Genomic DNA, 144,179 nt, shown 5'->3' with positions numbered 1-144,179 from the left:
ATTTTTGCATATATGGGACAAAAAGAAATTTTTTATGGAGGAAATGATTTTAATGATAAGTAGATGACACTTATTTTGGGTAAGTAGAGAACTTATTCAATAATAAAAGGAAATATCAAATTTTGATAAATGTGGATAGAAACAAATATGTGAATAGCTGATTAGATGCATGCGCCATTTCCTAGAGCAACCCTTTGCTAATAGGAAAAAGTGTAGATGTTAAATTTTCATGGGTGGGATGTCACTAGCCTGTTTTTATTGTGTGAATTTGTTAGGGATGCATGGGTGCATGGAACAACTCTTTTGCACTTTCTTATGAATGAGAGTGTCATTGACTTGTCAAAAAAAATAAAAATAATAATAATGTCATTCATGTTGCAGGTTCTCTCATATGAGGATTGTAAATGACATCAAATAAGTGGCATATCAAATGAGATAATTGATTAACTTTTTTTATTTATCAATTATCTATTTTAATTAGATAGTTAATCAATTAACTAATTATAATAGATAATTGATTAACTATACTACCTTTTTCTTGAAACTATCCTTGAAATGCTGTAAAACGCCTTCCCCACCCGCCCCCCCCCCCCCCCCCCAAACAAAAAAAAAGGGTTAGCTTCTGTTAAAAGTTAATTAAATTGTTTCTCCATCCATATAAAACTTAAACAGGATAAATTTAAAGAAAATTTCATTATCAATATTATCTTTTAAGTTAATGCATGAGATTGTGAATCCCTTTTATAGATATTGGTCTTCTCTTTTGCCCTTGCATACTAGCCTGTTCAGATGTTATTAGTTTCAATCTTTTCACTTGCAATTTTTGCAAGTCATATGCTTTTTTTGAATAGACTTAGATCAACAGCAGCATTGAATATTACTCATGGTTGCTAATTCTAGGTGGATCCTGCCAATGTAAGGCCAATTGAAGAGGGTGTTGTCAATACTTTGGCTGAAGCTGAGAGAGTGGCTGAAGCTACCAAACAAGCTATCAAACGTAAGATTGCACTAGCTGCTTCCATGGACTTCCAGTCACGGAGTTTACCAGCGAAGCTTCGTATAGATCCTACTGACCCGGAGGATGTGGTAAGTTGGGCATGCTACTTACCATTAAAGAACAATGGATATCTATATAACTGGAGCTGACAATCTTTTTGCTCAGTCTGATATCATTAGTTTTCTGATATTTGATAGGCTTAAACAAACCTGTCACAATAGTTATAGTGGGATGCTTAAGATTTATATGGTTCTTATAACTTTGTTTTTTCACCCTCCAAGTAACATTATGATGTGTATTTTTATGCTTGCTAACTACAAACCCCTACAGAAATCTGCCAAGCGTAAGAAGATACACGCTTTTAAGTCAAAGATGCGGCTGGAGCAACTTGAAGTAACACAAAATAAGCGGCAGAATGCCTGGCAGCAGTTCCAAACAACCAAAGGCAAGACTAAGAAGGTACGTTTCTCAGAGATTTTTACATTTTGATACGCACCTGCAGCATGCACTGAACTTCACTAATCTTTATTTTCTTAGTGAAACCCTCCCGCCCCCTCACTTTTCTAGACAATTTCACACCTTGATTCATTCTCACTAGATTAGAACTCCAAATACATTTGGAGTAATGCTATTTAGGAGACTATTTTACAACTTTGTTTTATTTTATTTTATATTATTAAGTGCTGATTCAAGAGTTGATTTTCATTGTCACATCAAGTTGTATAACAGTCGTATAATAGTCTACTTAACCATATTACTCGTATATTTATATATTATTCTTTGATTCCATCCCACTATATTACTGAGTGCATGTTATTCTTTGTTCCCTAATTTGTAGTTTCCTGATTACATTGTCAGATTGGTTTCTTTTCCGGGCGTAAGCGGGAGAGCATCTTCAAGTCTCCTGAAGACCCGTTTGGTAAGGTTGGCGTGACTGGAAGTGGAAAGGGTTTGACAGAATTTCAGAAGAGGGAAAAGCACTTGCATCTCAAGGGAGCGACTGTTGAGGCTGATGAGTAGGTTAAGAGTTTACCATTTGCTCTGTATCTACTTAATCTACCTCCTTGCTGAACTATCGAGCCTTGAAACAAAATATTCCTGATTGTGCAAGGAGATAATCTTTTCTTTTATTTCCTTTTTTCTTTTTTTGTGCAATTCGATCTTTAGCATGGAGTTAAACTTTGGGAGGCGGTGTTTAAATGAAACAAATCTCCTCTTCTCAGATGGCTCTTGTTGCTGTTATACTGTGTTTAGTTCTCTTCAGTTCTCTTCAATATGACGCCAGAAGTTGTTTCAAAACCAAAGCCCAGTGTGCTGTATTCCAACTATAAGCATGTTATATACGCCCGACGCAAGATTTGGCTATCTTCAAACAAGGTAGATAGAGTAGCCACCATGTGACGAAGATCCCTTCATCTTTGCCTCTTAAACTCGAATGGCCTCCCGGGCTTGAGGACAAAGATCTGTCCAAACAGATCTTCATCTGTGTTCTTCAGCTCTATACTTGCAACTTATCTGTTCGGCTTAATTTTTCAATCGAGACAACTATTCGTCTTTGTCTCCCGACGAAGACAAAGAGATCGAGCAAAGAATAGATACAAAAGATCTGTTGTCTTCGACCGAAGAACAAAGAACAGATCTTAAAGTACGCTCATTATCATTCATACAGAAATCAACCCAAAAACCATTTGAAGCCAACCACGTGGGTCAAAACGGGGTTGGATTTCAGAAACTGCGTTGTTTGCCAACCCGACTTAAGAGGTCAAACATGATGTTTGTCATCTTTTGATTAACCAAAAAAGCACAACAAAAAATGGAACGATCAACGCATACCAATGGTTTTAAGGCGTCTGTTGTATCTCTATTTTATTTCACAATAAAATTTTAAGATCAAGGCATTACCGAGAGAAAGAGTCAAGGGGAACAAGGAAGTTCACTACAGCTACAAGGGAAGATAATCATATGTAAGCTGACACGACCAAGTTCTAATGACAAATATCTATCGGATTGCATTTCCATATCTGGTCATAAATACAAGTAATTGTGTACTCAACTTGTTCTCCGCCTCAAATGACAAAAAAATCTGCATTTCTTCAACCCAAACCAGGCAGAGGTGTCTGGAATGGGGGAAGAGTAATGGTCATGAGATCATATATAATCAAATGAAAGATGCATACTCTATACAGGGAAAACTATAAACCAGTCTTCGCATGAGAAGAACATGGTGATCTGGTTCTTTTCTTGGTCCCTCAAAGCCCCATTCTTACACATGAATCAGTGGGGTTACAACTACTTCTTTCTTCTGCCCAAAAAAAAGCATCCTCCACTCCATGCAGCAAAAGGGCGATGTTCTATTCCTCATTCCTTGCGGGAGAACTCCAATAAAACACTATTCTAGCGATGGTTTGACATGTCTATCACTCATTCCTGATGGAATAGTACTTTTCACATAGTGCAGGAGATCTCAATATTTCAGTCATAAGGTTCTTGAATTTAAGGCTGCAATCTCCTCCACTGCAGAACAACAGGATGTAGTAAAGCATTAGAAGATTCACTGATATCACACACACACACGCAGAGAGAGAGAGAGAGAGAGAGAGAGAGAGAGAGTCAGCTCAACCGAAGTTGAGTAATCACTTTGAGGTACGATGACAAGACTATATAGTTTTAAAGTGGAGCCTCAGTTCTCAACTTATTCTTGCTTCAAAGCAATAAAATAGTCACTTTAACTATTTAACCACACGTTTTATGATGAGACAAGCTACTTCACCAATGGAGAATCTAGGTCCTCAACTTACTCCTGCTTAAAGCAACTATTATGTGATTCAAAGTCTGATTCCCAAGTCGAAAAGTGAATTTACTCAACAAGTTGAAGGACATGATGAAAATTCTATACCTGTCCATGAATCAACACCAACATAGGGGAATCATGGAGTTCTAGAAGCTAAATTTTTATAAAAAGTACTTTTACCTTTAGTATCCTAAGTTTTTAAATTGCATTAGTACTCTTAAAGAATGCAGGTTAGGCCTAAAGAAGGATGTTTAATTTCATTATTTAGTATGATATACTTGCATGCTTGGCTTTGGATCCAGATAATAGATTGGGTAATATCTAGCCTTCGGTTGCTGTCAACTAACTTAGCTGGAAAAAGTTTAGTATTGTCATATAAGAAACCTGGGAGACAATCCTATACCATCCAGGGAATGAAGGGATTAAGGTAAAAATGAGGCTACCTACAATTATATAGCTCAAAGAGCCTTTGAAGGACCAAAACGAAAATCTCCCATCTTCTGATTTAAGTAAACATGGCCCTAGTAAGGTAAAAACACAAAAAAAAAATGATGTATGGATGTTCATACTCTTGAGTTCCATAACACATTGTTATGCAGAAACACATGCTCACAACAAAGTCTAAAATCAGAGTACCCCAAAAAAAAAAAAAAAAAACACACAACAAAAAGGTCTTCAGGAGGATTGTATCTCTACTAAGCATGACAAGAAGTTGGTATGTCAAGTTTCTTGGATAAAGTGGCACGAGAAAACCAATGGACAGATCAGGTAAGTCGAATCTGCATTGTCATAATTTTCTCTAAGGGAGCAAAATACATCTTTAAGGGATGGGGAAAAGAAAGGTCTTCAAGGGATTGAATACCCTACTAAGCATGAAGGACAACCCCTATATTAAACCCCTTGAATGCAGGAACAAAAGACAAAAATTAGATAAATCCGGTAAGATTGATTTAAGTTTTGCTAATTTTTTTTTATAAGTAAAAAATATTTTATAAAAAAAAGCATAAGGCGCCCCTAAGTAAAGCGCCCCTAAGTATAGCCAAAGCTAGCCCACCAAAGTCCCCGAACTAAGAATCCTTTTTGATAAGAACCCCCAAAAGAGAATCTTCAGACCCAAAGAAACCCTAAAACCCAACTAGGGCCCAAGCCTCTAGTTCCCCAAAGAAACCCTAGACCCGCATCATAGTAGCTTTATTTCTAGAAAATTTTGTCCGGCAGTTTTCCACACAGTAGAAATCTTAATCCAACCAGTGCGACAATCCTAAGCAAATATGCAATCACCGAAAAGGATCAGTTTAAGCAAAAATCTCAATTAAACGACCCTTCCCTCTATAGACTCAGAATTTTGGTCAACAAAGCAATGGGTTTTAACAATAATTAAGACCATGCGCCCTCTGCGAACCCCCACCACAAGAAAAAAGAAAAACTTTAATCAGGAAATCAAATCAGAAACACACAAAAAAACCAAATAACAATCAGGAAATCAAAACATCCAGATAAGCACTAAACCTTATGCGATTCAAGGATGCAATTGCGCGAAGAGCACTGCGGATCATGTCTTCATTACGATCCACTTCTTGCTTGACAGCATCTTGCTTTGGCTTAAAATTTATAGTCTTCTGCAGAGGATCCACCAACGAGTCCAACACTGAAGGATGCAAAACTAACATCAGATAAAAATATTTGGTGCTCATCTGAATCTTAGTAGAGCTAAATCAATGAAATCACTGACCTGCCAGTACAGCAGATGGGCACTTATCTGCAAGTTTTGAGAGGATAAGGTGGCAAGGCATTTTCACATCATAATGATCTGGAAGAGACGGACCAAAATTTGTTGTGAAAAGCAATAAAAAACACAAACCCCATTCAATCTTCACATAAGCATGAAAACAACAAAATTAATTCCTCCTATTCAGTCATGAACACAAATCCTCAATTATGGGACTGAATAACTACATATAAAATGATTCATCTTACAGTACGTACTTAGAAACCAATCAAAGACAGAAGTATTCTCAAAAGAGGTAAATTAATAATCATTTGGAGCACAACCTCCAATCACATATAAATATTAACTCATTTGAAGATATGCCCTGTGAAAAGGAGCTGAATTCTGATACAAATGGATAAAGTAAATCGCAGTTTTATCTTACTATAAATTGAAATTAAACATCACTGACCACCACAAAAATCCAAATCAATAAGAAAGGTAAATTAAATAAGAATGAAAAATGGAAGGCAGCAAAATTACTCAAATTACAACTCACCATCCAGACCAGATTTGAGGTAAGGAACGATAAAAGATGAAGGATTCACTTGATCAAGACAACTATCCAGCAATGTGTCCACACATTCAAAAGCAGCCTTTCTCAACTCAAGTCCATCATCCACAATATGCTTGAAAGGACCAAGATCAACTGTCCTTATCAATTCTTGCTGCAACAGGAATTAGAAAACAGAACATTGGACCAATTAGATCTAATACTGGTTACTCTAGAAGTAACAAAGGCATGAATGTCCAGCTACACGGGTAAGAAAGAGCAAAGGTGTACACAGAACAGCTGAATAATCATGCATAAGCTATCTCACGTACACATAATTAAGTGCTAGAAGTAAAACATAACGGCTACTGTGGGGATTGCATAAGTTATGATATAATCCTAATCCACCTGAGCAACTGGGACATTAAAAAACAGCTGACAAGAAAACAAGCAGAACATGAAGAGAAAATTATCCAACGATCTGCAATAAAACCACACTCCAAAAACATACAGTCCAATCCATTAACAGGCTGTATCAAGAATGATGCCAACAGTCTCGTTTAAGTGTATGTATATAACATGCTTAAAATGGACTCCTCCAAGAACTAGTGAATATTCAGATAAACAGTTCAGAAATAACTCACACCAAGAAGCTAAATAACAACAAAAAGGGAGTACAGCAGTTGGGCAAACAGAAACAGCAGTATCGTTAAAGCAGTGGAATGGTATGAATTGTGTGCGATATAAATGATAACTGCATCATACAAGTTTTACATGCTAATCACAAATACAAGTAACAAAACAAGTCATAGAGGCCAGAAACAACAAATTAATTCTTCTGATATGATATAAATGGTATCATATGCATAGACATTTACAAAAAATTTCAGAAGAAACAAAGCATTCATTCATCATGAATAATGTCAAAATCTTATGTTACCTTAACAATTGTCTGATCATAAAGAAGCGGCAATAATTCTGGAAGAAGCCCCTTAATAAGATTTGGCTTATTGTGAGCAAATGTACTTAAAGCCAACACAGCTGCACGCCTAACATGCTGCATATCCATGGCAAATCAGTAAACCAATAATGTCTGAAAGCCCACACCAACTCAATACTACCCATCTATCCACAAACACATACAGACAACAAATAAAGATACAAGATAGTTTAAAGAGGAATGGTGAGATCTTGAGGTATGAGACTCACCCGGTCATGATCCTTAATAAGCATCAAGAATGATGATATCTCAGGGTATATAATCTCGTCTATCTTCTCAGGCCTCTCAACAATAGAATATTTTACAGCAATGACAACCGTAGCTCTAGTGAATGCAGCTGGACTGGTTGTCCGTACCTAGAGGAAATTAAGAATAGAAAACAAAGACACACCCCGTCAACTGTAAATGTAGAATATCCATCATAAGCTTGAGTAGAAGTGGACAAGGTAAATTGGTCAAAATACCTTAAGTGCAGGAACAAGTTTTGCAGGTTCAATTAGGGCAATTTTCCCCAGACACTCAGCTACAACATTGCGAACACCCTCTTCCTCACTTTCGCAGTGGTTAAAAAGTAACTTAAGAATCTTCTCAACACTAGAATCCTGAAATTCTGCTTTATCAACAGACTGTCTTACAATGACCTACAAGATGCCATTCAGAGAAATGAAAACATTATATAGGAAAATGTCTAGCTCTAAGATAGACTAACAGTTCATGAGCACACACCTCCTTCAAGGAATGAAGCAAAAGATATTGTTTCTTCTGCTGATTATCAATTTGGTCCAAGATAAACGGCAAATACTTGGATAGATTACCAACAGCAATATTTCCAAGAGCATAGGAAGCAGCAGACTTTATCTCTTCAAAGGGAGATTGAAAGGACTCAATAACAATATTCTCTATATGTGCATGGGAGCTTAGATCTTTTCTTCTCCCAATTTCACCAAGGCATAGCAAGGAAAGGTGCTGCTTGGCCTAAAAAGTAATAATGAAAGCAATTGTAAGTGGCAGAATAAAAAAAGATAGTAATATTGGTCTCACAATGTAAAACCAGAAAATGTGTGCGCTGGTGTGTGCGCGAGATAGAGAATTAAAATTTCCTTCAAGCACCAAACATATGCCATCTTTCAGTGTTTAGAGGGGCATCCTGAAACCCTTACATTTTTAAAAAGGAAATCTTGAAAATGTGATCACATCTGATAGAATCAGGCATAAAAGAAGAAAAATCCAGTAATCAAAATGAAATATAAAAACCAGCATGCCATTTAGTTTTGACGTACGCGTGTGTGTAAATAAATAAATTTGCATATTCATCTATGTACAGACTAATCCAGCTAACCAACCAACCACATAATGTTTTACTGTCTTATTATATTTTGATCTTTTCATTAACTTCTCATCATCATTAAGTCGATGTATTTTCCATTTCTATCTAGTCATACATCGCGCAACCTACATTAATTTGAAAAACCACAACAGAAGCATAACTCACAAACTCAAAATCTTAAAAATCACAAGAGTCTAATAGAAATGATCACCAAATTTTACTTATCAAAAAAAAAAGAAATGATCACCAAATACTAAAAATCTAGTTTCGAACAATGAAGGAATTTTATGCACATGAATGTGAACCTGGTAATGGCTAGAGCAGAAAACTTACTGAATTGGTACTACTGTCATCTTTGAGGATTTCAGTAAGCATTTCAACAGTTGATGAGCATTTCTGATCACCAGCAGCAAGGCAGAGAACAGCCACACATTGAGCTATTGAAAATAAAGCCTGTTTTGCAACACCACCCGACTGTGGAGATGGTTTAGCACTTGAAAGAAGAGAGTCCAGTAAGGCATCAAAACTTGTGTTTGCTGAATAAACTAATGCAGCGAAAAAGTTTTGCAAAGCCTGCAATTGCAACAAGCAAGGGTTTAAACAAGCACATATTATAGATCAAAATGCAATTCAGGTAGAACGCAGATGTACCGAAAGGGCTTGCCCCTGCAGCAACGAGCTTTTGATTAATGTTAGTGCTTGTGGAAGAACTTTGTTTCTAACTGCCAAACCTATATTTGGGCTTGACCTCCTGTCAGCCATCAGGGTGCAACAGAGTTCGAGGGCAAGAGCCGTCATATGCAAGTCTGAATCACTGGCAAATAGGTTATGAAAGATAACTATTATCAGAAAGTAATCTACAAGCCACTAACCTTACCAACTTTAAAATGAAGGGGGAAAATATGAAGTGAAGTATTAAGAGAAAACCTTATCAAAGCTGAAAGTTCCACAATGATAACTTCATAAGCAGATGGACCAATACTATCACCATAAGCAACTATCAGGGAATTTAGGGTTCCCAATGTAGCCTGCCTTAAAGCCCGATTAGCCTATTTTCCAAAATAAGCAAACAAAGTTCAGAAATAAATTTGGCAGTATTGAGTGATTCTCAAATAATGATCACAAGAACTTGAGCATGATTTAAAAAATAACATTATGACAATCACAACCAGAAGGATCTCCATACCTTCCGTAGGAATGCGGTCAGTTCTGCAATTACATGCTCCAAAACGCATGATAAATCAATCTGAAGGGGAGAAGCAGCAATGACAGCAAATGCCTATATACAAAACACTAAAGGTCTTTAGATAACCATAATCCAGTGGCATGCACAAACACCCAACCCTCCCACAACCATGCACACACAAAAGCAGGTGTCAGAACACAGGACATTAAATCCTCGCCCTTTCTCCAACTGAGACTCTAGTTATAATGGTATTTAAAAATGGCAACCAATTCAGCATTTCTGCTTACACCCCAACTCACATTTCTAGCATTTCAATGGTGCATCTATGGATGCAACAAATATAAACTCAGTATGTGTTGTGGACAATTAGAAGTGTCGAGGAGGAAGTACATCCAACTACAGGTTCAGAGCTAAATTGGAACAAAGAAAAGACTTAATTATATATATATTTTTTAGAGCAGCCTAGAGATGCTCAGACTGAGTCTTATTTCAGAAGAAATATTACACATATTTAGAAAATAAGGCTCAAGCAAGTGGTATCCACATAGACAAGCAACATTAGCACAAAACCCAGCTAAAAAACATTTCCAGCACATGCAACAGACCAACCTTCACAGCTGTAAGTCGGGTTATCTCATTTCCCATTCTATCAACAAGTACAGGAAGGCAAGCAGGCAATTCTGTGCTGAGGTTATCACCAAATGTTGCCACAACAAGTCCAATGCAAGAGATAGCACACTCCTTAACCTCCTGGAAAAGAAGAAACATGAGACACAACAAAAGCATTCAAGGAGAACACTATGAGAAATTCTACTGACCTGATCTTGATCTTGGTTTGTCAATCGTGACATAATGGCATTGTATATTGGATGAACATAAGCTTTAAAATCAAAGCCCAAACCCTACATCACAAGACCATTTAAAAGATTAGAATAGGCCAAAGAAGATCTCAAACTCCAAAAGAGAACAGCAAAATCACCTCTATATTTGGGCGCACAACACGGACAAGTTCCCCACATACTCTTAATGCCTCAGCCGTAACTTTGTAATAACGCTCACCAACGGCAGATAAAACAGGACCAGAAAGAGCCTGCAAATAACTTGGCTTAAAATGTAACTGAACCAATAATAACACTTTCGCTGTTGTCTACTTCATCAAGATGATGTACAGATCAAAGTTGTACAAATTGCATGAAACATGTAACAGCAGATTACTCCAGAGACATGCTGTTAAGAGGACAGCATAACAATATATTTTAACAAAACACCAATAACACTATGAAGTAATAAGGAATACACACAGAAGAAAAGGCAATCAAGCGTCACAAACTGAGGACTTTGTGATGTAGCATAATTCTCTTACTTTCTTTAAGGCACTAAATTCTAGAGGCATTTAAATACCAAAAGTTCATCAAATGTGAAGCTCTCCTATGCATGAGGATACCAGAATGAAGGTGAAGATGTCTGACCTATTCCAAGAACATGGACTTAGATGGGCCACTTTTTTTTCCCCAATTTGGGGATTTTACAACTTTTTATTAGGAAAGAAGTGTTTTAACTTTGGCTTGCAAAATCTCTACTATGAAAGGAGTCCGCTTAAAAGTAAATAGCTCTACATATAGTAGACAAGATAACAAGTGGCTCAAACTAAAGGAGGACAACCAAAACAAAAGAACAAAATGGACGGATACGTAGGATATTTTTTTCACTTTCCATAAAGCACTAGATTCTAAATGCATTGATCCATCCTACATAGAGGGTAGGATACATAGAATTAAGATGAGGATGTCGGACCTATTACAAGAACATGGACTGAGATCAGCCTCTTTTTGAAAACATGAACATAATTTTGGGGAACCAAGATATATGGTTTGGACTTTGGCTTGCAAATTCGGTAATAAGACTGTCAGAAAAAGAAAATGTCCACAAAGAATGCATCAGGACAATGGGTAGTAAAGTTTGGACTTTGTTTCTGAATACTGTTTACATTTCGACAATGTGCACAGAACTTGAACAGGGGCCACTTTGAAGCAACGCGCACACACGAGGATTCCTAGCAGAGGTGAAACTAAACCTCTTCACTAAGGCAGCATTGACCTACCAAGTTTGAATGCATCTTAGCCCCCCTTTAAATAGTACAGAAAATATCAACTTCATTCAACTTCAGCATCTTAGCCCCCCTGGAAACTCATAATGCATCTTTTGATGTAAGATGGAAGCTACTACAGGAAATATACGATTTTTTCACAGAATTCAGTAACTAAAATTAATGTGGTGTATCTGGAGAGAGAAATTATTGAAGTTTTGAAAACCGCAAGAGGGCCATGGTGGAATTAAAGGATTTTTCTTTAATACCCTTTACCACTGGATGACTGTCTATGATTACTTTCATATTTCTTGCTTTCATGACTTTATGGTTATTTTTCCTTTTTCTGTTTAAGTATTTATTTTTTATACTTCCAATATACATAAGTTGCGCCCTTGCACTTTTTAATGAAATTAAATTACTTATGAAAATAATTAAATAAATAAAATTCATATTTACTGCTAATACCTTAATGTGAGGGTGGAAAACAGGAGGAGAATGAGAAGCTAAAACCAATCTAGTAAATATAAGAGCTTCAATCTTCAAATTTGAGGTAGAGGATTTGTCCTGGAGAAGAATAGAGAAGAAATTAGGGAAAAGAGGGATAATTCCGCATAAAGGAAAAAAGTAGACAAGTTTCAATACAAACTCTCAGCAGCAGACAATTTACTCACACTTAATGCTTTTTCAATTCCTGGAATGAGTGATCCAATGTGGTCTGCAAGGCAGTCTGGCAAGACAACCACAAGTTCCTTTAAAACAGAAAATGCACCAACCTGCAAACAAATGAAACATTATTAGGCATAATAGGAACATTACCTATGATCCACAACGATCAGTGATTCCTACCTTTGTCTTGATGGATTTCTCACGTAGCTGCCTATTGATAGATTTAACTATCTTTGGCACTTCCTGCTTCAATAACCATCTTGGACTGCACAAAATGCCAAAATTTTAGCATTAGCTTCTTCATCAATAACATTAATGCTAGCAAGGAAACCAAGCACCACCAGCAACAATCAGGAAGTGTTGATGAATAAAAAAACCCAGAACTTGGAAAAACAAACCCATTGAAAGGACTGGACCTTAAACATAAAAATGCAGAATATTTAATTATTTCCTCTCCATCCAAAAAAAAAACCTAGTGACTACTCATCAGAAACACTGGGACATGCTGCCAACTATAATAACATCCCCTGGATGGCGGAGAGTTACCAAGAAACAAAGGATGGGTGAGGAAGAACTAAGAGTCATGATCTTTCAACTATGGACAAAAAAGTGTTAGTGAACCACCTACTTTAATGGGTTTTCTCCACCTTACAGACCAGTATGGGAGAGAAAAAATCACCCATTTTATCCAATGATGAAGCACATTATTCAAACAGGTAATGTATGGCTCCTATACACCTTAATTCTCAACTGGCCCAAAACTACCTTAGGAGTCCAATGATTAAGATTAAACATCTCCACAAAATCATGTCTGTCTATGTTGGTCAGAAGGTAAAATTCCTTGGACAAAAATTTAGATTCAATCTTCAGATGTCCTACACCCATTTAGCTATCAAGCTCTTAACAAAACCATTGAGACGTCAACACCAAAGGCATCTGTTGGATTCTTATGTGATTCTGAATCAATGTACTAAACCATCTGTGTTTGTTGTGAAGGAGTTATTCACTTTTATTCTATTTGTCACTGTTTAATTTATCTGACTTTTTTCCCCCGGGGGGGGGGGGGGGGGGGGGAGGCGGCTTTGGTGTGGGGGTTAGAAGGGCCTTGAGTTGTGATACTCCAATTTCAAAATGCTCAATTCAAGAATAAAGAAAAACATAACACAGAGAAACATGCTATCACGTGGAATTAGTAAAATGTTTGTGATTACTTTATAAGAATTCCAACCGGCACCCATCCATACACACAGTATAACTTGTCAAAAAAAAAAAAAAAATCATGCGACTCTTTGGCACCAGAAGAACATAAAAATTGACTTGCCTCAAATCATTAATGTCATTCTGCCCTTTCGTAACATTTCCAGTTTGCCGCAGTAGCTCAATGAATGTATTGAAGACATCCATCTGCAGCACAACAATATTAGATAACCGACAACATCAGAAGTAATAAATTATCCAAATAATAATAATAATTCATTGAAGGTTTACCTTCACATTTTCTTCTCTCTCTTTGAATCTATCGATCAATTTTGGACAAGCCTGCAAAAAAAAAGAATCAAATGTCTAATGGAGCTTGCTACCAATTAGGCTCAAACCATATAGGAAAACTTTTTTATATATAAGTAAGACCATATAGGAAACCTAAGATCAATATCATGAAAGATTCCCTTTTTGTTTTTGACCAAATTCAGAATTTTGAATATACCTCCTCATATAGCTTTGAGAGCAGTTCAGGGCGAGACACAATTAATGCTGCTAAGCATTTAGCAGCTGCTCTTCGGACTTTCCAACTTACATCCTCATCATCTGTGTATTCATTTGCACTCTCGCTACAAAATAAACCAAGTGACATGACGTAATTAACAAGTCCATCCACAAATGTGAAATATTGACTCATACATAAATCTAAGTAAAACATACTCATCTTCCTCCTCCTCATGACTCTCATCATCAGTGTCCTCCTCCATGTTATCAGTGAAGTTTGGGTCATAACTTAGATATTCCAGAGAAAGATGAAGAATTTTATCACAATATGAAGAAATATCCCTAGGGCACCTGAGCAGAAAGCTTTCTAGTGCCTGCAGTCAAAATATAACACATATAAAGGGAAAAGAAGAGTAGGAAGAAATAACATAAGCACAAGTAATATGCTAGAAGTATCACAGCCATCTAAACAACAAAAGGAAGAAACTCAGAAAAAAATAGGGGTGCAAAGGCGGTTACGGTTAGCGGTTGGTGGCAATAACCGCTAACCGTAACCGCCTTAGCGGTTAGTAGATTTCACTAACCGCAACCGCTAACCGCCTAACGGTTAGCGGTTAGCGGTTAACCGCCGGTTAGCGAAATAGATAACCGCCCGCTAACCGCTTTTTTAAAATTGGGCTTTTTTTTTTTGCTTTTTGAGCTTTCTTTAAGGCTTTTTGGGCTTTTTTTTACCCTCATTTTTTTTTCTTGTATTTTTAATATCTTCTAAATCCTAAATTCCTAAAGTATCTAATAATGCTTTAATTAAATTGTAGACTTGTAGTTATAAGTAATATATTGTTTAATTCAATTGAATCAATTGTGATTATCATTGTACATGAATCATATGATTAACTTGTAGACTTATGACTTATGAGTTATGTCATATTATATATGCATTATTTATTATTATATAATCATATGATTTAATGATCAAGTCATCATGTGATATAATCATATCAATTATAGTGATAATATATAAATTACTAAAATTATAATGATAATACATTAATACTTAAATTGTGTTTATAAGTAACACATTGGTCATTGTTTAATCCAATATCAATTACTTAATTTGATATTATACGAATCATATCATCATTGTACATTAATAATATGATTCACTTGAAGTCTTGAATAAAATATTTGAATTGTCATTGAATCATATGATTAAGTATTGATATTATACATTTATATTATTCATATGCATATGTAGACTTATATAGACTTATAGCATATATAGACTTATAAGTTTATAACATACATTGGAAATAAGTCTCTAGATATCTAATTGATGTATTAGTATGAATTGATATACTTATGAGTTATGTCATATTATATATGTATAATTTGTTATTATATAATCAAATGATTTAATGATCAATCTCATGTGATATAATCATATCAATTATAGTGATAATATATAAATTACTAAAATTATAATGATAATACATTAATACTTAAATTGTGTTTATAAGTAACACATTGGTCATTGTTTAATCCAATGTCAATTACTTAATTTGATATTATACGAATCATATCATCATTGTACATTAATAATATGATTCACTTGAAGTCTTGAATAAAATATTTGAATTGTCATTGAATCATATGATTAAGTATTGATATTATACATTTATATTATTCATATACATATGTAAACTTATATAGACTTATAACATATATAGACTTATAAGTTTATAACATACATTGGAAATAAGTCTCTAGATATTTAATTGATGTATTAGTATGAATTGATATACTTATGAGTTATGTCATATTATATATGTATAATTTGTTATTATATAATCAAATGATTTAATGATCAATCTCATGTGATATAATCATATAGATTATAGTGATAATATATTAATACTTAAATTGTGATTTAATTATTTTTAAAAAAAAATTGTAATTTAATGATCAAGTGATTATATGATAAAATCATATAAATTATAGTGATAATATATTAATACTCAAATTGTGATTTAATTATTTTTAAAAAAAATTGCGATTTAATGATCAAGTGATTATGTTATATGTATAAATATTTTTATAATTATAATTATAAAAATATATTATATAAGAAGGCGGTTAGCGGTTACGGTTAGTAGACCCAATAACCGCTAACCGCTAACCGCTAGGCGGTTAATGCGGTTAGGCGGTTAAGCGGTTGGCGGTTATAGCGGTTAGCAAAACCGCCCGCCTTTGCACCCCTAGAAAAAAATGACAAAAACAACAAAAACATTACCTGTAAGCTATACTCACGAAGCTCCTCATCATTCTCTGATGCGCTTGTGCAGTAATTTATCAGCACTGGAACCGTGTCACCAAGATGAGGTCCAAAACGATATCCAACAGCACGACTAGAACACCATAGAAATATAATATGTTAGCAAACGACATTTAATCCTTTAGACCAAAAACAGATAAAACACTTAGTGAACACTTCCATAATCCAAGACAAAAACATCGATCAACAGACAAAGCAATAAACAGCAATTACTACTTAACAAAAAAGTCATATAAATATGGCCAAACCGTTCAGATTCGGTAACTTTAATGGAAGGCAGTGCTAATCCTTATTCATAATTTTAAGCAATCCCAACGTTAAAATAGAGATGACAACACAGGACATGAAAATAAGTAAACTACAACTCTCTTTCTTTCTCACACACACACAAACACATTTATTTTTTTAATCAAGATATTAATAAAAGCGTAAGGCACTCCCCGATACACATGGAGTATACAAGAGAAGCCACCTAACTAATAGGAGCAAAAAGAACAAGAAACTCATGAAAACTAATCACCAAAGGGAAAACAAAAATAGTTGTTCAAAGATGCACAGTATTGAAAAATAAAGACTTAATCTCCTCCAAAGTCCTCTCGCGGTCCTCAAAACTTCTATCATTTCTTTTCCTTCAAAGACACCACAAAAAGCACGAAAGTACCATCTTCCACACAGCAACATTCTGAGTGTTGCCAGCCATCCACACACAAACACAATTTTGAAATGATTCACCATAATTTTTACCTTTTAATTACTTTCTTAAGAAAATAAGTAAACTACAAGTCTCTCTCTCTCTCTCATGCACACGCGCGCGCACACACACACACACAAACACAATTTTGAAGATGATTCACCATAATTTTTATCTTCCAATTACTTTCTTAAATAAACACAGGACATGAAAATAAGTAAACTACAAGCCTCTCTCTCTCTCTCTCTCTCTCTCTCTCTCACACACACACAAACACAATTTTGAAGATGATTCACCATAATTTTTATCTTCCAGCTACTCTCTTAAGAAAACCTTCAACTTTAAAAGGAAAAAAACATGTAAGAAAAACCCACGTCCAAGTTTGTTCCCAATGTATGTCTTGCCATAGAATCATTATTCTATTATTGTAACACATGAAGGCACATGTCCAGCACATGTCAGAGGTTTGTCTGCCACGTGTCTATGTCCAAAGCAGACAACACTTTGACACCCCAGGCCTAGGCTGTGTGCATTTCAATCTTATTTCAAAAAGAAATATATTAAAACACATATAAATGCAGAAATAAATGACAATTGTAAAACATATATTCATTATCTGCCTTGACATAAAAGGTTTCTGCCTATCATGCCTAGGTAGAAAAACAAAATCTATGTGAATATATATTAAAAAGGAAAAGAACTGCGTCTACAACATCATCTAAGCCTTTCTAAGTCAAGAATATCAAGTAATGTCGCCACAAAAGTAAATGTGGTAAGAGGAAACCAAAATTTAAGGTACAAAATATATTATATAGCTCACCTCAAAGCACCAATCATTTGAATGTTTGTGCGGGTCAATTCCGATTTTCTGCCCCTATTTCTCAAGTTCCTAACAACTTCAATTGTTGCCTTAGCCAGCAAATCATCTGACAAGCTTGAAGCAAGAGATGCTGAAGACAAAGAATGTGCCAAGTTAAATATACTGTACCCTTTGGGACAAAATTTTATATTACAAACTCAAAGAAAGTGCAGCGATACAAGTGGCACCACATTAATCATATGCCCATTTCAGGCTACTCTAACATAGTCAAACAAAACACTTATTAAGTGCCCTGAATCTTTTCTTCATAAAGGTACATTATGAATCTTTTTCTTCATATATAGGTACATCATGTATCATATTACGTAGTTTCACTTAACAGTGTACCTAATATTTTGGTTTTTGAGGAACTGACGATAGAAATAAAATGTTGTTCACAATTCAACTTAAAAGTATACAAAATAAAAAAGCAGCAACAACCGATTTAACAGAAGAGGAATCCCAGTCCTGCTTTCCATATTAAAGGGGAGAGAGGACTTCTCGTGTTGAAGGTCAGAAATCAAAACAGCCACAGTATCTCCAACTGAATGTTGATTTCCCTTAAATATGGAAAGCAGATGAATTCTGACCAAAATGATCAAAACCAGATGAATTCTGATCGGTGAGATAGGCTAAAGATGTTTATGTTGTACTCTTATCATATTCCACAAAATGAAAGATTCAAGGCAAAGCAACCAAAAACTAAAAAACATTGAGGAAGTAGCTAAAAACATTAAGAGAGTACCTTATCAAAGTAAAACTTAAATAAACATAATCAACTACACAAATTTAATAAACCTTACCAATACAAGACACGGTCTTCTTTCGAACACTAGCTTGATTGGAATTCAACTGGGGCAACAAAGCACATAAAAGTAGTTCGTGGTCGGCTGCCATTAGATTACCAAATTTATGGAGGACATCACATAAGATATCGAGACATTCACACTTAATCTCTGTACTCGGGCCCTGAGTTAAAACACGGAAGTAAAAAATTAGCAGGAAGCCTACCGTTAATTTATGGATAACACACCACAATGCAAGAACTAAATAAAATAATACAATGATAGCATAGAACATTGGGTAGCTGGTACAAAGCGGACAATTGCTGAAAGCATCTTATTAGTAAGTCCACCCCAAACTTCCCCAAAGCTTCCGGTAGCACTGACATACCATAATATAAATTTATTTAGGTAGCCAATTGTTAAATATGAAGCCATATTAAAATCCGGTAAACAAAACGAATACAATAAAGCCATATTTATAGCTAAGCAAACAAGAAAACAGAAAATGGGAAGCCATAATGGTCTCCAATTAATCTTTTTTCCTCATTTATGTGCATATGAGTTTCCCTAAAGTCCTCGAAGCTCCAATCATTACTTTCTCTCTAAAGACGCCACATAAGGCAGAATAAAATCATCTTCCAAACTGCATCGCTTCCCAACAAGCAAAGAAATCTCCCACCCGAGTAAGCATAACCCAGGCCCTTCATTGCTTTTTTTTTTTTATAAGTAATAAAGATGTATCAAACAAAGCGCAGAGGGGCGCAACCCTAGTACACAGGGAGTATACAAAGGAGCGACTAAGAGGGAGAAAAGAAGAAGAAAACATAAAAAGGAAGTCAGGGAAGCTGAATGCTAAGGGCGCTAGCCAACCAGTAGTCCAAGTGAAAAGGGTGTACAAGAAAAAGTGAATAAGGTCATCAATGTTCCTAGACGAGTCCTCGAAATATCTAGCATTCATCTCAAATCCAAATGCACCACATAAGGCAAAGAGGAACCATCTTCCACACCACGGTGCTATGAGAATTGCCTCCTGCCCACCAAGAAGCATACAACCCCCTGACGCTACCAGGCATCACCCAACACAAACCAAAACGAGTGAAGACAGCATTCCACAACATCCGCGCAACCCCACAATGAAGAAAGAGATGGTCAACTGACTCCCCATCCGACTCACACATGCAAAGAAAAAAGAGCATTGCTAAAGATACCATTCCAAAGAGCATTGGCAATCTCAAAATGGAGTAAATTATGATCCACTTCCTCCACATTTTTCTTGCACATGCAAAGCCACTAAACCACAATGACATGTTATTTCCTTAGATTGTCCATGATGAAGATCTTCCCTAATGCTGCAGTCCAAGCAAAGAACACCTCTCAAGGAAACCTTATTCCGCCAAATATCCCTCTAAGGGAAATGAGTACTATATTTTTTCTATGACAGGAAACCCCCCAAGATAGGGCCACTTCGTGTACCCACCCCCGAAGGATAAACTTCAAACCCGTGTAACACACCCCCACCTCACGGATCGGTTAAATCTAGCTTTCGCCAGGGGTGTGGCCTAGGGAATTATTTGCAATCAAGGGATTTGAACCTAAGGGAAATGACGGGATTCGAACCTAAGGGAAATAAGTACTATCATGAGGAATAAGAACATTATAGTATGCTCAGACATCAAACAAGTCTCTCTTAGAGGGTAACCAGCAAAGCTTGTTTTCACCAAACCCTCTCACTCTAACAAAAAATAACGACGTGAAAGAGGTAAAGGGATCTACCTCCCAATCGTGAGCTACTCTGAGAAAGTTAATATTCCACTTGTGAGAGGTACTAGAGAGCTCCAAATGGTCTGCCACTACAACTTCCTTAAAATGGACTATTCCATGCAAGTCCAAAAAAGTTGTCCTGAGGGTTTGGTCCCCCCCAAGCCCACCATACATCATGCCAAAACTTAACTTTAGAGCCATCACCCTCCACAAGTCTCGAATGACTAGAAAACTCGCCCCAGTCCCTCTTGATATTTTTCTAAAGTCTTACCCCATACAACCCACGGACCCCATTGGAACACCACACCACCCTCCTATGCACTGCCATATTTAGGGTCCACAACCAACCTCCAAAAGGCCTCTCTTATGACGAGAATAGCACCAAAATCACTTCCCTAAAAGAGATCGATTGAACACAAGCAAATTTCGAACCCCCAACCCTCCTTTTGAGATCAGAAAATACATACCTTAGTCTAGCTAACCAAGCGATATATGAACACTTCATCTATGCCAACCCACAAAAAATTCTGATGCAACTTTTCTAAGCGATTGCCAACACCAACAAGGAGGGGGGAAAGACATGAAGTAGGTAGGATAATTAAATAAAGTGCTTTTAATCAGAGTAACTCTCACATCCTTTGACAAGTACATCCTTTTCTGACCAGCCAAACGACACTCATCTTCTCAACGATGTCATCCCAAATAAATTTGACCTTAATCGAAGCTCCCAAGGGAACATTGAGATATTTTGTGGAAAAGAGATACCTTACAACCCAAAATACTAGCCAGGCCTAACCCCAAGGGGTTGACTCAAGTGGTAGGGGCCTTGGTCTTGATGGCATTTCGATCAAGTTTAAGATTTGAATCCCTTGGGTGCAAGCAATTCCTTGAAGCCAGCTGCCGGCAAAGCCAAAGTATTATCCAATTTGTGTGGAGAGGATGCATTGCACAGGTTTAAGGTTTACCCAACATGAGTGAGTACCTGAAGTAGCCTTACCTTGAAGGGGTTCCTCGTCATAATAATAATAATAATAATAATATTAGCCAAGCCTTCATCGACATTGCAAACTGGAACCAAAATCAACAAAGGAAGGAATTGATATCATATTGCCTTCAAAATCTCTCTAAAAAGGGCTGGTAGGAACTAGAAAAGGATATTCTATATTAATCTCATGAACATGTTATATTTATCAAAAAAAAAAAAAAAAAAAAACCATGATCATGTTTAAAGAATTCCCTTTTTGACCTAATATAAAACAAAATTTACAAGGGGCACACAAGTCTCCAACATGGGAAACGATGAAGAGAGAGAGAGAGTGGAGGAGGGGGTGAACAAACCTTTGTCTACATTTCACATAATTAACAAAACAAAAGGAAACCAAGTGCAATTAAAGAGAGCTTCTTTATTTTGGTGTTTTCAGTTGCATTCCTTTCTCTGAGTTTTTAGATTTGTCATGCATTTTCCTATTATTTCTGAATAAGTGAAAAGTTCTAATCTGCTTCTAATTGCATACAAGATTTGCTTAGATACCTTCCGTACATTATTTTGTTTGCAAATTCAAATTACTCGATTCACATGGTGAAGGGGTATCCAAAAACACTTTCCCATTTGAATGCCAAAAGCTTCCATATGATAAAGAAGTGACATTTAAATTTAGGAACTCACGGGGCCATTAATTCCTTTTATCAATTGTGGCGTGACTGCAACAAGAATTGATTGGGCGAGAGATGGTGTTGCAACTTCAGCAACTATTGTCTTCAAAGCTATGCTAGCAATGTCCCGATGTTGATCCTTCCCGTTTAGCAGTTTATCACAGAGTTTATTAGCCATCTCCACAACACGTGCTTCACTCACCTTCTTGACCAATGGAGCAAGACTGCAATACCACATAAAAAAAAAAAAAAAAAGGATATACATCAACTGAAAAAATGCACAACAAAGTACCAATATTATATAGCATTTCTTTATGCAATAGTTTCCCTTCATCTTTTTGCGTCATTTGCATAAACTAACATATAAGCAGACAGACCAGTCATAATTTCAGAAGATCACTGGGAAAAGAAATAACAAAGTGCCATCCTGCATTTGCACCAACTTACCAGTGTACCACTAGAACTTTATAGAGGATGAATTTTGGCAATCAAAAATTATAGCGCTATCAAAACTTATGCATACTAAATATCCAGAAGTGACTACTACCATCTAAACTGAACACATGATCAACAAGCGGCAACTAACAGCAAGACTTATAACATCTAAGGGAAATCAAATTCAAAAACTGAAAAATATTTATCATGCAAAGCAATATTGATGAACAGGATACACAATTCTCTTTGGCAGACTCAGTTCAAGAACATTATCCAGTCAAGACTTGTCCCTTCTTTACATACCCCCAAGAAAGAGATTATAGCGTGTTAAAAGACCTATCACCACCCTTCCCGTTAAATACAAATGTGAACGGCATTTATAACCACCTATAAAACACTGAATATGACAGTTCAAGAATAGATACAATCATGTAAGCATGCTTTTACTGAGACAAACATCACTCGGAAAACCAAAAGAAGCAACCGCATCCCTGATCATATAAAATGGGGATACAGAGGCAAGTCAATACCATTTCACTGCCAATCCCGAAACATCTCCTGCTGCATCATCAAGCTGTTGTATGATTATATTTGACAATTTTATCTCCAGATCAGAATCAGCTTTAAAACTATCTTTGTTTAACTCGTTTAGCAAATCAGATGTTGCCATATATCTGTAATCTTTATCCTTGCCTGTCATCTGCAAAAAAACTCACAGGTGAAAAAACATGAAAAGCTAAAATATGTGGGACACACATATTTGCCCTTACACAAGAGTCAAATATGGTCAAATATGAGTCATTGTAAAAAGACATACATGCGTTCGTGCATACATACATACACACAAATCAAATAGAAGCCCCAAAAATATCATACCTTTTCTAGTATACCGGTCATTGCTAAATTGGCCGCCATCTCTGTGCGAGAAAATCAAGGTGCTGTGAGCACCTAACTCACAAATATCAATACTCTGAGAGAGGAACAGAATATAGGCAATCAGTAATCATAAAATTACATTAGCATAAGTGAAATAAAATTCAAAAGGAGAAATGAAATATGTTCAACTACACATACCAAAAACAAAAAAAAAAGAAAGAAAGAAAGAAAGAAAGCCTCAAAATCCATGAAGGAACCTATTACCAAAAAAGAGGAAACAATTTGAAATTCAAAAATGGCAAATGAATCCTCGAGCAAGGCAAGCAAGCACACGCTGCTTAAGAACACAACACAAAAAAAATAAATAAATAAATAAAATATATATATATAACGTATACTCATTGTTGTTGAATCATAGCACATGTTTCCCCGTTCCGTTTGAGTTTGGGCCAGTGAGTCAGCCTTAATATACCAATGCCAAAAAAGAGGAACGAACAAAACACACATCCTCAAACTAACCCTACACCCAGAACCACACACACCATCCGATACACAAATACACATCATCAAGTGCAATGGGAGTAAAAAAGAAATAAAAGAATCCTTAGCCAAGCCATGTGCCAGTAATCTACACTAGATTAAATACCCAAATCAAAAAAAAAAAAAAAAAAATCACCAAATAAGCTTCACTCCAGAACCCTAGAGAACCTTCTCGTCTGATATTATTTCTATATAATACACAAAATTAAGAAAATTAAGCCGGATTGTAGTATCGGAAACCCTAGAAAATAGGAACGAAATGCAGAGAAAAGGAATCGAAACGGAGGATCTTAAACGCATTGAAGAAAGAAAGCTTAGAGAGAAATGGAGACATACCTGCGGGGAAGTAATTTGATTTGTGATTGTAGCGATCGATTCGCAGCTCTCTCTCAGTCTCTCAGTGTGTGTCTTAAAGACTCAAAAGGCTTTTTCATTTTTGGTTCTTTAGGCTTTCACTCACTCGTACCAGTGAGAGAGTTCGTTGAATGGAGATTTGGAGAATGTTGGGGAAAGCTAAAACCCTATACTCTAGAGCCTTGGGCCCAAAAGCACGCAACTGAGAAACGCTAACACGAATTCGGGGCCTCGTCGGTTTTTTTTATGGGCTCTCTTTAAATCAGAGGCCACGTATTGCTTTGATTAAAGTCTAAAGATGATGCTGTGCTATAATGTTTAGTAGGAAAAATAAATTTTTACGCGTGTCAGAATCTAATTGGAGTGTTAAAGAGTGTTCAATATTTAAAACTTTTGGTTTCAATTTTTTTTTTGAAATGAATCAGTTCCGTCTCATTCATTGATAAACGAGCATAAAGCTTAAATAACGCAGAACAAAAGCTCTGAAGTAACCATAGCCGAAATTACGAGATTACAAGTGTCAAAGATGACGTATTACATTACAGATTCAAACAAAATCTATTAACCTATGACTAACCTTGGCACTGGGGGTAGAGAACTCCAAAGCAAAACTCATTCTCCTCATTCCAAAAGCCAAGATAACGTTCACATCTACAACCCAAAGGTCTGGACCAAAGCAACAAACCCAAAGAGCATTAGGTGGGCAGATCGAGAGAGAAGACCGAGCATTATTACAATAAAAAATAAAAATGATTACAGGGAAACAAAACAAAACAAATAGAACAAAAAAGGAAAACCAGATAAAATTACAGGGAAATAAACAATATAAAAAGCACACCAAGAGGATGACAGAGTTGGAAAGAAGAGCCGATCGCTCGCGCTCGTTGGAAACCGAAAATGTAAGAGGCGTCGGAAACTCATCACGGTCGGGGCGCGAGGAAAGGCCCAGCAGAGGACGGTGGGCGGCGGAGCACGCAAAGGAGATCGGTGGCGCACTCAGATGGAGGGAGAAGTTTGAGTGAAACCCCAAGAGCATCACCCACAATAAACAAGCAGAAAAAACAACTAAGGATCAAAGGAGGGGGAAGAGGCGGAGAGGAAGGGAAAGGAAAAAAAAATCACTCAAAGAGCTAGAGATATCAGGTAAATAGGCTAACTTGCTAAGCCTCAATAATTCTTCGTCTTTCTTCTGATTTTTCCTAAACAAACGCCGTTTTAATTTTTTTGTTCCATCATGTGTGCCACGACGTTGTCTCTCTAATATTAATAAATCTTGTCCGATAAAATTATATATGGCTTTTATATTCTTTAAAAATGCTTATATATGAATGAATCTCTCAAAAATTTTGACTTTAACATATTGCCATCCTCATATATATACCACAGGGGTATAGTTTTAATTATTTTTTTCCTCTCTTATATTTTATCCATTTTTTTTTCTTCTCGTCATTCCTATTAGATATGGTTTCAGTCTTTTATATGTTTATTGACATGAATCCGTGATAAGTTGGGCCTTAACTACCATAATGCCAAATCGGGGTTCTCACAAATACTCTTATTCGTAAGAGAATTGGGGTAAATGAAAATAATTAATACAAATACATTAGCTACTGTATTTGTATTAATCATTTTTGCTTAACACGCCAGGCTCAATATATAATTAACACGCTAGGCCCTATATGGGGAGATAAATATATATCAAATCATATTTTTTGCTTAACACGTATGCAACGATCAATTGCAGGCCATGTCAACTTTGCTTAACACGCCAGGCTCTTGGATTTACCACTTAAGTAGAAGTTAGAACAAGAGCTAACCAAAGGTGAAGATGATAATCCATATATATACAAGTGCTTCGAGGGTACGTCAATCCATGCTTAGTCGTCTTGGTAAGTTTGATCCCATCCCGCATGGGATGTGTCTCATAGTCTCATGCATCTGTAACTAATGTCAAAATTGAAATACTCGAATGAATTAAGAGAATTGCAATAGACAACGTTACTTACTATGGCCACCAATATGATGCTACCAGTTACCGCACTGCAACCCATTAAGGCCGGTGAGCCGAATGTGTTAATCATGTCCGACGAGCAGATCCTGGATCTAATTTCTGTAGCCCATGTTCCTACTAACGAAAACATTGATGCCCACTCTCTTTTCGTTGTTGTCGAAAGCATTCTTAAGCGCGCAACCCTTACTTTTCACTTTGTCTTACAGAAGGCATATATGTTTTTCTACCCCATCATATATATATATTCTTCATAAGATTTTTTTTTTTCTTTTTTTCACTTTTTTCTTCTAGTCTGAGAGTTGGGTATATATACAGCAGAGAACTAATAGATGGATAATGTTATTTTTAGTCATTGAGGTTTCTTTCACTCATGATTACTTGTTGTTGGGTGGTCTTATGTACCTCTCTCAACCCCAAAAGCTAACTTAAGAGGTGAGGCTTTTCCTCACACTTATAAACTGACCACCAGCCCCTTCCATAACCGATGTGGGATAACCTAAACAATCTCCCCTTCACACATTGGGCCCTGGGTCGGAGCAGCGACAACCCGTTTTTCCCGTGGATTGTTGGGCTAAGACTTGTTGGTAAACCTGGGCTCTGATACCAGTCTTGGGTGGTCTTAGGTACCTCTCTCAACCCCAAAAGCTAGCTCAAGAGGTGAGGCATTCCCTCACACTTATAAACCGACCACCAGCCCTTCCACAACCGATATGGGATACCCCCAACAATCTCCCTCTCACACATCGGGCCCTGGGTCGGAGCAGCGACAACTCGTTTCTCCCGTGGACTGTTGGGCCGAGACTTGTTGGTAAACCTGGGCTCTGATACCAGTGTTGGGTGGTCTTGGGCCTATCTCAACCCCAAAAGCTAACTCAAGAGGTGAGGCTTTCCCTCATACTTATAAAGTGATCACCAGCCCCTTCCATAACCGATGTGGGATAACCCCAACAATCTCCCCCTCACACATCGGGCCTGGGTCGGAGCAACGACAACCCGTTTCTCCCGTAGACTATTGGGCTGAGACTTGTTGGTAAACCTGGGCTCTGATACCAGTGTTGGGTGGTATTGGGCCTATCTCAACCCCAAAAGCTAGCTTAAGAGGTGAGGCTTTTCCTCACACTTATAAACTGACCACCAGCCCATTTCACAACCGATGTGGGATAACCTCAACAATCTCCCCCTCACACATCGGGTCCTCGATTGGAGCAGCGACAACCCGTTTCTCTCATAAATTGTTGGGCCGAGACTTGTTGGTAAACCTGGGCTTTGATACCAGTGTTGGGTGGTCTTGGGTACCTCTCTCAACCCTAAAAGCTAGCTCAAGAGGTGAGGTTTTCCCTCACACTTACAAACTGACTACCAGCCCCTTTCATAACCGATGTGGGATAACCCCAACACTTGTGACTTACAATAAATATAGGGCCAGGTAAACCTGGAAGATAAGGTGTCCACAACCAGCTTGGATCCACTATTATGCATACTCAAGCGGCTTTCCTCTGAGGTATTATCCAAAGAATAACATTTTTTTCCCCAATTAATGTTTGTGTCATGAATTATGATTGAGATGAATGCCATCGTTTTTACTGTATAGTTACCAAATTAGATCGATTTTTTTTTAGATGGCAGACAAGGCTCCAGGTGTGGAATTTGCACACAAAACAACAATGTCAATACTTAACAAACTCTCAAACTATTCATGGGCAACAATGTCAATACTTAACAAACTCTCAAACTATTCATGGGAAGGTAAGGCAGTGTTGACACTTGCGGCTTTTACTTTGGATTACGAGAATTTCATGCCTGTTATCCAGCTTAAAAAACATATACGTGGGACGATAATATAACTTAACGAAATTATCAATAACACGATGGACGTCATGAAGTCCATCTTTAAGTTGAACAACCTATTTAACAATGATATGGAGGATGAACCAACATATGTCTATTGGATTATCATTGCTATTGTAGCTTGCGCAACTCATATGTGTTATCTCACTAGCAATATTGAGTAAGTTCTTTCCCTTAACATGTACTATATATATTCTCAAAAATTTCGAGTAGAAATCACATTGTCATGTCACAATTATAAAAATTGTAATGCAATTGCTTATTTGCCAATTCATAGCTAGGTGCATGTCGACTCGGGGTGTGTCAGAACAAAATATCGATAGATAATATAGTTCTTTTAATCTATTGCAAATGACCATGGCTAATTGTCTGATTTCAGGGACAAGACGCAAGATCAATTTCCCTTGTTCGAGAATATCACTGCCATCCTCTTCGATCTAAAAAGCAGGATAGGGAAAACAATTGGTTAGCCAAAGGCCGATTTCAATCATAAGGAAGCATATATATGCTCCATTGAATCTATTGCACATGCATTATAATCGCTTCAAAATAGGCAACAATGCTGACCAAATATCATTGTTCATTGCAGAGAAAAAGAAGGGAAGGAAACTAAAGGAACTTTTACAAACTCCTGATGAAGTAGTGGAGGTTTTCAAGGGGTTAATTTTCGCTAGCTGGGATGGCATGCAGCCTCTCATTGACGGTTCCACCAATCAAATGGTTAGCTTTACAAACCAAAACCCACATATATGCTTATTTTAGAATTTTTTTTTTCTTACTTCTGCAGCTCATATATTCAAGAATAATTTATAGATCGAGCAATTGACTTGATTTTTCACAATTGTCTTGCACAAACAGGTTAGCATCGACGTGTTGAAGGAGATGAATGTTATATTGTTCATTTCAAGCCTTGACATCTCTAGGTATGATATCTCGATTTTTATACGAATTTATGATGAAATAAATAGGAAGAAAGGGCACGAGTACAAAATTGTATGGATCCCAATTGTGGAACAGTGGATTGATGACCTGCGAAAGAAGTTTGAAATGTTGCAGTCTAAGATACCATGGTACATAGTGCAGTACTTTTCACCAGTAGCAGGCATTAAGTTCATTAAGGAGGAGTGGCACTTCAACAATAAGCCTATTTTCTTGGTGATGAACCCACAAGGGGATGTGGAAAAGAAAGATGTACACCACTTGATTCAGCTACATGAAATAGTACTACTGGAAAGATGTTATTTCTCATCTATCATGAGACCACCTGGACCTTACGCAGTAAAGTCTTTTTCAAAACTCTAATGAACTTACATGTCTTTTGCACATACATGCATATACACACATGCACATATTCATGCATGCAATTTTAGGCAAAATTCATAATGCGCCATCAAATGAAATTTGAGTTCAGGCATATATATCTTGTGCAATCAGATCGAAGAGTACGCTTTCATTTGTGGAGGCAAGGACAACATATGGATTGAAGAATTTTCTAAGAAAGCAAATGTTGTGTCGGAGGATTCAGTCATAAAAAACGCATTGACTTTCATAGAATTGTCTTGTGTTGGAAAAGGCCACAAAAAGAAACGTTTTTGGAAACACTTCGAGATTCGGAAGAAGACTAAATCTGACATTGGGAACCAGGAAATTCAAAAGTTATTGCTTTCCTTCAAGAATGAGAGTAGATGGGCCATGTTGAAAGCCAAATGGTCTACAAGGGTGGTCAGTGATCATGGGACGACAATGCTAAAGGTCTTAGAGGCATTTGAAGAGTGGAAGGTAAATGTGCCTGAGAGAGGCTTTGAGATTTGCTTTATGGAGTACCATGACAAGTTTCTTCAAATTGGTCCCCTTCCATCGACATCATAAAATGACCGAGTGTCTTAATTTCTATTGTGGAGGTCACCATCAGCTTTAAATAAAGGGATCAGTCCCTCCGAATAATGATGTATGCATGCATGTGTCTAAGTTTGTAATTAGTGTCATCAGTATTAGGAAGTTTGATTGTGTAATCTGATGCCAATGTTATTGTTATAAGTTGTTGAAATTGGATGGTGTCTTTTTTATGCATGAAAAAATTTATAGCATTTTTTGTTAGAATGATTATACTTAAAATCCCATTTAAATAAGTCAAAAATCACGATGTTAAATTAGAGTCTAAGGTGGTTAAATAACTAAATTCATTATTTTTTATAAAGAATAACTTTTGTAAGAACTTGGTATAAACTAGGTCTTTACATGCTCCAGTTACATGCAGAATGCTATAAAAGAGAAGCTCAAGCTAGGTATAGAGGACTTTGGCCCCTTAAGCCCAAAACTCAGATTTATTACATTCATATTTCATTCTCAAACACTATATTGACTTCAGTATCAAAGCTAGGGGTGTACATAGACATGGATACGGTTATTTGCAATATTTGTGGCTATGTCCGCAAAATGAGGATATTACGTACTTTTAGATATGCATCCACATTTGCATCATGTTTTTACTAATCACATTCGCCCAGTTATATATTGTGATAATTATTCGCTATTTACATATTAGGTAATGAGCCTTTTGAGCCTATTTTAGTTTGTTGGACCTTTTTTGGGTCTCTATTAAGGCCTATTTAAATGATTTTGAAAATAATTTAAGCTGATTTTTAATATTTTAGGCTTGTTTTAATTTTTTTCAAGCCCTAATATTTTGAAAATATATTGATTTAACATTACTTTGATAGGCTCTCATGCTTGCATTTTTTTTTTTTTTTGAAGGTGTGAATTGATGATCGAGCATTTGGCATTAGAAAACCCTCATTTTATACTAACTATCAAGTTTTTAGTACATTTTTATTATTATTATATTTTTTTAAAGTTTTAACATAAGAGAAACTACTTAAAATACGTCACATTATCCGATGTGAAATGTGTGTAAATAGTAACATTACTCTTTATTCATCAAAATTTGAAACGGAAGGTCAAGTAAGCAAACAATTATGCCCAAGGAACGACCTTTTATGAGAAATCTGCAAACAAATTTGATGAAAGAAAGTACACTTGACTTTTTTTTTTTTCTAATAAAAAAGGTTGGAGGGGGAGACCAATTGTGACTATTCTACCTGAGCGTGACCATAACAGCACCAACCCGCGGGGAACTACTTAGGAGGGACTTAGATGGCGGAAACCGCAAGCATACTCTCAAGACCAGCCAAGCCATAACTTAACTGTCCGCCTACCAGGACATCAATTAAAACCAAGGTAGTTTATACTAATCAGGCATGAGGATTCTCCATTGCAAAGATTCGAACCCATACCCTAGTATTTATCTAACCACTTGAGAATTTCCTTGGGCTATTGAACTACCACCTTTGATGGTAAGTACACTTGGCTTGATCCTCAAAAAACTTCGAAATCACGACTGAAACAACATCGCAAATATAAGTTAAAAAGCGCTACATTATATGATCATCAAATATTATTAATTATATTCTTAAAAAAAAATGAAGCATTCTTAAAAGATTCTTCATTTGAAGATCTCTACCAAACAGACCTTTTTATTTTTCTCATAATTCTTTTGACTTGCTCTCTTCATGCATCATAATTTGTTTTTGATTCAGAATTATGTAATAATTTCATATAGTTATTATCACATTATTTCAGATAGCTACGAATTCTACTTATTCCGGATGGGGTGAAATTTAGTGTAATATATATGTTTAACAAATAAATCATGATTAAATTGTTCTAAAGGAGTAGCTCAATCGGCTGTGTACCATGCCTCATAAAGCGGAGGTCATTAGTTTGAATCTTTCTCTTATGTAGACATGTCAAAAAAAAAAAAAAAAATCATGATTAAATTTGAAATTCTCCTTGTGTACGTCGTCCTTAATAGTCACACTAAATGTACCCAATGGCATTCAATATAACACAAGGACTTTAATTCATCTCATGAATGATAAATATCAAAACAAAACAAATTTTATTTAAAATAAGATCGAATTCGAATTGGCTTTAATCCTAACACAATTAGCCTCTAACTCGGCCAGAACAATAAAAACAAAAGAAAAATGAAATGAAATTACAATGCAATCCATTACAATTTGGAATACACAAACTTTAGTGATGCGGTATTACAGAGATAAGAGAACACACAGTTTGTATTAAAGTAAGAATTGTAACAGTCAAAGCGGCCATCCGAAGAAGTGTGCTAAAACAAGTCCGTCTTATGTATTCCGGCCAACTAGGATTCTCGTAGAATTTTTTCAATTTGATACAAATATCATAATATTTGGGGCTCATGGTTGAATAAATCATACTTGTGCCCAGATTGTTGATGAAATTAGTTGTCTGTTTGTTATCGAACCCACTAACCATGATCCTTTGCTGACGAAGTAAATCCACATCTTTTTCACTCTTGATGAGGAAATCTAACAGGATAAAATAGTCAGTAATATGTGTCTTATTTGGATAGTGGCATTGTTCCAAGGCCAAGAGATTTCGCACACAATGCTCGGTCTCATTGTCCAAGGTAAAGCGTGGAATTTTTAACACTCTCTTCTTCCAGTCTAAGTGAAGGTCAAGGTCAAGTAAACAATTGCTTGAAAGATCCACCTCAAACTTCAATCCTACCCCATCCAGCTGGGTTGCACTGTACATATGCTCAACTGTTTTAAGCTTTCTATTTGGTAGCGGACGGCGAGGAGGTAGGTAAAAGTTTCTAAGCAAATCAGAAAAATGCAATATTTCCAACTCAGGATCGAGAGACATCTTTTGACTATTGTAATTTTGAAAGTACTCAAAGGAAAGCTCAACCAAGGAAGTAGGTACTGGCCTAGATGCAAATGCACGTTCAAATAATTTGTCAATAATGGAAAAAGGAAGTTGATTTTCAAGTAAAATAAGGTCTAGCTGCATCTTAGTAGCCAACCATGGCTTTAATACTATCTTGTCCTCAGAAGTCCACTGGGTGAACTTATTTCTTAAAAAAAGCTCAATAATGAAGCATGCATCTGTCACGATCATTGTCACAAAATGATCATCACTACTAAGATCAGTAAAAGTCTCTGCATAACGTTGACAAATACTTTCTTTAGAATCCTTAACAATCTGTTTTAAATCCTCCATGTTTATCTTGACCCGTTCGAGGAATGCCTCGAGATATTTCACTTTATATTTTTCCATAGTTTGCAATTTTTTGTGCGAATGATCATGATGAAAAGGCCCTATTGAAATAACCTGAGGATTGTAGGCTTCTTCGTTCAACTTGCGAAGGGGATCCGGAACCTTGTAGATACAACATTCAGGTACTTTCTCTACCAATTTTGTCATGTCAATATTTACCGAACTTTCACATTCATGTTCATTTCTAATTAAAGCATTTGCTTCTTGTTGCGTTGATTCTCGCGCTCCCATCTATCAAGTTGCCTTTCTTAAATTTCCTGATGACAAAGATCACAAGAATTACTAGAATTAAAAAAAATGTTCAATGCTGTGAATGACCAATATCGAATGCTAGCTAGTAAGAATTTCAGCAAAAGAACATTTTAATTTCTGTGTGTTTTAGAGATTCCGATCGAGCTCAACGTATTCTTGTATAGTATTCAAGAAATATTTACTGCTAAATTTACGAGTTGATATGATATATAGCTTAAATGCAAGTAAAAATGGTGGAAATTTGCACAAATCATTAAAATGTAAGCGAGAATGGTATAAATTAAGTAGAGAGTAATTAAGAGGGAGAGATTTCTAACCTGGTTCAAGGCTACCTAAGTATGCCACACGTGACACGGACACCAATCAAAAACGAGTTGATCTGCTTTGAGGCCTCAAACAAAAGAAAGGATGGGGGTTATAAAGAAAAAGAAGTTGCTCTCTCTCTCTCTCTCTCTCTCTCTAAAGCAGGTGAGTAAAAGACTTGAATAAAGAAGGACCAAGAAAATGTTTATATTAGAGTCACCGCTAAAGCCGTGGGCGGTGAATAAAAAAAGACTCTCGAATAAAGAAAGACCAATAAACTCCAGCATAATCGAAGTCTGATTTTCTAAGGATGATATATATTTTAAATAATAATAAAATCAGGCACTAGTTGATCACTACTTGTTTATGGGTAAAACACTTTAACTAAAAGAGGAATCCTACACATCCCAAATGATGCATTTGATAATATCCCCTTAGATGCATTAATGTAAAATTGTTACCCAGACAATTTTTAAACATTGCCGGGATCCCAATCCAGCTGGGTCGGACTTGGGGAGGGGAATCATTAAATCTCTTCTAGACCCGTAAAACGAAAAACCATTATATTTATTTGCCGGTCTTTTAATAATCTGTAAAATGAATTGGTCTTGTTGGTTTTTATGCTATGTTCATTGTTGATCCACCAAACACAAGAGCTATTGCGCGCTCTCTTTTGGGTGAGATTTGAAAATGCTTCGAGCCACCGGTAAACCACCTGCATAATTAATTAGGGTAACTTCACTTTAAATTTTTGAATTACCACACGATTTGATAAACTCTCAAATTTTAAAACTTTTCAATTTGAATCATAAACTTTCAATTGCAGTTAATTTGAACCCCTCAGTCAGATTTAGCGGTTAACTGCTAACAACAATACCTAAAAAAAACCAAAATATCCCTAATTTTTATTTTTATTTTTTTTAAAAAAAGCAAACAAGAAAAATAAATGGGTCAGCAGACCCACAGTTAGGTTTGGCTGGGACCCAGTCGTGGGTTTGCTGACTCACGGGTCATAAGGCCAAAAAACTTTTTTTTTTTTTTAATTTTTTTTATTATTATTATTATTTTAATTTGAAATTAAGACTAAATTTAGAATTTTATAAAAAAATCAGAGATATAAACGTTATTGTCTCACCTGGCCAAAATCAAAATCAAAATTAAAAAACTAAAAAAAAAAAAAATCAAAATCAAAGGGGTAGCTCCAGCCACCCCTTGGCCAAAATGGGGTGGCCAAAACCATCCCAAGCCCTTCTTGGGGTGGTTTCGGCCACCCCTATTTGGCCTAGGGGTGGTTTTGGCCACCCCCTATACGGCCGGTACGGGGGTGGATGAAACCACCTCCAGGCCCTTGGGGGTGGCCCAATCTCTCTTTTTTTTTTTTTTTTTTTGGGTTGGCCTTTTGTGGCTGGTAGGAGGGGGTGGCTGTTTGATTTTGATTTTTTTTTTTTTTGTTTAGTTTTTTAATATTTTTATTTTTTTTAATATTTAATAAATTTTATATTATTTTTTTATTACCCAAAACCATCACGTTTTTAACTACCGCATGCAAGCCTCGCCCTTAGATTTATTTATTTTTTAATTAAGGATGAATATTTAATGATGTCAGGTTAACATAATAGAATGGTGAAGTTGAATAAATATAGAGCCGGCTATGGCATCGGCATCAACTTGAACAATTCTTTTTAAAATAAATCTCTTTGCCATAACAGGTTCTAGTGCCTGTATTTCATTATTATATAAAATCTCATCCTTCGAAAATTTGACTCGGATTATATGGTGTTTCTTGGTCTCTCTTTATTCAAATCTCTTATTCACGTGCTTTGGCGGTGGCTCCTAACATTTTCAGATCTCACCAACTATATTCTATACAGGTTCAAAAATCTCAATGACCAACAGAGTGCGTAATAGCTCTTTTGTGTTTGCAGATTATTAAAAGACTTTTATGGCAGACTATTGAAAATTTCAATGACGAACAAAATCTTTTTTCTTTAATTTTTTTATTGAGTGAGAATATAAAACTCGCAATGAAATATATGTTAAAGTGCTGATTAAATGATTAAATTTACTTTTGTTGCCAGTTTAAACTTTTAGGACAAATGGTGATTTAAACTTGGTATCAAAGCTAGGACGAATGAGGCCAATACTACCTACTCATGAAAAAGAATCAAGAAAAATACTGGTCTGCAGGTGAAAGAGAGTGTTGATGAATGATTCTACAATACATGTGCACAAGACTTTTGGCATATTTATAAGGAATCAATAACCCTCTCCTATAAAACTAGTTTTATGAAATAAGTTAAGTCTACCAATTTCTTTTATACATATCTCAAAGAAATATACATGTTCATGAGTAGGGCATCAGGAGACAACAAAGACAATTTACATAGTTTTATTATTTTTTTTATTATTATTATTAAACAAATAAGCTTTGTCTTTTCTAAATACTTGTCTTCTGGTCACATATTTCTCTAAAATCTAATTTTCTTTTCAGTCTACTTCAACAATAAAATATCTTTTTTTTTAGTTTCGCGTGTGAAGAATAAATAATGATATAAAAGTCAATTGCGGCAAACATTGACAGCTTCATTTTGCAGATTATTCAAAGACTTTGTTAACAATATGAATTCTATGATATCCAACATCAGCAGCTAAGGATAATGCCACATGTTCTTCTGTGATTCAAAACACTCAGATTGATAGAGAAGTCAATCTTTTGGCAATGCTTGACTTTTCAGTGTGGAAACAGATGACTTTTGTGAGCCAGATTTCAATGGATTAGTGGGAATCGCATTTACTTAATGATTATTGTTTGGAAGATCATGATCATCCAGAAGTTTCCCGTGAATCCTGCTTGCTGATGAGAGGACTCTTGGCTTTTATAATAATCAATCAAGTCTTTGATTAATCTGCAAAATGAAGCAGTCAATGGTTGGTAATTGGCTTTTATATCATTATCGAAGAAGACATTATATTTATTTGCTGGTCTTTTAATAATCTGTAAAATGAATTGGTCTTGTTGGTTTTTATGCTATGTTCATTGTTGATCCACCAAACACAAAGGATAGAGCTGTTACGCACTCTGTTTATGGTGAGATCTGAAAATGCTTCGAGCCACCGGTAAACCACGTACCTCAATAAACTTGAATAAAGAAAGACCAAGGAGTACTCATCGTTGATGATATCATTAATTACATCTCTTGGTAGATAGATTATTCAACCTCGCTCCCTCCGAGTCAAAGGAAACGCGCGCGTATGGGGGTGAGAGAGAGACCCTTTAAATTTGTCTTTATAACCAAACCTGTAGGCCTCTATAATTGTCTGAGAGCCCATACAGTAAATCTACATTTCATTTGCAGGAGCTAAAGGTCTGTACTTTCGCAGCCAAGGTGAAACCCAGCTCTTTTTTTTAGCAGCTAGAATAATCTCTCCCTCTTGGTCTTGGACTCAGCTGGTTTATAACAATATTCTCTATTGTTCTTAGTTTGCAGTCGTTCAACATTCACCCGGAGATGTTGCTGTCTAAGATGCCATGGTATACAATGCAATACTCTTCACCAGTACCGCGCATCAAGTTCATTAAGGAGGAGTGGCACTTCGAAAATAAGCCTATTGTAGCAATGATGACCCACAAGGGACTGTGGAAAACAAAAATGCACTCCACTCGATTCAGCGACGTGGAATGACGGCCCTCCCTTTCACTCCGCGGGTCCAAACCCCATATGCGTTTTCCAAGAATCCACCTGGACCTCATGCAGTAAAGTCTATTAATTTTACAACTCTAAATAATTAATTAATGAAATATACGTACATACATATCTTTTAATTTGCACATATGTATGTGGATATTCATGCAATTAAGCAGTTTTTGGCAAAATTCATAATATATGCACTTTTCAATATAACAATATTAATTTGAGGCTATATATATATTTTGTGTAATCAGATCAAAGAGTACACTTTCCTATGTGGAGGCGAGGATAAAACATGGATTAAACAATTTTCCAAGAAAGTAAATGTTGTGGCTGAGGATCCAGACATACAGAAAGCATCAATTTCCATAGAATTGTCTTACGTTGAAAAAAGTCGCAAACGGAAACGCACCGACCCTTGGAACCAGGAAATTACAAATTTATTACCTTTCTTCGAGAATAAGGGTCAATGGGTCATGTTGACCAAAGCATCTACATGGGTAGTCTTTGGTCAAGGGACGACAGTTCTAAATGTCTTGGAGGAGTTTGAAGAGTGGAAGGTGGATTTGCATAAGAAAAGCTTCGAGATTTGCTTTAAAGAGCACCATGACAAGCTTATTCAAACTCGTCGCTTGCCACGGATATCATGGAATGGCTTACTGTTCTTGTACCATTGAAGTGCACCATCAACTTAATGTGCTGCCACATTGACTATTTTATCAAATAATGATGTACGTGTCTAAGTTTACAACTTATTCCCACCAAATAATGATGTACGTGTCCAAGTTTGTAACCAGTGTCGCTAGCTAGCTAGTATTAGGAAGTAAAGGGTATCTTGATCACAATGGTAATCTTATGCCAATGTTATCGTTTTATGTTGTTGCAATTGGATGGCGTCTTTTTGTTCTTGAAAAATCTTTTAGCTTTTTTTTTTTTTGTTGGAATGATTATATTAAGTTATAGTCTAAACTCACAAGTGAGAGGTATTGGAATAATGGTTAATATATATAGGGTAATGCTAAAGAAAACGCACGCCAACCAATTTTTTTTTTTTTTTTTTTTTTTAATTAAAAATATTAAAAGAAAAATTTTTTTGGCTGACATGCCATGCACGCCAGCGTTCTCTGTATCATGACTCATATATATATAAGAGTTTTTAGGAGGAGGGCATAAAATTCCAACAAGTGGTGTTTTATTCAGCTAACAAGTGTTTATTTTAAATGATACTTTAGCCGATCGAAGATAGACTCGGGAAAGCATCCAGTTGTTTTGGATGACTTGATTCAAATCATTTTTGAGGAGTTAAATTATGTGTGGCTCAAGTACATGTAGGATGCTGATGAAGCCACTTGCTAGGACATGATTGAGATCATCTTCATGCTTTATATATCTTGTTAAGAGTAGGCTTTGATTATGTTTTGTAATGGTTAAATTTGGATTGTAACATCTTTGTATTTTGATGGCTGGTCTCTAATCGCAACATTTAAAGATTTATCTATGTTATGATGTTTTAGATTCACTCTAGGTATTTGTTGAATATGAGTTTAAATTAGAGTTATCTCTACTTATAAGTGAACAGTCTTCCGCTCCAGATTCTCTTCAGAAAAAATAGGATCCTTGAATTTTGTTCCTTATGGAACAAAATAAATTATGAAAATTTGAAGTAAAAAGTAAGGCTGTTGATGGCTAAGAATAACTAAAAGAAAAAGAAAAAGAAAAGTTGAATCCAGATTATATTAATTTACCATTCACTTAAGCAACAAGAAGTACTACAATCCATATCAACTCTATTAAGCGTTGTCAAAAGCGGAAGGGTCTACGTTGAATCACTACAAACATATAAGCAATAGAGAATGGTATAAACTAGAGAGTGAGAAGGAGAGATTATTGGGCCTTGTACAGAAAAACAGTATTCAGAGGGAGCTCTCTTTTATGGATGAATTCCATGAGGTCTAAGGCAGGGGACCAATTTGAAGAAACTTTTCATGGTACTCTTTGAAGCAAATCTCGAAGCCTTTCTTAGGGATATTCACCTTCCACTCTTCAAATGCCTCCAAAATCTTTAGAATTGCTGTCCCATGATCACTGACTACTCTTGTAGACCATTTGGTCAACACTGCCCATCTACTCTCGTTCTTGAAGGAATGCAATAACTTTTGAATTTCTTGGTTCCCAAGGTCAGATTCAGTCTTCTTCGGAGTCTTGGTGCGTTTCCAAAAAGGTTGTTGTTTGTGGCTTTTTCCAATGCAAGACAATTCTATGGAAATGTATGCTTCCTTTATGACTGGATCCTCAGCCACAACATTTACTTTCTTGGAAAATTGTTCGATCCATATGTTGTCCTTGCCTCCACAGAGGAAAGTGTACTCTTCAATCTGATTGCACAAGACATATATGTCTAACTTTAAAATGTATTTGAAGGCGCAGTATGAATTTTGCCTAAAACTACATGCACGAATGTGTGCATATGTATGTATATACGTATGTGCAAAGGATATGTATGTATTTAGAGTTGTGAAAAAGACTTTACCGTGTAAGGTCCAGGTGGTGTCATGCAAACCGAATATACACTAGACGTGCGAAATGCAGGAATCCACCGAGAGAAAGGGAAGGCCACCATTCCACTTCGCCGAATCATGTTGAATGCATTTTCGTTTACAACATCCCCTTGGGGGTTCATCACTACGACAATAGGTTCATTCTCTCGGATTGAGATTTCTGGCAATTTACACTCCGAATTGCTAGTAATTTGGGCATGCCATACGGGACCTACTAGCCTAATCCAACTAAGAATTTTGGTAATACATTGTGAGAAAGTCCATGTGAAATCCACTTGCCTAATCATATTCTCAAAGTGCCACTCCTCCTTAATGAACTTGATGCCTGCTACTGGTGAAAAGTATTGCACTATGTACCATGGCATCTTAGACCGCAACATCTCGAACTTCTTTCCTAGGTCATCAGTCCATTGTTCTACAATTGGGATCCATACAATTTTGTATTGGTCCCTCTTCTCCCTTATTCCATCATAAATTGGCATCAAAATCGAGATATCATCATTAGAGATGTTTAGGCTTGAAATGAACAATAGAACATTCTTCTTTTTCAGCACATCGATGCTAACCTGTTTGTGCAAGACAACTGTAAAAAATCAAGTCAATTGTTCAATAAATTATTTTTGATATGTCTATTGAACATTATTCAGATGAGGTACCATAATATTCTGTTTTGTAGCAGGTGTGAAGGAGCTGTGACTGTAGTCTAGTACATTGATAAAGGAAACATTACGTACCGACAAACTTAATTGTAAAGGAAAAGTATTTTTAGAGGGCCATCCTCACGACCAGCTAGCCGGTTGGGAATCCTTTCAACCTATATATATATATGTTGGAAAGTTTGTCCCCAAACTTATTTTTCGACTATTTTTTGCTGTCCCAATAATTTTTGGATTTGGGCAGAGTCTTGATTGCTGAAGCCCAAAATAATTTTGCTCGACATTTCATTTTAATATTATTTATTTGCATAATTCTTGAAAGATATAGGCTTAACCATATATGAGGTGCAATTTTATATTATGCAAAAGTGAGAAAAAAAAAATTCTAAAAAAAAAGGTTTGTGTGTTTTAATTTGTAAAGCTAACCATTTCATTGGTCAAACCATCAATAAGAGGCTGCACATTATTCCTAGCGAAAATCAGCTCCTTGAAAACCTCCAAGATTTCGTCAGGTGTTTGTAAAAATTCCTTCAGTTTCCTTCCTGCCTTCTTTTCCTCTGCAATAAACAAGAATCTTTGGTCAGTCCTGTTATTGCCCATTTTTAAGCCATTATATTGGATGTGCAACAGATTCAATGGAGCATGCTTCCTTAATTATGATTGAAATTGGCCTTGTGGCTAACCTATTTGTAATCGACAAATTCTCATCCTGCTCATTAAGTGGATGAGGGTTTGACTGATTGTCGGATCCTTTGTCTTGTCCCTGAAATCAGGCAAACACAAAAAGTGCATTAATATTATCTATCAAATATTTTATTTTGACAACCCGATCGTGTAGACGCCTATGAATTGGCGCCAATAAGCAATTGCATTACAACAAGTCTTATAATTGTGACATGACAATTAATGATTTCTAAACAAAGGACATGTCAAGGTCAAGAACAACTTACTCATCGCTAGTGAGGCAACACATACAAGGTATACAAGCTACAATGGTAATGATAATCCAGTACACATATGCTGGTTCATCATGATTTATATCCTTGTTAATAGTAGATAGCTTCTTCAACTCAAAGATGGACTCCATGATGTTCAATGTGTAACCGATAATTTCGTTAAGGTCAACAACCTCATATTTGAGCAAACCAACTGGTATATGTTCCACTGATTGGACGAGTTGGTGTGATGAGTGAAGCTGGGCAAGAGCCAATATTATATCCTCATAATCCAAAGCAAATGCCGCAAGTGTCAGCACTGCCTTAGCATTCCATGAGTAGCTTGAGAGTTTATCAAGTATTGACATTGTTGTTTTGTGTGCAATTTCCACACCTGGAGCCTTGCATGCCATCTAAAAATTTTTCTAATTTGGTAACTAATTCATGCCACAAACATTAATTGGGGGAATAAAAAAAGTGGGGGGGGAAAGAAAGAAAGATCGATGCTCCATTGTTCAAGATTTTCATGGGGGTGAAAAATGGTATTCTTTGTAATTACCTCATAGGAAACTTGCTTGAGTAGTGTGCATAGAAGGGGATCGAAGCTGGCTCTTGACACCTTTTCCTCCTGTTTCTCTAGGTGCTCCCGTCCCTATATGTATAATTAACTTGAACCCATCAATATAACTAAAAATAATATTATCTCATCGATCTATTTGTTCTCTATTGGAATAAACTTGTTAAATCTTATTGCAGCTTGACTATTAAATTTATATCCCACCTTAATTTGGACTAGCTAGAAAGCAAAAGTGAAAAAAGAAAATCTTATAAAGAATATGATGGTAGAAACATACATACCCAATAAACATGGGAAGCAATACCGGTTACGCGATTAAGAATGTTTTTGACGACCACGAAAAGAGAGCCGGCATCAAATTTTTCTTCAGCAGGAAGATGGGTTGGAGAAATTAGATTCACGATCTGATCGTTGGACATTGTTAACACGTTCAGCTCGCCTTCAATCATATCGCTGGCCATAGTGTTGTCTATTTCAAAGCGTAAGAGATTGTTGGACTACTACCACAAATTAAAGGAGATTGCTGGCCTATATATATAGTTATAGTTATAGACCGGGAATTTTCTTGGAATTTGGCAGGGGATGAGAATGAGTACAGGGCTTGGACAGCTCGGAAAGCTACCTGGAAACCCAGCCCCAGACCATCCTTTCTCGTTCTTTGTCAAAATTTCTTGGAAGTAGGATTGGAAACTTTCAAGAAATTTCAAGGGATGATCAAAATCCAGTAACAAGAGCCGAGATTCAACGTCAAAGTGGGCTCCATCTGAATGAGTAACAGGATTCGATAATTAGTACCAAAAAAAAAAAAGAGAGAAAGGGTTCATAGTGATTGAAAATGGTTGGAGCGAGAGATAAAGCACTTGAAAAGACTTGAATAAAGAAAGACGAAGAAACTCCAGCGACCAGCGTCATCGTTGATGGTGGCGTAACGTTACAACCTTCCTCCTTCCTAGCTAGTTCGTAGAATGACAGGTCATTGTTATATCCAAAGTGCAAACCCAATCTGGCCCAAAAAAAAAAAAGGAAAAATGCAAAAAACCAAGAAGAAAAAAACAAAAACTAATATTCGAAATGCTAATTTTGTACTCATTTATTTTGATGACATGTTTACGTAGATTTTCATGCAAATACTTATTTTAAGGTATTTATTATTTAAAATACATTATATTAATCAATAGAAATAAATATAGTAAATAAGTAAATAATATAGCATTACTCTTACGTCACACGTGCTCAAACAAGAAAAGGGTGTCAAAATCAAATATTTGATAGATATTGTCATTTTAATCTATTCCAAGTTCCAAATGACCATGAACGTGGTTGCCTGATTTCAGGGACAAGACAAAGGACCCTCTGTAACCTAAAGGGGTGGACTGTGGATAGGAATTTGCCATAGAAGAATAGGTTAGCCATAGGGGCCCCTTTCAAGCAATATAATGGCTTAAAAATGGGCCACAACACAGACCATAGATTCTTGTTCACTGCAGAGGAAAAGAAGGCAAGAAAGAAACTGGAGGAACTTAATTTTACGAACACCTACCTCACAGAATCATGAAGATTTTCAAGGCGCTGATTTTTGCCAAGGATGATAAGCAACCTCTTTTTGATGGTTCAACCAACGAAATGGCTAGCTCTACAAACCACACACACACACACACACATATATATATATATATATATATATATATATATATATATATATTTCCTTTCTTTTTTTGAATTTTGTTTCTCACTTTTACACCACATACGACATAAAATTGCAGTTCAGTTCATATATCATTTTGATATCATTTTAATTAGGATATCTTTCAAGAATTATGCAAATAAATAGTATTAATTAAAATGAAACGTTGAACAATATCATTTTGAGGGCATAACAATCAAGACAGTGCCCCAATTGGGTCAACGAAAAATAGTTAAGTTGAATGAGAGGTAATCGGGGCCAAACTTTTCAACAAATGTTCAAATTAAGGATTCTGGACTCATGGCTAGCCTGATAGGCCGTCAGGCTGGCCCTCCCAAATATGACTTTTCTTTTTCAAGCTTGCATATATGTGCGTATTGTTTTCCTTCCTCAATGTACTAGAGTACTACAGTCACAGCTATATCCTTCACGCTTGCCACGAATCTGAATATTATGGTGCCTCATCTGAATTATGTGCAAAAGACACTTTAAGAATAATTTAATTAATTAACATTTGACTTGATTTTTTATAATTGTGTTGCACAAGCAGGTTGAAAATATCTCCTAGTGGCCCCATTCTTTTTTACACTTATTTACAATATTACTCTCACCACTCAGCACATGTACACACCATTTTTGCACTTGAGGATAAAAGGAAATAGGAGAGAAGGAAATGGGGTTCTTATCCTTCCTCCATGAAAGACATCTCTCTCTCTCTCTCTCTCTCTTGCTTTGACAATCTTCTCTCATTCTCATTTATTGTATACTTTACTCGACACAATAATTCATACATATTTGAGCCAAATTTTCATTATATTGTTTATCCACAAATAAAAATGCTAAATTAGGCATCGAAGAGTCTTCGGCTTCAACCGAAAATCCTCTGACCTTATTTTTGTTTTGTAGGAACTTCATTGCCGTACAAGAAGTTCTTTTCAGCTTAACCATCAAGAAAATCACTGAGCAGCAAATTCTTGGACTTGGAAAAGCGCTCTAACACAAGTCAACATCAACGCGCTAGAAAAAAAGAATGTTCTATTGTTCATTTCAAGCTTGGACATCCCCATGAATGTTATCTCAATTTTGATGCCAATTTATAATAGAATAAGAAAGAAGGGGGGACAATACAAAATTGTATGATTCCCAATTATAAAGACCAATGACTTGTAAAAGAAGTTTGAGATTTTGCGGTCTAAGATGCTATGGTACATAGTGAAATACTCTTCACCAATAGCATGCTTCATGTTCATTAAGAAGTAGAACTTCGAGAATAAGCTTATTATCATAGTGATGAGCCCACAAGGGGATATGAAAAAAGAAAATGCACTTGAAATGAATATACATACATATCTTTTGCACGTACATACACACACACATATATGCGCGCATGTGTATATGTACAATCAAATTGAAGAGTATACTTTCCTATCCAGTCCTTGTAAATTGGTGTTTTTAGCTAAATTTAACTATTATACCCCATTTTCTTATTTCAAGACTGACGCATTTATAAAAATGCCTATTTGAAGCGAGCTATAAAATGTGTGCTCAAACTCAACTTATTGGAAGCTCAGGAGAGCTCGAGTGGTAATTCGCTGACTAAGCTTGAGTGGAAAGAACAACATAATAATAACCATAGTAACAAAATCTTTTTAACCATGATTTATTTGTTAAACATAAAAAGAAAAAGTAACCAACCAGAAAAAGAGAAAGCATAGTAACAAACTCTTCGTAAACTTTGATTTTCGAATTTAACCATGATTTATTCGTTAAACAGATCACTAGCTTCACCAAATTTCACCGGCCGGCCATCTAGAATATATATATATACAGAATTCGTATAATTAATAGTAACAACATGCAATTAGTTCATACTTCTGAATCAAAAACATATTTTGATACAATTATGAAGAGAGCAATTCATAGAATAATAATAAAATAAAAATTGACTATGATTTAACACGTGATTTTTGCGACTTAATTTAAATGGGAGTTTAAGTATTATCACTCTAACGTATATATAATGCTAGGAATTTGTTCATCATAAAAAGATGCCCACCAATTGCAACAACAAAAAACGATAACGTTGGCATCAGATTAGCATCGCGATCAAGATTACAAAATCAAACTTGTTAATTATACTGGTTACAAACTTAATTAGACCGAGTTTGACGTCGATGGTAGGAAACCAGTTTAAAGCAAGCGATTGAAGCACGTCTCTATGCGTCTCCTCTTACGCAAATTCCCCTTCCACTGTTCAAATCTCTCCAAGGTCAGAATTGTCGTCCCATGATTACTGATTACCTCATTAAAACCATTCATGAACACAGCCCATCTAGGCTCATTCTTGAAGGGACGCAATAACTCTTGAATATCCTTGTCAAAATGCCGCAGCTTGAAGGGACGCAATAACTCTAGAATATCCTCGTCAAAATGTTGCCGCTTGAAGGAACAAAATAACTCTAGAATATCCTCGTCAAAATGATGCAGCTCCAAGGGACGCAATAACTCTTGAATTTCCTTAAAAAATGTTGCAGTTTGTTGAGAAAATTGATAATTAATTGGCAACCAATTTCCCACCAACCCTTTAGGTGAAAGACAAGTTTAGAAAGAAAACACATGAGAGCACATACCAATCACACATGTACACAAAGAGTTTACGTGATTCGGCAATATGTCTACGTCCACGAGATGTGACCCGGTCTCTTTCTTTATTATTGAAAAATATTGAGTACAATGGTACAAGCCTGAACCGCTCAAGTTTAATGTCTCAAACCAAGCCCTTAACCCATTATACACCCCACTCACTTATCCCTCTTAAATACCCAGTAAAGAAAAACTCTCTACACTTTGTAAATGCCACAAAGTGCTCTCACCAATTTGAATTTTTCAGATAATCTCAACCAAGAACTACATATCATTTTATAAAGCTTAATCACGAAAAATAGGAGAATAATTTTAATCCAATTGCTGCTGGGAAAACAAAACCATCATGAATACAAAGTCTTTTCCATGATGAAGATAAGCATTGCAGCCCACATGTTTATCCACACACGTTTTCTTGAAAAAATCCAATTCCAAGTTGTTCTTGGACTCATTTTAAAACTAACATTATTTTCTTATAGATAAATAGGACTTAAGCCCACCAACTTGAATATTAATATTTTTCAGCAATTATATTTACACTTGTTGACAATCTGAGCTATTATCAACACAGTTTGCAATCTTTTCCAACGAAATAAAATCTTATGACAATGTTTCCAGCTTCAGCTATCAATGGATCCTTGGCCACAGCATTAAATTTTTCGAAAAATTGTTTGATCCATAATTTGTCCTTACCTCCACAGTAGAAAGTGCAAACTTCGTTCTGATTGCACAAGATATATATGTAACATCAAATTTTATTTGTAGGCGTACTATGAAGTTTGCCTAAAACTACATATGCATGAATATGTGCATATATATATATATATATATATATATATATATATATATATGTGCGCGCGCGCAAAGGATATGTAGGTACTAAAATAGCCCTCCAAACTACCAAAATGTAACAAAAATGCCACTTATTGTTTTATATTCCTATAATATTCCTATTCTTTTAAAAAATAAAATAATTGTAAAAAAAAAAACCAAAAAAAAAAAAAAAACAATGGGCGAATAAATACAGAAAAAAAAGTTTTTTGGAATAAATAAATAATTAGTCATTGCAGTTGGTTTAAATTACAAAATTGCTTCATGTCGTATTAAAGTAAAATCAATGGGCGAATAAAAACAATTTTTGAACAGAATTTCACTCCAGGGACTAAATTGTTTTTTTTTTTTTTGGAATATCTCAAGAACTGTACCTTTGATTTTACTTTAATATAACTTGAATAGTCACTGTAGATAGCCTAAATTATTTATTTATTCAATTTTTTTTTTTAATTTATTCACTCATTGGTTTTTTGTATTGTTAAAAAATTGTTTGATTTTTTTTTTACAATTATTTTATTATTTTATTTGTTAAAGAATAGGGGTATTATAGGAATATAAAAAATAAGTGGCCTTTTTGATACATTTTGGTAGTTTGGGGCTACTTTAGTACCTTTTAAATATTGGGGGGCTATATTGCAAACGGTTAATAGTTTAGAGAACGATTTTATATTTTTTCCAAAAATTAATTAAAAATGTTATGTCACCATTGTGTGATAGCCTTGGAATAAAAGTAAAAAAAGATTATTGCATTACTCGAGGAGACATTTATGAGAGAAGTTTAAAATTAATAGGTTTATTGGAATTATAAGTCTATGGGATTTCAGAATTTTCGAGAAATTGTGATACGCTTGGAAGGAGAGTAAAACCAACACATAGAAGTCCCCCCCCCATCCATTGTGCCATATCCCTCCATGCATACTATGCGCTCTGTTTATCATTGAAATTTTTGACTCTCTACTTCACACTTATGGTGAGATGCATGTGAAAATTAGTGCTTCTAGCGAGGTTGAATAATCTATCTACCTAAGAGTTGTAATAACGTCATCGTTGATGACGTTGGAGTTCAAGTCTTTTATTCACATGGTTGACTATTAACCGGAGAGGATCCCTCTCGCACTGGGTAAATCACGTGAATAAAAGATATGAACTCCAACCTGAGCCGGAGAGGATCCCTCTTGCACCGAGTAAACACATGAATAAAAGGCATGAACTCCAACTTGAACCGGAGAGGATCCCTCTCGAACCAGGTAAATTAACCAGGTGAATAAAAGACATGAACTCCAACCTAAACCGGAGAGGATCCCTCTCGCACTGGGTAAATCATGCGAATAAAAGACATGAGCTCCAACCTGAGCCAGAGAAGATCCCTCTCGCACTGGGTAAACCATGTGAGTAAAAGGCATGAGCTCCAACCTGAACCGGAGAGGATCCCTCTCGCACCGGGTAAACCACGTGAATAAAAGGCATGAACTCCAGCCTGAACCGAAGAGGATCCTTCTCGCACCGAGTAAACCACATGAATAAAAGGCGTGAACTCCAACCTGAGCCAGAGAGGATCCCTCTTGCACAGGGTAAACCACGTGAATAAAAGGCATGAACTCCAACCTAAATCGGATAGGATCCCTCTCGCACCGGGTAAACCACGTGAATAAAAGACTTGAATTCCAAATTTCCAACGTCATCCTTGATGCAATCATTAGACAATACTTTGGTTGATAGATTATTCAACCTCGCTAGCTACGAGTCAAAGGAAACGTGTGCATGTGGAGAGAGAGAGACCTTCTGTTTCTTTATATATATATAACCCAACCCTCTAATTGTTTGAGAACCACACAGCATATCTACATTTCGTTGGCAGGAGCTAAAGGTATGTGTGTGTGGTCTACTTACACAGCTTAGTTTCGAAAAGGTGAAACCCCACTCATCTTCTTATTTCTTCTTTATTTATTTATTTTTTTGGTCTTATCAGGTTGAATAATCTCCTCTTTTTTTTCTTTTTTTCTTTTTTTTTTTTTTTTAAATGAATGAGTAACTTTACAACTAAACACTTTACAAATAAAAAGCTAAAGCAAGAATCAGTCCTATTTATACCCCAAGCACTAATTAAAAAGAATATCATTTTCTTTATTCTCTTTAAATCTACCTTTTGAATAAGCTTCTTTTTAGTACAAGGATTATTATCATGTCTTAAAGATTCTTCCAAATGTTATAAATTGTAAAAGCAAAAACTAACCGACATAAATAAGTCTTCATAGTTTTACCCATCCACCCCTTCAACCTTAAAGATAACACATCTTCCCAGCAAATAGGTGGGTTCAGCACACAACAAGGACTCATAACCTACTGCCAAATTCTACTACTATAATTACAAGTAAAGAATACACAAGCTCTTTGCTCAATCACGTATTTCACATCCCTTTAAAACCCCCAACTCAACAACTTCCTACTAGTAGACAAAACATCTCTCATTGTTAACCAAGTGATAAAAGCTAGTTTAGGAATCTAAAAAGGAAACTAAACAAAAATCCACCAATCCACAGCATTCTTCTTAACCCAAATGGAATCCCAAGTTTCTGAGCAAGAGAACTTACCAGCACTTCCGCTTGTCCTCATCACCAATAGGAACGACACACAACTTACTCTGAATATTAACAAGCTAATCCAAACGAGCAACGGGTCAATACAAATGATCATCCTTGATGATTGAGTCTAACTGGGTCTCAAGTTTACTATGAGCAGTATAGATGACTCTATGCCCATACTTCTCATAGAGCAATCCATCCAGGTGCCAAGCATCAAACCAATATGAATACTCTTCTTATTACCAACATCAAAAGAAAGAAAACGTTTTGCTTCATATCTAAACTTCAATAGCTTTTTCCAATTCCAAGTGCAAATCTCTCCCTCTCATGACTCTTTTGTTTATACCATGAAAAACTATTTTTTACTTTATGGCGTTCATCTTGTGTACATTTTCGTTAAGTTGGCATACTTCATCGACCATTAATTAGAAAAATATATATTAACGGTGGATGGAGCATACAAATTCAACAAAGATATACGCAAGATAGATGTCAAAATGCAAAAAAAAAAAAAAAAAAAAAAAAAAAAAAAAGAGAAAAAGAAAAATTCTTATACCATTCTCTAATGCTCTTGTAAAAGTTTGCAGTGGTTTAACATAGATTTGGATTTGACTTTCTTTTTTGTTTAGTTATCCGAGCCCTTAACAGCCTTAATTTTTATTTCAAAAGTAAAAAAGTTCGAGATGTAACTGTCTAAGATGCCATGGGACACAGTGCAATACTCTTCACCCGTACCATGTATCAAGTTCCTTAAGGAGTGGCACTTTGCAAATAAGCCTATTGTCGTACTGATAAACCAACAAGGGAATATGAAAAACAAAAATGCACTCCAAGTGATTCAGGGACGTGGAATGATGGCCTTCTCTTTCACTCGGCAGGCCCAAACCCCATATGCGCCCCCCAGGAGTCCACCTGGACCTCATCAAGTAAGGTCTTGTTCGCAACTTTAAATGAATATAGTACATACATTTATTATATATACACACACGTGTATGTATATATTCATGCAAGCAATTTTAGGCAAAATTCATAATGCACCTTTCAATATATATATCTTGTGCAATCAGATCCAAAAATACACTTTATTTTATGGAGGCGAGGATAAAAATGGATCGGACAATTTTCCAAGAGTGCAAATGTTGTGGTTAAACATCCAATCATACAGAAAGCACAGATTTCCATAGAATTGTCTCATGTTGAAAAAAGCAACGATCGGAAACTCACAAACTCTTGGACAAAGAAAATTAAAAAAATTCTTTCTTTCCTCCAAGAATGAGACTAAATGGGTCGTGTTGACCGAAGGGTCTACGGGGAGAGTCATTGACTCATTGATCATGGGGTGACAATTCTAAACGTCTTGGAGAATTTTGAAGAGTGGACAGAGAATATACATCAGAGAAGCTTCGAGGATTGCTTCAAAAACTTCCATGTCAAGCTTCTTCGAACTCGTCTCCCGCCATTGACATCATGGAATGCTTGATTGTTCGTGTATCGTAGGGGTGCACCATCAGCTTAAAGTTCTGCCACATTGACTATTTTATAAATAAGGGACTTATTCCCGGCAAATAAGGATGTCCGTGTCTAAGTTTTGCAACTATCATCTGTTCGAGGAGTTTATGTGCATGTGCACGCAAGATCAAATCTTTCTCATTAACAAGCGATCGACTCTACCAGCACAATAGAGAAACGATGCCACTGCCGAACAACAACCTCCATCATCGATGGAAAGTTTCCACATTAAATTGAATCCCTTCAATCGACTACACCAGCAGCCCCATTCGAGAGATACAATGACGTCGAAAGCTAACATTATCCAGTCAAGACTTGTCCCTTCTTTACATACCTCCAAGAAAGAGATTATAGCGTGTTAAAAGACCTAGCTATCACCACCCTTCCCGTTAAATACAAATGTGAAAGGCATTTATAACCACCTATAAAACACTGAATATGGCAGTTCAAGAATAGATGCAATCATGTAAGCATGCTTTTACGGAGACAAACATCACCCGGACAACCAAAAGGAGCAACCACATCCCTGATCATATAAAATGGGGATACAGAGGCAAGTATATACCATTTCACTGCCAATCCCGACATCTCCTGCTGCAACGTCAAGCTGTTGTACGATTATATTTGACAATTTTATCTCCAGATCAGAATCAGCTATAAAACTATCTTAATTTGTTTAACTCGTTTAGCAAAATCAGATGTTGCCATATATCTGTAATCTTTATCGTTGCCTGTCATCTGCAAACAAACTCACAGGTGACAAAACATGAAAAGCTAAAATATGTGGGATACACAAATTTGCCCTTACACAAGACTCAAACTTAATTGAGTCACTGTAAAAAGACATGCATGCGTGCGTGCATACATACATACACACAAATCAAATAGAAGCCCCAAAAATATCATACCTTTTCTAGTATACCGGTCATTGCTAAATTGGCCGCCATCTCTGTGCGAGAAAATGAAGGTGCTGTGAGCACCTAACTCACAAACATCAATACTCTGAGAGAGGAACAGAATATAGGTAATCAGTAACCATAAAATTACATTTGCATAAGTGAAATATAAAATTCAAAAGGAGAAATGAAATATGTTCAACTACACATACAAAAAAAAAAGCCTCAAAATCCATGAAGGAACCTATTACAAAAAAAGAGGAAACAATTTGAAATTCAAAAATGGCAAATGTCTCCTCGAGCAAGGCAAGCAAGCACACGCTGCTTAAGAACACAACACAAATATATATATACGCATAACGTATACTCATTGTTGTTGAATCATAGCACATAAACAAAATTGCATGCCCACGATTGTTTGGTGTTAGCTACAAAAATCCTTTGTTTCCCCGTTCCGCTTGAGTTTTGCAAGTGAGTCAAAGCCTTAATATACCAACGCAAAAAAGAGGAACGAACAAAACACACTTCCTCAAACTAAACCTACACCCAGAACCACACACACCATCCGACACACAAACACACATCATCAAGTACAATGGGAGGAAAAAAGAAATAAAAGAATCCTTAGCCAAACCATGTGCCAGTAATCTACATTAGATTAAACACCCGAATCAAAAAAAATTCACCAAATAGCTTCACTCCAGAACCCTAGAGAACCTTCTCGTCTGATATTATTTCTTTATAATACACAAAATTAAGAAAATTAAGCCGGATTGCAGTATCGGAAACCCTAGAAAATAGGAACGAAATGCAGAGAAAAGGAACAGAAACGGAGGATCTTAAACGCATTGAAGAAAGAAAGCTTAGAGAGAAACGGAGACGTACCTGCGGGGAAGTAATTTGATTTGTGATTGTAGCGATCGATTCGCAGCTCTCTCTGTCAGTCTCTCAGTGTGTGTCTCAAAGACTCAAAAGGCTTTTTGATTTTTGGTTCTTTAGGCTTTCACTCGTACGCTGGTTGAATAGAGAATGATGGGGAAAGCTAAAAACCCCATGCTCTGTACTAAAGCCTTGGACCCAAACGCATGCCACCGAGAAAACGCTAACATGAATTCGGGGGGCCTCATTGGGTTTTTTAACGGGCTCTCTTAAATCAGAGGCCACGTATTTTGCTTTGATTAAAAGTTATATGATGCTGTGCAATAATTAGGGGTGTCAACCCGGTCCGGTTTCCCGGTTTTTGGCCAAAACCGGAACCGGAACCGGGGTACCCCGGTTCTTGGTTTTGGGAAACCGGAACCGGAACCGGGACCCCGGTTAACCGGGGTCCCGGTTCCCGGCCGGTTCCGGTTTTACCTGGTCCGGTACCCGGTTTTTTAAAATAATTAGTGTTTGGAGCTTATTTTAGGTATTGGGCCTAAAATAAGCCCATTATTTTTTTCATAAGTTAGCTCATTTAAAAAAGAAACTATTAATCTTTTTGTCTAAATTAAAGAGGCTTTATTGTGATTGTTTCAAATAATTAAAAAATAAACCTAAAAAAGCATAAAAATCCTAAATAATCAATGTTTTTGCCTATATGAGCCTTAAAAATAAAAATTCAAATTTTTTAAAATACCCTAAACATAATTTTAAATTAGATACATAAATAAAACATTAAAACAATAAAAAGTATTGTTTTATATATATACTGAGTATTGCGTAATACTAAGAGTAAAAGAATTAAAATATATATATATATATATATATATATATATATATATATATATATATAATACCCGGTTCCGGTTTTCCCGGTTTTGACCGGGTGCCAAAAACCGGGACCGGAACCGGGGTCCCGGTTTTTTTTTTTTTTGAAACCGGAACCGGAACCGGGTCCCGGTTTTCCGGTTTCCCGGTTTCCCGGTTTTCCGGTCCCGGTTCCGGTTTCCCGGTTATTTTTGACACCCCTAGCAATAATGTTTATTAGGAAAAATAAATTAGATGAAAGAAACACGCTTTGTTCTGTAACTACTCTATTATAATTTTTTTTAGGCGTGTCAGAATCTAATTGGAGTGTTAAAGAGTGTTAAATACTTAAAACTTTTGGTTTCAATCATATGCGATACTTGTCAAAAATTATAAAAAACCTTATAGCATACATTTTTTTTTATCATGCAATTATCCTAAATGCCTATGTGGTTATTTCTTGAATTAATATTGTTAAAAAAGAAAATTCAAGGTTGATTGTAAGAGAATTCATTCACTATCTATTTTAATTCATATGCAAAATGAGATTGGGTTTGTTATAATGCTAAGTTTTCTTGAAGTCGAAAAAAGTTTAAATTTTTGAAGCGTTGTCTTAATTTGCAAAATGAGTGTTTGATTGATTCTTATATATCTCAATATGTAGAATATTATTTTAGAATAAGATTTTTCTTTGGTTTTCTTGGTTAACAAATAGATGGGTGATATTTTGAGATTTTGATTTTTGTTTAATTGTGTGAAGGAAAAGTGATTTACACACAAGAAGAATTGAGCATACTGAGTTTGTTGATAAGACTTCAGAGGCAGCAAAACTAATTAGTTCGGTAAGTTCCAAAGTGTTGCAGGGTGGGCGTAGTGGGTTCGCAATAGGCAAACAACAATAGAATCACAACTCTTCTTAAACAAGATTTTATCAAGAAATCAAGGCAAAAGAGATAGAAAATCACTTATAGAGTGCTTCATATTGATAGATTATTCAAAATACATAAACTTTGCCTCTTACATATTAGGTCTACCGTATTTATAACAACAAGCAAACTTGGAGCAAAAGTAAACCTAAGATTATTATGAAAATTTCTAGAATAATAAAGGGAAAATTACAATTAAATAAAATCCTAATTTAAATAACATAAATAATAAAATTAAATATATTTGATTGTTGGATTATCTGATTTGCTAGAATAAAATCTTCATTAATGTCCCTAATAGAGCAATCAAGTATTTCCATATTTGATTATTACCTTTATTTTTCGTCCAGCTTTTCACTATTTCTTTATAGCCCGTTTTAACCTAGTAAACATTAGAATTAGCCAAAACTCGCGAAACAAGACTTTGTAAATCTTTAAATTAGCTTTCTAATGCCACCAAGCTTGCTCAAATCTGATATTCAAAACTCGAGATATAACCTTTTTAGTAAAATTCGTCAGATGCGAATTTAACCAAAATTGGGTAAAACTGACTTGCATCACAAAGGCTGGTGGAGAATCAATCAGAACATGCCCTATGCAAGTAATAAGTTCAAGACAATTTTTCTTGATGGAATTTGTAAATAACTCACCCTCTAAGAGACTTGAGCCAGTCGCATCAATAACCAACCCGATCTCGTACCAATGCAGCAGAGCCAGAGTCATGACAGTGGACCCAAAATGGCAGAATCAATTACCCTTAACCCAGTTTGGTTCAAACCTTTTGGAAGAAAATGGCACCAGCTGAAAAGAAGCTAAAAAACGAGCTAAATGGGTCCTGCCAAATCACAAATTTCACCCAAGCATTTCATTAAACACTTGATGGGTTCAAAATACAAAATACAAAAGGATTTTTATTTAATTATTAGTGTAATTGAACTTGTTTAACATTAAACAAAATTGGCTACTGTAAATCACCCACTTGAAATTAGTTCTCAGATACTAGAGAAAGTGCAACTTGTAAGAGACAATCGTGGGCCAACTTAATGAAAAGGAAAGCACAATAACAAAATCTTCCTAATCTTTGAATTTCGAATTTAACCATGATTTATTTGTTAAATAGATTACATCAAATTTCACTCCATCTAGATTCTAGAATATACAGAAGTCTTAGCTCTTTCTCAAATACTACAATAATTACCATATGCAATAAGTACATACTTCTGAACCAGAAACAAAATTTGATGCATGAAGAGAGAAAGTCAAAGAATAATAATAATAATAACAATAAAATCAGCTCTGATTTAACTAGTGACACTAGAGACGTACACCATCCAATTGCAACAACATAAAACGATAACATTGGCATGAGATTAACATCGTGATCAAGGTGCCCCTTATTGTAGAATTACACAATCAAACTTCCTAATACTAGTGATACTAGCTAGTAACAAACCTAGAAACGTAAATCATTATTTCGTGGGAATCAATCCGCTATTTAATAAAACAGTCAATGTGGCAACACTTAAAGCTGATGGTGCACCTCCATGATACAAGGACAGTCAAACATTCCTTGATGTCGATGGCAAGGGACCAGTTGTAAGAAGCTTGTCATGGTACTCTTTGAAGCAAATCTGGAAGCCTCCCTCACTTACATCCACCTTCCACTCTTCAAACGCCTCTAAGACCTGCAGAATTGACGTCCCATCTTTACTGATTACCTCTAAAAAATTGGTCATGAACACAGCCCATCTTTTCTCATTCTTGAAAGAACGTAATAACTCTTGAACTTCCTCGTCAAAATCCTGCGGTTTGCAGCTTTTTCCAACGCGAGACAATTCGATGATAATGTTTGTTTCCCTTATGAGCTGATCCTCAACCACGACATTTACTTTTTGGGAAAATTGTTCAATCCATTTGTTGTCCTTGCCTCCACAGAGGAAAGTGTACTCTTCGATCTGATTGCACAAGATATATATGTTTAAACTCAAATTTTATTTGAAGGTGCATTAATTATAATTTCTGCCTAAAACTGGATGCATGAATATGCACACACATGTGTGTATGTATGTATTTGCAAGAGATATGTATGTGTATTCATTTAAGGACAAAAAATTTCTCTAAACTAGTTTGGGAGAAATTTTCTCTAACCTACTTTAATAGGTACCAAATGTCATTTTTTACATGTTTTATTTCATATTCTTAATAGACATTTATTATCATTATACTAATCTAGGAATTATGATCATCTCTAGTTTAATATTTGAACAGAGGAATTGAATATCCAGTTAGTTATATTTGAGGAGTATTTTTATCCCGTCAAAAAGTGAAAGGACAAAAATACCCGTCAAATATAACTAATTAGATATTATCCTGTTTAAATGAGCTAGAAAGGATCCAATTCCCTAACTTAGGAAGTCAAACATTGATTTTTTAGAAACTCAAACATGTTAATTAATTATTAAATGACACTTTGCACTTGTTAGAGTAGGTTGAAAGAAATTTCCTCCAAACTAATTTTGAGGAAATTTGTGTCATTCATTCAAAGTTGTGAAAAAGACTTTACTTTGTATGGTCCAGGTACACTCCTGTAAGATGACTTATACTCCCAATTCACTGGAGTGAAAGGGAAGGCACGCATTCGATGTTGTCGAATCCTTTCGAGTGCATCTTCGTTTTCCACGTCCCCTTGTGGGTTCATCACCACGATAATAGGTTGATTGTCAAATTGCTCCTTAATGAACTTGATGCTTGCTACTAGTGAAAAGTATTGCACTATGTACCATGACATCCTAGACTGCAACATCTCAAACTTCTTTTTTAGGTCGGTCCACTGCTCCACAATTGGGATCCATACAATTTTGTATTGGTCCCCCATCTCCCTTATTCCATCATTAATTGACTTCAAACCCGAGAGATCATTCTTGTGGATGTCCAAGCTTGAAATGAATAGTAGAAGATTCTTCTTTTTTAGCACGTTGATTCCAACCTGTTAAATTTGTGCAAGACAATTGTGAAAATTCAAGTCAACACTTCAATAAATTATTCTTAATATGTCCATTGCACATAATTCAAACGAGGTGCCATAATATTTAGTTTTGTATGTAAATGTAGTTATGACTGTAATATAGTAATTAAATTGATGAAGGAAACATTACGTACGAACAAAGTTGAAAAAGAAAAGCATTTTGAGGGAGGGTCAGCTGACGGCCTATCAGGTTGGCCAGTTAGAAACCCATTGAATCTATGTTGGAAAGTTCAGCCCCAAACCTTTGGTTCGATTATTTTTTTATTGGCCCAATAATATTTTGGATTTGGGCACAATCTTGAATGTTATCGGGAGTAGAGGGAAGGGGTCGATCAATAGGGATCAAATGCCCCTCTTAACACCAAAAATTTTCTTTACACCTCTATAATTTTTTTTTGGATGTCGTGGTTGTTCAGTGTTCAGAGATTTAGGTTAATGCTGAAGGAAGAGGACGAGTTTGAATTATAATCCTTTCTATTTCAAATGAACTGAATAATATCTAGTTAATTATAGTGGATAACTAATTTAACTAAATGATACGTTTAATATTTCTGTGGCGCCGAAATCCATATAACTGCTGAATGGCACTTTGTGTCAACTTCTCTTCCAACAAATTAAGCAATATTTTCTGTATGCTAAATATCTTAATTTGTTATTGTCTAGCATTTTGGTAAATTTCCCCCATGATTCCCTGAACAAAATCGCTACGTACAATTCCTTTGCAATTTGTAGTGTTCCTATTTTTTATGAATAGTTTTAGGAATTTTTTAATGAATATTTATTTAATGGTGAAGATGTGGAAGCACTATAAAATAATGAAATTTGAATAAATCGTGACTTGAATCAATACAATAAATAAATGATCTAAAGAGACCTGAAGTTACAGGTAAATGGAACTTCATTATGATGCAATGATTAGTCTTATTTACATTGAAAATGATATATTTAAGACTATTAGCAATAAAGAGATCATGCAATGATTTCAATATAAAGATTCGTCGAGGACAATTGAATAAATTAACGCTAGAAATGACAAAATAAATTTTAAGTTATATTTTATATGTTTTAAACAATAATTAAATTTTGTTAGTTATATTCTTTAATTCGTTTTGTTCAACTTTATTTTTTAATCTTAACCCCATCTAAACCAAAATTCTGACTCTACCATGGCCAAAAATGATCTTAATCAACATTTCATTTTTAATATTATTTATATAGTCGTAACTGTTATATGAGCCGCAATTTTATGTGGTGAAAAAGTGAGAATTTTTTTTTTAAAAAAAAAAAAGAAAAAAAAGAAAAAAAAAAGGGTATGTTTGCATGTTTTTAGTTGTAGAGCTAACCATTTCGTTGGTGGAACCGTCAATGAGAGGTTGCATAGCATCCCTGGCCAAAAGTTTCTCCAAATTTCTTCATGTATCCAGTTTCTCTGCAATGAACAATTAGAATTTTTGGTCAGCATTGTTTCTCACTTAATTAAGCCATGCATGTGCAATAGATTCAATGGAAATTGAGAGTATCCATTCAGTACATTTAGAATGACAAATTTGTCTAAAAAATTTGCCCCCAAAAGAAAAAGACAATATCACCCTCTTTTTTTCTAGATAAAAAAGTGGGAGGGGGTGACCAGTGTAATTTTTTTCCTTGGGTGTGACCATCAGGGTTTTCACCCGCTGTGGATTAATGTTCGGTTTGAGCCATAACTACTACCTAGGAAGGTGAGTCGGCACTACAGCCACACCAAAGTGCAAGTTGGTAAAGCCCATTCTTAGTAGCATTTAGTTCACGGACTACTACTGTAAGCAGGTTTGAACCCGTGACCACTAGAAAGAAAGGAGGGGAGAATTGAACCTTATCCCTTACCAACTCAACTACCACCTTGGTGGTGACAATATCACCAAGGTTCTAAATTGATACTTTCAATTTCATTTAAAGTGAAAATAATCCGTTTCCAAATTCAATGGGGCATGCTTAATTCTTTATGATTGAAATCAGCCCAGTGGCTAACCTATTTTAAAGTGGCACGTGCGTATCATTTTCTTGGCCAAGGGCAATAAATCCTGTGTCTTGTCCCTGAAAGCAAGCAACATGGTCATTAATTTGCAATAGATTAAAACCATAATATTATCTATCAAATATTTGATTTTGACACCCTAAGTGGACACGTATAAATTGGCCTGTAGGCAATTACATTACAACAAATCTGATTATTGTGACATGACAATTATTTGAGCATACATAGTACATGTCAAGGACAATAACTTACTTATCTATCTAAAAATTTTAAGCTGATAGGAATAGGTAAATTTAATTACTTAATCATTACTTTAACACTCTCACTCACATGTGGGCTCAAACTCATTTTTAATGGGTGAGGCCCAACACATAGAATATTTAATTTAAATGGGGTGATTTGATTGAGTCAAGGTTCAATCCCAGGACCTTTGACTCTCATACCATGTTAAATCACCAGTTATTCTAAAAGTTTAAGTTGATAGGAATAAGTAAATTTAATCACTTAATCATTAATTTAACATATTCGACAAGCATCTTTATTTTATATAAGAAAGTTATTCATGATATTGAACAAAAGTTTAATATTAGATTTTAATGGAATGCTAGAGCTGAAGTGGCTTGGAGAGATTTGTGTGTTCCGAAGGAGGAGGGGGGTTTGTGTATAAAAAAGTTGGAGGTTTGGAACCATCATGCTTCTATGTTGAGGCATATTTGGAGTATTTTTGCTAGATCATGATCTATTTGTGTGGCTTGGGTCATGGTGTACTTGTTGAGGGGTAGGGAGTTTTTGGAATGTAAATATCCCTCAAAACAGTACATGCATGGACTTGGAGGAAACTCTTAAAGTTACGAGATGTAGCTAAGAAGTTTCTGCATTTTGATGTTGGAGATGGGCAGGATATTCGTCCTTGGTTTGACTGTTGGCATCCGAGTGCAGGCTTTATGATATTATGGGCATCATGTTGTTTTGGAAGTTAGAAGTAAATTGGACGTTAAACTTTCTTCTGCCATTGAGGGGAATTGATGTTGGTTTCTAGTACTGACGGAAAATTGGTATAATATAGTCTTAATCCAATTGTTCTTTTAAGGTACCCAAGGACTCTACCAATTGCTTTCAAATGTTCCGTACTAGGATTGTTCGTATATCTAAAAGGTTTACAAACTACAAAGGAAATATCTGGCCTAGTGCAATCCATTGCGTACATTAAGCTACCAATTGCACTAGCATATTCTAACTGAGCAATTGCCCTACCAGAATTCTCAATTAATTTAAATGCAGAATCATATGGGGTACTTGCTTCTTGAATTCCTAAGTGTAGAAATTTAAGAAGCATTTTCTCAATGTAGTGAGACTGACATAGAGCATAGCGCCCACTATATTTCTTTATTTTGATACCTAAGAGAGTATCAACTTCCTTAAGATCTTTCATTTTGAACTTTGAAGTTAGATACTTCTTAGTTTCAGATATTCCTTCCATATTTATTCCAAATATCAACAAGTCATCCACATAAAGACAAATAATAACACCATAACAATCAGTGAATTTAGAATAAATACATTTATCAGCATTGTTATGTTTAAATCCATGAGATAAAATAACAGAGTCAAATTTCTCATGCCATTGTTTTGGTGCTTGCTTTAATCCACATAATGTCTTAACTAATTTGCAAACTTTCTTTTCATTTCTAGACATAACAAATCCTTATGGTTGTTCCATGTACACCTCTTCATCTAAATCATCATTTAGAAAAACAGTCTTAACATCCATTTGATGTACATATAAATCAAAAATAGAAGCTAGTGCCATAAGCACTCTAATGGATGCTATTCTAGCTACCGGTGCATAGGTATCAAAATAATCTATGCCTACTTTTTGTTTAAATCCTTTAGCTACCAATCTGACTTTAAATGTTTGAAGAGGCCCATCTGTATTGTATTTCCTTCTAAATATCCATTTACATCCTATAGGTTTAGATCCACGAGGCAAATCAACTAAAACCCAAGTATTATTTGACTATATTGAGTCCATTTCATCATTAATTGCTTCTCTCCAAAATGCAACATCTCTTGAAGCCATAGCTTCTTTATATGTTTTAGGATCTTCTTCTATATTTAATAAAATAGGTATTTTGTTTAGAACAATTTCTCTGTTTCCTTCCAAAAGGAAAATAATAGCCTGCGATGACACAAAATCAGGATCCAAGTTCTTTTCTTTTATATCTCTTTGACTTCTCCTAGGTTCAGTTAAAGCCTCAGGATTTTTTCTTTTATTTTCCTGAGATAAATTAGGATTTAAGTCAATTTCTGGTGTTTGAGTAGGATTTGAAACAGTTTTGGAATCATTATAGAATTTATTTTCAATAAATTCTACATCCTTTGATTCTACTATGATATTAGAATCCAAATTCAAAAGTCTGTAGGCTTTTGAATTTTCAGCATATCCTACAAAAATACTCTTCAAAGCCCTCGGTCCTAATTTTGTTCTTTTTGGGTCTGGAACTCTATACAAGGCTAAACATCCCCATACCCGAAGGTATTCCAGATTTGGTTTTCTACCTTTCCACAATTCATATGGTGAAACTTTAAAAATCTTAGAAGGTATTCTGTTATACACATGGCATGCTGTAAGCAAAGCTTCTCCCCACAAATTAAAATTTAACTTTGCATTCAAAAATCATAGCATTTACCATGTCAACTAGTGTCCTATTTTTCCTTTCTGCTAAACCATTTTGCTGTGGGGTATATGGTGCACTAGTTTGATGTATAATGCCATTTTCTTCACAATATAGAGAAAATTCGGTAGGAAAGTATTCACCACCTCTATCACTAAGTATCTTAATTTTCTTTTCCCTTTGATTTTCAACAAGAGACTTATAACATTTAAACATACTGAAGGCCTCATCTTTACTTTTCATTAAATATACATATGTATATCTTGAAAAATCATCAATGAAAGTAATGAAATATCTATTGCCTCCTTTAGTTAAAACGCCATTATGTTCACAAACATCAGAATGCACAAGTTCTAATAATTGTGAATTTCTATTTGTTTTTGGGAAAGGTTTCTTTGTCATTTTCTGTTGAATGCAAATTTCATGAAATTTCATTAAAAACTCTGAATTAAGGGTATCCAACTTTTAATAACCCATTTTCGTTATGATTTTCTGTTAATTTTTGTCAAAATGCCCAAAATACCCATCTATTTTTTTTTTTTTTTAATCTTTTTTATAAAAAACAAAAAAATTGCAAAGAAATTGCAAAGATGTTGCATATATATATATTTTGAAAAAAAATTTAAATGCCTAAATCTTTACAATTTTTTATTTTATTTGTTTATAATAAAAAAAACATTGGTATTTTAGAAATTTTAACAAGATTTAACGAAAAATTCTAATAGAATGGGTAATTGAAAGAAATTAAAAGTTTGATAGCCTTAGTTGAGAGTTTTTCAACTTTGAAGGTACTTCCAAAATGCGTAGAAGTTCATGAGGATTTTGTGAAGTTTCCCCTAACTTTATTATATATATATATATATATATATATATATATATTTTTACAAATTAATGTTGCAATTTAAAATTGATGAATTAATTAAGCAACAATTATGATTTGCCAATTTAATTAATTAATGACCGATTTGCATGTCAACCATATATGCTCATGTGCTTATCAATCTTCTGCTACCCTTGAAAGGCATACTTCCAAGTTCCAAGCACAAGCACAAGCACACCCAAGAAATTAAGGCTCCCAATATCCTCCAAAATTAAGAAAGAATCAATACTTCTGCTTGACCTAATCAAGTGTCATGTCCTACATTATTGAAGCATATATGTTTTTGCCCATGATATTTCATGGTTTCAAACAATTCATATTAAAAACTTTTAAAAGTAAGTCAACTTTGAGATTCAATCTTAACCGTTACTTATTAAAATAACAGCATGTAAGCTAGATCCCAAAAACACACCCACATCAAAAGCCCTATATTTAACCTACACCAAGGGATATCCATAGTGATTCCGATTCCAATGCATTGGAAACACTGTAGTAATTACCTAATGCTCTATTAAATTATAAATAAATCATTCTCTCTCCTATCTCCTTCACATGTCCCAACAATTCTCCCTCCTCTCTCATTCTATCTGCTGAGCGTTGGAAATTGCAATGATAAAAAGAAATAATGCTATTTAATTCATATAGGGAAAAAGAAAAAAGAGAAAAAAAAAATAATAAAGATAAGAGTAAAAAAATATTATTTAATTAATATAGGAAAAAAAATAAGGAATTCTATTGTGAAGTGTTTTTTTATAGGGAATCAAAAAGTAGTTTTATTCCTTAAATTTAGGGAAAATGGTTGAGAAGCTGCCGCTAGTGCTCTAAATGGAGATTCACTAAAGCTGGTGTGCTCTCTGCTGGAATTCAACCCTAGTAACTAAAGAGATTTTTGTAGTTTTGTGTTTGTTGATATAAAATTCAATAATTCATAAAAATAAAAAATAAAAAATAAAAAATAAAAAAAACTTACTCATCGTTAGTGAGACAACACAACTGAGTTCTGCAAGCTGCAACAGTAATGATAATCCAGTAGATACCCTTGATGAGAAGACCCACATAAAATGACCAACTGATAATTTTTTTAAGTTCACCAATTGTTTTCCTGCATTTTTGGAGGTCTAGGTGCTTTAAGGTGACAGGTACATGTTTTGGAATCTTTACTGATTCGACAAGTTGGTGCGACGAGTGAAGCTCGGGAAGAGCCAAAAAATCCTCATAATCCAAAGCAAAAGCTGCAAGTGTCAATACTGCCTTAGCATTCCATCATGAATAGCTTGAGAGTTTGCTAAGTATTGACATCGTTGTTTTGTGTGCAATTTCCACACCTGGAGCCTTACTTGCCATCTGACATTACATATTTGCGATTGTGAAAAAAAAAAAAAAAAAACGTAACTATATAGTAACAATGATCATATTCCTCTTCTTGGCTGTGGAAAGATATCTTAAAGTCTAAGCCAATCATCTCTCAAGGTGCTTGCCATACGATTCATAGTTTTTCCTCCCTTTCTGTTTGGAACTCCTCCTGGATTCCTACTGTGCCTTTTTTCACCCCCACTCCTCTCCTTCTGAGTAGGTCCTCTTATCCAGACTTGATAATATCAGATCTCATTACCCCAAATGGCTCTTGGAATCTCCCTCTTCTGGTCTCTTTGTTCACTTCCCCATGTGTCAAAGAAATTCTAAAGATTCCAATCAGCCCTAACCTTTCCACTTCTTTTCTTTGGACCCCCTCTTCAAATGGCAATTTTTCTACCTGCTCAGCTTATAGGTTGATTAGCAGCCCTAGAACCTCTACTGTCATTTCTCCTCTTGAGTCTAGCTCTTGGAAGGCTTTATGGAAGTTTAAGCTTAATGCTAGGCTAATTTTGTTTCTCTGGAAAATTGCTTGGGACATTCTCCCCTCTAAAGTCAGGCTGAAAGCTATCTTCAATATCCCTCATTCAGAATCCCTTTGCCCTCTTTGCAGCTCTGAAGATGATTCTCTTTCCCATCTCTTCTTTCGTTGCATTTTTGTCTATTGCAAATTAAAACTTAAGAGGTTAGAAAGTCTTAGGTTTGGAAAACAACAGAGAAGGTGGCTTGTGTCTGTTGTCATATGGTGTACGTGGCCTATATATAATATTCATAGACCGGGAATCTGAAAGATAATTAATTCGCACTAGGTTATGCGCTTGTGTTATAAGATTTCAACAACTACTACCATTGAAAAATGAAAATTATGAGTCGCAGGATTCGAGAATTAGTAAACTAAAAAAATAAAGGTTCACAATGATTGAAAATGCTTCGAGCGTTAACCACGTGAATATATAAAAAGACTTGAATAAAAAAAACCAAGAAACTCCAGCTTCATCGTTGATGCTTAAGTTCTATTAAAAAAACACATAGGTATTGAAAGTGCTGCATGGGAGTGTTGTTGCAGCTTGGTTTTTGCTTTCCTGGCCTCTATTCATGGGGACAGATTGGTGGTAGTTGATTTTGGCTATTTGTCTATGTTTCTTGGTGATGCAGAGATATAGGTTGTGGGTGTACAGATTCTGTGGATTTTTTCTTGTTTAGATTGCTGTCTACCTGTCTTATTACTGCATAGTTTTAGCGTTTAGGAAACTTAATTGGTTGTTTTTTTGGAGTTTCTAGTTTAAAAATAATTAGAGAGCATTGTACTCATTTGTTGATATATATATGAAAGATTTACTCATTTACCAAAAAAAAATAAATAAATAAAATGTTTCTCACATGTTTATTAAAAAATTATATATTTTTCATACACTAAAGAATACGTACGTGATAAATTTATAAATTAGATTGGTGATCAAAATTTCTCCAACCCAATTTTTTTTAAAAAATTATTTCCATTTTAATTTAGCTGCCCTATTTCTAATTTTCACGGCTTTCTTGAAATTGGAAATAGGTTAATATATATATATTACACATAATACATATATACTATGAAAAGTACAGCATGAGTAGCGGAAAAAGACCCTAGAAAATATAAAGTCATGTTGATGGGTCGGAAATGGTAGAATTAATACAGAAAACGCACATGGACATGCATGGTAGATTAATTAACTATTTTATAGCATAACTCTTAATGAACTGTTTGACAATAACCCATCTAATCATTTTGAATCCCACGTAGAAAGATCTCCAAATCTCAGTACTTAATAAAAAATCACCTTGAATCTCCAAAAATGATCTGTTTAATAATAAACAAACCTATGGAACAATTTTTTTTTTAAAAAAATTTTGCCAACGTGGTTCATATATAAATAAACCTGTCCTGAAAAACCTCGTCCTCATAGCAGTCGTTTTGTTTGAACACATCTAGTCAACGACATCACAGCCAACATTTGGTCTATATAAGTTTCATAATTTTAATCATTTACATCACACCACAACACAACTGGCTGGTAGCGTGGCATCAGATTAGGTTGGCGACCACCGCCTTACCATCAGATTTGGTTTGCGATCGATCGCTATAGGCAGGGGTCATCACACAACAATATATTTTTTTTTATTTAACTTTTTTATTTTTAAAAAGTGTTTTATATATATATTTTTTGAAGTATTCTAAATTTTGAGAAAAAGTGTTATATAAATATAAAAAATTATTTTTATTAAAGATATGGATAAGTGGCTTAATGTTAAAGGCTCTTCTAATTCGCTCCTAGGTGAGAGGCTTGAATCTCCTCCATTACTATAGAAACATTTTTACCTATAAAAAAGAAAAAGAAAAAAAGGTAATTAGGGTGATTAATAAACAACTCAGAATATATGATTATGGTTTTTAATGATGTTTTAGTGTGTCCATTTTATGATTTGGGTTTTCGCATATATGGAACTCTTGAGATATTGTTTAAACTATTAATTAGGTATGTTTCACGCTATAGAAGTTCAAAATATATATATATATATATATATATATATATATATATATATATATATAATTGAATAAGGAAAGGGTTACAGAGAAGGATCTTTCCCACTTCTGATCCGATCAGAAGAAGAAGTGAGAGATCCTAAAAACGAAAAAGGAGTGGGCTCCCCAACAATAAACGCAAAATAAGTGGATGAGGTAAGTAAATGCTTAGAAAATTTTTTTAATAGTCACATATATGCAATATGGTAGAGGATTGAGCATGTTTTACTTTTCAATAACATGTTATGAGCCTAGCAAATTTTAGAACATGTTACACTACTTCAAATGGACGAATGTGTATCGATGTATAATGGCCATGCATGAACATACTTTTTAAGATTTCTTTTCTCACTTTTGCACCACATAAAATTATACTTTTCTTTTTCAAATTTATCCTTACATAATGTTTCCTTCGTCAATGTACTATACTGTCATAGTTACATCCTTTAATTTAGACCACCGTAGCGTAGTATATGTTCAACAAAGGCCAAGAGAAAAGACTAGTTGAGTAACAAAAAGTTCTTAATATTCTAATTTTACATTGATTTTGTACATATGGAATAGACACTAAAAAAAAAAAAAAAACTTAATTAGTAACGTTTGGAATATGGACGTTTTTGAAAAATGTTGCTAATTTGAGGCGTTTTACTATTCAAACGTCCCTATTAAAAAATAGTGACATATGAACATTGTTACTATTCACGCATAAATATGGACATATGAATAGTATTACTGTTCACATGTCCCTATTCACGCATAAATATGGACGTTTGAATAGTAAAACATGAATAGAGACATTTGAATAGTAAAACACCTCAAATTAGTAACATCTATCAAATGTCCCTAATTTTAAAAATATTGGCGCTTGAAGTTTGCATTTATAACAACCATCTACACATAAAAACTTCAAAATTCCTCATCTTTTGATTTCACACACATAACACTATATATATATTTTGAAAAAAAGGTTGGATGGCTACCGATTTCCAAATCGATATCCACCCTTGAGGGAGGGGGTGGCCCACGAGCCTCCCCAGAGGTGGTTGGGGTGGCGCCAGCCACCTTTGGGATGGCTCGTGGGCCATTCTTGAGGCCGCGGGTGGCTTGTGAGCCACCCCTGAGCCTAGGGTGGTTGCCACCCCTCTAATTTTTTATTTATTTTATTTAAAAAAATAAAATTAATTCGAGTTTGTTTTATTTTTTATTTTTTTAAAAAAAGACAATTAATTTTAATTTTCATATTTTATATATTATTATAAATATTATTTTGGGAAATTTTTTTTTTTTTTTTTTAAATATTAGGGACATTTAAACAATACAAAACTTCACATTTCAAAAGGTGATGTGCAAACTAGCTATTGCCATGTCCCCTTTTATAAGGGGATGTGTCAGTGAAAATGTCCCCTTTTAGGAACATTTTTCACTATTTAAACGTTCATAATTTTAATTATAGTCACTTTATTTGAAACATTTGCAAAATGTTACTATTTGAGCGTCCCTAATTAAATAGAGACTTTTTTGGCCTTAAAATATCACCTTATTAAAAATGTCCATAATAAGTTTAATTGTGTTTTTTTTTTTTTTTTTGGTAGTGAGATCAAGTTGTACGAGATACATGAATAAATGTAATTATGGCTTCAGTTAAAGCTTTGGCATTATTCTTATAGCAAGTTATACTTCAATTTATTTTCTGTTGCTAGTCTAATTAAAGTAAAGTTATAATAGTAGCACCTCGTGGAATTTATAGACGTAGAAAAATAAAAGGGTAATAATGTTGGGGCGTTACACGTGATCTAGATCTTGAGTGCCGCATTAGAAAATAAAATGTAATCAAAATGCAATCCAATACAGTTAGAACTACAGCTACTTTAATTTGGGGATGCGATTGCACAGACGGCATAATGGACAATACAGTTTGTATGAAAGTGAGGATCAACGTGAGAGCAACACCTATTGAAGCAGCGGCAATCCAAGGAGTGCCAAAATAATCCCGCTTCAAGGAAGTCAGCCAACCATGCGAAGGTTTCTCGTAGAAGTCTTTCAAATCCTCACAAAGATTATAATATTTGGAACTCATGGTTGAATATACGATACCTGTGCTCAGATTGTTGATAAAACTTGCATCGTTGTTACCTAGCCCATTAACCACGATCCCCTTCTGACTAAGTAGATGCACATCTCTTTCACTCTTGATAAGAATACTTAACATGATAAAATAATCGGTAACGTATTCCGCATTTGGATAGTAACATTGCTCCAAGGCCATGAGGTTTCGAGACTCTGTGAAATCGTCCAAAGTAAAATGTGGGATTTTTAACACACCCTTTTCATAGTGTAGGTCAAGGTCAAGTAAGCATTTGCTTGAATGATTCACCTCAAACTTCAATCCTACCTCATCCAGTTGGGTTGCACCGTACACATACGGTTCTTTTTTAGTTTTTCTCTTGGGTAGACTTTGGGGGAGGTAAAATTTTCTAAGCAAATCAACAAAGTGCTTTACATTTGGATCAGGATTGTGATGCAAATTTTGAATGTTGTAAACCCTAAAGTAGTGAAAGGTAAGCTCAATGAAGGAAGGTAAGTTTGTCTGAGATGAAAATGCAAGGTCAAATAATTTCTTAATAATAAAGAAAGGAAGTTGATTTTCAAGTAACATAAAGTCCAGCTGCATCCTAGAAGCCAACCATGGCTTTTGTACTATCTTGTCATCAGGTGTCCATGCTGATTTTCCCTGGCGATATCTGTAAAAAATCTCAATAATGAAGCTCGCATCTATTAAGATCATTTTTCACAAAATCATACCTGCTAAGTGGAATAGTCTCTGCATAATATTGACGAACACTCTGTTTTGACTCTTCAATAGTGCTTATTAAAATCTCTATGTCTATCCCGGACCGGTCCACGAATCCCTTGAGATAACTCTCTTTATACTTTTCCATGCTTTGCAATTTTTTGTTGTCACGATGAAAGGGCCCTATTGAAATAACCTGAGGAGTGTAGACATTTTCGTTCAATTTGCGAAGGTGATCTGGAACCTTGTAGATACAAGGCTCGGATGATGAGAGAGGCTGTACTTTCTTTAGCATTTCTGTGATGTCAATTACCAAACTGTCACGTTGATATTCATCAATTTGTTGAATTTCCGCACTTGGTGATTGTTTGAGAAATCTGTTCGGCGAAGACCAGGTGGCAGCCATATCTAACTAAACCGCTGAGATTGATGGGGGCTTGTTAGGAAATTAATCCTATTTCCCAAGACTCGTGAGATGCGAAAAATAAGAAGAATGCGGATAACAAAGATTAGGCAATCAAATCACACACAACACAAAGATTTAAGTGGTTCGGCTTAACAAGCCTACATCCACTGGCGGAGACGACCCGGAGAAAATTCACTATCAAAAGATGAGTACAAGAGAGTAACAGGTGAGAAAACCACTCAAACCCAAAGCCCCAAATACACCCAATTCTCACTTTGCCCAAAGGAGAATAATAACAAAAAAGGGAAAAACAAACTCTCTCTTTTTCTTGCTCTCACCTTCTTCTTTCTCTCAATTGCTTTTGGCACACAAAAACACAAAGAGCCCATGCCTTTATATACTAGACAAAGTCGGTGCTTCCAAAGACCCAATACAACATGTACATAAGAGATTTCCAAGAACCAAGAGGAAAAACCAATACGTGTGGGACAAGCATTCTAACTCCTAATAGGAGAAGGAATCCAAGTACAAGACAAGCTTGTAGATAAACCAAAAAACTGGTTGGGTCCCACCATAACTTTCTTGGTGAAGTGCAAGGCACGCATAACAATCTCCCACTTGACTTGAATTCCACCAAGTCGCAACATAGTGACTCTCCTCCGGATGTCTCCTCCGCCTATCTTCAAGCTCGAAGACCAACTGAAGTTACGCACAGCTTCAGTTTCTCAATAGTCACACCTTTTGTCAACATGTCTGCTGGATTCTCAGTTCCACGAATCTTCTCAAGTAACAATTGTCCACTTTCAAGAAGAGATCGAATGAAGTGATACCTCAACTGTATATGCTTTGTTCTTGAATGACACGCTGGGTTCTTCGCAAGAAAAATGGCACTCTGACTATCACTGTGTAGAACGCCCTTCTCGTTCTTCTTTCCCAACTCATCCAAAAAACCTTGTAGCCAAACCATCTCCTTTCCAGCTTCTGTCACGGCCACATACTCCGCCTCGGTAGTGGAAAGGGCTACAATTTTTTGTAACCTTGAGGTCCAACACATAGCAGTATCTCCTAGAGTATATACAAACCCTGTAGTACTTTTCCTGCTATCAACATCACCCGCTAGATCAGCATCCACATAGCCCTGCAGCTTCAATTCTACACCTGTGAAACAAAGGGACATATCTGAAGTTCCTCTCAGATATCGCAGAATCCACTTGACTGCCTCCCAATGCTGCTTCCCTGGATTACTCATGTACCTGCTCACAACTCCCACTGCATGTGCAATATCCGATCTAGTACAGACCATTGCATACATCAGACTTCCAATAGCTGAGGCATAAGGTACCTTACTCATGTATGCTTTCTCTTGATCCGTCTTCGGTGACTGATCCTTGGTTAGTCTAAAGTGACTCCCCAAGGGTGTGCTCACTGACTTAGCTTCATTCATGCTAAATCTGCTAAGAATCTTCTTCACATATTCTGTCTGTGAAATCTTCAGTGTACTATTGGCCCTGTCCCTGATGATTCTCATCCCAAGGATTTGTTTAGCAGCACCCAAATCCTTCATTGCAAACTGCTTTGACAGCTGGTTCTTCAACTTGTTGATGTCTTCCATACTGGCCCCTGCAATGAGCATATCATCTACGTACAAAAGTAGAATAATGTAAGAGTTCTTAAGACTCTTGACATAGCAGCAATGATCTGCATTGGATCTTGTGAACCCAGTACTGCACATGAAACTGTCAAACTTCTTGTACCATTGTCTTGGAGCTTGTTTCAGACCATACAAGCTTTTTCTTAGTTTACACACTAAACTCTCCTTCCCCTGCATTGCAAATCCCTGTGGCTGCTGCATATAAATTTCTTCCTCTAACTCACCATGAAGGAACGCTGTCTTCACATCTAGCTGCTCTAGATGTAAGTTCTCCGCCGCCACAATGCTCAGCACAATTCTGATGGTTGTCATCTTCACCATCGGAGAGAATATGTCTGTATAGTCAATTCCTTCTTTCTGCTGGAATCCCTTGACTACTAATCTTGCCTTGTAGCGTTTGCTACCATCATGTTCACCCTTTATTCTGAACACCCATTTGTTGTGCAAAGCCTTTTTACCTGCTGGCAACTCAGTCAGCTCCCAGGTCTGGTTAGTCAATAATGAGTCCATCTCATCCTTCATGGCTAACTCCCACTTGATTGAATCTTCAACCTCCAAGGCTTCAACAAACGTCTCTGGCTCACCACCATCCATCAACAAAATATGAAATAGGGAGGGTGAAAAACGCTGTGGAGATCTAATGGTTCTAGTAGATCTACAGACAGCCACTGTTGGTGTACCCTGTTCAGTCTCTTGATCTACTGTTTCTTCAACTTCTAGACCATCTTCAGTTTCTGAATCCTTATCAACTTCTGAATTCCTTCTCTGAGCTGCACCTTTAGAAATTCCATCTAGGTTGATAAATTCAGGCTTCTCAGCCTCTGACTCTGTACTTACTGGTTCTGCACTTAAATTATTCTTATACACAGCCATTTCATTAAAAGTAACATTTCTACTTCTAATGATATTCCGATTTTGATCATCCCAAAACCTATACCCGAATGCCTCATCCCCATAGCCAATGAAATAACATTTTCTAGACTTAGCATCTAGCTTGCTACGAGCATCAGATTCAATATAGACATACGAAACACAACCAAAAACTTTCAAGTGAGAAAGATTTACCTCCTTTCCACTCCAAACTTCTTCAGGTAGTCTGTGGCCCAAAGGAACTGATGGTCCTCTGTTTATCAAGTAAGCAGCAGTGCTTACTGCATCCGCCCAGAAAGTTTTCGGTAGTCCAGCATGCAACCTCATACTTCTTGCACGCTCATTGAGGGTCCTGTTCATGCGCTCAGCCACGCCATTCTGTTGTGGTGTCCCTGGGATAGTCTTTTCCATTCTAATCCCATTCACTGCACAAAACTGTTTGAAACCCCCGTCTTCGTATTCTCCCCCATTGTCTGATCTTAGACATTTCAATTTCATACCAGTTTCTGTTTCTACCATGACCTTCCACTTCTTAAAAACTTCAAATACATCAGATTTAAGCTTTAAGAAGTAAACCCATACCTTCCTGCTTGAGTCATCAATAAATGTGATATAATACCGCGAGCCTCCAAGAGATGCCACTGGTGCGGGACCCCACAAATCCGTGTGTACCAACTCCAGTTTTCCTGGCTTCGGTGTTCTGCCAACTTTCGCGAAACTCACCTTCTTCTGCTTTCCTAGGATGCAGCCTTCACACAGATCAGACTTAATTGACTTCAGCTCCGGTAGTTTCCCCTTTGACAGAAGTACCTTCATCCCTTTCTCGCTCATGTGCCCAAGCCTTAGGTGCCATAATTTTGAGTTAGCACCCGTATCTGCAACAGTAATTGTATCTCTGCTGTTCGTCGTCATATAGAGAGTACCCGTCTTATGACCATGAGCCAAAATCCTGACTCCCTTGCTGACCTTCCACTTTCCACCGTGGAAATGAATTGAATGCCCTTCGTCATCAAGCTGTCCTACTGAAATCACGTTCTTTTTCAGTTCTGGGATATGCCTGACACTTTGCAGCTTCCATACCGAGTCACTGTGAACTCTAATGCGAACATCGCCTAGACCCACAACATCCAGCGCCGTTCCGTCAGCCAAGTACACCTTTCCAAAATCTCCAGCCACATAATTTTCAAGAACTTCACGGATCGGTGTAGTGTGAAAAGAAGCTCCTGAGTCCAAGACCCAAGAATCAAGAGGACTGTCAACAGATAGAAGTAGGGCATCGTGCACTTCTTCTGTTACCACGGCATTTGCGGCGTCATTTTCGGTTTTCTTCTTCAGTTCTCTGCAGTTCTTCTTGAAGTGGCCTGTCTTGCCACAGTTCCAACACTCAGGTTGTCGTCCAAACCTGGATTTACTCCTACCCTTCCTGGACTTAGATTTGCCCCTCACAGAGTTTCTGTCTTGTCTTCTGCCCCGAGTCTCGAGGTTTAAAGCAGCACCAGAACAAGAGGCTTCACCCTCATCTCTTCTGCGAACCTCCCTCATCTCTTCTGCGAACCTCTTCACTGAGAATCAAATCCTTGACGTCTTCATAGCTCAGTTTACTCTTTCCTACAGAGTTACTCACAGCCATCCTCACTGCTTCCCAGCTATTTGGCAAAGATGCCAAGATGATCAACGCACGAACTTCATCATCAAAATTAATTTCCACTGAGGACAATTGATTTGTGATGGTGTTGAACTCATTGAGATGATGTGCCACCGAAGCTCCTTCCGCCATCTTTAGGTTGAACAATTTCTTCATCAGATGCACCTTGTTGTTAGCAGACGGCTTCTCGTACATGCTTGACAAAGCCTTCATTAGACCTGCTGTGGTCTTTTCTTTTACAAAGTTGTGTGCAACTGATTTTGACAGAGATAACCTGATAATTGCTAGGGCTTTACGATCAAGCAGAGCTCACTCGCTATCATACATGTCGTCGGGTTGTTCTTCCAGAAGAGGTTGATGAAGATCCTTCCCATAAAGAATATCTTCAATCTGTACCTTCCAATACCCAAAATCTTTGCCGTCGAATTTCTCGATTCCCATCTTTCCTTCTTCACCTGCCATCGCTCCCACTCGAACCAACAGCTCTGATACCAGTTGTTAGGAAATTAATCCTATTTCCCAAGACCCGTGAGATGCGAAAAATAAGAAGAATGCGGAATAACAAAGATTAGGCAATCAAATCACACACGACACAAAGATTTAAGTGGTTCGGCTTAACAAGCCTACATCCACTGGCGGAGACGACCCGGAGAAAATTCACTATCAAAAGATGAGTACAAGAGAGTAACAGGTGAGAAAACCACTCAAACCCAAAGCCCCAAATACACCAAATTCTCACTTTGCTCAAAGGAGAATAATAACAAAAAAGGGAAAAACAAACTCTCTCTTTTTCTTGCTCTCACCTTCTTCTTTCTTTCAATTGCTTTTGGCACACAAAAACACAAAGAGCCCATGCCTTTATATACTAGACAAAGTCTGTGCTTCCAAAGACCCAATACAACATGTACATAAGAGATTTCCAAGAGCCAAGAGAAAAAACCAATACGTGTGGGACAAGCATTCTAACTCCTAATAGGAGAAGGAATCCAAGTACAAGACAAGCTTGTAGATAAACCAAAAAACTGGTTGGGTCCCACCATAACTTTCTTGGTGAAGTGCAAGGCACGCATAACAGGGCTAGCTATTGGAGCATCTGTCAACAACTCTCCAGATAAGCCAGAAGAGACGTCCAAGACTTCATCCAAGATAAAGACTTCCACCTATACACATAATTTACAACAGCTAGCTCAAGATTCAGAAGCCGTGATCGATGCTGGTGTAAATTTTCTGTAATTAATCTTTAAAACAAAATCAAATGAAATGATTAAAATTTGAAGTAAAAATTAAAGTAAGGCCGATGATGGCTTAAGAATAACTAAAACAAAAAAACAAGAAGTTGATGAAATTGGAGTAGAACACGGTGTTCAAACTCATGACTACCTTTGGTTCTGATACCATGTTAAATTACCATTTATTCTAAAAGTTTAAGTTCATAAAAAGAAATAAATTAATTTAATCATTTAATCAATATTTTAACACGCTTAAAGACAAACAAGACTGCAATCCATACATATATATATATCAACATTAAATCACTGCAAACAAAATCAATAGATAATGGGATAAAGTATATATAGAGAGTGCATGAAACTATGGAAGGGAGAGATTATAGGACCTGCTGCACAAAAAAGGTATTGAAGCCTGTTGTGCCACGCGTATAAAGGTGATGGAGAGGCAGCGCGCTTTCACAGGGCTATGAAGCAGATCACCTTCAATTCGTTTCTTTTGTAAATGAAATGTAGATCTGATTTGCAGCCTCCAACAATAGACCATGGGGGAGTTTATAAATGAAAAGAAGTTGCAGTCTCTCTAATCTATTTAATTACCTAAGGACGATGTAATTAAGTATCCAGTTCAGATCCACTACCATCACTATAAAGTCAACGATTGATTGTTCTCATCTTAACAAAGTTTTAAAATATCATTTAGACGAAGAATTTTTTATGGTTGTGTTTGCAGACTGCATAAAATTTCTTTGGGGGACTTAAATAAATACCTCGTGCTTGTCTTATGTACTTCTTTGACCCACAATTCTCAACATCCTTAGTTATACCTCCTTATTCATGTTTCATAATTCAAATGTTCACACGTTTCAAAGAACTTTTATATCAATATATATGTTTATTCTTAATACACGAGACACAAGATAAAGCGAGTGATCGATTTCATTACACCCTTCCTCCTTCCTCCTCGTACCATGGTGGTCGGTGGCGTGGCACGCATGGAGTAATTCTAGAAGTCTTTTTGTGTTTTAGTCACTCCAAAAATGATGTGGCTATTAAAATCACAATTTGATCAAAATTCAATAATAATCAATCACAAGTCCAATTGTGATTTTAATAGTCACATCATTCGTGGAGTAACTCAAGAGGAATACAAGAAGAACTTGTAGCATTATTCAGAGCACATGTGTTGCTTTCTTAACTTTCATTAATTAATCTTTGTATTAACGCATGATACAAAGAACATCTGATCCATCTCAATTTTGACTTCCCTCATAAAATACCACCAAACAGCTGGCACCCATCAGTCGCTAAAAATTGAATAATGTTTATAAATCAAGCATGCAATACATGCGAAGGAAAAAATAAATAAAAAATTGAAACAATAAGATAATTTGTGGTGTACAAATCACTATTTTTAAGAAAATATGTTCCCCATCCGAAAAAACATTATTATTAAGTTGCTAGCAAATTGTTTCTAGAATACTATAAAACTTATAAATTTTACGGATAATAATTTTGAAGAATTTTCACAATTTCACTTGTGAACTTCTAAAACTAAAAATGAAAAAGGAATATAAAAATCTGTGGATAAATGTATACAAATTCATCCAACCCATTATGTGCCTAAAACAAACCAAATGCTTAATTGCTTATACTAGTCCACTAAAAAAAAATTATGGGTAATTACCTTTTTCCCCATCAACTATAATACATTGTCACTTTGCCCACATGAACTGACAACCCTACTGTCTGACCCTATCAAACTATCATTTTGTGCGCATAACTCTCATTCCGTCACTTAATCATGTTAAATTGAACGGAATATTTGCTTTTAGATGTTAAATTTCCTTAAAAGTTAGAAATACCCCCAAATTAAAAATTTAAACAAAAAATCTAAATATATAAATTAATTAAAAAAAAAAAAATTAGCCCAAACCCTAAACCCATGGGGGAGGGAGTGGCCAACGAGCCACCCTCAGTTATGGCTGGGGGTTGGTCGCACGCCACCCCCAGCTAGATCTGCGGGTGGCCCGACGGCCACCCCACCTCAAGGGTGGCATGCGAGCCACCCCCAGCCACTTCTGGGGTGGCTTGTTGGCCACCCCCTCCTCCATGCAGCCACCCCCTATTTTTTTTTTTTTAAAAAAAAAAGTAAAGAAAAAAAAAATTATTTTATATATTTATATTTTTTCTTTTAATTTTTTATTTGGGGTATTTTTGTCGATCTTTTAAGGAAATTTAGCATCTAAAAGAGAATATTCCATCCAATTTAACATGGTTGACCGACGGAATGAGGGTTTTGAGCACAAAATGGTAGTTTGATAGGATTAGGCAGTAGGGTTGTCAGTTCATGAGGGTAAAGTGACAATACGTTGTAGTTAATGGAAGAAAAGGTAATTACCCCAAAAAAATTACAACATATTTTTTGCTTAACACGTATGCAACGAGTGCAGGCCATGTCAACTTCGCTAAACACCCCGGCCTCTTGGATTTGGCACTTAATTAGAAGTTAGAACAACTGAACAAGAGCCAAAGGTGGAGATGATAATCCATATATTCAAGTGCTTCGAGGTGTACGTCAATGTACTAGAGGAACTTTTACAAACACCTCACGTACAGAATCATGAAGATTTTCAAGGCGCTGATTTTTGCCAAGGATGATAAGCAACCTATTTTTGACGGTTCAACCAACGAAATGGCTAGCTCTACAAACCAAAAACATAGATTTTTTTTTTTCTTTCTTTTTTTTTGAATTTTGTTTCTCACCTTTACATTACATACATAAAATTGCAGTTCAGTTCATATATGTTTATTAAGAGATAATTAATTAGGATATCTTTCAAGAATTATGCAAATAAATAGTATTAAGTAAAATGAACGTTGAGCAATATCATTTTGAGGGCATAACAATCAAGACAGTGACCCATATCCTTCACGCTTGCCACGAATCTGAATATTATGGTGCCTCGTCTTCATTATGTGCAAAAGACACATTAAGAATAATTTAATTAATTAACATTTGACTTGATTTTTCATAATTGTGTTGCACAGGCAGGTTGTCTGGCTGGGAGAAAATATCTCCTAGTGGCCCTATTCTTTTTTACACTTATTTACAACATTACTCTCACCATTCAACACATGTACACATCACTTTTGTACTTGAGGATAAAAGGAGATAAGAGAGAAGGAAAGGAGGCTCTTCTCCTTCCTCCACGAAAGACCTCTCTCTCTCTCTCTCTCTCTCTTGCTTTGACAATCTTCTCTCCTTCTCATTTATTGTGTACTTTACTCAATACACTGATTTATAGATATTATAGGCAAATTTTCATTATATTTTTTATCCACAAATAAAAATGCTAACTTAAGTATCGGAGAGTCTTCGGCTTCAATCGAAGACCCTCTGACCTTATTTTTGTTTTGCAGGAATTTCATTGCCATACAATAAGTTCTTTACAGCTTAACCATCAAGAAAATCACTGAGCAGCAAATTCTTGGACTAGAAAATTAAAACGCTCTAACACAAGTCAACATCAACGCGCTAGAAAAGAAGAATGTTCTATTGTTCATTTCAAGCTTGGACATCCCCATAAATGTCATCCTAATTTTGATGCCAATTTATAATGGAATAAGAAAGAAGGGGGACAGTACAAAATTGTATAATTCCCAATTATAGAGCAGTGGACCAATGACTTGTAAAAGAAGTTTGAGATTTTGTGGTCAAAGATGTCATGGTACATAGTGAAATACTCTTAACCAATGGCATGCTTCATGTTCATTAAGGAGTGGAACTTCGAGAATAAGCCTATTATCATAGCGATGAACCCACAAGGGGATATGAAAAAAGAAAATGCACTTGAAATGAATATACATACATATCTTTTGCACGGACACATATACACATATGCACATCTTAATGCATGCAGTTTTAAGCGAACTTCAAAATGCAACTTCAAGAAAAATGTAATTTTATATATATATTGTGCAATCAAACTGAAGGGTACACTTTCCTACGTGAGAGCATCTCCAGCGGTCCTTACAAATTAGTGTTTTCAGCTAGATTTAACTATTATACCCCATTTTCTTATTTCAAGACTGACTCATTTATAAAGATGCCTATTCGAAGCGAGCTATAAAATGTATGCTCAAACTCGACTTGTTGGAAGCTCAGGAGAGCTTGAGCGGTAATTCGCTGACTAAGCTTGAGTGGAAAGAACAATATAATAATAACCATAGTAACAAAATCTTCTTAACCATGATTTATTTGTTAAACATAAAAAGAAAAAGTAACCAACCAGAGAAAAAGAGAAAGCATAGTAACAAAATCTTCGTAAACTTTGAATTTCGAATTTAACCATGATTTATTCGTTAAACAGATCACTAGCTACACCAAATTTCACTGGCCGGCCATCTAGAATATATATATACAGAATTCGTATAATTAATAATAACTACATGCAATTAGTTCATACTTTTGAATCAAAGACATATTTTTGCAACTTAATTTAAATGGGAGTTTTAAGTATTATCACTCTAACCTATAATGCTAGGAATTTAAATTCATGCATAAAAAGATGCCCACCAAAAGCAACAACAAAAAACGATAACGTTGGCAACAGATTACCATCGCGATCAAGATTACAAAATCAGACTTGTTAATACTGGTTACAAACTTAGACCCAGTTTGACGTCGATGGCAGGGAACCAGTTCGAAGCAAGTCTTTGAAGCACCTCTTTATGCGTCTCCCCCTACGCACACGCCCCTTCCACTGTTCAAATCTCTCCAAGAAGGTCAGAATTGTCGTCCCATGATTACTGATTACCTCATTAAAATCATCCATGAACACAGCCCATCTAAGCTCATTCTTGAATATCCTTGTCAAAATGTTGCAGCGTGAAGGGACGCAATAACTCTAGATCATTCTCGTCAAAATGCGGCAGCTTGAAGGGATGCAATAACTCTTGAACTTTCTTGACAAAATGCAGCACTTCGCAGTCTTTTCCAACGAAATAAAATGTTATGACAATGTTTCCAGCTTCAGCTATCAATGGATCCTTGGCCACGGCATTAAATTTTTGGGAAAATTGTTGGATCCATATTTTGTCCTTGCCTCCACAGTAGAAAGTGCAAACTTCGTTCTGATTGCACAAGATATATATGTAAGTATGTAACATCAAATTTTATTTGAAGGCGTACTATATATGAAGTTTGCCTAAAACTGAATGCATGAACATGTACGTGTATTCATTTAGAGTAGTAAAGAAGACATTACTTGATGAGGTCCTGGTGGATTGATGAAACCTGCACATGGAACTGGTTTAGGCGGAGTGAAAGGGAAGGCATTCATTCCGCATTCCCGAATCAAGTCAAGTGCATCTTTGTTTTTGACATCTCCTTGCGAGTTCATCACCACGATAATCGGCTCATTATCGAAGTGCCAATCCTCCTTAATGAACTTGATTCTTGCTACTAATGAAAAGTATTGCACTATGTACCATGGCATATCTGACCGCAACATCTCAAACTTCATTCGCAGCTTATCGGTCCACTGCTCCACAATTGGGATCAATACAATTTTGCACGTATCCTTCTTGCATATCTGACCGCAACATCTCAAACTTCATTCCCAGCTTATCGGTCCACTGCTCCACAATTGGGATCAATACAATTTTGCACGTGTCCTTCTTCCTTATTCCAATATAAATTGAAATCAAAGTCAAGATATCATGACTGGAAATGTTAAGACCTGAAATGAACAATAGAACATTTTTCTTCTCTAACACGTCAACGCTCACCTGCTTGTGCACATAATTCAGAGGAGGTACCAAAATATTCAGTTTGGTAGCAAGTGTAAATTAAGGATAAAGTTGTGACTGTAGTATAGTACATTGACAAATTACCTACGAAAAAACTTGGAAAAGGAATGTATTGTTACAGAGGGCCAGCCTCACTGCCAATGAGGCTAGCCAGTCCAAAATCCTTTGAACATGTGTTGGAAAGTTTGGCCCCAAGTCTATATAGTGTTCGATTATTTTTCGTTGGCCCAATAATATTTTGAATTTGGGCACGGTCTTGACTATTATGACCCGAAAGTGATCTTGCTTGACATTTCATTTTAAGTTTGGTACCCGAAGTGGCTATTCCATTAGAAAAATAAATAGCTTTTATTAGAAATAGAAGAATATTGAATGGAATAACCTTCGAATAAACATTCTCATTGCCCATGAGGGAATAACTATTCTCTGCTCAATTTAAGGAATAGTTATTCCTTCATTGGCAATGGCTATTCTAAGTGTATGAGCCTTATCATATATTCTGACATTAAAATTATTCTATTCAAACTTATTCCATTCTTAATAAAAGCTATTTCTCTTTTTTAATGGAATAGACATTCCACGTTTGGTACGTACCCATAGTCTTAACCATATATAAACTGCAATTTTATGTCATGCAAAAGTGAGAAATAAAATTCTAAAAAAAGTTTTCGTGTTTTGCGGAGCTAACCATATGTGTTTAGCTGCCTGTGCGGGGGACCATACACTCATACTATACACCGTCACAGGCACGGTCAGGAAACGTCAGGTATTCCACGATATCACAAGACACACTTGATAGAGCGCTTGACGCGGAGAGGGCGAAGCACAAGGAAGAGATGGATGCGTTGTTGGCCGAGAACAATGCGCGGGTAGCCCAGCAAGTGGCGGAGCAGATGGCTGAGAACAATGCCCGGGTAGCGCGACAGGCAGCTGAACATGAGGCTGAACGTCAGGCAAGGTTTGACGCCCGTTTTCGCCAACTTGAGGAAATGATCCGGTTTCACACCCCACCAGACAATGCTTCCCCACCCTTTGCGATGGTGCGATCGTCGGTCGACAGTGGATCAGGTACTGACTTTTTTTAATAGTCAATTTAGTTTTATAACTGTCCCTATATATATATATTTAGAATTTGGATATGTTGTAGTCATTCTAAATAATTAATGATGTTGTAAATCTTGCTTAAATTTGGTTTATATATCATGGTTGGTTTGGTGATGGATGTGGGTTAGAGTTTTGCTGGTTGAGATAATTATTTAGAGTTATTCATGCACGTATAAATGGATATAACTGCATGGCACGAAGCAATACATGCATATCAATATCATCAAGACCAGTTCTTCATAAACTTAATTTTGTAACTCTAAATATAAATAGATATAAATGCACTCAATGCTAGGGAGGGCGCTTTCCCTTTGTGTTTATCATATCTTCCATTGAACCCCCAACATTAATAACCTATATGGAAGTTCTATAATTGCAATGGAAAAAAGAAGAAGATCATATGTCTCACATAATTGCCATGGGAAAAACGAAGTTCATTGTCTCATGTCTATATATTATTGATTGCTCTGTGACCATGCATATATATATTGACTTAATTTTTTTTCTAATTTTTTTTTTATATCAAAGTTCTGCTAACTTCAACGTTTTACCTATTTTAGTTATATCATTTACTGTGTAATAATTAACAACTGAGTTAGGTGAATATTCGGGCATTTTTCTTTCACTTTACCGACGTGATTGTTTGTATTCAGGCTCAATGATTGTTTGTATTATCATCTACCGTTAGTGGATTTTATTTGTTTGGTGGTTGTTTTATTGGTGAATATTGTTTGTTTTATCATTTGCAGGTAATGGACATCGTCGAGAGGATGCTATGGATGTCAATGATCGCTAGTCTGGTCGAGAATTTGAGGCTATTCACAGTTGTGTATAAGTTGATGTAATTGTATTTGTGTATATTATGTTAGTATGTGACATTTTTGGTGTGTTGAAGTTAGTTTTGGTGGATAGTTTGTGATTGGTGTATATTATGTTATTTGCGTCATTTTGGTGTGTTGAAGTTAGTTTATATATATATTTGTGATTGGTGTATATATATTATGTTATTTGTGTTATTATGGTGTGTTGAAGTTAGTTTTGATGGGTAGTTTGTGATTGATGTTAATGGATATGATGTATGTTATTTGATGGAAAAATTGTATATTATTTGCATGGTTTTGATGGATAGATTGAATATCAGGTGAACCGTAACACAAAATTCGGGTATAGTCCTGAAATAAATCACAAAAAATATAGGGGGGAGGGAAAAAATCTGGTTCAAAACGAACCAAATTTGCCGACGTGTCAAAAATTGACACGTCATTAATTACTGACGTGTCAATTTTTGACACGTCGGCAAATTTGGTTCGTTTTGAACCAAATTGCTGACGTGTCAGTTTTTGACACGTCAAGAATTACTGACGTGTCAAAATTGACACGTGAGGAATTTCCTGACGTGTCAGTTTTGACACGTCAGGAATTTCCTGACGTGTCAAAAATTGACACGTCAGTAATTTCTTGACGTGTCAGTTTTTGACACGTGAGGAATTTCCTGACGTGTCAATTTTCACACGTCAGAAGATTTACTCACGTGTGAAAATTCAGCACGTCAGTAATTCCTGACGTGTCAATTTCGACACGTCAGGAATTCCCATTTCCTGACACCCACATTCTTCACGACCGAAACACGTCAGGAAAGCCCCGTCAGCAAGATTTACTGACGTGTCAGACGACCTGACACGTCAGTAATCATGGGTCAGCAAAAAATGTGTTTTTTGTAGTGCATTTCCTTGGTGGACCCATCAAAAAGAGATTGCTCATCATCCTCGGTAAAAATCAACCCCTTGAAAACCTCCACGATTTCGTCGGGTGTTTGTAAAATTCCTTCAGTTTCCTTTTTGCCTTCTTTTTCTCTGCAGTGAACAAACTTTTGTCAGCATTGTTGCCCATTTTTAAGAAATTATATTGCATATATGTGCAATAGATCTAATGGCGCATGCGTCCTTATGATTGAAATCAGCCTTGTGGCTAACCTATACGAAATTGTTCGTCAAGTATGCAATCCTCTAGTTCTGAGTGCCACTCACTGATTTCCTCAGCCAAGAGAGAAAGATCCTGCGTCTTGTCCCTGAAATCATGCAACCATGGTCATGTGTAATAGATTAAAAGGAGAATATTATCTATCAAATATTTTATTTTGACACCCCAGCGTATAATGCCTATGAATTGGCCAATAAGCAATTGCATTACAACAAGTCTCATAAATATGGCATGGCAAGGATTTCTACGCAAAGAATTTGAGCATACATAGTACACAAGAACTTACTCATCACTGGTGAGATAACACATCTGAGTTGTGCAAGCTACAACAGTAATAATAATCCAGTAGACACCTAACGAGATATTGTCCATGACATATGATTTTGGCTTATCCTTTATATAGTCGTTAGTAGATAGCTACTTCAACTCAAAGACGGACTCCGAGAACTCCAACACGTCATTGATCAGTTCGTTAAGTTCACTAATCTTTTCCTTACATTTTTGGAGGTCTAGATGCTTTAAGGTCGCAGGTATATGTTTTGGGATCTCCACCGATTCCATGACTTGGCGCGAAGAGTGAAGCTGGGCAGGAACTGAGAAATACTTGTAATTCAAAGCAAAAGCTGCAAGTGCCAGCACTGCCTTAGCTTCCCAAGAATAGCTCGAAAGGAGTTTGTATAGTATTGAAATAGTTCTACTGCGTGCAGTTTTCGCACACAGAGCCTTGCATGCCATCTGACATTACACATTTGTTACTATGGAAAAAATGCTAATTTGGTAACTATACAGTAAAAATGATGACATTCATCCCAATTAATTCGAGTCACAAACATTGGAAAAAAAAATGAAACTTCACTTTAGACTCTCGAACTGCCGTACATTTTGAGAAAGATTCTTAAATTTCAAAAACTCTCAACTTAATTCTATGAATTTTCAATTTTAGTCAATTTACTCTCATCCGTCAAATTTTAAAAGTTAAAAGTAATAAAATGACATTTATACTCCTAATTTTTTTTTAAAATTTCAAATTTACCTTTAATTTCAAATTAAAAATTAAAAAAAAATCAAAAATCAAAAGATAATTTGGTCTTTTTTAGGCATTTCGGTTACAGAGCCTTGCATGCCATCTGACATTACACATTTGTTACTATGGAAAAAATGCTAATTTGGTAACTATACAGTAAAAACGATGACATTCATCCCAATTAATTCGAGTCACAAACATTGGAAAAAAAAAAATGAAACTTCACTTTAGATTCTCGAACTGCCACGCATTTTGAGAAAGATTTTTAAATTTCAAAAACTCTCAACTTAACTCTATGAATTTTCAATTTCAGTCAATTTACTCTCATCCGTCAAATTTTAAAAGTTAAAAGTAATAAAATGACATTTATACTCCTAATTTTTTTAAAAAAATTTCAAATTTACCTTTAATTTCAAATTAAAAATTAAAAAAAAAAATCAAAAGATAATTTGGTCTTTTTTAGGCATTTCGGTTAGAAGTTAACGGCTAAAACTAACTGTGGGTAAATCATTGAAATTGAAAGTTGAAGAGTGTAAATTGAGACTATTTTGGGGTCTTCTCAAAATGTAGTTTCTTAAAATAAATAAATAAATAAATAAAAGAAAAGAAAAGATAGAGCTATTGTGCAAAATGTTTCTGCGACGAAAAAAAAAATGCTATTCTTTGTAACTACCTCAGAGGAAAGTTGCCGGAGTCCGAGTCTGCATAATAGTGGATTGAAGCTGTCTTTGGACACAGTTTGCTCCAGGTTCTCCGGGAGTTCCTAGCCCTATACTATATATAGTAAGTCATAAGTAATTATCAGTTAAAGAAACCTCAAAGACTACCTTGATCCCATCAATAACTAAAAAAAAACATTATCCATCTATTTGTTCTGATCTCCTGGAATAAACGTGTTAAATCTTAATGCTCGACTATTATATCCCACGTTCGGACTAGAAGAAAAAATAGAATCTTATGAAGAATATGAATTATGATGGTAGAAACATATATACCAGTAAGGCATTGTCAACAGTACGGGTTATGTGCTTAAGATCGTTTTTGATGTCAACGAAAAGAGAGTCGGCATCAATGTTTTCGTCGTCAGCAGGAACATGGCCATGGGTTTCAGAAATTAGAGTAATTAGATGCACGAGACATTCGTAACAAAAGAACCTGCCAGTGCTTTCACACTCACACATGGTTAACGGTGGTGAATGAGTGGTAGATCGGTAGGTAGGTTTTCACGGGTCTGATTTGAGAAGAGAAAAAGCAAATAAAAAATGGAAGCTTGCAGAGTTGCAGAAGGGTTTCGAAAGCAAAGTGATCCGTTGAGAAGAAATGATCTGGGAAAGTAATGCTATTGGGGCTGCGCTTCTTCTATCCGACTGTTGGAGGCTGTTTGGCAAACGACAATGTTCATGTTTGGGATGGAGCGCTGCCATTAGGTATGGGAGGCGATAAATGACCGGCTGCAGGGAAAAGTGAATGCAAGTTTGAAAAAAATGGTGTTGCTGAAATTCCTATTTTATCCTTAGGTTTTCCCATATGGGTTGCATTTTACTAATTTGGAACTGTGGGCTTTTTTGTTATTCTACCGCCTGATGGCTTGTCAAAGACTGAAATTCATGGAGCCTTGTGCCGTGTTAATTGAGAACAGGACTGCACAAGGATCCTCTCAATTTTAAAATCTCTCAATTTCTTTTATTTAGTGCATTTTGAAAGGTAGTATTGACCAAAAGTTTTAATGATGGTAGTGCATTAAATGTAATACTCTTTAAAATGTACTAAAAGAAGGAAATGGAAGGATTTTGAAGTGGAGAGGATCCTTTTCCACTGCTCTGTGCACCGACGGTAGACGGTGCCGTGAAGCTTTGGGTTTGGCAAACATAGCCTTGGATCATAAAAGTCTTGGGTTATTAACACGTGAGGTGAGGTGAGGCTCATGTGGAAGATGGATAACTAAATTGGGCTCAGCTGGTTGGAAGTGGACGGGGGTAATAGCGTGGGTCATTCGGTTAGTCAGTTGGGCTCAAAAAGTGTAATTCATTCGGAGCCATTTAGACTTTCTACAGTTTGTTGCAAAATGACGATGGCCCAACTAAATTTCTTTAATTCATTTCTATCTATACATTCATTCTCACGCCAGTATAAGGGCTTGTTTGGGATTGCGTTTGAGAAATAGAGCTTTTAAGTCAAAAGACGCTTTTAGGCAAAAGCTTTATTTTTAATTTTTTTGCCAAAAGTACGTTTTGACCATTTTTAGACTTTTTGGACCCCTAAAAACGCTTTTAATTTTTTTTACCAAACGAAGACTTTTTTCTTCAAACAGACTTTTTGAGTGTTTAAAGCATTTTTAAGCCCCTCAAACACAATCCCAAACTGGCCTTAAGTACAAATTAGAAACGCAATAAATTCACTTCTTGATTTTTTTTTTTTTTTTTACGTGTCTACACAAGAGGACGAATGAGATTCGAACTAATAACATCCGCTTCATAAGACATGGTTCCAGCCAATTGAGCTAACTCTTAGGAACAAATTCACTTCTTGATGTGTACGGTATAAAATTTTAAAAATATGACCATTATGATATATAAATATATTCTAATATCAAATATTCTCGATTTAAAGACCGATACGTAAGTTTTACACGCATTCAATGAGTCTTGAACATATGATCTCATTCCTCCAGGAGGAGGGAGTGTCATTTCAAGATAGAGTTATTAGTATGGGCATGTAAAATGTAAGTGTAAGACAATTTTTCTAAATAATGAACAACATTTAAATCATATGACATGTACACGTGTACATGTAGAAGAATGACTATGGGATACTATTATATGGGCAGAACCCCATGGTCAAAGAGATTTATATTTATGTTTGGCCTTAGATCCAATGCTTGTTTGTGACTTCGTACCATGTACGGATACAGTCATTAGGACGACTTTGATTGCAACAATGGCTACCCAAGGTTGAATTTGGTTGGGTTGCTAGTGGAAGATGGTATGCGACAGTATATATCTGGGACACCAGTATTGTACTACAAGTTCCTCGGGACAATGTCAACCATATTGAAAATGAGTTAAAGGCTCAAATAGACCATAAAGAAGAACATTTTGACCATTAACTTATATATGTATCGATAATTTCCATGCATCAACATTCAAATGACTTGTTATTGAGATTATGCCGGTCTTATTTATAAAATAAACCACACTTTCTCTAACCAGTATAATAGTGAAGACAACATTAATCTTTTATAAAATGCATATTTCAAACAATTACTTGAGGCTCTTTGTGTAGACAATTTTATAACAATTCGACTTACAAGGTCGTGGACTTACCTGGTTATTTCTTTCTACTGTGAAACACATTGATGCATGTTGTGTAGATTAGCACGCAGCCAGTTATAGATGGGAGTATTCCGCTAAGCTGAAGATGCTAAGTGAAGGAAGTACTCTTAGTTAAGTTTGTTAGCATAGTTATGTTTGTCGGTTTGACCTTATTGTGACCGTTGGTTGCTAGCTTATTTTGTAAGCAAACATTCTCTTCAATAAATCCCACCGAAGGGCAATTGAGAATGTATCTTTCCTTCTATACCTCTTCCTATTGCTAAAGAAATTTTGAAATTATCTCACTAAGAAAAAATGGTTGTCTTTATTAGCTTTCGTTCTTGGAAGTGCATCATTAATGAAGGCAGACGCTATAATCTAATCATAGAAGGTTGCGTGTCTAGGGATCCAATCACATTTAGTTAAATACTTCAGGAGCCATGAATCAACATTTAAGGACAACACTCTTGTTTGATTATATACCATTATGAAATCTTTCTATATTTTATTTTTATATCTTGTATTTTAGTTATTCTATTGTTAATTTTCAAATTAGTATTATTTTGTTTCAACAAGAGTTTTTGCATCTTACAAATAATTTCCCAACAAGTGGGGCTAATTATAAGTAGGCGTGTCAAGGCGGTTAGTAGATTTCACTAACCACAATTGCTAACCGCTTAGTGGTTAACTACCGGTTAGCGGTTAGTGAAATAGATAACCGCCCGTTAACCACTTTTTCAAAATTTGGCTTTTATTTGAGCCTTTTTGGGCTTTCTTTAGGACTTTTTGGGCTTCTTTTTTTGGGCATTTTTTGTGTATTTTTAGTGTCTTCTTGGGCCCAATTGCTATAAAAAGAGCCCATATTGAAAATTCAAAAATATTTGACCCAAAATTTACATTTACTTGTACTTTAAAAAAATTTCCTTAAATATTAAATCATAACCGGTTAACTTTTTTTTTTTTTTTTTTTTTTTTTTTTTTTCAAAAAAAAAACTACATAAAAAAAAAAAAAAATCAACACAACATATAAAAAAAAGTTCAGAATTCAGACAACTGTCACAACATATAATGATAATACATTAATACTTAAATTGTGTTTATAAGTAACACATTGGTCATTGTTTAATCCAATATCAATTACTTAATTTGATATTATACGAATCATATAATCATTGTACATTAATAATATGATTCACTTGAAGTCTTAAATAAAGTATTTGAATTGTCATTGAATCATATAATTAAGTATTGATATTATACATTTATATTATTCATATGCATATGTAGACTTATATAAGTCGTTATAATATATATAGACTTATAAGTTTATAACATACATTGAAAATAAGTCTCTAGATATTTAATTGTTGTATTAGTATAAATTGGTATACTTATGAGTTATGTCATATTATATATGTATAATTTGTTATTATATAATCAAATGATTTAATGATCAATTGATCATGTGATATAATCATATAAATTATAGTGATAATATATTAATACTTAATTATTTTTTAAAAAAATTGTGATTTAATGATCAAATGATTATATGATATAATCATATAAATTATAGTGATAAAATATTAATACTCAAATTGTGATTTAATTATTTTTTGAAAAAAATTGTGATTTAATGATCAAGTGATTATGTTATATGTATAAATATTTTTCTAATTATAAATTTATAATTATAAAAATTAAAATGCGGTTAGTGGTTAGCAGTTATGATTAGTAAACCCAATAACCGCTAATCGCTAACTATTAGGCGGTTATAGCGGTTAGGTGGTTAGCGATTAATACGGTTAAGCGGTTAATACGGTTAAGCGGTTAGCGGTTAACAGTTATAACGGTTAGCGGTTAGAAACCGCCCGCATTAACACCCCTAATTATAAGGGAATCCACACCTCACATGCTAACCTAGTGTTTCATGTGAAGAGTCCATTGAATATTTCTAATGCAAGTGATTTTATGCTTCTCATTGAAAAATTGTGGGCTTTTTATCCAAAAGAATTTTGCTTTGCAAACACTTTTCTAGAGGCTTCTATGTTCGAATTGTTACATTGCAAATAAAAAACAGCCAATCTATCAGAGTCCAAAAAGAGAGGAATCACACGGACGGCAGAGCATCCATTCACACACACACTCATACAGCAAACAAAAGCTTGAGAGGGAAGATTGGTCATGAACCATTACACAAACTTTAGTGATGAGGTAATACAGAGATAATAGAGCATACAGCTTGTATCAAAGTGAGGATCAACAAGATAACAGCAGCTGTGGTAGAAGCAGCCATCCAACGAGTGCGAAGATAATCTCGTCTCAAGGAAGCCAACCAACCATGTGAAGGATCCTCGTAGAACTTTTTCAAATTGTTACAAATTTCCCAGTAATTGGAGCTCATGGTTGAATATACGATACCTGTGCCTAGATTGTTGATGAAAGTTGCATTGTTGTTACCTAGCCCATTAACCACGATCCTCTTCCGACTAAGTAAATCCACATCTTTTTCACTCTTAAAAAGGAGATGTAATATGAGAAAATAATCGGTAACATGTCCCTTATTCTGATAGTGACATTGCTCCAAGGGCCATGAGATTTCGAGCATAAAGTTCTGTGTAATCGTCCAAGGTAAAACGCGGGATTTTCAACACTCCATTCTCATAGTCTAGGTCAAGTAAGCATTTACTTGAGCGATTCACCTCAAATTAACTTCAATCCCACCTCATCCGGTTGGGTTGCACGGTACAGATACGGTTCTTTTTGAGGTATTATTCTTGGTAGCCTTAGGGGAGGGGCTGACAAAGAAAATTTTCTAAGCAAATAAAAAAAGTGCGTTATATTAATTGGATCAGGATCGGAAAGCAATCCTTGCCTGTTGTAACACTTAAAGTAGAGAAATGTAAGATCAATGAAGGAAGGTAAGTTTCCCAGAGATGCATATGCAAGGTCATATAAATTCATTATTTCTTTTAAAGAATAACTTATATATATAAAGACTTGGTCAAACACAGTCTTTATTTACATGCTCCATTGAGAACCAGCCACATTAACTTGGAACACCAAAACGAAATATCATAAATCTCAAAACAAAACAAATTTTATTTAAAATAAAATCGAATTCAAATTGGCTTTTAGGCATCAGCCATCAGCCATCAGTCCATGACATTAATCCTAACACAGGCCTCTAACGCCCAGAACAATAAAAACAAAAGAAAATTAAAATGACATCACAATGCAATCCAATAAACTTTAGTGATGCGGTAGTACAGAGATAATAGAGCACACAGTTTGTATGAAAGTGAGGATCGTAACAATAGAAGCGGCCTGCCAAAGAGTTGTGCTAAAATAATTCCGTCTCATGTATTCCAGCCAACCAGGTTTCTCGTAGAATTCTTTCAATTTGATACAAATATCATAATATTTGCGGCTCACGGTTGGATAACTAATGCTTGTACACAGATTGTTGATGAAATTAGTTGCATGCTTGCTATCGAACCCACTAACCACGATCCTTTGCTGACGAAGTAAATCCACATCTTGTTTATCGTTGATGAGGAAATCTAACAGGATAAAATAATCAGTAATATATGTCTTATTTGGATAGTGACATTGTTCCAAAGCCAAGAGGTTTCGCACACAAAGCTCCGTGTCATTGTCAAAGGTAAAGCGTGAAATTTTCAACACTCTCTTCTTATAGTCTAATTGAAGGTCAAGTAAACAATTGCTTGAAAGATCCACCTCAAACTTCAATCCTACCCCATCCAGCTGGGTTGCAGTGTACATATGCTCAACAATTTTATCCACTCTTTCTGGTAGGGGACGGGCAGGAGGAAGGTAAGAGTTTCTAAGCAAATCAACGAAATGCAATATTTTCAACTCAGTCCGGGGAGACATATTTTGTCTGTTGTAAAACTGAAAGTACTCAAAGCAAAGCTCGATGAAGGAAGTGGGTCCTGGCTCAGATGGAACTGCAAGGTTAAATAATTCTTCAAAAATGAAGAAAGGAAGTTGATTTTCAAGTAAAATAAAGTCCAGCTGCATCCTAGCAGCCAACCATGGCTTTAATAAGCTACTGTCATCAGGAGTCCATTCCTTGAGCCAATTTCTGAAAAAAAGCTCAAGAATGAAGCTCGCATCCGTTAGGATAATTGTCACAAAATCATCGCTTCTAAGAGCAGTAGTACTCTCTGCATAACATTGACGAACTCTTTCTTCCAAACCCTTTACAACGTGTTTTAAATCCTCCATCTTTATCTTGGCCCGTTCGATGAATGCCTCGAGATATTTCGTTTTATACTTTTCCATGGTTTGTAATTTTTTTTTGCCATGGTGAAAAGGCCCTATTGAAATAACCTGAGGACCGTAAGCTTCTTCGTTCAATTTGCGAAGGGGATACGGTACCCTGTAGATACAAGGTTCAAGTGATAAGAGAGGTTGTTCTCTCTCTTCCTTTTTTGGGATGTCAATATTTACTGAAGCATTTGCTTCTTGTTGAATTTTCGCACTTGCTGGTTCTCCCATCTATATCAAGTTGCCTTTCTTAAATCTCCTGATGACAAAGAATTTCACAAGAGTTACTAGCATTAAAAACATGTTCAATGCTAGTATATAATTTCAGCAAAAGAACATTTTAATTTCTGTGCTTTTAGAAATGCCGAACTCAACGTATTCTTGTATAGTACTATTCAAGAAATATTTACAACTAAATCTACCAGTTGATATGATAATATATAGCTTAAATGTGAGTGAGAATGGTGGAAATTTGCACTAATATATATTTTTTAAAACTTTATAATTTGCACTAGTTGAATCCATATATAGTTAATTAATATATAGTACAACCCATATCAACTTTATTGGGCTTTATCAAAATGGGCAACGCCTACTATACGTTGAATCACTGCAAACATATATAAGCAATAGAGAATGGCATAAAGTGGAGAGTAAGAGAGAGAGGGAGATTACTAACCAGGTACAGAAAAAAAGTATTGAAGCTTTATGTGCCAGTGCCACTCGATCGTATAAATTAAGGATGCCACACGTACACCAATCAAAAACTTCGCGACAGACCTTACTTCATTTTCTAATCGAAATGAAATGTGGATTGCTTTGCTGTCCTCAAACTATGGAATGGGGAAGTTTATAAAGAAACAGAAGTTGCTCTTTCTCTCTCTCTCTCTCACTCTCAATCTCACTCTCATCAAAGGTTGCCAACTATTTATTTGTCGTATATGTCATCCGACACATGACTAATACCACATGTTAATAATACAACATTTATTTTTTAGTCAAGTCTTTTTTGTCACGTCGTACATAGTACAACGTGAACCTCGTTTATGGCAGAGGCCCATTTAAATCCGGGCAGCCACAATTTTTTTTTTTTAGAGATAAACATAACGAAGATTTAGATTTTTTTGAGCTTTTGGGTTATAAAGGAACAGAGAGATCTGGATTTTTAGAAGCTTTTGTGTTATGGAGAAACAGAGATCTGTGTGAGAACTGAGAAGAGACATATGCGTTTTCTGATCAGGAAGAGAGATATTTGGATTTTTTAGAAGCTTTTGAGTTATGGTGAAAGAGAGATTTGTGTGAGAACTGAGAAGAGACAGATGCGTTTTTTAAGAAGAGAGATGAGACAGAAAAAAGGAATGTGGGAGAAAGAAAATAAGTTACCTAGCCGAACCGGTTTTTTGGTTTAATTTTATTTTTAAAAGAAAACAATTGTCACCTCAACCCTAAAAAGACCCCATAAGGACAACACTAAACATTGTAGCATTTCCCTTTTTTTCTTTTTCTTTTTTACCTATGCCTTGACAGCCACGGCCTACAATTGAATCTCTAGCTGCTACAGTACCACAAACCTTTCTCTTAGGCTCATTTAAACCACGACAACCACCATCATTTAAGAGCATTTATAACATACTTTTTATTTTTATTTTTTTTCTTACATGTCCGTTTAAAATGAGGGGTAAATTTGAATTAGTGACCTCCGCTTCATTAGGCGTGATCCCAACCGATTGAATTACCTTTTAAAGACAACATACTCTTTATATATTAAATAAAATCTTCTTCATTTCATTTAAATTGGACAATATCTAATTAATTATATTGGACAATATTTTTTTCCCTCGAAGATTTTCAATTCTTATATTTTAGCTTTTCCTTAAAAATCTTAACAAAATTATTGAAAAATACTCACCTAATAAGCTTTCTTCTTAAGATCCCTAGCCTCCTAAGAAACCCCTCTCCCAACTCTTAATTTTTTTCTTTTTTTTGTAATAATGTAGTAGTGAATCGGGTGATATTCAGGCTCTACTGCCATAATTGAATCACTAGCTACCACACACCTTTCTCTTACATGAACATTGACAACTACCACCATTTAAGAGCATTTAAACCTTGACAACACCCTCATTTGAGAGCATTTATCAAATACTCTTTATATTTGAGAATAGGATTATCTCCGGTCTATTTTGAACTAGAGAATATTTAATTAATAATTAAGATGTATCTAGAGAGATCTTAGGGCCATAAATGGAACATCTGTCCCATTAATATAAATAAGAATAAAATATTATTTATACTTTAAAAATAATTAAAAATTAAAATAATATTTAAAAAAAAAAAAAAAAAAAAAAAACTCAGGGGTGGCTGGACTACTCCCCGTTGGCCTGGGGTGGCTTTGGCTACCCACACCGGCTGGTCTGGGGTGTCTGAAGCCACACCATGACCCATGGGGTTGTTCGGCCACACCCAACGGCCAAACTAAAAAAAAAAAAAAAAAAAATTGTTTGGCCCTTGGGGGTGGTCCGGCCACCCCCAAGGGCCAAACTTAAAAAAATAAAAAAATAAAAAATTGAAAAAAAAAATCATTTGGCCGTTGGGGGTGGCCGGACCACCCCCATTGGGCCTGGACAAGGATCCTCTCCATTTCAAATGAAATGGAGGGGATCCGTTTAATTACTTTTAAGATGGCAGTTTTGTCATTTTATATTTTTTGGACAAAAATAGCCCCTAAAAGTAACTAAATGGATCCCCTCCATTTAATTTGAAATGGAAAGGATCCTTCTCCGTTGGGCCTGGGGGAGGCTTCGGCCACCCTAGACCGGCTAGTTTAGGGTGGCCGGTCTAGGGTGGCCGAAGCCATCCCATGGCCCTTGGGGGTGGTCCGGCCACCCCCAAGGACCAAACGAAAAAAAAAATCATTTGGACGTTGGGGGTGGCTGGACCACCCCTAAGGGCCATGGGGTGGTCCGGCCACCCCTTATGGCCAAGATGAGTCGCTAGCCACCCCTTATTTTTTTATTATTTGATTTATTATTATTTTTTTTTTTATCTTAAACAATATTTTATTATTATTTTTTGTTAGTAGGACATGTGTCCTATTTGTGGCTCTAGGATTTCTGATAAGAAATCTCAGCCATAAACTGGATATCCTCCAGTCCATTATGTTTTAGTTTATATTTTAACTTTTCCTTCAAAATCTTAACAAAATTAATGAAAATACTCACTTAATAGAAATAGGATCCTCTCCAGTTCAAATGAACTAGAGAACATGTTCTCCAGTTAGTTATACCTGAAGGTTATTTTTGGCTTTTCACTTTTTGAGGGGACAAAAATATCACCTTCACTATAACTAACTGGATATTCTATAGTTCAAATCAACTAGAGAGGATCTTAATTTCATTTAATAAGCTTACATCTTAAGAACCCTAACCGCCAAAGAACCATTACAAGACAACCATAATTGGGTCACTAGCTACCACACAGAAAATGATCATCTTCATTTCAAATCCCTTCAATTTCCTCTATTTAGTGCATTTAGAAGGGTAAAATTGTCCAAATTTTTTTGAGATTCAAAATTTTGGACAACACTACCATTCTAAATGCACTAAATTAAAAAAATGGAGAGGATACTTTTCCGAATACACCTTTCTTCTACTTATTTAAACATTAACAACCACCACCATTCGAGAGCATTTAAACCTTGACAACCACCCCATTTAAGAGCATTTAGAACATACTCTTTATATTTTAGCTTTTCCGTCAAAATCTTATCAAAATTAATGAAAAATACTAAAAAATAGGAATAGGATCCTCTCCAGTTCAAATGAACGGGAGAACATCCCGTTAGTTATACTTGAAAGGTATTTTTGTCTTTTCACTTTTTGAGGGGACAAAAATATCACATCCATTATAAGTAACTGGATATTTTTTAGTTCAAATGAACTGTAAAGGATCCTAATTTCATTTAATAAGCTTTCTTCTTAAGAACCCTAACCGCCAAAGAACCATTATAGGACAGCCATAATTGAGTCACTAGCTACCACACACCTTTCTCTTACTCATTTAAACATTAACAACCACCACCATTTAAGAGCATTTAAACCTTGACAAGCACCCCATTTGAGAGCATTTATAACATACTCTTTATAATTTAGCTTTTCCTTCAAAATCTTAACAAAATTAATGAAAATACTCATTTAATAGAAATAGGATCATCTCCAGTTCAAATGAACTAGAGAACATGTTCTCCAGTTAGTTATACCTTAAGGACATTTTTGACTTTTCACTTTTTGAGGGGACAAAAATATCACCTCCACTATAACTAACTGGATATTCTATAGTTCAAATGAACTAGAGAAGATCCTAATTTCATTTAATAAGCTTTCATCTTAAGAACCCTAACCGCCAAAGAACCATTACAGGACAACCATAATTGGGTTACTAGCTACCACACAGAAAATGATTATCTTCATTTCAAATCCTTTCAATTTCCTCCATTTAGTGCATTTAGAAGGGTAAAATTGTCCAAATTTTTTTGAGATTCAAACTTTTGGACAACACTACCATTCTAAATGCACTAAATTAAAAAAATGGAGAGGATCCTTTTCCGAATACACCTTTCTTCTACTTATTTAAACATTAACAACCACCACCATTCGAGAGCATTTAAACCTTGACAACCACCCCATTTGAGAGCATTTAGAACATACTCTTTATATTTTAGCTTTTCCGTCAAAATCTTATCAAAATTAATGAAAATACTAAAAAATAGGAATAGGATCCTCTCCAGTTCAAATGAACGGGAGAACATCCCGTTAGTTATACCTGAAAGGTATTTTTGTCTTTTCACTTTTTGAGGGGACAAAAATATCACATCCATTATAACTAACTGCATATTTTCCAGTTCAAATGAACTGTAAAGGATCCTAATTTCATTTAATAAGCTTTCTTCTTAAGAACCCTAACCGCCAAAGAACCATTATAGGACAGCCATAATTGAGTCACTAGCTACCACACACCTTTCTCTTACTCATTTAAACATTAACAACCACCACCATTTAAGAGCATTTAAACCTTGACAAGCACCCCATTTGAGAGCATTTATAACATACTCTTTATAATTTAGCTTTTCCTTCAAAATCTTAACAAAATTAATGAAAATACTCTTTTAATAGGAATAGGATCCTCGATCTCCAACTCAAATGAACTGGAGAACATCCCGTTAGTTGTATCTGAAGGATATTTTTGTTTTTTCACTTTTAAGGGGGACAAAAATACCACATCCACTATAACTAACTAGATATTCTCTAGTTCAAATGAACTAGAGAGGATCCTAATTTTATTTAATAAGCTTTCTTCTTAAGAACCCTAACCGCCAAAGAACCATTATAGGAGTGGGGAAGAAACTTTTCTTTCCTCCTCCCCCAACTCTTTATTTTATTTTATTTTTTTATGAATAAATAGGGCTGAGTTTGCTGATGCTCCCAACAATCACTGTTTGTCTTCTATCTAGATTTGCTTTTAGCAACGATCTATGGAGTGAATTTATATATATATTTGCAATTTTTTTTTTTTTTAAAAAAAAAAAGATATTTTGAGAATTTTAATAAAATTTAACATAAAATCCTAACATAATTGGGTAATTGAAAGAGATTAAAAGTTTGATACCCTTTGAGAGTTTTTAGACTTTAAGGTAATGTTAAAACGAGTGGAAGTTCATAGAAGTTTAATGAAGTTTGTCCTAAAAATTTTGAGTAATGCTAGAAATAGGACAATTTTTTTTTTTCTTTTTTTTTTTGGTGTCCTTATAAATATGATGTGACTTTTAAAATCACTAATAAATTAAAATTTAATATAATAATTTTAAAAGCCACATCACATTAAAAAAAAAAAAAAAAAAAAAACCTTTGAGTCATCCTCCTATATCATCAAATATGGTGAGATGTGAAAATTAATGCTTCGAGCCACCGCTAAAGCAGGTGAATAAAAGACTTGAGTAAAGAAAACCAACAAACTCCAGCGTCATCGTCTAGCGTCATCATGGGTGCTGTCATTACAACTCTTGGTAGATAGATTATTCAACCTCGCTACGAGTCAAAGTAAACGGGTGCATGTGGGGAGAGAGAGAGAGAGAGACCTTCTTTTTCTTTATAACCCAACCCTCAAATTGTTTGAGAACCACACAGCATTTTCTCCATTGCATTGGCAGGAGCTTAAGGTCTGTGTGTGTGGTGTACTTACGCAGCTTGGTTTCTAAAAGGTGAAACCCCGCCCTTTTCTATTTTTATTATATTTTTATATATATGATCGATCGCACAAAAAAAAGGAAAAGAGGAAGATGAATTTAAACTAGTGAACTACCCATCAGGGACACTCTTCTTCTTATTTCTTCTTCTTCTTCTTCTTCTTCTTATTTATTTATTTATTTATTTATTTTTATCATGTGATGATGTGAAATAATATCTCCCTCTCACTCTCTTAGTTTATACCATGAAAAATGTTAGTTTATATTAATTCTAGTGTCATCTTGTGTACATCTAGTTAAGTTAGCATGTTTCATCTACTATTAATTAAAAAGAAAAAAAAATATCAATGATAAATGGAGCAACGGAGATATATGCAAAATAGATGTGAGAAGGCAAAAGGTGAAAGCCACTCCTTCTTCTTTTTATTTTTTTATAAAAATAAGAAAATAAGAAAAAAATTAGCAAGTGGAATAATCTCTCCCTCTCCCTCTCTGTCTGTCTATTGCTTTTAGTTTTGCAGAAGTTTAACATTCATATGGAGATGTTGCTGTCTAAGATGCCATGGTACACAGTACAATACTCTTCACCAGTACCGCACATCAAGTTTATTAAGGAGGAGTGGCACTTCGAGAATAAGCCTATTGTCGTAATGATGAACCCACAAGGAACTGTGGAAAACAAAAATGCACTCCACTTGATTCGGCGACGCGGAATGTCGGCCTTCCCTTCTACTCGGCGGGTCCAAACCTCATATTCGTTTTCCAGCAATCCTGCATCTGGACCTCTTGCAGTATAGTATTCTTCACAACTCTAAATTAATGAATATACACATACATACCTTTTGTACATACATTTATACACACATATCACATATGCACATATTCATGCAAAGGAAAAATTCATAATGTACCTTTCAATATCTTGTGCAATCAGTTCCAAAAATACACTTTCTTCTATGGAGGCGAGGATAAAAGATGGATCAAACAATTTTCTGATAGTGCAAATGTTGTGGTTAAACATCCAGTCCTAGAGAATGCACAAATTTCCATAGACTTGCGTCGTGTTGCAAAAAGCAACGATGGGAACCTCACCAAGTATTTGGGAAATTTCTTGCTTTACTCTGAGAATAAGAGTAAATGGGTCCTGTTGACCAAATCCAAAGGGTCTAAAAGGATAGTCATTGATCATGGGGTGACGATTCTAAACGTCTTGGAGGAGTTTGAAAAGTGGAACATGAATGTGCATAAGCAAAACTTCGAGGATTGCTTCAAAGAGTACCATGGCAATATTCTTCTTCAAACTCGTCTCCTGCCATAGACATCATGAAATGTTTGACTGTCCTTGTATCGTGGAGGTGCACCATCAGTTTAAAGTTATGATATATTGGCTATTTTATTAAATAAGGAACTTAGTTCCAACAAATTATGATGTACGTGTCTATGTTTGTAACCAGCGTGACTAGTATTAGGAAGTTTGATTGTATAATGCTACAATAAAGGGTATCTTGATAGCGATGGTAATGTTATGCCATGTTATCATTTTATGTTTTTTGCAATTTGAGGGCATCTTTTTTGTGCTTGAAAGAATTCCTACCCTTTATTTTATTTTTTTTTTAATTTTTTGTTAGAATGATTATACTTAAGTCAGGGTCTAAACTCATGTGTGAGGGGGTATCAGAATAATGGTTAAATAATTAAATTTATTATTTATTACAAAGAATAATTTCTATAAAGACTTGATAAAACCCAATTTTACATCCTGCAATGAGAACTAGCTAGCTAGCCACATTAACTTGTGAAAAACTAATCGACTCCAAAATTAAACAATCATGTGCGGAAATAAATCAATCATCAAGAAACACAAAGATTTGTTTACGAAGAGGAAACCATTTAGAGAACTTTCTAAATGTAAAACCTCTCCGGGGCAGCCAAACCCAGGAAATCAACTAAATCAGTAGAATAACAAGAAATATCTTAATGTCGAAGACTTACATAACCTATGCACTTTGACATTTAAGTATACCAGACAAGCGACCCACTTATCTGCTACCGCAGTAGTTCTTCCAGAACATCTGGATTGTTCCTTCTACGTGATCTCCCTTCACCGGAACTCCGGTTGACTTCGATTTCTTCAACTCCTTGATACACTCAAGATCTCTTAAAACCTAATTAGAAATCGTACGTTTACCTATATGCATCGTTTCATATAAATAGAAACTGGACTCCTAGTCCAACCAAAATACAAATTTAAAAGCTAACAACCTTATCTATTATAAGGCGTCCGGACGAGTAGTAAGCTCGTTCGGACGAGAACTAGTTTCTTCGTAAAATATACATGCAACTTACTAGTCGTCCGAACGACATCAATGACCGTTCGGACGAAGCTAGGTTAAATACGCTAATTCTAGTTCTCTGGAGCGGCGCGTCCGGACGAAGGTGCAGACGAGACTTCAGACGAAGCTCTCGGGTTTTTGGCATATCATTCTCGTTCGGACGAAGGTGCAGACGAGACTTCAGACGAACCTCTCGGGTTTTCTTGCATATCAATCTCGTCCGGACGAAGGTGCAGACGAGCCTTCAGACGAACCTCTCGGGTTTCTTGCATATCAATCTCGTCCGGACGAAGGTGCAGACGAGCCTCCAGACGAGACCCTGTGTGATTCACATATTTTGCTTATTTTGCTATCTTTCACACTGCACAATGTAACAAGCTAATTAAAGACAATTATTTTGTTTGCACGAATCTAGCCAATTTAACACTTCTTAAACTAATTAACAACTTGGAACACCAAAACGAAAGTTTATGTGCACATTTGTATGCAGAGTAATGATATAAGGAGAATCATTTCAAATGTGATGTGACTTTTAAAATCACCAATAGATCAAATTTGATCGATATTGAATTTTAAAATTCAATAATAATCATCTCGAATTCAATGATGATTTTAAAAGTTACATCACACTTAAGAGGACTTAGAGCATCCTCATCAAACTCTTCATATTTAACATTTCTCTAAATTTTTAACAAAATCCACAAAAAAAACATTTATCTAACTCTTTATCGAAAGTTAAATTTAAGATTTGCTTTAACTCTTCTATAAATATAAAGATACCAAAAGCAAAAACTATTTATTTTTTAATATTATTTTATTTGTTGGAGTGACATTTTGGTAAATTTCTCACATGGAATCAAAATGAGTGAGTTTCATGACAAATACATTTATTATATCATTGCTCTTGTAGGCGATCGACTTTACTAGCACAAGCTGCACAACAGAGAGACGATGCCACTGCCGAACAACAACCCCCTTCCTTGATGGAAAGTTTCCACATTAAATTGAATCCCTTCAATCGACTACACCAGTAGCCCCATTCAAGAGATACAATGCAACCGTTGAAAGCCACCATTGAGGTATAGGTGCTGTTCCCTTTTTCCCCCTCTCCTGCTTTCATTAGAAGAAGGAAAAAAACAAAAACAAAAAAAGTATCGGTGCTGTTCAGATTTGATTTTTTTTTAATTATTATTCTATGACTTGTTCTCTTCATGCATTAGATTAAAGGGTTAAATACCTTATTCTCCCATGTGATTTAACTTCTTTATTTTTTGCCCCTATGCTTTAATTTTTATCACAGCTAGTTTGCCTAAAGACAAGTACCTTCGTCTAAATTCCATCAAAAATTTGATTAAACACTGCGTCAGCACCAATAACAAATTGAGGTGGTGCCTCTTGGCCATTTACCCCTTTGCCACCCCCATGGCCCATGGAGGTGGTTCGGCCACCCCCAAGTGGCCAGATGGGGGTCACTACAAAAAAAAAGGGTATTTTTTTGACGTGGCAAACAGTAACTCATGTTTGCCACGTCAATAAATTTTGACGGGTCTAAATAAACACGTCAAAAAAAATATTGTTGACATGCCGCATTTTAACAAGTCAAAATTTTTTGACGTGTTAGGATAACTTGTCAAAAGTTTTTAACGTGTTAGGATGACACGTCAAAAACTTTTGACGTGTTTATTTAACACGCCAAAAACTTTTGACGCGTTCATTTGACACGTCAAAAGTTTTTGACGTGTCTAACCAACAAGTCAAAAAAAAAAAAAAAAATTAACATTTGTAATTAATTAGGAAATAATTGATATAAAAAATTTGTATTAAAAAACAATTAATTTTAATTGGCATAAAAAGTTAATTTTGATTGGATCGGAAAATTAAGTTTATCATATTAGTATAAATTAATTGGTATATATGCATACATATATATATCACATGATTGCCAATTAATATCACATGTGTATATATATATATAATCATTCTATATATTGTATACCAATTAATATAATTTTCACATGCATGCATATAATTCAACCATTTCATTAATATTAATTTGAACATGATATTATCATGCATAAATCAGTCTAGTAATATTAATATGATAGTCATATTAATTTTTTAAAAATATATATGACATACTGAATACATTTATTTTATAAGACCCGCAAACCTCACATGAACTCGGCCAACACAAAATATGTAGTCGGTGAGTGGATTATTGAGCCCTCATTAAAAAATATAATTAATTATCTATACATCTACAATATTAATTTATTTATTCTCTAATTAATTGTAATTGTGTTGTATGGATAATGTGTTATATAAGAGGAAAAAAATTATATAATAGAATAAATATAATTTTAATAGAAATTATATGATAGAGTAAATATAATTTTAATAGAAATATAATTTAATATATAATTTTAATAAAATTAAAATTAAAATAAATATAATTTATAATTATATTTTAAATTATATAATATAATTAAATATAATTTTATAGGTTTTTGACGTGCCATCAGTGGCACGTTAAAAGCTTTTGACGTGTCACACATGGCACGTCAAAAACTTTTGATGTGTTGTAGTTAACACGTCAAAACATTTTAACGTGTCTAACCAACACGTCAAAAAAAAAAATTAACATTTGTAAATAATTAGGAAATAAATGATATCAAAAATTTGTATTAAAAAACAATTAATTTTAATTGGCATAAAAAATTAATTTTGATTGGATCGGAAAATTAAGTTTATCATATATTGGATATTGAATATATAAACTTGAATATTGGATATTGGATAGGATATTGGATATTGGAATATGTATTGGATATTGGATATTGGATTATGTATTAGACATTGGATATTGGATACTGGATATTGTATTGGATATTGGATTATGGATTGGATTATGTATGTGGATTATGTATTGGATACTGGAATCGGATTTGGATGTTAGAAATATTGAAATTATTGTATTGGAATATCACTACAAAAAAAAATTGCCTTTTTTGACGTGGCTACAGTACATGTTTTGTTGCCACGTCAGAAAATTTCTGAAGTGTGAATTTTAAAACGTCAAATTTTTTTTTCAGATTTTAAAAATTAAAAAATTATATATTTTCTGACATCAGAATTTTTCTGACGTGGTAGGCCACCACGTTAGAAAAGTTCTACACTATATATATATATCAGTTTTTTTTTTTTTTTTTTTTTGAGTAGTTTTCTGACGTGCGACACCTGGCACATCAGAAATCCCCTCGATACCCAATATTCACATATCATAAAAAAAATAGGTGGGATTTTAAAATTTTTCCCTCTTCTTTTTCCCTTCAACTTTTTCACGCTTCTTATTCTTTCCCTCTTCATTTATTTTCCCCATACACTCTCTCTCCTCTCTCAATCTCCCTTCTGCACATTGCACAGGAGCTCCCTCTAGATCTAGAGGGGAAAAATGAAAGCAGCAGATCGAAGAAGAAAGCAGAAGAAGAAGAAGAAGAAGAAGAAGAAGAAAAAGAAAAGGAGAAGAAGAAGAAAAAGAAAAAGAAAAGGAGAAGAGAAGAAGAAAAAGAAAAAGAAAAGGAGAAGATCGAGAAGCTGGGTACGTTAAAAAGAAAAAAAAAAACGAAGAAGAAGAAGAAGAAGAGAAGATAAGAAGATTTTTTGGTTTTTGAAGATTTGTTGAGTTTGACACTTGTATTTTTGATTTTTTGAAGATTTTTTTGGTTTGGGTTTTGGGTTTGAGTTTTTGAAAATGGAGATAGAAAGGAAGAGAGAGAGAGAAAGAGAAAAGAAGAGAGGTGCAAAGAAATTCCTAAAATCAAAAACCAAATATTTGGGTTTTTGAAATCTTCTTCTCTGCACCATTCACTGTTCACTTCACCGTTCAAGTTTTGTCTGCCGACACTACAGTGCCGACAGCTACTGTTCAATCAGGCGACTTTCACTGTTCAAGATTGGCATCAAACGTGCCTCTACTGTTCACATGTGACCGCTCTGACGCGGCGCTTGCTTTTACTGTTTTGCAATTGGTTGTATTTTGTTTTATGCTTTGTAATCAGCCTATATAACGGGCTCCCCTCCCCCATTGTAAGGCAGTAGTTTTTCTAGAGGTTTATCAGAGTCTCCAGAGCTCTTCCTCATAAATCTTCTTGCCATTCCCCTGTCTTCTGTCTCTTACTTCAGTAAGCACTAACACTTTCTTTTGTAAGCCTATCTTAATCTGTAACGATTTTAATGGAGCCGAGAAGAATATTTTTGATTTTCGTTTCTCTGCACCACGTCAGAAAAAATAATTTAATTGAAAATTAATTTAAATTAATAAATTTTTTAATTGAGAGAAAAAAAAAAATTCCAGAAATTTTTTTAAAAAAATTCCACATTTTCTGACGTGGCATCTCTATCGTGTCAGAAAATTTTCTGACGTGGCAGAACTGATACATCAAGAAATTCATGTATAAATTTTTGACGTGGCAGTTTTGCCACGTCAAAAATTTTTTGACGTGCTGCACATGCCACGTCAAAAAAGTTTTTCTAACGTGGTTGTGTTGAAATGTCAAAAAAACTTTTTTTGATGTGTCGCTTCCAACATGTCAAAAAGTTTTGACGTGGCATTGTAGACACGTCAAAAATTTGGAATTTTTTACACCACCCCTTTTAACCGTTAAGAAACGTAGAAAACCGCACGTCAAAAGCTCATGGTCAAAAATTATCTCCATTTTTGTAGTGGGTGGCCGAAACCACCTCCAAATGGCCGGATTAGTCCATTCAACATAAGTTGTCATAATAATGACTATTGTGTATTTGTGTATAGAAAAATATTAGGTGCTCTCCTTGTGTTCTGCTAGTGTTTTTTCGGTCCTAGGCAAAAATTATTATTATTATTATTATTTTTAAATAATATCCACTTTGAATCAAGAAAACATTGAGAACACCTAACATTCCCGTTGTGATATATATAACACGCACATGTGTGTGTATATATATATATATATAAAAAATCAATAATCTATATTTAATTCTTGATCTCACTATATATCTACTTGCAGATATGACCTTACTTACACCCAGGGGCGGAAGCAGGCATATGGTTGCACTTGTCCCCTCAAATATTTTGAAAATGTTATTAAAATATAATTTTTTTTTTATAAATTTATCCCCACAAAATTATATTTTTGCCCATTTTTAAAAAATTCTTTTAGTTTTGTCCCCCCAAAATTATATTTTTGCCCCCCTTTTAAAATTTTCTTTTAGTTTTGTCCCCTCTTTCAGCTTTAAAAAAATTGAAAAATGCCCCCATTTAATTAATGACTTTTGATTCGCAATATTATTTTGGCTTGACTCTACTGTTTATGGGAGCTCTGAGTGATCTCGTTAGGAGAAAAAAGTTCACATGCACTAAATGTACTTCTGTTTTTAATCCTATAGATCTTTTTAGTGTATTTTAAAACATAACTTTTGTATGCAATAATAACTTACAATTTATAATAAAATTAAATTTAAGACTTATCTATATCTATTTTAGATAAACATACACAAATACATATATAGAGAAATACCATATGTATTTATGTGGTTATATATTCACGTAAGTTCATCTCCCCATAATATAAATCTTGGGTCCGCTCCTAGGTAGCCTTTGGTCATGGGATTACAATTATAAATGTCTTGAAGCAATTTGAAGAGTGGAAGGTGAATTTGGGTAACAAAAGCTTTGAGATTTGCTTTAAAGAGCACTATGACAAGCTTATTCAAACTCGTCATGACCTGCCACGGATATCATGGAATGACTTACTGTTTTTGTACCATTAATGAAGTCCTCTATCAGCTTAAAGTGCTAGCTGTCACATTGACTATTTCATCTAATAAGGGGACTTATTCCCACCAAATCATGATGTACGTGTCTAAGTTAATTTGTAACCAGTGTCACTAGTATTAGGAAGTTTGATTGTGTAACGCTACAGTAAAGGGTATCATTGTTATCGTTTTATGTTGTTGCAATTGCTTGGAAAAACTTAGCTTTTTTGTTGTTGGAATGATTATACTTTAGTCTAAACTCACAAGTGAGATGGTATTGGAATAATGATGGTTTATATATATAATGAGAGTTTTAGGAGGAGGGCGCATAAAATTCAACAAGTGGCATTTTATTTGGCTGAAAAGTGTTTATTTTAAATGATAATTTAGCACAAGATAGACCCCGGGAAGCAGTTGTTTTGAATGACTTGATTTAGATCATTTTTACGGAGTTAGATCTTGTGTAGCCACTACAAGAAAATGATTTTTTTCTGACGTACGTTTTCTGACGTGTCAGGCTGCCTGACACGTCAGAAAACGTCCCTGACGTGGTGTTCCTGACGTGTCTCGCGCGTGAATATTATAAGTGTCAGAAATGGAAAATTTCTGACGTGTCGATTTATAACACGTCAGAAATTCTGACGTGTTATAAATCGACACGTCAGAAATTTTTTTCTGACGTGTCAAATTCAACACGTCAGAAATTTCTGACGTGCCACAAATTGACACGTCAGAAAATTTTCTGACGTGTTAAATTGTGGCACGTCAGAAATTTTCTGACGTGTCACAAATTGACACGTCAGAAAATTTCTGACGTGTCAATTTGTAACACGTCAGAAATTTCTGACGTGTCACAAATTGACCCGTCAGAAAATTTGGTTAATTTTTTTAAATTCTTTTCCACCCCCAATATATTTTTCTTTAGTTTTTTTGAGACTATACTCGAATTTTGGATTACAATTAACCTGATATACAATTTATCCATCAATCATTGCAAATAATTCTAGCAATTTTTCCGTCAATCTATACAAATAACATAAGTCATGTTATTTTTCCATCAATAACAAATAACATAAGTCATAACCTAATAAGTTAACACATCAGACTATTTTTCCATCAATCTTAACACACACAAAATAACATATATATACCAGTGTCAATAACCAACCACAATTATCAAAAAACTATCTCTGTTGTTATAAAAAGGGATATCATAAATACAATTACGTCAACAAAGTAACTTTTATACAAGTATGAATGGCAAACCAGACGGTCAATGCTGATTATTGACATTCATAGCATCTTCTCCATCACCTGCAAACGATAAAAACAAACAATCACCAAACAATATTGACTATGTAAGGGCAATTCATTTATGTCCAAATATTCACCCAACTCAATTGTTGAGTCTAACACAGTAAATGATATAACAACAAGAGGTAAAACGATGATGAAGTTAATTAGCCAAAAATGCATATAAAAAAAAAAACTAAAATTCTCCGCCTCAAGAGCAATCAATGTTGACGTTAAATTTATAGACTCATGCGCTTCATTTTTGCCATGGCAATTATGTGAGATATTTATTAACATTTTAATTTGTTGAGGATATTAACACATAGGACTTTACATATATTCAAATCATGTTATATTATTTCCAAAAAATTATGATATTCATCTAGTTAATACTTGATCGTTTCATACTCTCAAACAATCACATACACTAGATTGTTAATATTCTACAAGGACTATAGTTGTATATTGATCTCATAATACCAATAAAACAGTTCAAAAGCAACGCTCGTACGTACCCACATCCACCACCAAACCAACAATGATATATAAACCAAATTCAACAGGAATTACACAACATTAATTAATTAAGAGAATGACTACAACATATATATCCATACTCTAAATTTATAAGTTGACATATATATAGGTTTTAGAAGTTCACATGATATAGCTAAAGTTCTAGAAACACATTTGACCATTAAAAATAGAAGCAAGCAAGTTAATTCAAGAAAAGGTGGCCACTATTTTCTATCTCCTAAGGCAGCCCAATTGGAATGCTGTATGTGACAAGTCACGCAAGAATTAGTATATGGGTAACAATGCTTTCTGATTTAATACACATGAGGGATTTCTTCTTCAAAAATAATACATGAGGGAGGGATCCTCGGCCCCGCTACTCTAATCTAGGAAACAGTAGGCCCCTCCATAAAACTGAAAAGGTCATAAGATAACACAATTCCATATATATAGGTCATAAGTTATAAGTTATAAGTTATAAGTTATAAGTTATAAGGTCATAAGTTATAACTGAAAAGGTCATAAGTTATACGTTAACATATATATAGGTTATAGAAGTTCACATATATATAGGTAAAGGTCTAAAAACACATTTGACCATTAAAAAATGTCAGTACCTGCTTCGCCGTCGATCGACGATGGCACCACCGCAATATGTGGGGAAGCTCCATCTGGTGCAGAGCTGAACCGCATCATTGCCTCAATCTGGCGCAATCGGGCGTCAAACGCTGCCTGACGTGCATTGTTCTCGGCCACCAATGCATCTATCTCTTCCTTGTGCTTCGCCCTCTCCGCCTCAAGAGCTCTGTCAAGCGTTTCTTGTGATATCATGGAGTACTGGCTGGTGTTTTCTGACCTTGCTTGTGAAGGTGTATAGTATGAACGTATGGAGCCCCGCACGGGCAAAATACCCGATCCAAGCTGCCGAACCCTACCGGCGTATTCAGGCTTATTTCCATGGGCCTGTGCATACGCGTCGTTTGGCGCCCACTTGACCGTTCCCTCTGTGATGCTAGACGACGCTGCAGGGTCGGTGGGTATCAGCTCCTTCATCCTTTTCTGTATGTTACATTCATTATTGGGTCAGTGGGTCATACAACTGTTAATTGCAGATAATTTTAAAGTATATAAACAAAGAATTAAATTGTAGCATACACATCTTTCTTCCACTATCTCATTCGGATAGCTTTTGTTCGCCTTCGTGTGCGTGCTGATGTAACTCTCTGCACGAGTAGGATACTTGCCCAGACGTATGGCCTGCCGAAAAAATAGGACATACAAATATTTTTAAATATATCAAATGATTTGTTGTTTACATGTTAAATTACACACTTACCTCCTCATCTGTCGCTCTGGCATAGCTCTTCGATCCGGTGCAATGGGGCTCTTTATTTAATGCTCGCAAGCTCTTCATTTTGTTCGCATAGTCCTACACAGTTACCATATTGATATGTTAATAATGTAAGGAAATTTGGTTTTAGTACTCTTTATATGCAACACTACACAATAAAGAGGCAATTTTGTTTTACATGACACTCGTACATGTTAATAAAACCATATAATGACACTACACAAAATGAAGAATTTAACTCATGACCTACCTTATTCTGACGAGTACACCATCTCTCCAATAAGATCTCCACGTCTTCGGCATTGTACTCGTCAAGTGTTTTGTCCCCCACTCTTGCCCGTATAGTATCCGGAGTATCTTCCTCCGTAATTGCACAGCGTCTTTTAAGCTCGTACCTCCAAGTCCGCAGCTTTGATCCCATATCCTTGAATGCTTCATTCTTTATGGCTTTCAAATTGAATTCGGGCGGGACGAAAAAGTATGCCTGCACATGTTCAAAATTATTAAATTACAAAAACTAAAATATATGTGTGCAACTTAGAGCGTATATATACATATATACATTATGAGTGTTTTAACATATATGCAACACATACCATCAAGGCGTCCCAAATATCCTCTTTGGTACGCTGCGGTACCTTTAACCAATCGTCCGGTATTCGGACATAATTGGAGCTCCTTACGATATCTCCAGCCATCCGTTTAAACCTCATGGAACTAACGCCGACGGGCTGGCATGCAGCATTGTACTCCATAATGATCCGCTTGCCGGCAGGGACTCCCGGAAACCTGTGCGAGTCACGGATGGTAAACACCTCAATAACTTCGTTTCCCTCTGAATCGGTACCTAATAAATTAAAAAATTACCGATGTAAGTTATGTCGAATTCAATACTAATTACAACTAAATTAAGACATATATACACAACATTCGAACATATCCACTTACTTATGGTGCGGACCTGCCGAGGGAGTAAGTGGTCGCCGGGAGCAGGGTCGGTTGGCTGCGGGCCAGCCGTGTCCTGTGTCGCACCAATACAGTCCTCCTCGGCCGATGTGTCACTGTCGTCGGGACCTGCTATATATGTTTTTTAGAATATTTAGAATTATATGAAATTGTAGTTGTAGTTAAATAATATAATTGATATCGCACCAATACATTTAGAAATTTCCAAAAAACTTGCAATCTTTCCAAAAAAAAATTCGGTCATACCTGCGCTATGCTGGCTATCATCAAGGTGCTCTACATGTCCCTGCATACGCTGTCCAAGCTGGCTCTCTGGCAGATACCCCGTCTGGGCCATGCCTGCCCGACCGTATGGATTATGGAGAGGGATCTCCCCTTCCATATCGCCTGGAAGTACCGGTCGATACCCGTCCTGAATACCCAAAAGCTGAGCAACGTCTTGTTGCTCGCTATCATCAAGGTGGACTGACGGAGACCCAAGCGACATAGGCTGTCGCTTGAGAGACGAGCCCCTGCGTGCTCTTCTCTTCCCCCTATGGCTCATAGTAACCTGCAAAAAATACCACAAATTCAATTAATCACGTATACAATGTATGAAATATTCACTACGTTATGTATGCATGACTCACACGTATGAAATAAGATATATATACTGACGTTTTTTCCCAATTAAACAACTCTATTAAATGCGTTGATGGGCATATAGTGAACAACTACCAATCTAAACATATATATATATATATATATATATATATATATATATATATATATATAGCTTTTATTCAATCACATACGCTTCAATTGGATCTAAGTCGGGTCTGACGTATTGGATATGATCCTGCAGATCCTGATCACAATTTCTAGTCAATATGAGCGGCTCACACTCGTGATAATTGGTACCTGAATCCTGATGCCCTTCACTCTGACCAACGTCGTATATATTTCTTGGTTTGGTCCTTACTGCGCAAACCCAATCCGGGTATCTGCCATCTTCAACGTAAAACACCTGATCAACTTGTGAAGTTAGCACATATGGCTCATCAGTAATCAATTCTCCGGTGTGAACAAGGTTTTTGAAGTTCACAAGTATCATGCCATACTCATCCACCTTGTACCCCTTGTCCCTCGTGGTGTCCGCCCAATCACACCTGAACATAACGTACGTAGTTCTGTCGTAGTACTCAATCTCAAGTACTTCCGTCAACTTCCCGTAGTACGTTTCTCCATCAACAGTCGGCACACACACCCCGCTGTTCTGAGTCCTCTTTCCGGCATCAGATGCAATTGTACGAAACAACTTGCCGTTAACCACATATCTATTGTATCTGACTGCTGACTCCCGCGGCCCTCTACAATGCATTATCAATTTCTCACCAAGTTCCTTCCTACATCGATCATCCAATCGATCGACCTGTGAATATTTACAATACAATGTTAACACTTGGTTAAAGAGTGTTCCAGTTCATTTGGAAAACATTATGCATGCAAATATAATCCGACAAGTGATTTTGTTAACATCACGTCATTCTTACGTAGTCACGGTACCAGTCGCAGAACAGCTCATAATGTTGGGTTTCCAACTGATCCTCTGTTGTTCGCCCCCTAAGCGTATCCATGTGCATTCTACAATTCGATGATGAAGTTAATTATAATTCGATACGGGAAATGTTACAAGTTCATTGAATATACAATATGGCGTAGAATGACATCGACTTACGTTCGCAATTGAAGGAAGTCGTCCGAATTGAACATAATATACCGGTGTATCTGTGTCATTGTGATTCGGTCGAGCCGGACTCGTGTTCCATGTCCCTTTGAACCATCCGGATTTCTTTGTATCCTATTGTGAAATGTTGGTGTATTATCTAAATATCTCGAACAGAACGTCACCAACTCAGTAGCTATGTAACCCTCCGCAATGCAGCCTTCAGGGGCCGCTTTGTTACGCACATTAGATTTGAAAACTCCAAGGCTCCTAAATATGAACGAATATACAATCAATCAGTGCAGTTAATACTTGTCTTGTATTATAGTTAAACCATAAAATATGAAATATTCGTAAACAAAGTTTACCTCTCTGCCGGATACATCCACCTATACTGTACTGGTCCACCGAGTCGGCATTCACCGATAAGATGCACGACCACATGAACCATGCTTGTGAAAAAGCTGGGGGGAAAAACCTGTTCCAACTTGCACAACGTGATATAGACGGCACACTGTAGTCGGTCAATATCCTCTTGTGTCAATGTTGTTGAACATAGTTCCCTGAAGAATGCAGACATCTCAACAAGTGGTCTAACCACGTTGCTTGGAAGTGATCCACGCAATGCAATAGGTAGAAGCTGCTGCATCAATACGTGACTGTCATGACTCTTTAACCCCGATATCGTACAGTCCTTAAGTCGTATACAACGGGAAATGTTCGAGGCATATCCATCGGGCACCCTTACATTTCGTAACACTTTCAAAAAATGTGTCTTATCATCCTTGGACATCGTGTGGGTAGCTTGCCGCATATATGTCTTACCATTCTCGCCAGTGTAGGGATGAAGTGTACGTCTCAAACCCATTTCTTGCAAATCTAAGCGGGCGGCGAAGTTGTCCTTCGTTTTCCCTGGAATGTCCAGTATTGTACCAAGTATGTTGTCCATCACGTTTTTCTCTATGTGCATAACATCAAGGTTGTGCCGTAATAAATTATCTTTCCAATACGGCAACCTAAAGAAAATACTTTTCTTCTTGAATACTACATTAGAAGTATTCGTCTTCTGCTTCTTTCCTTTTTCTTTCGCAGCCTCCCTTGCCTGACCAGCGTTCTCATCCCCAAACACCATCCCTTCTAATTGGTTCATGATTTCGTTTCCACTTGGGACATCAGGGGCACATTCTAATTCGACGTTGCCGTCAAATGTTCTTTTGTTCCTCCTCCATGGATGATCCATGGGCAAGTATCGTTTGTGCCCCATATAACACCATTTATGACCATGTTTTAACCACTTCGACCATGTCGAGTTCATACAGCACGGACATGCCTTCTCACCCCTGGTAGACCATCCAGACAAATCTGCATATGCTGGAAAGTCATTAATTGTCCACATCAACTGCGCTCGTAGGACAAAATTTTTTTTCTTTGAGACGTCGTATGTGGGCACCCCTACATTCCATAGTTCTTGTAACTCCTCAATTAAGGGTTGAAGGTAGACATCTATATCCATTCCAGGTGAACTTGGGCCTGGAATAATCAATGATAGTATAAAAGATGTCTGCTTCATGCACATCCAAGGAGGCAAGTTATAGGGCATAAGCAGTACAGGCCAAGTGCTGTGAGATGTGCTCATGTTTCCAAATGGATTAAATCCATCCGAGGTTAGTCCGAGCCTTACATTCCTGCTGTCCGCTGAAAACTCCGGATGTAAATTGTCGAATGACTTCCATGCTTCGCCATCAGCCGGATGCCTCAATACGCCGTCCTTTGTGCGGCCTTCTGCATGCCACCTCATAAAGCGTGCAGTATGCTCTGACATAAACAACCTCTGTAGTCGTGGTACAAGTGGAAACCACCGCAACACCTTTACCGGACGTTTCTTGCCCGACGATATAGGTTGACCATCCTCATCTAAATTGATTGCATCCATCCATTTAGATTTTCCACATACGGTACATGAATCCAACTCCTTTGTGCCCTTCCAGAATAACATACAGTCATTACGACAGGCCGGTATCTTCTCATACCCAAGTCCCATATCTCGTAAAAACTTTTTCGCCTCATATGTATTACCAGGCAGCGTTTCATCACTCTCAGGCAGCAACTGGTTGATGAACTCTAGGAAGGCCGAGAAGCTTGCGTTACTTAGTCCACCAACGCACTTCAGGTTGTACAAGTGTACAGTCGCACTTAGTTTGCTATGTTTTGTTCCGTTATGAAGTGGTTTCTCCGCCTTTTTCATAAGCATATAATACTTTACTGCGTCACCTTCAGCGGCTTCTTCGTTTACAATGTCTTCACCCCCTTGCACTACGACTTGAGGCTCACAATTGTCTTCCCTGACCACTTCGTGCATGCCGAATAAGTCACGCAACATTGCGTGCATGTCTCCACCCTGATTTGCAGTTGCACCCGCATCTGAAGCCGGGCGATTCGAACCAGACGGTCTATCAGGACCCTGTACATGCTTCTCACCATGATAGTACCATAATGTATATTCCGGCATCATTCCTTTTCCCCCTGTTAAGTGGTCGAATACGAAATCCGGCGGGTGGCGCCGGTTATTTCGACAAATCTTGCAAGGGCAATTGATTTTTCCATCAGGGGTTTTACAGTTACTAACTGCAAACTCCACGAACAGTCTACACCCGTCTCTGTATTCCCTCGTACCCCTAGACTTTGTCATCCAACTCTTGTCCATTTTTCGCTACGTACATAAATTACGAATCAATAATATAAAAGACTTAAAAAATATATACCTCATTTCAAGCACATGCATATATATAAACCTAAATATTTCAACCACGTTAAAAATATAAACCTATATATACATTATCATATAGGTTTAAATTTTTTATGTGCAAATATAATAATATTCATGCATATATATATATATATATATATATATATATATATATATATATATATATATATATGGGGACCCTAAAATAATTAAATAACTAGGTTAGTTATTTAATTAATATGAAGTTCCAATATTCATGGATATGAATTTGTTAGAAAAAATAAGGGGATAGTACCAATTAAAGTGTGTATTCATTTGGAGTACTGTCTCTATTTAATTAATACTCATGTATAACTTACAAATTAATAAGAGATTTAATGTACGTCTCAATATTAAGACTCATTCAATTTAAGTATTAATTAAACAAAGTATGGAATTAAATCTCTATAATTATCACTACGTACTACACGTACTTAATTAGAAGGTCAAATGATTAAAATTGAAATTAAATAATGTTGTATAAATTATTTACTAATTAATAAGCCAACATTTTTCAGCTAAACAAACAAAAAATAAAAAAAATAAAACAACAATCCGGCGACATTTTAAAAACTATTATATTATGAAACAAAAACCTAGCTATCATCAGAAACATCATCTTGCATGCATGCATGTGCATATACAGCGAACGTACAATAAGTAAATAACATTTCAAGCAAAAAAAAAAAATAACAAACACCTCCATCAATTAATACCTACTCACAAATGCTCGATCAATCCAATATATATATTAACCAAACATCATACGGATTCATGACAAAATAAAACATAAATTTGATTAAACAAGACAAAATATATATATATATATATAATAAAACAGTATATATAAAATAAAACTATATATAAATAAATAAATATATATATATATATATATATATATATATATATATATATATATATATATACCTGCAGGAGATCGAGCTGGAGGTAGTTGATCGACGACGGAGAAGTTTCAGCCGGCGAAGTGATGGAGATGGCCGGAGCACGCGCGTCACGTGAGCTGGAGAGAGATAGAGCGAGAGAGAGAGAGAGAGAGCGCGGGAGAGGGAGCTGATGAGAGAGAGAGAGCGCGGGAGAGCTCTGAGAGAGAGAGAGAGCGCGGGAGCTAGAGGGAGCTGTGGGCGCCGGAGGAGAGAAGAAAAAAAAGAATGGGAGGGAAGAAGAAGGCAGGCCGGCGGGAGGAGGTAGCTGGAGGGAAAAAAAAAAAATGGGAGAAATCCCAAATTTAAACGCCAGCGTACGCCTGCAAGGCGTGGCCGATGGGACGGCCAGCAGGCGCTGGCCTTCCCAAGGCCACGCCTGACGCGCCATCTTAGCACGTCAGGAACGCCTGACGTGCCAAGATGGCACGTCAGTAATTATGTATATATATATATATATAAGTTAAATATTTGTATTATATTTTTATTTTATTTTCTTTTTGCTTCAATTCACATAATTTAGGTTTTAATTTAAAAAAGCGTTAAATACTATTTTAGTATATGTGTTTAATTGGACCATTATTAAATATTTACTTCGTGGTATTTGGAGTTGTGTAATTATCAAAGTTAATTTTTCCTTCTTCTTTTTTTTTTTTTTTTTTTTTTTGGTTGTCTAAAACTTAATAGCCATCACGTTAAACTTATCAATTACTATCATGTGTTTTATATGCCGATACATTAATATCTTTTTTTAAAAAATAATTAATTAATTAAATTTGAGGGGGGAGTTCCAAATTACATCTTTGCACTAATTAATTGACACATTAATTGTAATATCGTGTGGAGATTATAGTTAAATGAAGTCCATAAAGCCTCAATTAATAATTTTGGGCCAGCAGCCTATTTCAATGCCTACCTCTATCGACATTCATGCTTTAACTTAGACACAATACCCGGCCAATTACCCATGATTAGATGATAGCCATTTAAAAAAAAAAAAAAAAAAAAACCACTTGTAAAAGTAAATTGTCCAAAAATTTATGGACACGTAATTAAAATTGTATTTAAGTCATCTAAAACACTTGAAATCATAACAAATTCTCCAAAATTGTATTATGCTGATCATAAGAGTGATGACACAAATTACTAGGCCAACTTGACAACTTGGCTTTCATGATTGAGGATGATGTAACGTTGGATAAGCTAATTTTTGGTTGTGCTTAGATGAAGGTTTATCAAAAAAGAAGGAATGCTGGGTCGACACATTGAAGAAAAGTTTAGTTCTGATTGGTTTAAATTTATTTGACATGGCAAAAAAAAATGACCGTTAGATCAATTTTTATATCACTATATATTTTGGAATCTCCTTAAAATAATAAAATTAAGTAATTAACATGCATTAGGCATATTGAAGTATATAAATATTAAATAAGTTGTATAAACAAAAACAAAAAACCAAAAGAAAACAAAAATAATAATAATAATAATAAACATAATAATAATTATAGAAATAAAAATTTCTGACGTGTCGTTTTGACACGTCAGAAATTGCTGACGTGTCGTTTTGGACACGTCAGAAATTTCTGACGTGTCATTTTGACACGTCAGCAATTTCTGACGTGCCGAATGTTGGCACGTCAGAAATTAATAATTTTTATTTCTAATTAAAAAATTTGCGTCAAAATTAAATTTGGTTAATTTTTTACTGACGCGTCAAGAATTAACACGTCAGTAAATCCTGACGTGTTAACTTTGACACGTCAGAAAATAATTTTGCTGACGTGTCTAATTAGCACGTCAGTAATTACTGACGTGGCAAAAAAAAGACACTGTTTACCACGTCAGAAACTCCCCTTTTTTTTGTAGTGAGCTCAAGTACATGTGGGATGCTGATGGAGCCAACTGACAGAACATGATTGAGATTATCTTCATGCTTTATCTTGTTAAGAGTAGGCTTTGATTATGTTTTGTGATGGTTAAATTTGGATTGTAACCTCTTTGTATTTTAATGGCTGGTCTCTAATCGCGACGTTTGAAGATTTAGCTATGTTCTTGAACAGAGTAGTAGAGAATTGGTTTTGGTCAACTTAACCAAAACACTGCAGTAGCATTCTATTTATATAAGTTTACACAAGAACATTGGAAAAGATACACCATATAGGGAAAGTTCTTAAGACCTATTATATATATAATACAAGTCGCATTAAAATAAGGTAAATGATGGTAAATCAAATATACACATATCAATTGAGTGGCTGTCTAATGAGAACTTGAGCAACACATATGAATATATATGGCAGGTCTTGTGCAACACGCAGAGGCATGTATAGAAGGTCTTGGGGAATCATTGACAGTTGGAGTATTAATCACCAAACCTTTCCTTGATTTCTTTCTTGTTGTCTATTGAATTGATGTCCATTATTCTCGCAGCATGATCTGTATAAGAGCTGATTTCCATAATATCAGTAGCAGAATCTTCATGAGGTGAGGTAGCAGAATCTTCATAAGGTGAGGTGGCTGCTGCTACCTTAACATTCCCCCGCAAGCTAAGGGGTCTGGGTAGAACCATTAGCTTGGATCATAAGAGGGCAAAACGAGCAGAGGATAGCCCTTTGGTAAAAACATCTGCAAGTTGGTTACCAGTGGATATGAATTTAATCAAGATATCCCTATTCAGAACCTTCTCACGTATGAAGTGGTAATCAACTTCAATGTGTTTGGTGCAAGTATGAAATACAGGATTGGAAGCCAAAGATAAAGCATTGACATTGTCACACCAAAGCACAGGAGCCACAGCCAAGGAAATACGTAATTCTTGGAACAACATACGGTGCCAAAATAATTCAGCAGTAGTTAGAGCCATGGAGTGGTACTCAGCTTCCGTGCTTGATCGAGAAACCACGACTTGTTTCTTGGCACTCCAAGACACTAAGCAATTACCCAGAAAAATACCATAGCCCGATGTTGAGTGACGATAGTCGGGGCAGCCAGCCTAATCAGAATCGCAAAAGGCTTGGAGATGCAACTGTCCCTTGGTATAAAGAAGCCCATGGTCAGGAGTATGTTTCAAATACTTGAGGACCCTCTTAGCAGCGGACCAATGAGATGAAGAGGGGGAGTGCATCTACTGACACAATTGATTGACAGCATAAGAAATATCCGAGCGAGTAAGGGTACAATATTGAAGGGCTCCCACCACTTGATAGTATTTACTTGGATCAACTAGCAACTCACCGTCAAATTTAGAGAGCTTTTAACCAGAGGAGCAGGGAGATGTAGTAGGCTTAGCACCAAACATGCGTGTGCAATGGAGAATGTCTGCAATATACTTGGATTGTGATAAGTGCAAGCAAGCAGTGGAGCGGGTAACCTTAATGCCAAGAAAGAAGCCCAATTGACCCAAGTCTTTTAAAGGGAACCTCTGCTGGAGATTAATAATAAGAGATTGAATAACAGAGGGCTGATTTCCTGTGACAATTATGTCATCAACGTAAACTAACATAAAAATAGTAATGCCACCATTAAAGAAAAGAAATAAGTAGGAATCAACTAGTGAAGCCGTGAACCCCAGCTCCAGTAATGCAGTAGATAAACATGTAAACCAATCTCTTGGAGCTTGCTTGAGTCCATAGATGGACTTGTTGAGTTTACATACAAAATTTGATTTGTCACCATCAACAAAACCTTGAGGTTGCTCCATGTAGACCTCCTCCAACAAGGTACCATGCAAAAAGGCATTGGACACATCCAACTGCTTAATTGGCCAGTCAAAATGCACAGCCAAGGCAAAAATAATTCGAATAGTGGAAGGTTTAATAACGGGACTAAATGTCTCAGTGTAATCCACACCACTTTCTTGTTCAAAACTTTTGGCAACCAAACGAGCTTTGAACCTATCAATAGAACCATCAGCCCTTTGCTTAATTTTGTAGACCCACCGATTCCTTATAACACGTTGGTGGAGCAGACGAGGACACAATGTCCATGTCCCATTAGAGATCAAAGCCTCAAACTCAGCAATCATAGCAGCCCTCCATCGAGAATCAGTCGTAGCTTTGGTGAAGCAGGATGGTTCAGTTTCGGTAAGGATGGAGGGAAAGGCTTTAAGAGGAGAGTGCTTTGTAGTATAGTAGAGATGGAAATCATCAAAGGATTTAGGCTTAAGGGAGCCAGTCCTAGAGCTTGTGGTCATAGGATGCACATGGGGAGCAAGGCTCTCGGATGGGGCAGGTGCAAGAGGTACAATGGGTAGATGGGCACTCTCGGATGGGGCAGGGGCAAGGGATGTGATGGGGAGTTGGTCAAGAATAGTACATGGTGACTCAAGGGAAAGACTAGGTGAAGAAGAAGGATGATCAAGAGAAGCATCCAGTGAAGAAACAGTGGATGGGAGAGAAGAAGGGGCCGTGGCAGTGTGTGGTGTAGAATTAAGAGACAATGAAGGAGATATGGGATCAAGGATACTTATCGAAACCATGAAGGGAGCATCAGATACTGCATTGATCTTGGAAGGCACTTGAAGTCGAGCATGATCTTTGGCTGGAAAGGATTGCTCATCAAAAACTACATGTCGAGATAAATACACATGGTCAGTGACAAGGTCCAAACAACGATATCCTGCATGACTATACCCAAGAAAAATATAGGCTTTGGATCTGAATTCTAGTTTATGAGAAGTGTATAATCAAGTGACTTAAGAAACAACTTCTCATAAGGAGAAGTGTTTTTCAAAATAGGGGTGAGCAGCCGATTAATGATGAAAATAGAGGTCATGAAGGCATCTACCCAGTAACGATTAGATAAGCCAAAGTGGGCAAGCAAGGTAAGTCCAGTTTCAAGAATATGACGAAGCTTCTGTTCAACTAAGCCATTTTGCTGGGACGTGTGCGGACAACTCTTTTGATGTTGAATGCCATTGATGAATAAGAAATTTTGAAAGAGGTGGGAGGTATATTCTCCCCCACCATCAGATTGGAGTTGCCGAATCTGACAAGAAAATTGTGTTTCAACCAGAACTTTCAATTTGACAAAGCAATTGTAAGTATCAGATTTAAAATGTAGAGGATAGAACCACGTATAGCGTGTAAAATCATCAACAAAAATAATATAATACTTACAACCACTAATAAAAGGAATAGGTGATGTCCATAAATCCGTATGAATGAGTTCAAGAACAGAGGTAATGATTCTATTTGATGCAGAGAAAGGCAATTTCTTACTTTTTCCCAATTGACAAAAATCGCAAAAATGCTCTTTATTAGAATCATTATTCAAAGTAGGCAAAGAATGTGCCTTTATTACACGATTGACAATGGAAAGGGAAGGGTGACCAAGCCTAGAGTGCCACACTAGAATAGAAGTTTTTAATCCTAGAAACGCAGTAAAGACATAAGCATTTTTGGATGAGCATCTTCGTAGCCTCAGAGGATAGAGCCCGTTTTCACTCTTGCCTTCCAGGAGCAGTGCATGAGTCCGAAGGTCCTTCATAAAAAAATGAGAGGATGTGAGAATAAAATAACAGTTATTATCTTGACAAAATTTTTGAATTGAAAGAAGATTTGTGGTTGCAGTAGGACAATGCAATATATTCTTAAGATGAAAAGGAATATTTGATGAGTGGAGAATGGTTGAACCAGTGTGCTCAATGTTCAAGCCTGCTCCATTTCCAACAGCTATTGATTTAGGGCCTTGAAAGGGCTGTGGCTGAATAGTTAAATTTTCCAGTGCATTTGTGATGTGGGCATTGGCTCTGCTGTCCGCGAACCATGATTGTTCCTCACGGGTGCTGTTGGTTTGTGCCACCATTGCAGCCAATTGAGAAGGAAGGTGGTGCCCTTGATAGGCTTAGTCCATTCGGTGAAAGCAGTCAAGGGCTTGATGGCTAGTCTTGCCACAAATTTGACAAGGAGCACGAGAAGGTTGATTGGAGGAACCACCATTGTTGTTGAAGGAGATGCCATTAGTTTAGGAGGAAAACAGTCATGATGCAGGACCACCAGTGCCAAGAATAGAAATTCCTTTGGATGTGCCATACTTGGGAGGAAAACGATTGAATTGAGGAGCCTTGCCTTTTTTGTTGAAGGAATGGAAGTTGGGTTTGGAAGGACCACCACCTTGGCGCTGCATGAAGAGTGCAAAATTCTGAACATCAGTAGTGGCATTCTGCTGCTGCTGGTTTAGGAGCATCTCATGATTCAGGAGCTCATCCTAAAAATCTAAGAAAGAAAGTGGATTGTCCCTAGTAGCAATAAAAATAGAAGTCACAAATGAATTAAATGTGGGATTGAGTCCACTGATGATGAAGGAGATCAAGTCCTCATCATCAGTTGGTCTCCGTATAGCAGCAAGTTGATCTGCCCAACGCTTGGTAGTACTCAAATACTCAGAGCAGGATTTGGATCCTTGATTGAGGCTTTGAAGTTGGCGTTTCAAGTGTGAAATACGTGACGGTGATTGAGAGGCAAACCTACTTGCCAAAGAAGTCCACACTTGATGTGAGGTATGAAGGCCATAAATAGTAGCCAAAACAAATTCAGCAAGATTGACATTGATCCAGCTGGGAAGGAATTGATCTTTCTTAACCCAATCGGCATAGGTAGGGTTAGAAACATCCTTGCCGTCTGCATCAGGTATGGTTTGAGGTGGGCATGGGTCAGAACCATCCACTATGCCCATCAACTCGTGGCTTTTCAAGGTAGGAACAACTAATGACAACCATAACAAATAATTATGCTCATCAAGTTTGAGAGCAAGGAGTTGAGGAAAGCTCGGTAGAGTGAAGCAGGTTGCAGTGGTAGTGTTTGAAGAGGAGGCCATTGAGAAAATAAAGAAGAGGCGTTGGCCTATGAAGGCTCTGATACCATATCTCCTTCATTGTCACTTAATTCTACACCACACATTGCCATGGCCTTTTCTTCTCTCCCGTCTACTGTTTCTTCCCTGGATGATTCTCTTGATCATCCTTCTTCTTCACCTAGTCTTTCCCTTGAGTCACCATGTACTATTCTTGACCAACTCCCCATCACATCCCTTGCCCCTGCCCCATCCGAGAGCCTTGCTCCCCATGTGCATCCTATGACCACACGCTCTAGGACTGGCTCCCTTAAGCCTAAATCCTTTGATGATTTCCATCTCTACTATACTACAAAGCACTTTCCTCTCAAAGCCTTTCCCTCCATCCTTACTGAAACTGAACCATCCTGCTACACCAAATCAGCTCACCTCATGAAGATAGCAGCAGCCTCACCTCATGAAGATTCTGCTACTGATATTATGGAAATCAGCTCTGATACCATGAATAGAGTAGTGGAGAATTGGTTTTGGTCAACTTAACCAAAACACTGCAGTAGCATTCTATTTATATAAGTTTACACGAGAACAATAGAATTGGAAAAGATACACCATACAGGGAAAGTTCTTTAGACATATTCTATATATAATACAAGTCACATTAAAATAAGGTAAATGATGGTAAATCAAATATACACATATCAATTGAGTGGCTATTTAATGAGAACTTGAGAAACACGTATGAGTATATATGGCAGGTCTTGTGCAACACGTAGAGGAATGTAGAGAAGGTCTTGGGGAATCATTGACAGTTGGAGTATTAATCACCAAACCTTTCCTTGATTTCTTTCTTGTTGTCTATTGAATTGATATCCATTATTCTTGCAGCAGGATCTGTATGAGAGCTAATTTCCATAATATCAGTAGCAGAATCTTCATGAGGTGAGGTAGCAGAATCTTCATGAGGTGAGGTGGCTGCTGCTACCTTAACAATTCTAATGTTTTAGACTCACTCTAGTTATTTGTTGATTGTATGTTTAAATTATAGCTATATCTCTGCTTAAAAGTAAAAAGTTTTTCGCTTCAAATTCTCTTCGAAAAAGATGGGATCCTTGAGTTTTGTTTATCGTGGAACAAAATTAATTATGAAAATTTGAAGTAAAAAGTAATTAAGGCTATTGATGGCTAAGAATAACTGAAAGAAAAAAAGAAAGTTGAATCCAGATTATATTAATTTACTATTCACTTAAGACAACAAGAAGTACTACTATCCATATCAACTATATTGAGCTTTATCAAAAGCGGCAACGTCTACGTACATTGAATCACTACAAACATATAAATATAAGCAATAGAGAATGGTATAAACTTGAGAGTGAGAGGAAGAGATTGTTGGGCCTGGTACAAAAAAACAGTATTGAGAGGGAGCGTGCTTTCATGGATGAATTCCATGAGGTCTAAGGCAAGGGACCAATTTAAAGAAACTTTTCATGGTATTCTTTGAAGCAAATCTCCAAGCTTCTCTTAGGCACATTCACCTTCCACTCTTCAAATGCCTCCAAAACCATTAGAATTGTTGTCCCATGATCACTGACTACCCTTGTAGACCATTTGGTCAACACTGCCCATATGCTCTCATTCTTGAAGAAAAGCAATAACTTTTGAATTTCTTAGTTTCCAAGGTTAGATTCAGTCTTCTTCTGAGTCTTGGTGCGTTTCCACAAAGGAGGTTGTTTGTAGCCTTTTCCAATGCAAGAAAAGTCTATGGAAATGTATGCTTCCTTTATGACTGGATCCTCGGCCACAACATTTACTTACTTGGAAAATTGTTCGATCCATATGTTGTCCTTGCCTCCACAGAGGAAAGTGTACTCTTCAATCTGATTGCACAAGACATATATGTCTAACCTTAAATTTATTTGAAGGCACAGTATGAATTTTGCCTAAAACTACATGCATGAATTAATGAATATGTGCATATGCATGTATGTATGTATGTGCAAAGGATATGTATGTATTGAGAGTTGTGAAAAAAAGACTTTACTGCGTAAGGTCCAGGTGGTCTCATGCAAAACCCTTGTTTCTGATGCATCCGTCGACAGAAAGGGAAGGCCATCATTCCACTTAGCCGAATCATGTTTAGTGCATTTTCGTTTACAACGTACATGCCCTTAGGGGTTCATCACTACTGATTCTCTCGGATTGAGATTTTTGGCAATTTACTCTCCGAATTGCTAGTAATTTGGGCATGCCATATGTGACCTACTAGCCTAATCCAACTAAGAATTTTGGTAATACAATGTGAGAAAGTCCATGTGAAATCTACTTGCCAAATCATGTTCTCAAAGTATTGCACTATGTACCATGGCATCTTCAACCACAACATGTCAAACTTCTTTCGTAGGTCATCGGTTCCACAATTGGGATCCACACAATTTTGTATTGGTATTCATTCTCCTTTATTATGTCATAAATTGGCATCCAAATAGAGATATCGTCCTTAGAGATATGTCCAAGCTTGAAATGAACAATAGAACATTCTTCTTTTCTAGCAAATCGATCCTAACCTGCTTGTGCAAGAAAACTGTGAAAAATCAAGTCAATTGAACATAATTCATGTTGTTTCGTGCCTTGAATTTCATCAAGTCATGTGGGGCCAGTTTTGTCTTATTCCAAATTGGTTTTGGAATTCTCTCACGTTTTGGACTTCTCTCTTTGAGCACCGACTTTGAGTCCATTCCAAGTCAGATTTGGAAGTCCTTGGTTTACTTGGAACACAATTCGGTTCCTTTTGGTTTAGCAGCTCTTGGCCACCAACTTTATACTGTTATGAAAGGGAGTATAATTCACAATTTGAGGTGGAGAGAAAAATTAGAAGCCACATATCTCATTAGGGTATTCTCACTTTGTTGTGCCTTATGGCACTTAGAGAAAAAGAGAGTTTTCTTTGTCAATTTTTTCTCTCTTTCTGTATTTTTCTCTTTTGTGTGAGAATGAGATTTGGATGTATTGGGGCTTTGGGTTTTGAGTGATTTTCTCCATGTTATCTTTGTACTTCATCTTTTGTTACTGAATTTTCTCCGGGTCGTCTCTGCCAGTGGATGTAGCCTTGTTAAGCCGAACCACATAAATCTTGGTGTCTTGTGTAATTGATTTATTTTCTATTATGCTCTTTTCTGCTTCTTTGGGATTCTGTATTTTAATTCTGTGCACAACAAGTGGTATCAAAGGCTGGGTTCTTTCTTTTCCAGGATGGCTTCTGCAAAATTTAAAGTAGAAAAGTTTAATGGTCAGAATAGTTTCAGTCTTTAGCGTATCAAGACGTGTTCTTTAATGCGACAACAAGGTTTGACGAAAAATTTGGATGGCAAGGTACCATCATCAAGGGAGGAGTGTTTCATATCGCATCTATATTATTTTAGTGCGTTTGGGAGCATCATGTATGCTATGGAGTGCATTCATTCAGATGTTTCACATCCAGTTAGTGTTGTTAATCCTAGCAAGGTTTACTGGTCGGTAGTGAATTTGATATTCCGTTATTTACGAGGTGCTATAGATGTTGGCTCAGTTTTTGACAGAGACAGTAATATCAGTTCCAATGTCATTGGGTATGTCGATTCAGATTATGCTGGTGATCTAGTTGTGACACGAGGAGATATCATATTGAAGAAAATTGCCTCTGAGGAAAATCCAGTGGATATGCTCACTAAGCCAGTTCAGGATTGCAAGTTCAAGAGTTGCTTGGACTTGATTGTTGTTTGTAGCTTGTGATTGCCCGTGTGGGTGTTTGAGGAGACGTCATGAGGAGATTTGCAGCAGGGACTTGATGGAATTCAAGTCAAGGTGGAGTTTGTTGTTTGGTGCCTTGAATTTCATCAAGTCATCCGGGGCCAGTTTTGTCTTATTCCAAATTGGTTTTGGAATTCTCTCACGTTTTGGACTTCTCTCTTTGAGCACTGGCTTTGAGTCCTTTCCAAGTCAGATTTGGAAGACCTTGGTTTGCTTGGAACACAATTCGGTTCCTTATGGTTTAGCACCTCTTGGCCACCGACTTCATACTCTTATAAAAGGGAGTATGATTCACAATTTGAAGTGGGGAGAAAAATTAGAAGCCATATATCTCATTAGGGTTTTCTCACTTTGTTGTGCCTTGTGGCACTTAGAGAAAAAGAGAGTTTTATTTGTCAATTTTTTCTCTCTTTCTGTATTTTTCTCTTTTGTGTGAGAGTGAGATTTGGATGTACTGGGGCTTTGGGTTTTGAGTGATTTTCACCCCGTTATCTTTGTACTTCATCTTTTGTTAGGGAATTTCCTCCGAGTCGTCTCCGCCAGTGGATGTAGGCTTGTTAAGCCGAACCACTTAAATCTTGGTGTCTTGTGTGATTGATCTATTTTCTATTCTGCTTCTTTGGGATCGTGTATTTTAATTCCTTGCACAACAAGTGGTATCAAAGCCTGGGCTCTTTATTTTGCAGGATGGCTTTTGCAAAATTTGAAGTAGAAAAGTTTGATGGTCGAAATAGTTTCAATCTTTGGCGTATCAAGATGTGTTCTTTAATGCGACAACAAGGTTTGGCGAAGATTTTGGATGGCAAGGTGCCATCATCAAGGGAGGAGTGTTTCATGTCGCATCTATATTATTTTAGTGCATTTGGGAGCATCATGTATGCTATGCAGTGCATTCGTCCAGATGTTTTACATGCAATCAGTGTTGTTAATCCTAGCAAGGTTTACTAGTCGGTAGTCAATTTGATATTCCGTTATCTACGGGGTGCTATAGATGTTGGCTCAGTTTTTGACAGAGATAGTGGTATCGGTTCCAGTATCATTGGGTATGTCGATTCAGATTATGCTGGTAATCTGGTTGTGACACGAGGAGATATCATATTGACGAAAATTGCCTCTGAGGAAAATCCAATGGATATGTTGACTAAGCCAATTCCGACTTACAAGTTCAAGAGTTGCTTGGACATAATTTTTGTTTGTAGCGTGTGATTGCCCGTGTGGTGTTGGAGGAGACGTCATGAGGAAATTTGTATTAGGACTTGATGAAATTCAAGTCAAGGTAGAGTTTGTTGTTTGGTGCCTTGAATTTCATCAAGTCATGTGGGCCAGTTTTGTCTTATTCCAAATTGGTTTTGGAATTCTCTCACGTTTTGGACTTCTCTCTTTGAGCACCGGCTTTTAGTCCTTTCCAAGTCAGATTTGGAAGTCCTTGGTTTACTTGGAACACAATTCAGTTCCTTTTGGTTTAGCACCTCTTGGCCACCGACTCCATACTCTTATAAAAGGGAGTATGATTCACAATTTGAGGTGGGGAGAAAAATTAGAAGCCACATATCTCATTAGGGTTTTCTCACTTTGTTGTGCCTTGTGACACTTAGAGAAAAAGAGATTTTTCTTTGTCAATTTTTTCTCTCTTTCTGTATTTTTCTCCTTTGTGTGAGAGTTAGATTTGGGTGTATTGGGGCTTTAGGCTTTGAGAGATTTTCTCCCCGTTATCTTTGTGCTCCATCTTTTGTTAGTTAATTTTCTCCGGGTCGTCTCCGCCAGTGGATGTAGGCTTCTTAAGCCGAACTACTTAAATCTTGGTGTCATGTGTGATTGATCTATTTTCTATTCTGCTTATTTGGGATCCTGTATTTTAATTCCGTGCACAACAAGTAGTATCAAAGCCTAAGTTCTTTATTTCGCGGGATGGCTTCTGCAAAATTTGAAGTAGAAAAGTTTGATGGTCGGAATAGTTTCAATCTTTGGCGTATCAAGACGTGTTCTTTAATGTGACAACAAGGTTTGGCAAAGATTTTGGATGGCAAGGTGCCATCATCAAGAGAGGAGTGTTTCATGTCGCATCTATATTATTTTAGTGCGTTTGGGAGCATCATGTATGCTATGCAATGCATTCGTCCAGATGTTTCACAATCCTAGCAAGGTTTACTGGCCGGCAATGAATTTGATATTCCGTTATTTACGGGGTGCTACAGATGTTGGTTCAGTCTTTGACAAAGACAGTGGTATCGGTTCCAGTATCATTGGGTATGTCGATTCAGATTATGCTGGTAATTTGGTTGTGACACGAGGAGATATCATATTGAAGAAAATTGCGTCTGAGAAAAATCCAGTGGATATGTTGACTAAGCCAATTCCGGTTTACAAGTTCAAGAGTTGCTTGGACTTGAGTGTTGTTTGTAGCTTGTGATTGCCCATGTGGGTATTGGAGGAGACGTCATGAGGAGAATTGCATTAGGGACTTAATAGAATTCAAGTCAAGGTAGAGTTTGTTGTTTGGTTCCTTGAATTTCATCAAGTCATGTGGGTCAGTTTTGTCTTATTCCAAATTGGTTTTGGAATTCTCTCACGTTTTGGACTTCTCTCTTTGAGCACCGGCTTTGAGTCCTTTCTAAGTCAGATTTGGAAGTCCTTGGTTTACTTGGAACACAATTCGGTTCCTTTTGGTTTAGCACCTCTTGGCCACCGACTTCATACTCTTATAAAAGGGAGTAGGATTCACAATTTGATGTGGGGAGAAAAATTAGAAGCCACAGATCTCATTAGGGTTTTCTCACTTTGTTGTGTCTTGTGGCACTTAGAGAAAAAGAGAGTTTTTTTTTGTCAATTTTTTATCTCTTTCTGTATTTTTCTCTGTTGTGTGAGAGTGAGATTTGAGTGTATTGGGGCTTTGGGTTTTGAGTGATTTTCTCCCCGTTATCTTTGTACTTCATCTTTTGTTAGTGAATTTTCTCCGGGTCGTCTCCACTCTTAGTGAATTTCTTTTGTAGCTCATCGATCCACTGCTCCATGATTAGGATCCATACAATTTTGTATTGGTCCCTCTTCTCCCTTATTCCATCATAAATTGGCATTAAAATTGAGATATCATCATTAGAGATGTCCAGGCTTGAAATGAACAATAGAACAATGTTATTTTTTAGCACATCGATGCTAACCTGTTTGTGCAAGACAACTGTGAAAAATCAAGTCAATTGTTCAATAAATTATTTTTAATGTGTCTATATATTGAACATAATTCAAATGAAATGAGGTACCATAATATTCTGTTTTGTAGCAAGTGTGAAGGAGCTGTGACTGTAGTCTAGTACATTGATAAAGGAAACATTAAGTACCGACAAACTTGTAAAGGAAAAGTATTTTTAGGGAGGGCCATCCTCACGACCTGCTAGCCGGTCGGGAATCCTTTCAACCTATGTTGGAAAGTTTGTCCCCAAACAGTCTTGATTGTTTAAGCCCAAATAAGTTTGCTCGACATTTCATTTTAATATTATCTATTTGCGTAATTCTTGGAAGATATAGGCTTAACCATATATGAGGTGCAGTTTTATGTGGTGCAAAAGGGAAAAAAAAAAAAAGGTTGGTGTGTTTTAATTTGTAAAGCTAAACATTTCATTGGTGGAACCGTCAATAAGAGGGTGCACATCATTCCTAGCGAAAATCAGCTCCTTGAAAACCTACAAGATATCGGCCTGCCTTCTTTCTCTGCAGTAAACAAGAATCTTTGGTCAGTCCTGTTATTGCCCATTTTTAAGCCATTATATATTGCATGTGCAACAGATTCAATGAGCACGATTCCTTAATTATGATTGAAATTGGCCAGTTACGTGGCTAACCTATTTGTAATCGGCAAATTCTTATCCTGCTCTTTAAGTGGAAGAGGGTTTGACTAATTGTCTGGTCCAAGGGCAATGGACCCTGTGTCTTGTCCCTAAAATCAGGCAACCACAAAAAGTGCATTAATATTATCTATCAAATATTTTATTTTGACAACCCGATCGTGTAGACGCCTATGAATTGGCGCCAATAAGCAATTGCATTACAACAAGTCTTATAATTGTGACATGACAATTAATGATTTCTAAACAAAGGACATGTCAAGGTCAAGAACAACCTACTCATCGCTAGTGAGGCAACACATATGAGGTATACAAGCTACAATGGTAATGATAATCCAGTAGACAGATGCTGGTTCATCCTGATTTATATCCTTGTTAGTAGATAGCTTCTTCAACTCAAAGATGGACTCCATGATGTTCAATGTGTAATCGATAATTTCGATAAGTTCATCAACCTTGTATTTGAGCATACCAGCTGGTATATGTTCCACTGATTGGACGAGTTGGTGTGATGAGTGAAGCTGGGCAAGAGCCAATATTATATCCTCATAATCCAAAGCAAATGCCGCAAGTGTCAGCATTGCCTTAGCATTCCATGAATAGCTTGAGAGTTTATCAAGTATTGACATTGTTGTTTTGTGTGCAATTTCCACACCTGGAGCCTTGCATGCCATCTAAAAAAATTTCTAATTTGGTAACTAATTCATGCCACAAACATTAATTGGGGGAAAAAAAAGGTGAGGGAAAGAAAGAAAGATCGATGCTCCATTGTTCAAGATTTTCATGGGGGTGAAAAATGGTATTCTTTGTAATTACCTCATAGGAAACTTGCTTGAGTAGTGTGCATAGAAGTGGATCGAAGCTGGCTCTTGACACCTTTTCCTCCGGTTTCTCTAGGTGTTCCCTTCCCTATATGTATAGATTTAGTGAAAGAAACCTCGAAGACTAATTAACTTGAACCCTTCAATATAACTAAAAATAATATCATCTCATCGATCTATTTGTTCTCTATTGGAATAAACTTGTTAAATCTTATAGCTGGACTATTAAATTTATATTCCACCTTAATTTGGACTAGCTAGAAAGAAAAAAGTGAAAAAAGAAAATCTTATAAAGAATATGATGGTAGAAACATACATACCAGCTGTAAAACATCGTCAACAATATGGGTTACGTGATTAAGAATGTTTTTGACGACCACAAAAAGAGAGCCGGCATCAAATTTTTCTTCAGCAGGAAGATGGGTTGGAGAAATTAGATTCACGATCTGATCGTTGGACATTGTTAACACGTTCAGCTCGCCTTCAATCATATCGCTGGCCATAGTGTTGTCTATTTCAAAGCGTAAGAGATTGTTGGACTACTACCATAAATTATAGGAGATTGCTGGCCTATATATATAGTTATAGTTATAGACCGGGAATTTTCTTGGAATTTGGCAGGGGATTAGAAAGAGTACAGGGTTTGGGCAGCTCGGAAAGCTACCTGGAAACCCAGCCCCAGACCATCCTTTCTCGTTCTTTGTCAAACTTTCTTGGAAGTAGGATTGGAAACTCTCAAGAAATTTCAAGGGATGATCAAAATCAAGTAACAAGAGCCGAGATTCAACGTCAAAGTGGGCTCCATCTGAATGAGTAACAGGATTCGATAATTAGTACAAAAAATAAAAAATAAAAAATAAAAAAAAAAGAAAGAGAAAGGGTTCACAGTGATTGAAAATGGTTGGAGCCAGAGATAAAGCACTTGAAAAGACTTGAATAAAGAAAGACGAAGAAACTCCAGCGACCAGCGTCATCGTTGATGGTGGCGTAACGTTACAACCTTCCTCCTTCCTAGCTAGTTCGTAGAATGACAGGTCATTGTTTATATCCAAAGTGCAAACCCAATCTGGCCCAAAAAGGAGAAATGCAAAAAACCAAGAAAGAAGAAAACAAAAACTATTATTCGAAATGCTATTTTTTATATTTATTTTGATGTGACGTGTTTATGTAGATTTTCACGCAAACACTTATTTTATGAAAAAAAGTATTTATTATTTAAAATACATTACATTAATCAATAGAAATAAATATAGTAAATAAGTAAATAACATAGCATTACTCTTACGTCACACGTGCTCAAACAAGAAAAGGGTGTCAAAATATTTGATAGATATTGTCATTTTAATCTATTCCAAATTCCGAATGACCATGTACGTGGTTGCCTAATTTCAAGGACAAGGACAAGACAAAGGACCCTCTTTAACCTAAAGGGGTGGACCGTGGATAGGAATTTGCCACAGAAGAATAGGCTAGCCATAGGGGGCCCCTTTCAAGCAATATAACGGCTTAAAAATGGGCCACAACACAGACCAAAGATTCTTGTTCATTGCAGAGGAAAAGAAGGCAAGAAAGAAACTGGAGGAAGTTAATTTTACGAACACCTACCTCACAAAATCATGAAGATTTTCAAGGCGCTAATTTTTGCCAAGGATGATAAGCAACCTCTTTTTGACGGTTCAACCAACGAAATGGCTAGCTTTACAAACGAAAAACACACACACACACACATATATATATATATATATATATATATATATATATATATATATTCTTTTTTCTTTCTTTTTTTGAATTTTGTTGAACAATATCATTTTGAGGGCATAACAATCAAGACAGTTCCCCAATTGGGCCAACGAAAAATAGTTAAGTTGAATGAGAGGTAATTTGGGGCCAAACTTTTCAACCAATGTCCAAATTAAGGATTCTGGACTCATGGCTAGACTGATAGGCCGTCAGGCTGGCCCTCCCAAATATTACTTTTCTTTTTCAAGCTTGTATATATGTACGTATTGTTTTCCTTCCTCAATGTACTAGACTACTACAGTCACAGCTATATCCTTCACGCTTGCGACGAATCTGAACATATATTATGGTGCCTCGTCTTCATTATGTGCAAAAGACACTTTAAGAATAATTTAATTAATTAACATTTGACTTGATTTTTCATAATTGTGTTACACAGGCAGGTTGTCTGGCTGGGAGAAAATATCTCCTAGTGGCCCCATTTTTTTTTCACTTATTTACAATATTACTCTCACCATTTAACACATGTACACATCACTTTTGCACTTGAAGATTGAAAAACGCTATACTGACTCCAAAAACTTGTTTATCACAATTTATGCGGAATTAATATTATGAAGCAATAAACAATTCAATCACCCAAAATATATAAAGCAATAAAGAGGCAGACACAGATATTTTGGTTACGAAGAGAAAACCTTTTAGAAACCGATCTAAAAGTAAAACCTCTCCGGGGCAGCGAAACCCAGGAAATCACTATCAAAAGATTATCCAGAAATTACAGACACTAGGAACACTTACAACCCTTTGCAAGACCTTGGCTCTGTAAGATCGACAAGCCTACAACTCGTCTCCTTGCTCACAATCTTCTTCAACGTGATTCTCTTTTACCGGACCCTTCCGATAGACTTCTCAACCGTAGATTTATCAAATGAATAACTAAAACTCTAAGAGATTTAATTTAACGCTCACAACATATGATCTCTCTTAGCACAGCCTCCGACGAACTCTCTGTGGGTAAAAATTCGTATCTCTCTCTTCTATAATGATGTATATATACCCCCAATAAAACTCTAGACCTAACCCACTTAAAATCACATTTTTTTGCCTAAAAGGTACGGGGTGTCCGGACATGGTTTTGCGGAGCAAAATTTGAGTTTCTGGAAATGAGGTCCGGACCCGGGGAAGGCATGTCTGGACATGGGTGAAACAGCATTTTGGAAATGTTGTCTAGTCTTGATCAACAGCTCCGATCGATGGGCGTTTGTGGTCCGATTGAGCTGAAATTTTGCAGGGACGTTCATAACACATGAATATACATTATGAACGGTGGAGATTGGATTCTGAGCATTCTATATCAGTGTTTGAGCTCGTGAACAATAACCTCTGCATTTTGAAACTGAATTAAGCCAACACAAGAACTAACAAAGATAAAAGGAGATAAGAGAGAAGGAAAGGAGACTCTTCTCCTTCCTCCACGAAAGACCTCTCTCTCTCTCTATCTCTCTCTCTCTCACTTTGACGATCTTCTCTCCTTTTCATTTATTGTATACTTCACTCAACACACTGATTCATAGATATTAGAAGCAAATTTTCATTATATTTTTTATCCACAAATAAAAATGCTAACTTAAGTATCGGAGAGTTTTCGGTTTCAACCGAAAACCCTCTGACCTTATTTTTGTTTTGCAGGAACTTCATTGTCATACAAGAAGTTCTTTACAACTTAACCATCAAGAAAATCACTGAGCAGCAAATTCTTAGACTAGAAAAATGCTCTAACACAAGTCAACATCGATGGGCTAGAAAAGAAGAATGTTCTATTGTTCATTTCAAGCTTGGACATCCCCATGAATGTTATCTCAATTTTGATGCCAATTTATAACGGAATAAGAAAGAAGGGGGACCAGTACCAAATTGTATAATTCCCAATTATAGAGCAGTGGACCAATGACTTGTAAAAGAAGTTTGAGATTTTCCGGTCGAAGATGCCATGGTACATAGTGAAATACTCTTCACCAATAGCATGCTTCATGTTCATTAAGGAGTGGAATTTCGAGAATAAGCCTATTATCGTAGTGATAAACCCATAAGGGGATATGAAAAAAGAAAATGCACTTGAAATGAATATACATACATATCTTTTGCACGTACATATACACACACACATATATATATCAGCTAAATTTAACTATTATACCACATTTTCTTATTTCAAGACCGACTCATTTATAAAGATACATATTTGAAGCGAGCTATAAAATGTGTGCTCAAATTCGACTTGTTGGAAGCTCAAGAGAGCTCGAGCAGTAATTCGCTGACTAAGCTTGAGTGGAAAGAACAACATACTAATAACCATAGTAACAAAATCTTCTTAATCATGATTTATTTGTTAAACATACAAAGAAAAAGTAACCAACCAGAAAAAGAGAAACCATAGTAACAAAATCTTCATAAACTTTGAATTTCGAATTTAACCATGATTTATTCGTTAAACAGATCACTAGCTACACCAAATTTCTCCGGCCATCTAGAATATATATACAGAATTCGTATAATTAATAATAACTACATGCAATTAGTTCATACTTCTGAATCAAAAACATATTTTGATACAATTATGAAGAGAGCAATTCATAGAATAATAATAAAATAAAAATTGACTATGATTTAACATGTGATTTTTGCCACTTAATTTAAATGAGAGTTTAAGTATTATCACTCTAACGCATATATAATGCTAGGAATTTGTTCATGCATAAAAAGATGCCCACCAATTGCATCAACAAAAAATGATAACGTTGGCATCAGATTACCATCGCGATCAAGATTACAAAATCAAACTTGTTAATTATATTGGTTACAAACTTAGACCCAGTTTGACGTCGATGGCAGGAAACCAGTTCGAAGCAAGCGTTTGAAGCACGTCTTTATGCGTCTCCTCTTACGCAAATTCCCCATCCACTGTTCAAATCTCTCCAAGAAGGTCAGAATTGCCGTCCCATGATTACTGATTACCTCATTAAAACCATTCATGAGCACAGCCCATCTAGGCTCATTCTTGAAGGGACGCAATAACTCTTGAATATCCTCGTCAAAATGCTGCATGCAGCTTGAAGGGACGCAATAACTCTAGAATATCCTCGTCAAAATGTTGCTGCTTGAAGGAACAAAATAACTCTAGAATATCCTCGTCAAAATGATGCAGCTCCAAGAGACGCAATAACTCTTGAATTTCCTTGACAAAATGCTGCAGTTTGCAGTCTTTTCCAACGAAATAAAATGTTATGAGAATGTTTCCAGCTTCAGCTATCAATGGATCCTTGGCCACAGCGTTAAATTTTTCGGAAAATTGTTTGATCCATAATTTGTCCTTGCCTCCACAGTAGAAAGTGCAAACTTCGTTCTGATTGCACAAGATATATATGTAACATCAAATTTTATTTGAAGGCGTACTATGAAGTTTGCCTAAAACTACATACGCATGAATATATGTGTGTGTGGGGGCGCGCAAAGGCTAGGATATGCAGTACTTATAAAGTAGCCTCCCAAAACTACCAAAATATAACAAAAAGGCCACTTATTTTTTATATTCCTATAATATCCTTATTCTTTTAACAAATAAAATAATAAAATAATTGTAAAAAAAAAAAAAAAAACCAAAAAATTATTGAAAAATACAAAAAAAAAAAAAAAAAAAAAAAAAAAACACTAGTGGGCGGATAAATACAAAAAAAAAAAAAAAAAAAAAAATTTTTTTTTAATAAATAAATAATTAGTCACTGTAGTTGGTCTAAATTACAAATTGCTTCATGTAGTATTAAAGTAAAATCAATAGGCGAATCAAAACAATTTTTTAACAGAATTTGACTCCAGGACTAAATTGTTTTTTTTTTTTTTTTTTTTTGGATTATCTTAAGAACCGTACCTTTGATTTTATTTTAATACAATATGAATAGTCACTGTAGTTGTCCTAAATTGTTTATTTATTCCAAAATAATGTTTTTTTTATTTATTTATTCGCTCATTGGTTTTTTTGTATTTTTAAAAATTTGTTTGATTTTTTTACAATTATTTTTTATTTTATTTGTTAAAGAATAGGGGTATTATAGGAATATAAAAAAATAAGTGGCCTTTTTAATACATTTTGGTAGTTTGGGAACTACTTTAGTACCTTTTGAATATTTGGGGACTATATTGCAAACATCTGGTAGTTTGGAGAGCTTTTTTATATTTTTCCCAAGAATTAATTAAAAATGTTACATCACTATTGTGTGATAGTCCTGGAATAAAAGTAAAAAAAGTTTATAGCATTACTCGAGGAGACATTTATGTGAGAAGTTTAAAATTAATAGGTTTAGTGGAATTATAAGTCTATGGGATTTCAAAATTTTCGAGAAATTGTGATACGCTTGAAAGGAGAGGAAAAACCAACACATAGAAGTCCCCCCCATCCATCCCTCCATGCATACTATGCGCTCTGTTTATCATTGAAATTTTTGACTCTCTACTCTACACTTATGGTGAGATGCATGTGAAAATTAATGCTTCTAGCGAGGTTGAATAATCTATCTACCTAAGAGTTGTAATAACGTCATCGTTGATGACGTTGGAGTTCAAGTCTTTTATTCACATGGTTGACTATAAACCGGAGAGGATCCCTCTCGCACTGGGTAAACCACGTGAATAAAAGACATGAACTCCAACCTGAGCCAGAGAGGATCCCTCTTGTACTGAGTAAACACGTGAATAAAAGGCATAAACTCCAACCTGAACCGGAGAGGATCCCTCTCGCACCAGGTGGATAAAAGACATGAACTCCAACCTGAACCGGCGATCATCCCTCTCGCACCGGGTAAATCACGCGAATAAAAGACATGAGCTCCAACCTGAGCGAGAGAAGATCCCTCTCGCACTGAGTAAACCACGTGAATAAAAGGCATGAACTCCAACCTGAACCGGAGAGGATCCCTCTCGCACCGGGTAAATGAACCAGGTGAATAAAAGACATGAACTCCAACCTGCACCGGAGAGGATCCCTCTCGCACCAGGTAAATCACGCGAATAAAAGGCATGAGCTCCAACCTGAGCCAGAGAAGATCCCTCTTGCACTGGGTAAACCACGTGAATAAAAGGCATGAACTCCAACTTGAACCGGAGAGGATCCCTCTCGCACAGGTTAAACCACATGAATAAAAGACGTGAACTCCAACGTGAGCCAGAGGATCCCTCTCGCACCAGGTAAACCAAGTGAATAAAAGGTATGAACTTCAACCTGAATCGGATAGGATCCCTCTCGCACCGGGTAAACCACATGAATAAAAGACTTGAATTCTAACTTCCAGCGTCATCCTTGATGCCATCATTAGACAATACTTTGGTAGATAGATTATTCAACCTCGCTAGCTACGAGTCAAGGATACGTGTGCATGTGGAGAGAGAGAGAGACCTTCTGTTTCTTTATATATATATAACCCAACCCTCTAATTGTTTGAGAACCACACAGCATATCTACATTTCGTTGGCAGGAGCTAAAGGTCTGTGTGTGTGGTCTAGTTACACAGCTTAGTTTCGAAAAGGTGAAACCCCACTCTACTTCTCATTTCTTCTTTATTTATTTATTTTTTTGGTCTTATCAGGTGGAATAATCTCCTTTTTCTTTTTCTTTTTTACAACTAAACACTTTACAAATAAAAAAGCTAAAGCAAGAATCAGTCCCATCTATACTCCAAGCACTAAAAAGAATATCATTTCCTTTATTTTCTTTAAATCTACCTTTTGAATAAGCTTCTTTTTAGTACAAGGATTATTATCATGTCTTAAAGTATTACAATTCTTCCAAATGTTATAAACTGTAAAAGCAAAAATTAACGGACATAAATAAGCCTTCATAGTTTTACCCCTCTACTCCTTCAACCTTAAAGATAAACATCTTTCCAGCAAATAGGCGGGTTCAGCACACAACAAGGACTCATAACCTACTGCCAAATTCTACTACTATAACTACAAGCAAAGATTACACAAGCTCTTTCCTCAGTCACTATTTCACATCCATTTAAAGCCCCCAACTCAACAACTTCCTACTAGTAAACAAAACATCTCTCATTGTTAACCAAGTGATAAAAGCTTGTTTAGGAATCTAAAAAGGAAACTAAACAAAAACCCACCAATCCACAACATTCTTCTTAACCCAAATGGAATCCCAAGTTTCTGAGCAAGAGAACTTACCAGTACTTCCGCTTGTCCTCGATCATCACCAATAGGAACGACACCCAACTTACTCTGAATATTAACAAGCTGATCCAAACGAGCAACGGGTCAATACCAATGATCATCCTTGATGATTGAGTCTAACCGGGCCTCAAGTTTACTATGAGCACCATAGATGACCCTATGCCCATACTTCTCATAGAGCACTCCATCTAGGTGCCAAGCATCAAACCAAGATGAATATTCTTCTTATTACCAACATCAAAAGAAAGAAAACGTTTTGCTTCATATCTAAACTTCAACAGCTTTCTCAAACTCCAAGGGCAAATCTTTCCCTCTCATGACTCTCTTGTTTATACCATGAAAAACGATTTTTTACTTTATGGCGTTCATCTTGTGTACATTTTCGTTAAGTTGGCATACTCCATCGACCATTAATTAGAAAAATATATATCAATGGTGGCTGGAGCATACGAACTCAACAAAGATATATGCAAGATAGATGTCAAAAAAAAAAAAAAAAAAAAAAAAAAAAATTCTTATACCATTCTCTAGTGCTCTTATAAAAGTTTGCAGAGTTTTAACATAGATTTGGATTTGACTTTCTTTTTTGTTTAGTTATCCCAGCCCTTAACAGCCTTATTTTTTATTTCAAAAGTTAAAAAGTTCGAGATGTTGCTGTCTAAGATGCCATGGGACACAGTGCAATACTCTTCACCCGTACCATGTATCAAGTTCCTTAAGGAGTGGCACTTTGCAAATAAGCCTATTGTCGTACTGATAAACCAACAAGGGAATATGGAAAACAAAAATGCACTCCAATTGATTCGGGGACGTGGAATGATGGCATTCTCTTTCACTCGGCAGGTCCAAACCCCATATGCGTCCCTCAGGAGTCCACCTGGACCTCATCAAGTAAGGTCTTGTTCGCAACTTTAAATGAATATAGTACATACATTTATTATATATACACACACGTGTATGTATATTCATGCAAGCAATTTTAGGCAAAATTCATAATGCACCTTTCAATATATATCTCTTGTGCAATCAGATCCAAAAATACACTTCATTTTATGGAGGCGACGATAAAACATGGATCGAACAATTTTCCAAGAGTACAAATGTTGTGGTTAAACATCCAATCATACAGAAAGCACAGATTTCCATAGAATTGTCTCATGTTGAAAAAAGCAACGATCGGAAACTCACTAACTCTTGGACAAAGAAAATTAAAAAATTCTTTCTTTCCTCCAAGAATGAGACTAAATGGGTCGTGTTGACCCCAGGGTCTACAGGGAGAGTCATTGATCATAGGGTGACAATTCTAAACGTCTTGGAGAATTTTGAAGAGTGGACAGAGAATATACATCAGAGAAGCTTCGAGGATTGCTTCAAAGACTTCCATGTCAAGCTTCTTCGAACTCGTCTCCCGCCATTGACATCATGGAATGCTTGATTGTTCTTGTATCGTAGAGGTGCACCATCAGCTTAAAGTTCTGCCACGTTGACTATTTTATAAATAAGGGACTCATTCCTAGCAAATAAGGATGTACGTGTCTAAGTTTGCAACTAGCGTCAATAGTATTATGAAGTTACAAAAATCCTTTGTTTGGTGTTAGCTACAAAAATCCTTTGTTTCCCCGTTCCGCTTGAGTTTTGGCCAGTGAGTCGAAGCCTTAATATACCAACGCAAAAAAGAGGAACGAACAAAACACACATCCTCAAACTAACCCTACAACCAGAACCACACACACCATCCGATGAGAGCTGCTGCTATACGGTTGGGGCAGAAAACCCATGTTTTCTGCCCACCAATCACCACATGACACATCAGCATTTTAAGAAAAATGCAAAAACTTAAAATGAGAACAAAACACCAAAACAAAAAACAAAATAAGGGCAGCCAGAGGAGGACCACCAGCACCAGTTGGGGTAGCCGCGCCGGCCACCCTCAGACCACGGGGTGGCCCGCTGGCCACCCCAGATTTGGCTAGGGGTGGCCGGCGAGCCACTCCCATGATCGAGCTCCATGAAGATCACGCCATTGCATTACCGTATGGCGGACTCATTACAAAGATTTTGCACGCCACTTTGCCAAAGATTTCTGCAAATGAACATATGGAAGCTCCTGAAGGCTACTTTGGCAAAGGAACTGTGCTGAAGTCAAATGCACAACTTAGGCTTCAAGCTCCAGCTGCTCATGCTCCTCCGCTTCTTCAAGACCCCCCAGCTGCGTCTTCCTCAGGCTCATCCGATGCCTCAAGTCAATTCCACCAAATAATCTCCTTACTTCAAGCTCAAGGCCGAAGCATCGAAGATTTACACACCCGCATGACGACTTTGGAAAAAGATGTGAAATCTATCAAGGATCGGCTTTACCAAGAATAAGTTTGTTGCTTGCATTGCATTCTGGATGCTACACTTTATGTTTTTGGTTTCCTGAGATATTTTGATTAAACTCTAGAATTTACATTTTTTTTTTAGCTTCCTTTGCCCTTCCGAGACAAAAAGGGGGAGTTGTTTTGATGTGTCAATTTTGTTCCCGAATGGCCAAAGGGGGAGTTTGTTAGTTTAGGTTTGGCACATTCGGTATTGCATGTATGTTGGTGAAAATTATCACCTCAAAATGTGTCAGGAAGAAAATTCTAGAGGCATGTCCGGACCTACAGAAAACGGGTCCGAACACAAAAACCAGCAAGGGAATTTTTGAAGAGCAGGTCCGGACCTCCAGACTCTGTGTCCGGACCTGATTTCCAGAAGCTAAGTGTAATGAGGCAGGTCCGGACCTCCAGACGCTGGGTCCGGACCTGATATCCAGAAAGTGAAGATTGAAGGAGATGTCCGGACCTCCAGAAGTTGGGTCCGGACATCAGTTCCAGAGAACGCATTTGTATTGAGATGTCCGGACACACAAATTGGAGGTCCGGACATCACTAGGTTACGAATAAGTAAACCTAGCCATGTCCGGACCTCAGATCCACCATGTCCGGACACGGCAGTATTATATTGGGTATTTTTCTATTTAAGCTACGTGAGTTTGCCATTGTAACCTACGTATTTTATTAAGAAAAATCAGGGTGCTTAGAGAGAGAGAATTTGTTCTAGATTATTTTTGAAGAGAAAATACGTGAAGCCAATCGGAGTTCCGGTGAAAGGAAATCTTTCAGAAGAATCGTGCCAGATGTTCTGGAAAGGGCTACTGAGGTAGAAGTCAAGTGGGTCACTTGTCGTGTACAAGGAAGAGTCAAAGGTTTTGTTATTCTTCTTGTATTCCTTATTCTTCTATTTAGTGAATTGATTTCCTGGGTTTGGCTGCCCCGGAGAGGTTTTACATTTAG

The 144,179-nt window shown here is 36.1% G+C and overlaps 11 protein-coding genes, 1 long non-coding RNA gene and 2 pseudogenes across 15 annotated transcripts in view; 2 read left to right on the top strand and 12 right to left on the bottom strand.

Annotated features, from left to right (window-relative positions):
* The window catches only part of LOC132178743 (nucleic acid binding/RNA binding protein), a 9,904-nt gene extending 7,683 nt beyond the window's left edge, over window positions 1–2,221 (top strand). For all 4 annotated transcript variants that reach the window (XM_088515855.1, XM_088515858.1, XM_088515859.1 and 1 more), the window contains exons 6-8: window positions 901–1,086; window positions 1,328–1,456; window positions 1,856–2,221. In XM_088515855.1, the coding sequence (XP_088371981.1) occupies window positions 901–1,086; window positions 1,328–1,456; window positions 1,856–2,017 (477 nt within the window). In that variant the 3' untranslated portion in view covers window positions 2,018–2,221. The remainder of the gene's footprint in view (window positions 1–900; window positions 1,087–1,327; window positions 1,457–1,855) is intronic.
* Window positions 2,222–2,980: 759 nt separating this feature from the next.
* LOC132177136 (cullin-associated and neddylation dissociated) lies at window positions 2,981–24,519 on the bottom strand. The gene is made up of 29 exons (XM_059589361.2): window positions 24,290–24,519; window positions 23,414–23,507; window positions 23,068–23,237; window positions 22,116–22,326; window positions 18,707–18,872; window positions 17,865–17,994; window positions 16,312–16,426; window positions 14,238–14,395; window positions 14,023–14,146; window positions 13,806–13,856; window positions 13,639–13,721; window positions 12,498–12,582; window positions 12,323–12,424; window positions 12,117–12,215; window positions 10,542–10,652; window positions 10,381–10,464; window positions 10,172–10,312; window positions 9,563–9,655; window positions 9,304–9,425; window positions 9,028–9,190; window positions 8,710–8,949; window positions 7,776–8,024; window positions 7,514–7,690; window positions 7,259–7,405; window positions 6,990–7,106; window positions 6,056–6,224; window positions 5,521–5,598; window positions 5,298–5,436; window positions 2,981–3,511 (listed from the first exon to the last, which is right to left on the bottom strand). Exons 2-29 carry the CDS (start codon window positions 23,450–23,452, stop codon window positions 3,415–3,417), a joined length of 3,660 nt encoding a protein of 1,219 aa, XP_059445344.2. The 5' UTR covers window positions 23,453–23,507; window positions 24,290–24,519; the 3' UTR covers window positions 2,981–3,414.
* Window positions 24,520–26,314: 1,795 nt separating this feature from the next.
* LOC148586072 (protein SIEVE ELEMENT OCCLUSION B-like) lies at window positions 26,315–30,035 on the top strand. Its single transcript, XM_088515237.1, has 6 exons — window positions 26,315–26,527; window positions 27,739–27,819; window positions 27,938–28,064; window positions 28,756–28,886; window positions 29,025–29,444; window positions 29,601–30,035. Exons 1-6 carry the CDS (start codon window positions 26,315–26,317, stop codon window positions 30,033–30,035), a joined length of 1,407 nt encoding a protein of 468 aa, XP_088371363.1.
* Window positions 30,036–32,261: 2,226 nt separating this feature from the next.
* LOC148586071 (UPF0481 protein At3g47200-like) lies at window positions 32,262–33,142 on the bottom strand. Its single transcript, XM_088515957.1, has one exon. The coding sequence runs from the start codon at window positions 33,057–33,059 to the stop codon at window positions 32,262–32,264; it is 798 nt and encodes a 265-aa protein (XP_088372083.1). The 5' UTR covers window positions 33,060–33,142.
* A 6,248-nt stretch (window positions 33,143–39,390) lies between these two features.
* LOC132177151 (protein SIEVE ELEMENT OCCLUSION B) lies at window positions 39,391–42,757 on the bottom strand. The gene is made up of 7 exons (XM_059589387.2): window positions 42,578–42,757; window positions 42,279–42,371; window positions 41,735–42,132; window positions 41,468–41,547; window positions 41,211–41,341; window positions 40,101–40,694; window positions 39,391–39,945 (listed from the first exon to the last, which is right to left on the bottom strand). The coding sequence occupies exons 1-7, from the start codon at window positions 42,755–42,757 to the stop codon at window positions 39,523–39,525; spliced, it is 1,899 nt and encodes a 632-aa protein (XP_059445370.2). The 3' UTR covers window positions 39,391–39,522.
* A 9,381-nt stretch (window positions 42,758–52,138) lies between these two features.
* Window positions 52,139–53,445, bottom strand: LOC148586070 (uncharacterized). Its single transcript, XR_015911999.1, has 3 exons — window positions 53,330–53,445; window positions 52,457–52,550; window positions 52,139–52,286 (listed from the first exon to the last, which is right to left on the bottom strand). It is a non-coding gene; the product is annotated as an uncharacterized LOC148586070 (long non-coding RNA).
* Window positions 53,446–56,657: 3,212 nt separating this feature from the next.
* LOC148586069 (protein SIEVE ELEMENT OCCLUSION B-like) lies at window positions 56,658–61,617 on the bottom strand. Its single transcript, XM_088515236.1, has 4 exons — window positions 61,232–61,617; window positions 59,467–59,533; window positions 57,662–58,084; window positions 56,658–57,053 (listed from the first exon to the last, which is right to left on the bottom strand). The coding sequence occupies exons 1-4, from the start codon at window positions 61,615–61,617 to the stop codon at window positions 56,658–56,660; spliced, it is 1,272 nt and encodes a 423-aa protein (XP_088371362.1).
* A 4,011-nt stretch (window positions 61,618–65,628) lies between these two features.
* LOC148586068 (UPF0481 protein At3g47200-like) lies at window positions 65,629–70,733 on the bottom strand. The gene is made up of 2 exons (XM_088515235.1): window positions 69,458–70,733; window positions 65,629–65,706 (listed from the first exon to the last, which is right to left on the bottom strand). The coding sequence occupies exons 1-2, from the start codon at window positions 70,391–70,393 to the stop codon at window positions 65,629–65,631; spliced, it is 1,014 nt and encodes a 337-aa protein (XP_088371361.1). The 5' UTR covers window positions 70,394–70,733.
* Window positions 70,734–81,054: 10,321 nt separating this feature from the next.
* LOC148586067 (protein SIEVE ELEMENT OCCLUSION B-like) lies at window positions 81,055–87,300 on the bottom strand (annotated as a pseudogene).
* Window positions 87,301–91,633: 4,333 nt separating this feature from the next.
* Window positions 91,634–93,954, bottom strand: LOC148586066 (UPF0481 protein At3g47200-like). Its single transcript, XM_088515234.1, has 2 exons — window positions 92,968–93,954; window positions 91,634–91,945 (listed from the first exon to the last, which is right to left on the bottom strand). Exons 1-2 carry the CDS (start codon window positions 93,952–93,954, stop codon window positions 91,634–91,636), a joined length of 1,299 nt encoding a protein of 432 aa, XP_088371360.1.
* Window positions 93,955–109,264: 15,310 nt separating this feature from the next.
* On the bottom strand, window positions 109,265–117,837 carry LOC132167849 (uncharacterized). Its single transcript, XM_059578884.2, has 9 exons — window positions 117,634–117,837; window positions 112,463–112,766; window positions 112,199–112,324; window positions 111,847–112,097; window positions 111,501–111,734; window positions 111,236–111,328; window positions 111,055–111,156; window positions 110,517–110,958; window positions 109,265–109,404 (listed from the first exon to the last, which is right to left on the bottom strand). Exons 2-9 carry the CDS (start codon window positions 112,758–112,760, stop codon window positions 109,364–109,366), a joined length of 1,587 nt encoding a protein of 528 aa, XP_059434867.2. The 5' UTR covers window positions 112,761–112,766; window positions 117,634–117,837; the 3' UTR covers window positions 109,265–109,363.
* LOC148586065 (uncharacterized) lies at window positions 112,995–113,992 on the bottom strand. Its single transcript, XM_088515790.1, has 3 exons — window positions 113,934–113,992; window positions 113,749–113,839; window positions 112,995–113,627 (listed from the first exon to the last, which is right to left on the bottom strand). Exons 1-3 carry the CDS (start codon window positions 113,990–113,992, stop codon window positions 112,995–112,997), a joined length of 783 nt encoding a protein of 260 aa, XP_088371916.1.
* On the bottom strand, window positions 114,118–116,430 carry LOC148586064 (uncharacterized). Its single transcript, XM_088515178.1, has 3 exons — window positions 116,369–116,430; window positions 115,086–116,263; window positions 114,118–114,191 (listed from the first exon to the last, which is right to left on the bottom strand). The coding sequence occupies exons 1-3, from the start codon at window positions 116,428–116,430 to the stop codon at window positions 114,118–114,120; spliced, it is 1,314 nt and encodes a 437-aa protein (XP_088371304.1).
* Window positions 117,838–125,911: 8,074 nt separating the features above from the next.
* On the bottom strand, window positions 125,912–133,467 carry LOC148586063 (protein SIEVE ELEMENT OCCLUSION B-like; annotated as a pseudogene).
* Between the last annotated feature and the right edge of the window lie 10,712 nt (window positions 133,468–144,179).

This window comes from Corylus avellana, chromosome 4 (assembly GCF_965113065.1).
Source record: "Corylus avellana chromosome 4, dhCorAvel1.hap1.2, whole genome shotgun sequence".
NCBI lineage: Eukaryota > Viridiplantae > Streptophyta > Magnoliopsida > Fagales > Betulaceae > Corylus > Corylus avellana.
This window is presented reverse-complemented; position numbering and strand designations above follow the sequence as displayed.

Bases quoted from the DNA above. Each gene is read 5' to 3' on its own strand.
- LOC148586068 (XM_088515235.1), bottom strand. From the start codon at position 70,393: ATGATCTTAATAGATGCGAGCTTCATTATTGAGATTTTTTACAGATAT. The intron at 65,707-69,457 runs GTATTGGATTGC...AATTTGCAATAG, and splicing joins AAGTAGCTGTAGTTCTAACT to ACAAAAATGCAACGAAAGAA.
- LOC148586066 (XM_088515234.1), bottom strand. From the start codon at position 93,954: ATGGGAGAACCAGCAAGTGCGAAAATTCAACAAGAAGCAAATGCTTCA. The intron at 91,946-92,967 runs GTGGATTTACTT...CTCCTTTTTAAG, and splicing joins TCATCAACGATAAACAAGAT to AGTGAAAAAGATGTGGATTT.
- LOC148586071 (XM_088515957.1), bottom strand. From the start codon at position 33,059: ATGCAGCTAGACCTTATTTTACTTGAAAATCAACTTCCTTTTTCCATT.
- LOC148586072 (XM_088515237.1), top strand. From the start codon at position 26,315: ATGGCCACCAATATGATGCTACCAGTTACCGCACTGCAACCCATTAAG. The intron at 28,065-28,755 runs GTAAGGCAGTGT...TGTTCATTGCAG, and splicing joins CTCAAACTATTCATGGGAAG to AGAAAAAGAAGGGAAGGAAA. The intron at 28,887-29,024 runs GTTAGCTTTACA...TTGCACAAACAG, and splicing joins ACGGTTCCACCAATCAAATG to GTTAGCATCGACGTGTTGAA.
- LOC132177136 (XM_059589361.2), bottom strand. From the start codon at position 23,452: ATGGCGGCCAATTTAGCAATGACCGGTATACTAGAAAAG. The intron at 14,396-16,311 runs GTAATGTTTTTG...TTTTGACTGCAG, and splicing joins TTCGTGAGTATAGCTTACAG to GCACTAGAAAGCTTTCTGCT. The intron at 7,107-7,258 runs GTGAGTCTCATA...ATGGATATGCAG, and splicing joins TTATTAAGGATCATGACCGG to CATGTTAGGCGTGCAGCTGT.
- LOC148586064 (XM_088515178.1), bottom strand. From the start codon at position 116,430: ATGCCGGAATATACATTATGGTACTATCATGGTGAGAAGCATGTACAG. The intron at 116,264-116,368 runs GTCTGGTTCGAA...CGAAGTGGTCAG, and splicing joins GTACAGGGTCCTGATAGACC to GGAAGACAATTGTGAGCCTC. The intron at 114,192-115,085 runs GTGGAAACGAAA...GTTCATATTTAG, and splicing joins ATGTGCCCCTGATGTCCCAA to GAGCCTTGGAGTTTTCAAAT.
- LOC132167849 (XM_059578884.2), bottom strand. From the start codon at position 112,760: ATGAGCCATAGGGGGAAGAGAAGAGCACGCAGGGGCTCGTCTCTCAAG. The intron at 111,157-111,235 runs GTAAGTGTGTAA...TTTTTTCGGCAG, and splicing joins CCAGAGCGACAGATGAGGAG to GCCATACGTCTGGGCAAGTA. The intron at 109,405-110,516 runs GTACTGACATTT...TATCGTTTGCAG, and splicing joins GTCGATCGACGGCGAAGCAG to GTGATGGAGAAGATGCTATG.
- LOC148586065 (XM_088515790.1), bottom strand. From the start codon at position 113,992: ATGACACAGATACACCGGTATATTATGTTCAATTCGGACGACTTCCTT. The intron at 113,840-113,933 runs GTAAGTCGATGT...ATCGAATTGTAG, and splicing joins GACTTCCTTCAATTGCGAAC to AATGCACATGGATACGCTTA. The intron at 113,628-113,748 runs GTAAGAATGACG...AAATATTCACAG, and splicing joins GCGACTGGTACCGTGACTAC to GTCGATCGATTGGATGATCG.
- LOC132177151 (XM_059589387.2), bottom strand. From the start codon at position 42,757: ATGGCCAGCGATATGATTGAAGGCGAGCTGAACGTGTTAACAATGTCC. The intron at 42,372-42,577 runs GTATGTATGTTT...TTATACATATAG, and splicing joins TTGCTTCCCATGTTTATTGG to GGACGGGAGCACCTAGAGAA. The intron at 42,133-42,278 runs GTAATTACAAAG...AAAAATTTTTAG, and splicing joins TCAAGCAAGTTTCCTATGAG to ATGGCATGCAAGGCTCCAGG.
- LOC148586069 (XM_088515236.1), bottom strand. From the start codon at position 61,617: ATGGAAGGAATATCTGAAACTAAGAAGTATCTAACTTCAAAGTTCAAA. The intron at 59,534-61,231 runs GTACCTTAAAAG...GGATACATGAAG, and splicing joins GCAATTGGTAGAGTCCTTGG to AAATTTGGAGAAACTTTTGG. The intron at 57,054-57,661 runs GTAAAGTCTTTT...TTGTGCAATCAG, and splicing joins GTGTACCTGGACCATACAAA to ATCGAAGAGTACACTTTCCT.